At 38.4% G+C, this 111,037-nt stretch overlaps 3 protein-coding genes across 10 annotated transcripts; 1 reads left to right on the top strand and 2 right to left on the bottom strand.

Moving 5' to 3' along the window:
• Positions 1-15,127: 15,127 nt before the first annotated feature.
• WDR25 (WD repeat domain 25) lies at positions 15,128-74,960 on the bottom strand. Of its 2 annotated transcripts, none has more exons than XM_048947805.1 (7): positions 74,860-74,960; positions 70,115-70,882; positions 39,729-39,876; positions 31,153-31,283; positions 18,087-18,257; positions 16,441-16,581; positions 15,128-16,057 (listed from the first exon to the last, which is right to left on the bottom strand). In XM_048947805.1, the coding sequence occupies exons 2-7, from the start codon at positions 70,823-70,825 to the stop codon at positions 15,836-15,838; spliced, it is 1,524 nt and encodes a 507-aa protein (XP_048803762.1). In that variant the 5' UTR covers positions 70,826-70,882; positions 74,860-74,960; the 3' UTR covers positions 15,128-15,835. The 2 variants fall into 2 exon arrangements, with proteins under 2 accessions (XP_048803762.1, XP_048803761.1); XM_048947804.1 differs by having other exon boundaries at positions 74,850-74,894.
• Positions 74,961-75,112: 152 nt separating this feature from the next.
• WARS1 (tryptophanyl-tRNA synthetase 1) lies at positions 75,113-92,684 on the top strand. Its single transcript, XM_048947806.1, has 12 exons — positions 75,113-75,185; positions 76,496-76,550; positions 79,562-79,769; positions 80,854-81,061; positions 85,353-85,461; positions 86,030-86,149; positions 86,712-86,894; positions 88,160-88,260; positions 88,801-88,913; positions 89,927-90,100; positions 90,571-90,711; positions 92,224-92,684. Exons 3-12 carry the CDS (start codon positions 79,656-79,658, stop codon positions 92,380-92,382), a joined length of 1,422 nt encoding a protein of 473 aa, XP_048803763.1. The 5' UTR covers positions 75,113-75,185; positions 76,496-76,550; positions 79,562-79,655; the 3' UTR covers positions 92,383-92,684.
• A 2,437-nt stretch (positions 92,685-95,121) lies between these two features.
• SLC25A47 (solute carrier family 25 member 47) lies at positions 95,122-106,522 on the bottom strand. Of its 7 annotated transcripts, none has more exons than XM_048947807.1 (6): positions 105,587-105,849; positions 101,099-101,142; positions 100,756-100,827; positions 100,316-100,498; positions 99,071-99,332; positions 95,122-98,209 (listed from the first exon to the last, which is right to left on the bottom strand). In XM_048947807.1, the coding sequence occupies exons 1-6, from the start codon at positions 105,684-105,686 to the stop codon at positions 97,923-97,925; spliced, it is 948 nt and encodes a 315-aa protein (XP_048803764.1). In that variant the 5' UTR covers positions 105,687-105,849; the 3' UTR covers positions 95,122-97,922. The 7 variants fall into 7 exon arrangements, with proteins under 7 accessions (XP_048803764.1, XP_048803765.1, XP_048803768.1 ...); XM_048947808.1 differs by lacking the exon at positions 105,587-105,849 and adding an exon at positions 102,453-105,570 and having other exon boundaries at positions 95,127-98,209; XM_048947811.1 differs by lacking the exon at positions 105,587-105,849 and adding an exon at positions 106,448-106,522 and having other exon boundaries at positions 95,170-98,209; positions 100,316-100,418.
• Between the last annotated feature and the right edge of the window lie 4,515 nt (positions 106,523-111,037).

The raw sequence follows: 111,037 nt of genomic DNA, 5'->3' as shown, positions 1-111,037 counted from the left end.
AGCATCCTTTTCAGTTTTCTACAACTGGAGTGTTTTAATATGAACACTGAGCTGGGTCAAACATTGGATTCAAACCCAGTGAACAAAGAAAGAGAGAAATATGCAGATCAGAGTGACTGGATCTTTTTTCCCAGAGCTGATATTCTCAATAACAACAGGTAGTTGAACAGAAATTTTCTCACTAAAATAAAATTTATTTTCACATGGCCAAAATGCAAGTTTGCATTTTGATGAAGAGTGAGTCTGGCCATGTTTCTAGAGTAGAACCTTGTTTCCTGAAAATCAGTGCATTGAAAAGAAAGGATTTCTCCTATACTTCCCTTTTGTGACTAAGGTAGTTTTTCAGCACTTGCAGAGAAGCATGCTGGATGATCCTAAAGAGCATTGGGTTTGCTTATGATAGACTTGAGTCATGTGGAATTTGTTTTTATTCTCCTTCTTTCATTCTTCTCAATCCTGGCAGGATTGAGAAACTATTTTCAGCAATACTCACTTCAATTTGTGTGTTTTCAAGCTTTATATGGTTTCAATTGCAGGTTTGTCAGACTCCAGTATCCCTCTTACAGTCAACAGATCTGAAGTGCCTTAGTACCAAATTTTCTGTACCTGTGAGACATAGAATCACCAAGGTTGGAAAAGACCTAAAAGATCATCCAGTCCAACTGTTCACCTATTCCCAATAGCTCCCACTAAACCATGTCCCTCAACACAACATCCAGCCTTTCCTTGAACACCCCCAGGCTCGGTGACTCCACCACCTCCCTTGGCAGTGCATTCCAGTGCCTGACCACCCTATCTGGAAAGTAATACTTCCTAATGTCCAGCCTGAATCTCCCCTGCCATAGCTTGAATAGCTGTGATAGTCGCCTATCACAGTTTAATTTTCAGCCTTAAAATTCTAAGTCAATTTTTAGGAAAGGACTAAGGTACTTTCAAATGTGCCCAGGATCTACCAGTTTTCAACATAAGCACTAACTCCTGGTGACCATAAGCTAGGCAGGATGATCTGCTTAGATTAAATCTTGGCGTGATCCTGTTTACATGGTGTTATATCAATGTTATCAGGAGAAATTCATTGTTGTCTCAGTTTTTCTTCCACAACTCTTTTAAAAAGTCTCATTGTTAGTAAACAACGTTAGCAATTTCATCATTCTTAATAACGTCACTCATTCCGCTACTGTTGTTTTCTCTTTGTATTTTCCATGACTACATTGGAAAAGCTGTTCTTAGTTACAGCCTTTTTGTCCAGCTGAAGCTAAAAAGAATAACTTAATTTTTCATGCAATTAAAGATTTGATAATTGTGCAGTGGCTGCCCTTCAACCGAAGATCAATCTTGCCCTTCTTGAGAGGATATTTCATTATCTGTAGACCCATTATTTGCCATGAGAATTTGCCTAAATATGAGCCATATCCTATAATCCTTCACAAATTAGTTAAGTGTACGTGTACTGTCCCTAGTGGATAGCTACTAATCATTTTCATGCCAGACTTTACTATTGGAAATACGAAGATGTTGAGTTTTAACTGCACAAGCAGCTGAAATTTTATCGCACCAGTTCTGCTTGAGCTCCAGCTTGGTGTTTAAGGCACCAGTCATCACCATGAAGGGCTTAACTTTGTACTGCCATACAGGCTTTGGAAAGTTGCTGTTTGGAGCATCCTAAGATTTCTCTTCCATGAGTTTCTGCATCACCAACCTTGCAGAGAAGTGCACTCTACGTTCTGCCAGATACGAGCTTCTCCAGGATACATATGGACCCCCATCCTACATCTGTGGGGAGTGACAATATCCCTCTGGCCTCCAAGAGGAGAGAGCATTCCTGCAGACAATTATTACAACCCAGAGTACAGAGAATGTCTTTATCTGAAAAGGGCAAAACTGCATAGATACAAAATGTAATTGCTGGAAAAGATCCCTGATGGGAGTTAAATACCTTCTCAGCAGCATGCTCAGCACAGACATATATGCACTAATATTCTAGCTAAGATTCTTCAGAAAAATTCTTATTTTTGAAGTCAGCTCTAATGAATTCGTATTTAAATTTATCCACCCATCTAGACTTTTCCTTTGTAATTTATGAATCAGAGCAGATACACACACGAGCTGCAGAGCCACAGCAATATTTACTATACAAAGCTGAGCAATGACAGCTCTGTGATTTAGAAGTGAAACAGCAGCAAGTCTCAGATTAATTAAAGTTGTAATATCAAACCCAGTCAGCATCCTTTCCCATTCCAGTTCTATATATGTGACATTCTAAACCAGATTAGGAGGAATAAAAGTATTTTCAGCACATATGAATTTCAGCAGGTTCCCACTGAAGCCCTCACTTAATTCAGCTCCTAAAGTAGAAAGCCTCTCAGTCTGGGCACCAGCTGTGTATCACAGCACAATGAGGAAGCCATGCACTGGACAAGCAGACAGCAAGTGGCCCCTCACTATGAGGACCTTACTTTGCCACTGACCTGGTGAGATGGGAACAAGTAGGCAGGAGCTATTTAATATTAGATGATGGTAAGGATCTTGGTCTAATTTATGGTATTTATGTTATAACTTTGGAAATAACAGATGAAAGTTTAATTTCTCCACCCTGTACTTAGCACAAGAACTGAAACATAGTTTTCTGATTCAAGTTCACTTAGCTGTGCTTTCAAAATCCACAACAGTCTGAAGGTGAGGAAGACGAGACCTAAAACTGCAAGAAGTTAAATGCAGAACTGAATCTGAACATCAGAAAAAATGCTGTCAGACTTACCATTCACAACATATAAGACGTTCCCACAGTCCTTAGGGTATATTATGAAAAAATCCCAAAGAAAAAAGTTGCAGACTATTTTCTTTCATTCTCATTTTTGTTTTTTTTTGCCCCTCTCCCTTTAAAGAAAAGATTGTGTCATATAGCGATATGGGAATTTTTTTGCTAGAACTGCCAGGACTGCCTACAACAATTTGACTTGTGTTGGTGCAGATAAACAATCCAGAGACTAAATTAGTTCAACAGAAGTGCACTTGTTACTCAAGAAGAAAAGATCTGAATGAAAAAAGCATTAGTAAACATCTCATTACTGAGATCTCAGAGCCCAGGAAGCCAAGATGGGGAAACACAGCAAATCCAGTGAAGTCACACTTTTCAAGCAAGCTGAACATACATTCTATTTGAAATAGATTTAGATGGTCTTTTATTTTTCTTTCAAAACCTATTGATGATGAAGATGAAATGCACTTTTTGGCACTCCAGACAGCACCAATTAAACATGATTTCTTGCTTGAGCTCCTCATAATTCCACTTGTCTCTCACTTCTAAGCCAATTCTGTTTTGAGCTTTACATTTCTGTTTTGTTCAGAGAGAAAACATTGCTCCCACTCAAACAACCTAACTTCAAATTCATAAAAATACACAATTCTCAATCCCTACCAAAAAAGTTATTGTCCAACTCTTGTGCATCACTTATTTATTTAGTTAGAAAAAATTATTTTTATATTGTAAGCCTATGAAGGGTGGATTGTCTCTTATTATTTGGTTATACAATACTTGACACATAGTCTGTTGACTGTAATTGCATAGGCTATGCATATTGCTTTACCTGCACACTTTATCAAATGTTTTCTTACCCTTAGCTTTTTATCCTTTTGGATATGAAATCTGAAATGCTCTATTCATAGGCCAGTCCTTAGGCTATGGTACCTTGCCCCAGGCCTGTGCATACCTCACATATTGGTCGAAGTTCAGACAGTTCACGTTATCTCTGCCAAGATCAAGAGTGAATATGGCAGACTTTCAGCCAGAGCTCCCAGAGCTAGAGGGCATGGCAGACAGCTCTCCAGTGTTTGTAGAAAATGCACTGCCATTGGCAATCCCTTTCTCTTCCTGGTTGTTTCTCCTAGAAAACTCCCACACACTGAAACAACACGTTAGTGGAGCAAATGCGTCAGCATATACTACTGAACTAGATTATCTTAATGATCTTATCCAACCTTAATGATTCTATGAGTCAGAAATTACTAGAGAGTTGCTGGGTCCCACCTCAAGTTTCTACAGGTACTGTACTGTACGCATCATGTTTCTTAGCATTCTCCAGCTTATACATACTTGCTGGTAAGCCAAAGTTTTGTTTATCAATCCACACAAGAGATCTGTTAAAAAAAAAAAAAAGCACCTCTCCTGTCACAAACAACTTTGACACATCTGTACCTTCTTCCGTTAGTGCCATCCAAAGGAGCTAAACATCAATACTGATGGATTGCTTTGAATCTTTTAACACTGAGTATCACTTCACAGTCTTTACAAAAAATGGATTGTCCTAGAAAAAAAAAGTAAAAAGAGGGAGGCTTCAAGGAGGTAGGGCTGTGCAGTTTGTTGGAGTGGTGCAGCTGTTACCAAGGCCAGAAGGAAACACTCATCATCTGAGAAGGACGTTCCAGAGACACCCCACTTATTGCGGAGCAGTGGCAAAGCAGTTTGTTCTGCAGATGGCCAATTTGTGAGGGTCTTGAGGCAGCCCCAAGAGTGCAGAACTGCTGGCAGACAGCAACAAGAAAAGTCTCTTTCCCAATAGCACATCTGAGGCTGTTGGCTGTTCCATTTTGATGACATTTATACTGTACAAATCTAGGATAATTCCTTTAAGGCTCTCAGTTGCCACACAGATACTGCAGCACTTTTATACTCCATACAGCAACAATTGTTTTTATTATCAGTTTTAAAGTCGCTGTAGGCTGTCTGGGCAGGTTTTGATGTTTCATACTGCAAGGAGCTGCCCAGCTTTGTATATCGCAAAAAGTGTTCCTTGAAGAAAAAATGTAAAAAAAATATAGCAGGAGCACAAGAGAGAAAAATGGATGTTTACATTCAATATCTTGGAGTATACAATCCTAATCACTGTATAATAACAAACAACACAACAGTGAGATACATCCAAAGGACAAGGAAGAAAACAGCAGCCAAACCTGGGGAGCCACATCCTCAGGCTGTACACTATGGTTAGATTTACTGCTGAACTTGCTGCCTGTTGTCCAGACAATAGAGACCCAAAAGGAGGAGAGATGATCAGATCTGAATTACTAGAAATATTCAGTTCTGAATTTCTCCACAAGCTCATAGGGAAACCCTGCAAAAATTGCTGAGTCTTCTTCTGTTGTAGCTCCACGCTTGCGGAGTGGACATGGAGGCTGCAGCTACTTGGAAGCATAGAGCAAAGGTGAAAAGGCACATAGCATAACTTCAATTACCTCTCTACATTTTTTCTAATTAATGATGCTGTCAGAATCACATTTCTCTCTTTCTTGTGCAGGATGAGTTAATCAATTTTCCTCTGCTCCAGCCCTACAACAGTAAGGCAGGACTTTCCCACTGCATTCAAATGTTATCATTTTGACATTCATCAGCATTTCTTCTCCTCTCTGTGCACTAGTGAAAGTTTTGGCATAGTTTATTTATAGTACATTCATTTCATGCCTCTAGCCATCCTAGGGACATCTCACACACCAAATCTTATAAAGGCTTTCAGGCTCACTTTAAACCTACTGGTGATTCACAGACCACACTGACTGTGGAGCATCACATTTAATTGCTTTACACATCTGAATCACATTAGAATTATTCAGGAACTTAGACAAATAAGAACACAAACTGAAGATGAACTACCCATCTTGATTCTTGTCAGCATAAGCCTCCAGAAGCTACAGCAACCTGCTCTGAATTCTATTTAACAAATGAATTTCCATTTGACTGCTGTAATACGTTGTTTGCCTAGAAAACTAGCAGAGATTTTTGCTGGGCTGATCATTTATCTTTGCATGTATATCTACATCCTGATTATAAGAAAGATATTTTCTACCATAATGCATGCTAACTTACATGTGTTATTATTCATTATGACAATTCTCTTACTATTAGAAACTTCATATTAATAATCCAGATGAGTCTCAGCCCCCTAGCAAGAGAATTTGGTGTGAAACCTGAGAAATAGATCAGCTGTATTATAAAAGCTAGAGATACATTTTTTGGCCTCCTGGAGTCTACTGATTATTTTTCTCTTCATAATAAGGGTGCCAGGCAACCTGTTTGCTCTAAATTTTTTATGTATTGCACTGACGAGTACAAATTCTATCCTGAAAATATTACTAAAAGACAGAAGTCCATAGCAGCTTGCTGTCCTTCCTCAAACAATGCATTTTCCTGTTCCCCAGCATTTTTGATAAAGGACAGTTTTGTCACAGGCTTGGATGTGCCAAGATCAGCCTCTCAGCCTCTCTGAAGAGATGCTGCTAGTAAATACCTCACAGACTGTACTCACCCTGGGGCCCTCACACTGCATTACCAGTGGGGATTACCACTGCCACCAAGACTGAGCTCTGCAAGTGCACGTGAGCATGTGCTAAATGTTTAACCCAGGGATTTGCACATCCTTTAAAACCATCCACTGTCGAATCCTCCAAAGCCCTGTAGGAGCTTTTTTTCCAGAGTACACCTTGAGAACTCCCATACAAATACAGCAGAGAGACTTTTAGTTATGAATATCTTTCACCTGCTGGCTAGAAGCTGTCTCCCCTGCAGCAGTCTTTACCTGCAGGAGAATGCAAGTGGATGCCCAGCACTCAAAAACATCAGCTCTTCTGGAGAAAAACTCATTGCTGCTGCATCTTTCAGCCCCATCTAGTTCCCCCTTATCGCTGCAGGGCTCTGCAGATGGCAAAGAACCAGGGACAATGCATTGCTCAGACAGAGCTAATTCTGCTCACAGAGAACATCCCTCTGACACACAGCCCTCAAGCTCAAGGGATCTGACATGAAATCCCACATCTGGGGCTCTCTTAAGAAATTGGAGAGTGAAATGGCAAATGCTTTTTGCACTTCTCACCCTGATGCCTTCTCCTCTGAAGTGGCCCTCTACAAATAAAACTTCATATTGCACTATGACAAGTGTAATAAAAAATAGTACAAGATTTTTACCTTTAGAGTGTTACAACAAGAAAACCTCAGGCTACCACTAACATCCTAGATTTGTCAAAGGGTCAAAGGGATATTGAAGAAAACAGGCTTTATCCTCTCACCGGTTGAACACGTCATAACACTGGAAGATGATTGTAAATAGCTGCCTGAACAAAAAGGCTGTTCTGAAGACTAGTTTCTGGTAAACTCAGCATTACACCTGGAGGAAGAGCAAAAAAATTGTTTCATATATGCCTTTTTTCACAAATCATGCTATTATTTGTCTGATGACAATTGGCACTCAAAACAGACAAATGATGCCTCTTCTGTTGATACAAACATAGTAACTCCCCAGACACAGCTGCTATTCAGCATGTTTCTAGGGGCCAGAAGAAACAACGGCTGAAGTTGTTCAACATCAGGGGTCTTAGTGTTCTTTCCAGGAATGGTAGGAGTGCTCTACATACATACAATAACATGACACTACTTTTTCTTAGGAGCCATCACAGACTGACAAGCAGAGAATAATTAGAAACAGACAAAAAAAAATAATAACAAACTAACAATAACAAAAAAAAAAAAAAAGACATTTAAAACAATTCTTGGGATAAGTGGGAGAAGTCATATTTAAAAGCAAAAAGAAAAGATCTATATAACTGTTGGGCCTGCACCACGACGTTATGTGGAAGCCTTTATTGTAATTTCTCTTGAGTCGTCTCCAATTGACAGCAACATCAGCATGGATTGGACTGAGCCCCATATGAACGTAAAAATAAATCTCCCAGATAATGTAGTAACACTTCAAATGTACTTAATTGCCTTGAATTTTTCTCAGGGAGATTTAGAGTAGTACTTACTCAAAGGGGAATGATTGCGGAATTTGAAACGTAAGCATTTAGAGAGCAAATTAATGTCTAATTATGAGTGCTAAAAATAAAAACAGAGCTATTAATTTCAGTAGCAAATGATGAGCCCTTATGTTATAAAGAAAAATAACAGCACCCTAGAAAATATTTGAAGAGACCATTGATATTTTTTGCCATAATTTGCTGAAATTACTGCCAAATTTTTCCTCTGACAAGTTCTCTTATGAAATTGTTTTACATTGTCTCATACAGTTCCTACCTTCAATGAAGATCTCAGGTTCAGAAATAACTAATGCAAAGCTAATGGGAATCTATTAAACTAAAGGAATTTGGTGAATAGCTGTGTTGAGAAAAGCCTTCTAGCTTGAATAAAGACACTATTATCGGGTTTTGGTGCACCATATCATTTCTCTCAAAGGTCTCCCTTGACAGACACCTCAGTAAAAAGCGTTTTAAAATATATCACAAAGGTTAACATTTTGGAGACTTTGAGACTGCAGTTCCTGAGGCAATTTTTCAACATCCTTTAAAGAATACTGAAAAGGGGATGGTAGTGAAAACGAAGTCACCCTGCTGCCACCCGTTATTCGTACCATTGTCTTACAGCTCTCCCCGGTACCAAGGTCCAAAACAACCAAAACATGCATACAGGCACAAGAAAGCAGGATTTTTCATTAGGTGGAATACCAGTTCAGAAGGATACTTTGCCTGCTGAGTATTTCCATGAGCACATGTAAACCTGATGACAGAAATTTTGTGCTAAAGTTCCATAAGAACTGGTCAAAATGCAAGCAATTAGGCCAAAAATTACATTGAGTCGTGTTTTAATCTTGTTAAAAAGAACACATCTGCAGTTGTTCTACTGACATTTAATCAATTTGAACCAAAGAGAATGTGCACCTTAATGTAAGCAATTCTAAAAGTAAGAGGAGAAACTGCTGATTCCCTCAGAGAGACCTTGTCAGGCTTCTCAATCCTATACTTTGCTTTCTCTGAAGGGCATTCAGAATGCACCAAACAGCAAAAATCCCTGAGGATACATAATTAATGTGGTACTTCAGCTGGTATGTTCAATAAACAAGGAAAGTATTCTATACATCATTAAGAAAATAGATTATTAAAAATTGAACTCTGAAGTAGAGAGGTACAAATGTAAATTACATTAGAAGCTTGAATCCCAGGAGCATTGCTTTTAATAATGATACAATGCATGCCTCTGTTCCCTTCCCCATAAATCCCTCAAAATGCCAATTACCCATGGCAGCACGCAGCTTTGAGTGCATTCAGCAATTCATTTGACACTGAAACAGCCAAGACTAGACTGCAGTAGCAGTTTACCTTCTGAAAACTAAACAGCTGCAGAGCTGTCCTGAAAAAAAAGCCCCAAACCTATGACAAATTTACATTGTATGTAGGTGCAGTGTGGGCCAAAGGAAAATTATGCTTTGACTAGTGTCAAACTCTCTTCTCAGCTCCCTTTTCTCTTATACTACATTTCACCTGATAATATCACCCATTCTCCAAGCATTCTTCTTTTCCCTTTGATCTCCTATTACTCTTCGAAAGCTTTCAGACTGTTGTTCTCACTGTATGCTATTGCCTGTTCCTCCTGCTCCAGGTGTGCATCTCTGAAATCAAGGCACAAGCTCTATTTGAGCACTATGTAAAAGCGTTGCAGAATTGAGTCAGTTTATAGGATTTAGGGGACTCAATGTTAACCTTTTCAAACAATCAGTGGCATACAAATGGTACCAGATAAAAAAAAAAAAAAAAAAGATTTCTATATATTTTCAAATCTGTGCATACCATGCATCCTACAGAGCATTTGCAATGACTCATCTCTTTTTACATTAGGATGTGATTCACTTGACTGACATTTCGTTTCTGAGATGTCCAAAAGGGAGAAAGAATCAAAAGTGAACAGAGCTTGAGATCAGTACTAGTGATCGGCACAGAGATGGCCTTTCCTTTCACACTGCAGTAGGAACCCTGTGTCTTTTTCCCTCACTGGTATTTATATTCGAGGGGGAAAAAAAAGAAAAAAACCCTAAAAATTCTCTCATACAATCCTGGTAAATCAGGAAATTAAAAGGATGATTTTTTTTTCTTTTCTTTTTTTTTTTTTTTAAGTAAATATCTGTGGATGAGTTTAGGGGTATGGAATATGATTAAGATTAGACTTTCTCTTCAGTTTTTTTTCCCCAGATTCAAACCTTGTGAAAATATATTACAGATTTGAGGCTGTAGCAAGAAAAAAAATTAATCTCTGTCATACCTGAAGTTCACAGACTGCACGCTTCATATTAATGGCATAAAGAGTACCTTCATTTTTTGTACTCACAGCAGTACATGATTTGAAATGGTTACTGCCTTTCAAGTAATTGCATACATTGAAACAAATAGCAAAGATTAGCAACTTAACCATCCAAATTGCAAATTAGCTGGATGGGACTACCAGATCTTTTATCTTTACTTCTAAGAAATTATCTTTGTGAACAGGAAAGATTAACAAACCGAGGAAAGGGAAAGAATCAAAATAACCCATTTCTGATATAAGGCATGAAATTTTTTACCTAATATCCAACTTGGATCATTGCTCATGCCTTTTGAAGTAGACTGGCTCTGCAATTTACTTATATCACAAAAGAGAAAGGTAACAAAGGAGGTGGTTATGCAGTGAAACACAACATAGTTCATAGGTGAAAATAAATCCAAATGATATTGCAAAGCGATTTTTCACTGCTTGTTTTCAGAAGAGTAGTAGCAACCTGAACACACAAAAATTGACTTTTTGATGCAACAAAGTCTGCACCAGGGACAGTATGATTACACACACATTACACAAATTACTTTTCTAAGGACAGACTTCAAACAATTCACTGGTAGAAATCCTACTCAGAAGTGGAAGCATTACCTGAGCTTTACAGCCTGATGAGAACTGGAGACAAATACATCTAACCTGAAGCTGTCTGGACTGTCACTTCAGGCATCTTCAACCACGGTGAACATCAACCTTCTCCAAAGAACTACTTCGAGAATTTTTAGATTGATTTTAAGAGGCAATTACACAAAAATGAGAAAATACAGCAATGAGTATATTTGGGTGAAGCTTTATAATTTGTAAAACATAAAAATGAACACATTATCTGGCAGACCTCTAAGTTAGCCTGTGGAGAAGGACATCCAGGGACTGGAAGGGGAAGGCAAAGAAGCCCAATGCCTTTGAACTTCTATCTAAAGCCAGCGAAGGGAGCAATATTCTCATCTACAAACATATTATTCCCAGTATAGACTCGACTATGGCACTCAGTCCTAAATCAGAATCACACACACTTGTTGCAGAACCCATCAGTTTTGAGTCATGGTCACCTGGTTTTACCTTAAAGATGTACCACCACTGGAGAGCAAACATTTCTCAAATTATGGTTGGGGTTTGTTTCAAAAGATTCTGGAACTACTATCTAAAGTATTTATATTAGAAAGTGCTATGGGCCCAACAGAAATAAGTGCCTCATAACTTCTGAAAACGCAGCATCTCAGCTACACGCTTCTTGGGATTTGTGGGGGATAGCTGGAACTACTTCTAGTCTCACCCCAGCAGTTGAGAGTTATTAAATATGCTCTTGGAACCCATTCTCTCAGTTTTATTCAAAAGAAGCACAGTTTGAGCACTCTATGAGCCAAAGCAGTACAAGTGGCAATGATGGGGGTATATCTTTCTGTTTTTCTTTTTCCAAAAAATGCACTTGTAAAAAACTAAGATGACACACCTTGTAGGTAAAACTGTAATAGAAAAAAAATCTGCAAGAGCATAAAATAGCAATCGGAGATTGAAAGAGAAAGAGATAAAAGAGAGGGCAAATGGGGGGAGAATCTGCAGAAGAAATCTTATTAAAGCACTGGGTGGTGCTAGGGAGCACGGAGTGGGAAGCAGCAGGCTGCTCATGTGAATGCTAGTCATTATAAAAGCAAATAGTGTTGCAAATGCATGGAGGACCCTCACCTGAAGGCAAACTCTGCTTTGTGAAGGGCAAAAGCAAAAGGATTAATTTCTTCTGCTTACTAACGTGGCTGTTTTCTAGGCTCTGGGTATAGGCAATATGAACGACTGGCAAAAGAAAAGCCCTCTAGACTTGGAGACGTGTGTGAACAAAAGAGTGAAAGCTACAGCAGATGAGAAAAATGAATACAAAGGATGGATGGGTCTTAAGAGTTGATCCAATTTCTGCCACTAGTGTCCTTGAAAACTTCCTGAGGAATGAGCTAGCATTCATTTTAGTTGGGCTATGCTATCAAGGAGGGCGGCACACTGCAAGAGGTGGATAATGAAATGAAGGCACAGTTTTCCTGCATATTTGAGCCCGAGGAAAGCAAAGCTATAACCCCTACTTAACAACAGGAAGAATGACTTGGAGAATTGGCCCCACCCCTGGAAGTGCTCAAGGCCAGGTTGAATGGGGCCATGGGCTCCGATCTGGTGAGCAGCAATCATCCCATGTCAGGGTTTGGAACTAAGTGCGCTTCTATGCTCTTCCCAGCCAAAGTCATTCTGTGATTCTGTGATTTTCTGAGAACTGGAAAACAGACAAAGGCATGAACTGAGTAGAGTCTTCTCTGATTTCTGGCCACCCTGCTAAGGATAGCAGGAATGAAAGCACCGCAAAATGAGTTTTTTTTTTGAAGATGAGCAGAGTATAAGAATATAGGCTACTGTATACTTATTCAAAATAAGGTGCTTAAAAAAAAAGGAAGAAAAGCTGAGAATTAAATGGCAACAATGAAAGGAAGTGCCTGGAGGAGCTAGGGTTGCTCAAAATGAAGACTAGCCAACGCATGACAAATATTTTCAGTTGACTGCAATTCAAAACCACATACATCAGAATTGTGGAAAATTTGAGATCCCACTTTTTTTTTTTTACCTTATTTTTCTCTGTTCTGACATAGTATTACAGCTCTTAATTTAGTCTTATTACTTTAAATTTGTCAGAAAGAGCCCAAATGTACAGAAAGACTCATCTCATTGTCATGCCATACCTTAACTTCCTCATTAAGCCATTAGTTGAGGTATATCGTGACTCACCAACAGTACTTCATCTGGGTGAACACAATAATTCTAATAGCTGTCTGCTAATTAGCAGGTTTTTGAGATAAAGATGCAGTTGAATAGCTTGCATCATCTAATACCCCAAATTAATAATGCTTCAGTAGAAAATAATAACATGTTAGAGATTGGTATTGTTACTTTTTGGTACAGTACAAAATAGATTAAAATGAACTCAGCCTGTTTATCTGCAAAGCCTAAGACCATTTCAAAATGGTGAAGATCTCTAGCTTGGCTCTAACACACAACACCCTAGAAAGCTCCTTACAAAGCTAGAAAAATTGCTCCTAAAACAAGATTCAAACATTTCTAGATTACAATTTTATGAATAAAATTAATTAACCAACAATTCATTACATTCTAAAAGCTTCATCTGACCATAATGATCCTTGTTTGCAGCCCAAACAGTATTTGGTAATTGCAGAATGATGGAGAAATGTGGATATTTTTTGATTACAGTTCATTACATAAGATTACAAGGAAGAATTTGTCTTTGAATCATAATGAAAACTTAATTGACACCACTATGCTATAATATTTCAAATGATTAAATTTCACTCTCTGTCTTAATCAGTTTTATATTAGAAAGAGATTTTAACAAGATAATGCTGTGAACATAATTTCATTCCTTTGTAAAACTGCTGGCTGAATCTCGCAAGTAATTAAAACTCCAGCCACCTTCGAAATAAAACACAAATGCAATTCCAAATTTAATATTCTCTAATACTATATAGTATAAATTTATTTTATTTTCCTCCACTGTCTTTAATCAAAATTCGTCCTTTTTTTTTTTTTCCTCTTTCCCTAATAAATGGTTTAAAAATTATACTTGCAAGATCGTTTCAGAAAGGATAAATGCCAGACACCAGAATCATGCCTCAGGACATAAGTTAAATTCAGGCAACAACATGGGTAGAATTACAAGAGTAAATTACTTTTCTGTGCAGTATGTCAATGATCCCCCAAGACTGCTGTCTCAAGATCTTCCACTCCATTCACAGTTGGTCTCAGCTGAAGGCACTGAGAGCTCTTTCAGATATATAGCATTCCTCAAGTAGGCACCATGAGTTCAACATTTATTTCAGAAGCATATCTCCACGCTGTATTTAAACACGTAACAGCCCAAGATAAGCTCTTGTAGGGATTAATAGGATGTATTGCACTACTGCAGTGTACATCCTTTGTACTGACACATCAGGCACCCCCAAGTTCTAAAGCGGTAGGAGCACCTTTAGAACTAAAATACCTGGAGGAAAAGAAACAGAGCCACTCTCTTAGGCAATGCCACACAGCTGTGATTCAGCCAGCCCAAATACAGGCAGCTGCTTTGTTTTCACCTGACCTTCTGATATTCAGGAATATGCTCTATTAGAATCACATAAACACCAGCACCACAGGTTTAATTAAGAGTAACCCCTCAAATCACAGAGCAGGCTATTTGTTGAAAGGTCCAGCTGGCTTGTGTGCTAGAGATACAGTCAGGAGAAACGCAAAATCCAGCCTTATGTCAAAAATCAAATTGCCAAACGTGGAAGCAAGAAATTGAGAAAAATAAGTAGTTATTTGCACTACCTCACATGGATCACTAAACTGTAATGCCCTGCGTTAAAACCTATCAAAGCTGTTGCTAAGATGATTAAAACTACACAGTCACAATATTTTGATCCAGATTTCAAACTATATAAAAATTCAAGGATAATTGGAACCATGGTTTCAGTATAGGCTTATCACTTACCAAAAGTTAAAGGAGCACAGACTACAAAACCAATGGAGTACATTTTTCTTATTTCTTAATTAGAATCTGCCATTTTCAAGAGTGTTCCGATTTTTGTTCCTGAAAAATCCATTTCCATAGCATTTAAAAATGGTATATAAAATAAAAACCTCACCTTCCATTCATGCCAATGAAAACAAATTAGAAGAATTTAAGATGCTACATATGAAAAATGCAAGCATACAGTATTATGGCTGAAAAGATTCTCTATTTGCCTCACAATGGCCCAGCTACAATCTGAATGTCAAAGAACATCCCCTTCACAGAATGGCACAGAGACAATTTTCTACCTGTAAAGGACATTAAGAGGTATGGAGAAATGCATTGCATTTGCAATAAATCTAGGTGGCATATTAATTATCCCACTCCCCACACACAGAATCAATTTCATGGTAATTTTGAGTACAGATCTGTGAATGTTAACAGGAGTAAAACAATGAAGTACAGACACCTTGTATAAAAAAAAGTTTTATACTTACATATAGTTTTGTTTCAATAACATACAGTTATAAAAATTCAGTTCAAAACTCAGTCTTAAACATAGGAATCCAAGGAGCACAGACTTAGAGACTTCATAATTAGCTCCAAGTTTTTCCCTTAAAACAGAGAGCATTTTACAGGAAGTTGGGCTGGTAATATCTGCCTGTTTCCAGAAAAGTCAGTCCCATCTGTCTTGTGATCTTCCCTCTCTTGCATGTAAGATGCTGCTTTGCCTTGAGCTGTATAACAAGGAAATATAGCATTGCTTGACCAGCATGAGTGACCAGGGCAAGGAGCTAAGCCAGTGACAATCTGGTTTAAGAAAGCTAAAATAAAAGCTACATAAGAAGGGCAATAATTCTCTTCAAGTCTAGATTCTCACACCAGGGTTGGACTAGATAAACACCAGAATATTGGCACAGAAAGGGCAGAAATTCGTCACCAGGGCCCAAGGAGAGAAAGAGAGAGGGAGAGGGAGAGAGAGAGAACACTTATTTGCTCAGCAGCTAATCACAGAATCCTCTTAACTGCATTATGAAAGCATATGTCTAGTGGTCCAAGAAGAAAAGATAACAGTCTCTGCTGCCTACAACACATCACAACAAATATCACATTGCATATCATGGTTTATTCCCTCTGAAATACCAAGCTCTTTGATGGATGAAAAGTTATTTTGCTTGTTATTGCCAGATCTTGATTTCTCCAGCCCAATCAGAAGTCGCAAGGAGTGATGGCAATATTGGGTGAAATACTGCACTCACACAAGCTTCTCTATGTGCCGACAAAGTACGAACAATCCTAGAAGTATGGTAGTTGTAGAAAAACACTTTGCCATCTGAACTTCCTGTCACCAAAAGTGTTCCATCCGGAGAAAATTCACAGCCCACTGCAAATCCTTCCACCTGTTAAAAGAAAAAATCAATAATGGTGTAACTTCTGATTCTGATCAGGGAAGTTAACAGTGGTTCACTGAAGAATGAATGTAATACAAAAAAATGCATATTTAAATAAATACGCACTAAGGACTGGTCTGGGTTTCTATTAAGGCACATCCATACCATAAACTTACTTAATCAGGCTACTAAGTATCCAGAAAGCCTTTTAATAACTGTTTTCTTCAGAGTGTATATAATTCAAAATTGCACATAGGAAAGCAAAGGAAGGCAATTATTACCAATCACTGATTTATCAACAAGCCCTATTAGCAGACATATTAAAATGCAGATACTTTGCTCTCTGTCTCACTTCTGGACTTGGATAATATCATTCTGGTGAAAGAAAATACCTTATGCCCTTCATATCTCTTCTTTTTGTTGATTCGGTAAGGTCGCTGGGAGGAAAACAATGCCATATAGTTCCCATTTGTCTGAGCAACAAATGTAGACTCTCTTGGGTGCAGAGCCAGACTTGGACAAGTGTAGCGCTCCTGAAAATAATAATTAAGTTTTGTTGCATGAAATAAGGCATTTGTTCAAATGAACTAGGTTATTTTTTTCGACAAATTTGAAAGACCATAAAGTCATCTCCATAAAGAAACTTATTACAATCCACAGAAAGTCTTACACAAAGTCAAATATTAAATCAAATATCTACCCCAATTTCCTAGAAAATGATCAAAATCCCACCTTCCTTTGCAGTAGCATAATTAAATGGCAGAACCTCCAAAGTATAGCACACAAAGTTACTGAGACACCTTCTTTCAGCTCAAGGATAACTGAAGTTCAAATGTGGAAGCAAATCCCCCTCATACATACTTCTTCCCACCCACATAGGGTGGGAAAAGCATGAATGATCTTGTTATGGGGTTTGGAAGAGATGAACTGGGAGGACAGTTCTGGATATTGCCAGGAATTGGGCACAGCAATCAAACAGCATTAGGTGTTGTACCTGGTTGACAAAGAACTGCATGCTTTGTGGGGGAAACTGAGTCTAACTGGAAGGGGTCAAACAGTGTAGAAGAGGGAAAAAAAACTGTCCAGTTCACAGATGGTGGGCTGTGTGTATTTGCTATTTGTTTCTTTGGTAGTGGATAGGGAGGTTGTTATGAAAGACAGCCTCCTCTGATTCCAAACCTGACTGCTCTGTACATTATTTAGTGTTGTTTGTTTTTTTTTTTTTAATTGCTGATTCAGGATGATGAAATATTTAATAGCAGACAAAGACACAACTGTGCAACTGTGGAAATTAAACATGAAACAATCCCATTTGATCACCTGCTACATGTCTTTGTCAGTAGAGAACTGTTCATTCCAGCCAAAAGGCATCTGTATACAATCCGATCATATTATATTACATAAGATATTAGACTTGGGTTTTAAGAAATGATCCAGGGAGTTGGAATTATCTATTAACTTCCTTGATAATCTCCTTTGAAGGTGTCAGCTTTTCTAGACAATTTAGTCCATCAAATATCTCACTTGGACAGATTACTGAAATAGTGCACCTGCATTGATAAAAGTAAATTTTGTCTCTGTGATTATGTTACACAAGATATCAGTATGCATGTATCAGGTCGCTGTTATTATGCAAATATTAAATATAATTTGTCAATAGTCTTCATTCCATCTAATTAAAAATGTATCATTTTGCTATCCTAGGAGAAGTGTCGGAAAAGAAACGTGGTGCTACAGCAACTACAACCATTGGTAAGCGAGAATAGCACTGCAATGTTTTTGCCTAAACGTGGCTTAGATGTTAAAGAGTTTATTTTCATTGCCAGTTCACTAACACAAGGAGATCTATCAGTTTTCCAGGTGGTTTTTAAAGATTAAGTAAATGTTGTTAAAGTATGAAAATAAACACCCTGCAACTAACAGGGTAATTATGATTCATAAAATGATATGAAAAAAATGAAAGTTTTGCTTTTGTTCTAAAAGATTGACAACCATGAAAAAATATATAATGACCCAGAAAATCAGTTGTTAATCTTACATGAAAAATCTGATTGGAAATTTTTGCAGCACTTTGGAAATCCCATGCAATGATGGTACGATCTGCTGAGTCTCGGCTTACTGCATCTGTGCTTGTAAGAAATTCTTTTCCTTCAGGAAGAAAGAGTATATCCAAAGTCTGTTGTACTGCAGCTTTGTACACTCTTGTCACCTAGTGAACAAGACAGTTTGTTATTTTGAGACAGATTAGAAAAGCATGATAATACGTCCTCGGTATTAATACTCATCTCCAGTCAATTATATATATTTTTAATATGTAAAAAAATATTTTATTTTTAAATATTGAAGTGCTAGCATATCAAGTAGTATGGTAATATATGTAAATAGTTCAAAAACCGGAAAATAACATGAGATAGAAAAGAAAGCAGTTTGCATAATTTATACATTATATTTATATATACATAAGATTCTTAAGGAATTAGAGTTGGATCCAAAAAGAGCTGTAGATGCTACAGTGCTGTGGAGATGAGCCACACAAGCTCCCTTCTATTTTACAAACTCGGTGTGCTCTGAGGATTAGTCTGGGGAATTCTTCTTCCAGGAAATTTTACAAGTTTATCTTTTGGTCTTCTTGTTCTCAAAATCTTCAGCTAGTTACAGAGGCAGGGAAAGGAAAGCAACTATGTCAGCAGGAATTCACAACTTAAAGCACTGGTCAGGAAAGTGAATATTGTTGTTGATCATTCTAGATTTAACTGTAAATCACTGTTTATGACATGGAATTCAGGACACTGTCCCAGTCCCATGCTGCTGTGTAAGGAAGCATGCACACCTAGTAGGTACATACAGATGTGCTCCAAAGAAGGTTCTGTTTTTCTCCTTTGTAGAAAATAACCCAGTTCACCAAGGATTCAACCTGACACCCTCTCCTTAAGAAAGAAAAAAAAAAAAAAGAAACCCAAGCAGAGTTTGCTCTTCTGAAGTGCTGCCAGAGATGGGGATACTGGTGACAGCAATGCTGATGACAAGAAGGTTCAGTGCTTTAAGGACTCAGCAAGCATCCTGCCTTTTTCTGTAGGGAATCAATCCCATGCCTCCTACCAAGGTTCTGGCACAAGGCAGCCTGTGCTGCTCCTAAAACAAAGGTACTTGAAGCCATTCTGCAGAGAACAGTGGGCAGAGGAAAGAGTTGTCAATGCTTAGAAGTACGACTGGGCTCTGGAGTAAATAGTGTGCCTCATGCAACAGCTCCAATTGTGTGATTAATTCACATGAGCAATCTCTAGAGAAGTTTGTGATATGAAAGCAAATACTAAAGTTCTCAAATCATTTTCCCAAATTAAAATACCTTATAAGTATTTCCCTTGTGTTTCCCTGTTGCCTCCTCCTATTATCTCAGCATCAATAGGCTAACTGTCCTAAGAACAAATCAAGATCCTCTTTTAGGCTTATGCCAAGGGCTGGATACATGCAGAAATGGATCCTCAGCCACAGGATTCTGAATATTTCAACATCCTGGGAAGAAGATCTAAAGAACTGCAAAAGATTTTCAACTATTCTAAGGAATATATGAATAATTTTAATTTCCTTTCTTTCCAACTTTCTTCATGCAATTCTGCATCTGTGTTGTCTACTTTGAATCTTGAAAAATCAATACCTTTGATTTCCTTTTCTGATTTACCTTCACTGAAGAGAGACTTCAAGGCAAATGGCCAGATCAAAGTAGTTCATCTGTGAATACGATGATCTGTAAAACTAGGACACTGGAAGACTCTTAGTTATTAACATCTAAAACTTTCTTTCCAAAATAGCTAAAACATAACAACCTCCATTTCCAACACAGTGTTCAGAGGTTAGCTCTTCTTGCAACCTCACAGAATTACCAGCTGAGCAGAGACACTGTTTGCAGTATTGCATTGAAATGGTTCTCAATTTTGTGAGGCATTCCAGTGCCTGCCTAATGTCTGTAACATAGCATATGGCTGCTGAGTTCAGGGGCCCAGAGCTCCTATAGATACCATTAGAACAGATATTTTTAGAAAAAAGAATAATCAGGAATTGCAATGAAATAGTCTAGATTATAACTCTGTTCTTTACCAAACTAATAGAAGAAAAATAATTTACAGCATCAAAGAGCACAAGAACTTCTCAATTCCTCGCCTCAAGCTCTTAATCTATGAGAGTCTGGAAATGTTCAGAACAAGCTGATCCTACTGTAGGGTAGAGAGACACTAGATGATCTTCAGAGGTCCTTCCAGTTCTGCTTCCTGTGATCTCAGCACGCATAGGTATGGTAGCAACTACTCCAAGTGATTTTCTTAGACTCCGTGAAATGCAGTTTGGGAACATAATGTTTGAAGAGCCTTGGTCATGTATCCTACACACACTCCAATAACATGAATAAGATGTAAACTTGCAGACAAAATATCAGCACGTTTTTCAGCAATATGCCTGCATTTTTAAGATAGAGAATATACAACTGTGCTACTGCACAAGTCAATTTTTCATCCTAGGAATTTGCATAATATGCAAAGCAATTAAACTTTGTAAAGCCAAAACTGATATTTGCATATTTATAGCTTCCACTTTGTCTATGGAGAAATCACCATGCATAGCTATTTCTTCACCAAGTTATAAAAGGAAGCCCACAGTTCATTAGTAAAGTAGAAAATCAAGCTATTTCGTAGGACCCCCCCAAAAAAAAGTTAAAAAGCAAATAACACTCAATTTATAATGGCTGCCTGTAATATGAAATGGAAAACCATACAGAATCTTGACAGCTGTAGAAACTTCAGAAGAACTGAAATACATGTAAGGAAATTGTCTCAGATCTAAAGAGGGGAGATTTAGGTTGGATATAAGGAAAAAGTCTTCTACAGTGAGAGTGGTAAAGCACTGGGACAGACTACCCAGAGATGTGGTCCTCGGGACTTTCAAAGCCAGCTTGGACCAGGCTCTGAGCAACTTGGTCTAATTGTGGATGTCCCTGTTCACTGCAGGGGAGTTGGACTATAGGCGACCTTTAACGGTTCCTTTCAACTTGAAGGATTGTAGGATTCTATGGCAATGTGGAAATACTTTCTAAGTTTTGGTGAAATTCAGTATGGCTCTTACATGAACTGCCATCATCAATTCAAACATTTTAATTGCTAACTATTAAGCATACCTGCTTGTCTGCTAGTCAATAAGATTTCCAAACAAATTACTCTGTGCATCCTAGCTCTATACTAGGAAAACGTCATTAGAAAAATTAGTATAAAAGACATTTTCTTTACTTTTGATATGTACCTCAGAAAAACCACGCTGTTTAATTATCAGAACATGTAGTAAAAACTGACTCGGAGAACAATAAATCAATACTTTGAATAGCAGATGGGAACTTGGAATATATATTTATATTTATATTCCCCCATAAAGACGGCTTTCAGAAATAACTAATTGTAAACAACCAAGCTCTGAAGAGTACTCATGATAAAACCTTCTTTGTTCTACCTTAGCCAATAATTCATGACATGCCTGAGGAATTTGCTTCAGTTTTCCTACCCTGCTGACTTTAGTTCATTAATAACAAACTTCTGGTCTTTTCCTATTTTCAGATTTATTGCCCATGAGCATTGGAAAACCACAATCCACTAGTTCAAACTATGCACTTCATGGACATAAAATAAATTCTTTTAAAAGGAAGGCCTAATAGGTTCTAGGGTCAACACAAGTTGACATAATAATAAGGCTTCTTTACAACGGCAACAGTTCCTGGCTACAGGCATTCAACTAGAAAGGTAATTTAGGCAAATTAAATCATTTTCAAGTAGATTCTTATGGCTCCAGGGATTTGAGAAGCATGCTGTGATGCTGAATTCAAGCTATATATTTTGTACAGATATTCCATAATACTTCTCTGCATAAAATATATGTAGTGCTCGTTACTTTGCTTCTCAGGAAGCTCAAAGCCTCCAGACGAGCACCTCAACACATGGGGCCATCCCTGTTCTGTGTCTGTCACCCAGGACCTCCCCTGCACCTCACCTTCCTCAAATCCCTCAAGCTTTAGGCAAGAAAGAAATGTGCCTGCACAGACATTCTCTGAGAATTAGGAGATAAGATCTCATGAACGATCTAAGCTGACAAGGCAGATGACTAAACTTTGCTCTGTAGTTCCACACTCACAACAAAATGACAACAGTGTGACAAACACAGCTTATGTTTTTGATTTCCATCTAAAAGCTACAACAGCTGTTTTAATCAAAACAGCTGACAATATCACAGACAGGAAGTAATTTCATGTCGTCTTAAAATATTTTAACATAAGAATGGTATATAGCATAAAAGAAGTGGGCCTCCATGAAAACCTGTATTTCAACAAGGCCAATTTCAAGGTCCTACACCCGGTTCAGGACAATCCCAAATTTCAAGTTTCAAGCTGGATAAGGAATGGATAGAGAATTCTGCCAATTACATGCATTTGCAGCCCAGAAAGCTAATCAAATCCTGAGTTACATCAAAAGAGGTGTAGCTAACAAAGCAAGAGGTGATTATTTCCCTCCATTCTCATGAGACCCTACCTGGAGAATTGCACTGAGGTCTGGAGCATGCAGCATAAGATGTGGATCTCTTAGAGTAGGTGTAGAGGAGGGGCATGAGAATGATCAGATCAGAGGGCTAGAGCATCTCTGCTAAGAAAAAAAATGGCTGAGAAAGCCTAGAGAAGGCACCAGAGAGACCTTAGTGCAGTCTATCAGTACTTAAAAATGGGCCTACCAATAAGATGGGAGGATTTTTCATCAGGGAGCATAGTAATAGGACAAGAAGTAATGGTCTTATACTAAATAGTGGTAGATTTAGGTAAAATATAAGGAAGAAATTCTCCATGATGAGTGGTGAAGCATTGGAAAAAGCTGCTCAGAGAAGTTGCAGATTCCCCATCTCTGGAAGCGTTCAGGGTAGGCGATACCTTGCCCATGGCAGAGGGTTGGAATTGGGTGGTCTTTAAAATCCCTTCAAACCCAAACCATTCTCTAATTCTGTGATTTCTCATTACGTAATTTGATAAAAATATACTGCTTTTGTATTTAAGTTTTTGTGTTGTTTGCAACAATAAAAAAAAGAAAAAAAACACTAAGGAATTTTCTCTGACATTAAGAAAAGAATAACTTTAGTTATTCTTTCTATTATATAATATATAATATAATAGTATAATAATATAATAACAATATATATATAATATAAATATATATTATAATATAATAATATTAATATAATACTAATATATATAATAATATATTATATATATAATTATATTATATATATATTATTTATATTATATTATTCTAACTATTTAGTTAGGCATCGAAAAAATCACCCTATTTTAATTACACTGTTCTTCATAATACCACAGTACATGACAATGTACTGGTTGTTTCCATAGAAACCAGAAGTACAAGTTGTTCCACCAATTTCTACAGCCTTTTTACATATTTATGTACTATCCAGAGACAAATTCATTAGGTCTCCTAAATACATGCTACTTAAAATGACTGCATCTCATCTTAAAGAAATTGCAAAAGAATGTTTCCAAGGAAACAAACGCACTGCACTTGTACTCTAAATTTATTAGATTTTAAAACTGCTTTAATGACTTAGGCATACTTCTTTATAAACTCAAGTACAGAGATATATATCAACAGTAATAAAGAGGATCTTTTTAAACTTTTTTTTAAGGGTAAAGCTATAGATGGCAGTTGCAATATTGCAGCTAAGCAGTGTTAAATCCTGATAAATAATCCAACACGGGGCAAAAAAAAAAAAAAACCACCCCGTTGATACTTTACTTTGCCCTTCGTTAATAATGAACTCAGTGCATTTCTCATCTAATTTTAAAAATTCTAAATAACCATTTTCACAAATTTTCTAGTTAATTAACCACATCATTCATAAGGCCTAAATTTCAAGAATGAGATTTTTGTGTACATCTCCAAACCTAAATTTTCTAAATTTTCCCTTAGACTGCCCGTCACTGCAACCAACTGACTTTGTATTCATCCTTTTGGAAACCTTCCTGATAAAACTGTTATTCATCTCTAAAGGCAGCACCTTTGTATTCTTTTGTACTCATCCCATTTCTGTTACGTCAGTGCCTATTTCTTCTGCATGATGTTCTACTCCTTTGTTACTGATGATTATGTTACCACACTATTTTTTCTAACAATATTTATTTCACAACAGTTAGGTTAGTTCCTACCTTCTCCAGTTTATCTAAATGCTCTATCAAAGTGTATAAAAATCATCAATTAAGTTTTATTTCATTTTTTCCTATATCTTTAACAAATCCTTTCTTCCCAATATGTTCTATGACTGTGTCAGATCGTATCCCTGGTTCTCCACTGCCTGATTCTGCAGTTAATTTGCATTTATGGATGTCTAGAATTTTAAACATTGACTAAAAATCAGAATTAGAAAGAAGCAGAGCCATAGTCCTGTCACCTTTTCTTTATTCTCCCTTCAGATTACTGCATGGTACTATCCGGACTTCCTGTGGTGACAGCTGTAGCACGTAGTTCCTCCTAAATTTCCAGCAGGCTCAATGGATTACAAGACGTGATCAGCAGATTAGGGTTAGAATCTCCTCTAGGCTCAAAAATCTGACCACATCCAATAGGTCAACAACCTATTCTTCCATTTTTAACAGATCTCTCCCAGAAATATTATGGGCTTCCCTAATTTTAGAAATCCATGTGAACAAGAAGCAGTTCATGAATGTTTACAAAACGTTAAGAAATGTTCATCAAAGAACAATGTAAATAAAGGTAAAAATTCAGAAAATTTAAATGAATATTCAGGCACAAGTTCTTGAGAGCTGTATGTCCTTCCAGCAGAGCTAGAGAATTCCTTGCTTTATAATATCTAAACCTTCCTGACACTTGCAAATAAACTTTTCTATTCAGACTGACAACTCACTCATTATTTAGGAACTTGAGCTTCTTTAAAAGTAATATCAATACTGCATTTGACTATTTGAAGTCTTGTTCTGATATAATCTTAGGAATTATATAAAAAAAGAAAAAGATCCATAATCATATTTTTCTTTGTGAATACAAAGTCCTTAAGTGTTGAGTTGACAGATTTAAGTCTCAACCTTTTGCTCTCCCTGGTACTTCAAGGAATATTAAAATTTCAGGTAGAATAAATAAGTTGTTGGAACACACATTGTCTCCAGACTAAAGAGCTAGTATAAAGCCAAAAGAGAGTGATCGTGTAATCCATCTAGCTTTTGCTGAGCAACTTAAGATAGTCATGGACAATTCAAAGAATAGGAATACCTTTAAAACTCATAACTACTTCAACATCTTGGTATTCTTCTTATTATTGCCCAATTCCTTTTTACGTGGACTTTTACAAGGTTTTTCCAAGTTCAGCTCCAAGGTCCCATGGGGACTGTTCAATATCCTGCTCTCTCCTTGGTTGAGGCTGCAGATATCTGCATTTTTGTATTGTTTTCACTTATTTGTCTGTTAACATAGCAGCACAATTAAAAGTTTTCCAGCCTTTTCACAAAGCCTTTTCACAAATGACTATAAACATTCTCCAAATATTTCATAAAAATAATCAATCCATTATACAGCAATATACGGCCTCCAGAACAATCTCTTCTCCAGAAAGACAAAACTAGGTTTAACATAAAGAAATACCACTATAACAAATCTGTACTTTCTATTCAACAGCCTCTTCTATCCTTTGTTTTTTCCATGCTTTGATTACTTCTGTCTGTAATTTTGAGAGGCCTGTGTACTTTACATTTCACTAAGCAGTTAACAACTGTTCCATTCATTCATTTCTCAGCTTAGCTTTATCCTGAAGATTATAGCTTTCTTATTGTTCTTCCACTCCTTATCTTGCTCAGACCCAACACTACATTTGAAATCAATTTGCCTATTTGCAAAAAACAGGGGTAGTAACAAATGTATTTCAGCATTCCTTTTTTTAATATATCTGCCTTTCTGATTAATAGCATACCATACATTTCTCAATGTTTTAGTAGCTAAAAGACTTCCCCAAATCTATCTTCATACATTTTGACTGGCACTTAAAAAATCCAATAACACATTCAATATATTAATAAATATTAGCAATTTATCCTCATAAATTTGCACTCCTGTTAAAAGTCCATCACCAGCCAAAGTAAAAATGAGATTAGTATTCCTAGTTTGGCAATATATGGGGGTACTCCAAAAGCAATGCCTCCTGTTTTATTATGTTGGCCCACAATGCCAGAGGCCAGATGTCAGAGGTATGGCAGTAGAGGCTGAACCTTCCAGCCAATATTCCATTACATTTTGTTGCTGCACAACAGACAGCAGCAGAGTGGCAGTCTGACAAAGCAAAGATGTGTCACTGAATTCCTTTGTGCAGAAAAAAATGGCACCCTTTGACATGCATTGATGTTTGCTGAATGTTTATGGAGACCAAACAGTGAATGTGAGTGAGTGATGTGTTTCAGCAGTGGCAACAGCAATTCACATCCATTGGTGTAGATGCGTATGAGCACAGCACACAAATTGTTGCTCATCATTATTAAAAATGTAGAGCTAACAGTGGTGACTGTTGAAAAATAGTTTTTGATAGCAGAGAATTTGCTCTATATATCTGTTGTAGTTTCCACGGAAATAAATTGGAGACATTACTTTAAACATGATCTATGTACCATTATCAATTACTTTATGTCATTGTCCATCACCAGGAACCTTTGATGTGGCCCACTGATTCATAGGAAAGCCTATTTAGTTCACTGCATACATTCATGTATAACTGGGCAATAAAATTTTTTAGTAGCCATTCCCTCTGACTTTTCTTTGAAATTCCACCAAAAATTCCTGAAAATTTCCTGAAATATGATGATTATTTTTCCATATATATCTAAATCTAAGATATGTAAGAAGATAGCCTTTTAAAACACAGGCATGCATTCTAAAGCATGACTTGTGAAACTGAATTACCGACAAGTGCCAAAATAGAGTTTACTATGTGCAGTAACAAGGCTCAAGTTTTTGGTTTAGGATGCTTATGGCATTGACAAAATATGCTGTAAGGCCTGAAAAGGCTATCTGAAGTATGATAATGTGAGCTAAAATAATCATTACGTCACCTACACTGTTGTTCCAAGCCAAATGACAGGTTAAAGCACTTGAAAAAAGAGACAAACAAAAATGAAAGCCATTGGAAACTTAAAAAGGAAAGAGTACCAGAGAAAATTTTTTGATAAATGAGGATGAAAGCACTTGAAAGACACTAAGGATGTTTACATCAGAACTGAAACTAAGTGCCAAGACACTTGAAACATCTATTTGTGTAAGTGCAAAAAGCATTCATTAGAACAGGATAAATGTCAACATACTGGGCAGTACACTTTATCCAATCTTGAATATGACCTTAAGTCATAAGAAGGAAAAGAACAAAAAGCAAAATGTTTGCACACTGTGAATTAAGATAACAATACTCAAAACAGAGATACTTGAAGAATCTATTGAAATTCCACAAAGAGGGAGAAGCAGGCATTACATACTGATGAGAGGTATGATTGGTGCCTAACAAACACGCTGTTCTATGTCCGAGAGTTTGAAATATAATTACATTATTTTGTAGAAATGATGCACACACAGTACCATTCTGCAAGAGGAAGCCAAGAGCAGCCAATTCATCATTTTTCCTCTTCTCCACTCCATTCTGATCTTAAACATCCACTCAGTACATATGCACACCCTAAGTTTTTCAAATCAAAACACCATTTTAGAACCAAAACAAATGTTGGTGCCTAACAGTTTACATCCACCACTGATCTACAGCTATATTACATGGGAAACAAGGGACAACAGAAACTCTCCTTCCTTTTGAAATATTTTATAGTAGGAGACACTGCTGCGTTAGTCAGTCACAATACATACAAAACTTCATGGCTTTTAAACTAACAAACACATCAGAAAAAGAGATCAACATCTGTTACAAGGCTAAACCCACTTTTTCCATTTTTAAGGTGATTAAACACTGTTTCTTTTCAAAATGAATACTCCTAATGTATTGCTTTATCTGATAGATTTCTGCCTGATAAAGTTATGCAAGAATACATTTGTTTCCTAATGAATAAAGCAGGTAACAACACCTAAAAATTCCCCAAGATCACCAGGAACAGAATGTGTTCAGAAGAAATGAGCTAGTAGGATTTTCTTGATTGTTTTTAATTTCACCAAGCTTAAAACTTTCTTATTTTACCTGGGGGAATAAACATTCATTCACTTGTTTGTTCTCTTGAAAAGTAAATTATTCCCTTGTAGAACAGTGGGATATTTCCCTTACCTCTTCATTAGCACCAGTTTACCGAAACAGTTACGCAAAATCTGAGCACTGCAGTGCCCTGCAGTTACAGAAATAAACAAGGTTTGCATTTCTCAACATTCAGCAGTTCTTTACAGCAGGTCCTAAGGCTGGAGCTTCAGCATTATAAACACAAATGCATGGTTAGTCATTGAGGAAAAAAAAAAAATACATTATTCTGCTAGTCTATAGAAAAAAAATAACTTTTACAGTAACTGTTTGTCCTCTGGAAATGAATTATAGATGTCACCCAAAGCATTCATTACTGGCTCTGAATGCAGATATACATGCAGAAGCTACTCAAAGGTGATTCCACATCATCTCAAGTCAAGCAACTGGGAGTTTGATTTTCAGAATTACAGAAGATATAAATAGTACTGAAGTCTACAGTTTATCAGTGTAAGTTTGCTACTTTGTCTGCTTATTGTTTTTTATGAAAAGCATCATATCTCACAAACCGCACATTGGCCCCACCTCTTATTCTCCAGTAATCTCCATCTCAACACATCTTCTTATTGCAATAATGCCTCCTGTAAACAACATTCTACTCTTTCTCCACTTTCCTACTCCCTGTTCCAGCAATGCTATTCATCAGCACCAAGAGAAAGTATTGAAACTGAAATTTCATCAAGTGGATTCAAGGTGCAAAAAGAACTCCATTCTTCAAGCCAGCTGCCTTTGTGACACCTTTCAAACTCAAAACCAAAGCATAAGGGATTGGCAGAGATACTGACAATAGGAGGGCATCAAAATCCAGAGATGACTTAGAACTTATTCAGCACAAGCATTACAATGGTAGCTATCATTTTACTTCTACTTGAGTCAATACCAGTTTAACATAATCCTCTGGTCTTTACATCACAGACTCTGGTAGTAGAATTGCAGGAAAAAAATCTTACTCAAGCGTAACACTTTGAACTGTGAATATCCTTACTGAAAAAAAAATAATAATAATCTGTTTATCTCACTGAAAGTGAAGTGCTTTCTCCACTTATCTGTATTTGAAATTGTCACCTACCTACCGTACATGAAAGATTTCTCACCACATCCCTCCATAGCTGCCCCCTTTCAGACAGGCACCTTTTTGCAACATACCATATTGTGCATTTATTACTATGGAACACCATCAGTTGTTATTTTCTTTCTGTAGAGACTGGGCACCTTAGACACATGCAAGCTGAAAGTATTGCAATTTCTGGCATGAACATGCTCATTAATCACAGTTGATTTCAAATCCAGAGTAAAATCATCATTGTGGCATTCTCAGCCAGTCACAAAAGACAAAAAGATACAGATGTGAAATCCATCACGGAAAAACAGCAGAAAAGAAAGGAAGAACATCTCTGGCTTTGCACACAAGTACGCCATCATTTGATTTTGTGAATAACTATAACATTATTTACAGGAAAATTTATTGCATCGTGTTAGAAAATCTTTCTCTATGCATCATACAAGCATGATGTATGGGATAAATTCACACTTCTTATGAAGGTTCTCCTGCTGACACTGTAACTCTGTAACTCCCAGTAATTTAATTTGCAGCGTAGCCTCAGACTTGGCACTCTGGATATGTGTTTATTGATGTTCCTTTAAGAACTTATTCACATAACAAAAGCCTAATGTATAGAATCAACACAATTACTAATAAAAAAGTCTCATTACATTGAACAAATTGAATTTTTTCCTCAAAAATCAGTGGCAAATTCAAAGGAACAATTGCAGCTCAGGATCTAGATCGTGGATCACACAAGAATACTGTACTCCCTCGATACAGTGACACTCATATCAACTTCAGAGCTCTCACATGGTGCCCTCCTTTCTGAAATATATCTTCTTACTTCCCTCACCTACTATTCTGTTTAGAGAGGCAGCGTTTGAATAAGTAATCCTTGTCTTCTTCAGATCCCTTCCGCCACCTTCAAGAGCAAACAGATGGCTAACTATGATGAGTAGGCTCTACCCACACAGAAATTCAAAAGAAAACAAACAAGTATTCACTTTACAGTCACTTCTGCTCTTTGGGCTGTTCTGCCCATACAGCTTCCAATTGGCATCACAGTACAGCTCTGGTCTTCCCTGAGCTCCAAATGGCACATGGGAGTGCAGTGTTCTGCATTCTTCAAGTTAAAGGCAGAAGCTATTTGTGCCTCTGTGTAGCTTTTCGTGCATGTAAAGTTATCCCAAGCTACTATGCAAGAGATACAGAGAGACATTATCTTGAACCACATGTTACAGATTAAAGAGCTTCCTAGTTGTTCAACTACCTTTTTTAAAAGAAAGAAAAAAAAAAAGAAAAGAAAATAAAGTTAACTTCACAGAATCATAGAAATATAGAATATCTTGGGTTAGAATTGTCTTGGATTGGAAGGGACCTCAAAGATCAGCAAGTTCCAACTCCACTGCCGCAGAGACTTGAAGTGAGCTATTAGATTAATTCAGTTCAACTGAACATTACCCATATTTATAGAAGAAAACAATAATTGTGTACGTTTTGTGCCATGTTCATCCCTGTGCTTCAAAAACATTACAGAGGTTCATATAAACAAATAGCAACAAAATCAATGACAAATGCAAAATTCTTGAAAATAAGATTTCATCAAAAGACCAGGATATTGAGCAGCTTAGTAATAATTGCACATTCAACCTAGGAAACATCCACAATATGGTAGGAAAAAAAAAAAAAAAAAAAAAAAAAAAAAAAAAAGGAAAGAAAAGAAAAAAGAAAAAATAAAGATTTCCATTACCTTACAAATCCTTATATCCCATGCTTTAACTTCTGGACTGAATCCTCCACAAATGAAAACATTCGAATCTGTAGGGTGGAACTTCAGTGTGCTGATTCTAAATTCATTTTTACTGCTGATGATTTGCCTCCCTAAAATAAAGTGAGAACTGAAAATTAGAATTTGATCAAAAAAATGAAACTAATTTCAACCAAGTTTCAAAAATACCTAGGTTGTTAAAGGTGAATGTTTCTATTTGAACATTTCAAGTGTCTGGGACTCCTCTGGCTTTCTGAAAACATAAGATTGAAATCAGTAATTTCTTCCCACATTAAACAAATCCTGTACCACTGACTGCTTTTTACTGACAGAAATTTTAATGAGAGGAGAGAATCAGAGGGTTGGCAAACAAAGGAGAGGAGCACCACCAAAGTCCCCATTCAGCTGATAAGGCTAAACCTCCTAAATCTAATAGAAGAATATTTCCCAAAAAGAAGTCACAGTCTTTCTTTTATCAATGGGATGAAAATAATAACCATAAGAAAAGAGTACTGTCCGTGTAGAAATCCCACATTCCAAAATGTACTACAGCTATGGAGTGGTTTATATTTCTGTGAAGGGAGGATTGAGCCTCCAACTTGAAAGAAGGCAATAATTTGCATATCTTATGAAGGCAATAGCTGTTCCCATGGATACACTGTTCCCAACATTTAATTGTTCACGCTAATCTTCACAGGATCCTGTGGCTAATATCAATTGTATTGTACACTCTTTCAAAAACAACAGAATTTGTCAAGGTTAATTTATAGGACTTTTCCACATTCCACTGCCTTTGTTCTAACAAATTCATGACATTAATGTACATTCACTGAACTATTATTTTTGGACTAGCAGCATAGATAAAGGCTTCATTTCACAATTTCAACTGTGTGTTATCTTCCATATATCAGATGGAGAAGCCTTTCAGTATCTAAAGGGAGGGCTATGAGAAAGAAAGGGGCAGACTCTTTAGCAGAGTCTATTAGTGACAGGACAAGGAGAAATGGTTTCAGACTAAAACAGGAGAGATTTAGGTTGGATATAAGGGAGAAGTTCTTTACAATGGAGGGGGAGGGGGCAGGGGGAGGCACTGCAACAGGTTGCCAGAGAGGTGGTAGATGACCTGACCCCTGAGACATTTGTTGGAGAGGGCTTTGAGCACCTGATCAGGTGTAGGTGTCCCTGTTCATGGCAGGGGAGTTGCACCAGAAGAATCTCTTCCAACTCAAACAATTTTATAATTCTGTGATTATAAAGTTACAGTGAAGAAGCCACTGGAGAAGCTAAAGAAAAGCTTATATTATTACAAAGCTTCTCAAAATATTCATTAATCCGGATTTTCAGCAAGTGAGAGACGCCTCTCTCTCTGTTTAAGAGTCTTAAACAACTGAAAGTACTTTGAGCTAAAAACATTAGTGATGGGTGTAAATACTTCTGGTTAGGTCAACAACACTGAAAATTTAGCTTTTTTCATGCTTACTTTATGGTTTAGAGCCAATTAATTTGATTTCATCATCAGTTCCACTTTCACCATCTGCTCAAATAAGCTTACACAGTCAAGAGAATAAGGCTTGTCAAATTATTTACTTATTCATTGTAAAGAAAAGAAGAGATAGATTGTACTTCATCACGTGTGTACTCTTTGAGCTGGCACTGGCAAGGAAAATAGACTGCAGGGATTTTAAGGAGAGGAGATGAGAGGCTGCTCCTCTCATGTTGCACATGAACATCGTTTGCTTTTTTTTTTTTTCCTCCTTTTTTAATGGTTCAATCTGTGTGATCTCTGATCATCCATGCAAGATCTAAAGGTCCTCTCTATCACTACTGAGGGGAACACTTAATTCAATCCTCAATATTCCTTCCCCCAAAAGAAAAAGAAGGTCACAAAGACAGCAGAGGCCTTCTCTTCAAAACGTGTGCAACACTGATCATCTTTCTGGGAGCTTGTAGCATCCTAACAACGAGGTAAGAGAAAAAAGACTCCATGGAAAAGGAAGAAGTTATTAAAATCATCTGTAATAGGAGCAACAAAACGTTACTCTAATCTGTGCCACTAACAGGCATCATTTGAAGGCTAGCAAAAAGCTGCATAACTATGCATCTTACTCAGTCCTACAAATTATTTGAAAAAAAGTTACTGAACTTGCACGCAGAGGCTCTCTAGTTGGTTTAAAAGCACTTTGCTTCCAAGGACTTGTACTTGTGTAAATTTAACAAACACAGGAGTTTAAACCATGTTTATATGGTACTGTAATCAGAAATTAGAAAAAGTATAGCCTACTTGTACTACCGTTTTCAAACAAGAATTGCAACATGAGATCAAGCAGTCTGATCAAGCGTACCATTCAAACAGTATTGCTTATATATGCAAGTTGCTCTGAAAGTAGTGCCTCCTTTTTATTTCCGTGGAAACTACAACAGATACAAAGAGCACAAGAACACAATTTGATAGGGCAGTTCTCAGCTACAAAACACTATTTCTCAACGTAGTCACCACCATTAGCTGTACATTTTCACCAGCCATGAACAACAGCCTGCATGCTGCGCTCATAAAAATCTGCATCAGTGGAGGTCTGTCACTGTCATTATGCTGAACAAACCCCCCACCACCACACTGTGCTCACATCCACTATTTGGTCTCCATAAACATTCAGCAATATCAATGGGTACAATTGTTTCCACATGGAGGAACTTAGTGACACATCTTTGTTTGCAACACAATGTAACTGAATATTGGCAGGAAGGTTCAGCCTCTACTACCATACAGCCAACAACCATCTCTGATGTTGTGAGCCAACAGAATAAGCAATAATTTTGCATCAGCCCTCATGTTTAAAGATCCAGTGGAACTTGTCATCTTGAACCCTGAAGAACATTAACTGCTCAACTGAATTTACTGAGATCTAGTTTTACCTCCACAAGACTTCTGTCTGTTAAAATTAAACACACTCAACTTCTGGGGGCCTTATTTTATATACTGCAAAAGATGTTCTTTGAGCAGAAGACTCTGCAATCTGCAACAGAGTACAATGGTTGTAAATCAGCAAGCTTGTATATATCTCTATTGTGTATGTATTTACTGCATGTTAGTTCCTACAGATACTGTATCAAAGGCCTGACCAACTCAAGTACAGAAAATCCTATTTTCTGAAACTTGATTTTGGCTAGGGAAGACACATGTCACAGATCATTTTCCTCAGTGAAGACTTTTATTCCAAAGCAAACAGTTCCCTCAATCTTTAATTTTTGCATTTTTAGTAACAATACCTACTACATCTTTGCATTGTGTTTTGTACAGTACTTTAATTCAATTCTTCATTCATTAAAGGCTCACCAGCAACATACACAGTATGAAAATATCCTTAAAGAGATCCTGAACATATGTTTCTGCTCATTTTATGCTGCAACCTACTGTGAAACTGCTCAACTATGAAATCAGATATTTTAAAGGCTATTTAACATCGTGAATTTTTCACAGAACATCAGAACGGTTATCGAGCACAGGATGCTTCTGTAACTGTGTTGAGTGGTCCTAAGGTTCACACTCCTACCTGCATAATCCAAAACATTCACTTCCATACACTAATCAGTAAAGAAAAGTGGCAAGGACATGAGAGTAATTTTGCAAAGTAGATTAGATTTCCCTACTGTGTTTACAAAAAGACATGAGACAATACTTTAAAAAAAAAAAAAAAAAAAATCTCATTACAGTGACAACCTCTCTCTCATGTACAACAGTGAGAAGAAAATTAGATTGATCAGACATGATTCGTTCTTAACAAATTGATGTTGGCTGTTACTTGTCCCTCTTATCTTGCTGTGCTTACAAATTGTTTAGTTATTTCTCCAAGGAGTAAAGTTACACCAATTACATGTATTTCCTATTTGATTTTCCCTTACGTAGCCATAAATTTTTAGTACTTCAGCTATTAAATCTTTTACCTTTTGCCCTTGGAAACATTTCAAAAATAACCTCTCCCCCTTCTTAAAAGGAATTCACACTTCTGAATATAAAGACTAATGAAGTGCTACCTCCTCACTGGAGGATGACCACTAATGAATGTTCAACATATTATTCAAAACTGCTGGATTTTTGGGTGGACTGTTGTGACCTCTCAAACATGTCCATGCACATTCAAAATGCTAAAATAAAATTATCTATTAAATGTTATTTTTTGTGAGATGTCACATAAAATATTCATGCTAGTACTATCATGCTATTCATGCCTAGTACCATATACACAGTAGTAGAAAAAAAAAAGGTAGGAACAGGAGGAGAAAGTCACAGCACTCCCAACTTGATGTTTATTTATGAACACTAAATTTTCTATCTGAGCAAACGGAATTACATTAGCAATAATCTTGTTATAACTATAGGGCTAACAAACTTGAATAGAAAAGAAAACAGAAAAGTAAATGTGGACCATCCTCGTGAAGGTACAAAATATCCCATTAACAAACTCTCAACATAATTTAAAATAGAATAAATTTAAAAACAGCAAAAAATAAAACAGATGCAAGTGACCAACCCTATCTCACCACATAAATAAAAAATTTCTTTCCAAACCAATGACTACATTTCAGTGCCCTGCCTATGGAAATGTGAAATATTTCAAAATAATTTAAATTCCCCCACTGGAACTCTGAGCATGTTACATTTGAAATCAAGCTCAATACATGAAGAGAAATACAATGGTAGCTTTTGGCAACTTGGGAAAAGTGCCAAAGTTTCTTGGAACATTCCCTCTCTCCTAATATTAAAGAATGAAAAGTATCTATAATACGCAGATAATATTAATCCAGCCACTGTTCTGCCTATGCTATTTGTGTTTGCACTGTTTCATTTGTGACTAATGAAAAATCCACTTATGAATAAAATATTCCAAGAATAAAATAGATATAAATAACTTTTAAAAATATAACTCCCCTTCTAAAATTGGTAGAGAATTTGCACTTCATTTGGATGTAACAGAAGGTAAACGTCAAATGTGTCTGATCTTGAATTGTTTATAAAATAAATTTTTTTAGAATAAAATGTTCAGTGCTCTCTCAGAATATTAATTGCTATTTGGTGAAGAAACAAAACACTATCAGAATAGTCACTAGTAGAACAGGAATATAAATGCACTGCAAAACGTACACAACCAAGGAGTCCTGTTGGTTCACATGCTGCAGTACCAGTCTCGCATTTCTGAAACCTTTCAGGAAGTTTATTTTTATAATGAAAAAACACAAGTGAAATAGAACAATTAAAAATATCAATCATTATTCTTCACAAGCAACTCATTTTTTGGATTTACTAATATTTATGAACATCCGTACTGCAGCTCTGAACTTTCCCCATGTTAATTGTTGCCACAGAACTGCTCCCATGAACAACTGAATTCCTGAAATATTTTATGCATACTTCAGATCAGACCTATACTCTGCAGAATAGAAACTGTTTCCATGAAAACCAAAGGTGTAGAGAGTCATAACAGGTGTTAGGATAATGAATGACCATTTATGATAATAAAAAATAATCTATTAAAAATGCCTTTAGAAGATTCGAAAAACGTCTATTTTCAAATTCACTAAACCAGGGCAAGTTAACACTTTGTACCTCATTACTTGAACTCTCTTTGTTCCCTGTTCTTCCACATAGAACCACTGACCCTGAATCATAGCACAGTACGCTATGGAACAGGTTGCCCAGAGAGGTCGTGGATGCCCCATCCTTGGAGACATTCAAGCTCAGGCTGGAAGGGGCTCGGAGCTGTGGGCATTCATTGCAGGGGAGCCGGGCTAGATGACCTCTAAGGATCCCCTCTAGCTCAAAAAATCCTATGATTCTATGAACCTAGCCAGTTGGACTTTCAGTGGTTATCTAGTCTAATCCTTTACTCAAGATCAGATCGAGTTGTGGTAGGTTATGTAGTTCCGAAGTATGGAGACCTCATGGCCTCTCTAGAATGCCTGTTTTAGTGTTTGATGACCTTGATTTGAGACAAAGTTCGCAGTATGCCTATGTTTGTTCTTCATCTCCCATCCTTTCAAAGAAGAGCCAGTCACTGTTTTCTCTATGATGGTACTTCCCGTTGAAAAACCTTCTAACTGGTTGTCATTAGACCCAGAACAAACAAAATGTTAGGCCATAATTTTCAGTTAATAAGGCTGAGAAAAACAACTCAAAATGCTTCCTTCAAATAAATAAATAAATAAATAAACAAACAAATAAATAAATCCCCACACCTTTAAAAGCCATTGTCTATAGTCTGTGAGGTTTCTTTTGACGAAAAAGATGTAGCAGTTTTTACAACACGTATGTAATATAGGAAAAAAAAAAATGTACTGAAAACTAAAAGAAAGATTAAAATTCAAAGTTGACTAAAATGTTGGGACAGAACAACATGCACAAGAAATGAGCACAGAGCCTTAAAGACATCATTATTTATAAAATCCCATCAGTACGCATTTACTGCATTTAAGCCCATTGCTAGTTAGTTCAGTCTAGCTATGGAAAGTAATTAACAATGATGTCCAAAAAAGCATATAAAAGTCCTCTGTGAAGAAACAGTTCTACCATGTATCTGAAGTTAATCAAAGAAGAAATCATTTCAGTACAGATGAACAGCAAGGAGGAATGAATGATTCAGTGAATTAATGTAAATCAAAATCTTATAGCAGCCTTAGAGTTTTTCAAATGGAAATGAGTCTTTTTATATCAAATTGATTTGAATTCCAAAGGCAAACTGCTTGCCCAGTTTCTTTGGAAAGAATTAACTGAAATTATGAAAAAGAGTAACTTTACAACAGAGAAGTAAATGGCCTGGATGTGTATGAAATCTGAATAAAATTCCTATCCCTTACTCTCAGTTTCCAAGTCAGGTGAATATCAATGAAAGCCAGTTCGAAATAACAACAGTAGAAATGCATTTGACAAAAGAAACCCTGTATTCATAAAATAAGGCAATAATGAACACCCTCTATTTTAAATGATTCTGATAACTCACTATGCCTTTGAACACAGAATTTACTCATGCAGCAAGGAATAGCTCAGAGGTCAGTAAGGAAAGAGCCAGCTATAAGCTCAGCTGTTTTGAAACTCATGCTAAAAATTATGCTAACTATTGCTATTGTTTCCATCACCTAAAAACACTAGAAATACCTTCTTTCTAATAAAATAAACAACTACTATTCCATTCCTGGACAGTTACATGAGCAATTTTCAAAATTAAAATAGATCATTACAATTATGAACCTTTGGAATTTTTTCAATAACTTTAGGAAACAAGACTTTGCCCTGGCTGTCCTTTCAAATGGCTCAGGCACATAAAATGTGTTCTGTCACTATAAATCCCCTCAGTGACAGAAGCCATTCTGTTCTAGATTTATAAGCACCCCTGTCAAATTTAAATCCACATAGATTAGTAAATTTCAGTTATATATGAGTCTAGAAACAAGAAGACTGCTACAATTAAGGCTGAAAATAAGATAAAATGTCTTGTAGTATAAATGGCTTGGTATATTACTTCATGTAACACTACTACATCAGATACATAACATTCTTCTTACTGTTAAAACCATGAATATTCTGAAAACACCAATACTGTATAACTGTGTCACATGTTTTACAGTATCTCCCTTCCAGCCATCACTGAATTTAAAAACTTCTTTGTGTGAGAAATAGTGAAAAAAATAAATTCCTATAGCATGGAAGAGAACCTTGCCTTGATGTGAACAATATTCACAAATTTCCTTAACCATTTTCTCAGTATTCCCAGTTTATTCAATTCTCTGGATACTTCCATACAAATTCCTTCTTAATTTTATATAAGATAAAACCCTCTTAAACAAAAGCTTCTTGTCATTTTTGTCTGGATGTCTTTTGCAGTGTTATACAAAAAACACTGCATGTTTGCAGAGGTAAATATTTAAAAACAAGAAGGAAAAATAAAAAATTGCATCTCTTCAATAAACCATTTGAGGCCTAATCCCACATTTATACACACACAGATGTGCTGTTACGAATGGTCCCAAAGAACACCACTGTATGAATGCTGATAACATAGATAAAGAAGTAATGCTCACAGAATCCATTTGGCTTGTGAAGGAAACGCGAGGAGGCAGAGCATTAGTTGAATATTAATTGTTGAGTTCACAACGTTTAAATTCCCAATCAAATTCACAATGCAGATTTAATCTCAAATTTCACATTGGAATTTGTGCTTCTGTGCTCTGTAGTTACATACAGAAGTCAATGTCAAGGGGCTCTGCAAACACTTTAATGAATAACTGCAAAAGCATAAAAACCACTCAGGTGTCATTCTGCCTACATTCTGTGCAGTATCTGACAACAGAAATTGTGTGTGGTCACGAGGTTAGAGACATTCTGGTCTTTTTAAGAATCTTAAACTACCCTTAATTGTGCGAAACTTTTTAATGAAGGACATTCTCAAGAATTCTAACCGAGATCTATAGATTTTATGCATGTTTTCAAACAAAGCTCACAAGATCCAAATCTATCTGCACTCAAAGGTGACAAATACTGCTAAAATGTACCAGTATGCGGCCTTTACCTGTCTCCACATCTGTTAGGTGCAGCATGGAATCAAAGCCGCCACTGAGGATCCTTCTTCCACACGATGACCACTGGGCAGCTCGGACAGCGCAGGAATGACAGGAAAACGTCCTCAAACAACCACCTGTGTCCACAGCATCCCATACCTTAAAAAAAGATATGGGCAACTTGGATTGTTAAAAAAGAATAATTTAAGCGTACCGATAACTAGCTAGAGCAAATCACTTTCTGACTAAGAAAGCTTTGCATTCCAAATGCATATCTGTTAAGCTGTAAATATGTTTGAAATAATTGCATGGTTGATTAGAATTAAGGCATTTTATTAACAAGGCATGAATATGTAATGCATTTCCATGACTTACTTTATTTCTTGAAACATCTCTATTGCTCTCAGTGGCATTTTGTGTTATAATTTCCCATCTATATTTCTGCTCTTCTGTTCACAGATGCATCTAAATACAGTTTCTCATGGTTTTTTTTTGAAGTTTTTTGCTTTTATCAGAACTTCCTAGCAGATTACAGCTTCCACATCTGCCTATAAATGGGCTATAATCATATTTCTCAGGCTTGCAGCTTGGAGTTTTAAGTAGAATTTGTCCTTAACTTTGCTGAGGAGTCATATAAGAATATCATCTTAGAAATATAAAGAAAGGATCGGCCTAAGCCCTCATTTTTCAGTTTATTTCGGACCAAATTAGATCAATGCTCAGCACTTCTGAAAATCTCATTCTAGTAGTTATCTGCTTATTTTTATGTAACAACTAACATTTGCAGAATACAAATAGCTCAATTCATACTTTAAGAAGCATTTTAAAACATAAATCGTTTCCAACTAAGACATTTTAGAATACAGAACTTCTAGATGTAATTATAACTTCAATTACAGCTGTTATTTGGATTGTCTAATGAAATATATACCAACTTCTATAACACTAGTAAATCCTCAATTTTATTTCTTTTAATATTAATAGTACAAATAAGTCAGTGCTTTGGTAGTGCTTCATGACAGGTTTATTACAGTATCAGTCAGAAAGTAAAACCCAAAGCAATTTATTGCTTTGAAGTCACCATTTTACTTCACTGTACTTCTCTTGGTAATTAGTCATTTCCACCCTTCAAAAACTAGCATATTTTAAACAACATTGCTTATGAGCTTGGAGGGTTACTCTGAATTTTGTCTAATCTAATTAACTAAATTTTAAGATTGCTTATACAATACTGGGTACACACTAGGCAATTTGCAGAATATAAAAAAAATGACCTTTTTAATAAGTGAGACCAATTTCTACTTTTAGATATGTCTACATGAGTCAGTACTGAATTACAATTGACTGCATGTCTGTGCCTTTTAAAATATGTTAAAACAATAACAATCCAGTAAATGCAAGAAAAAAATAGGTATGTACCTTGTAGCATCAGCACAATTCACAAAAAAACACATGCAAGAAAGGAGAAATGAAAACTTCTGGTCATGCATTTCTATTCTGAATTCTATTTTTCCTCACACTGGACAAAAAGGACACAATATCATTATTAGACAGCCTATACTCAGAAGGCAATATTACATTATACAGAATTTTTTCATCTAAGGATCTTCTAGCACAGACTATAGTTCTGCAACACAAAGTAATCAATTACTATTAATTACTTGAATAGCCCGTTAAGACTGTAACTGCGATGGCCATATCCAAAAAAAGAAAAGAAATCAGGAAAATGTAATAAGCTGCTTTTGAAAGCAAGTTTAATGAGTTTTAATGATCATTTCAAGCTTCATAGTATTAGAAAGGGTTAATTGTGTCTTTGAGTACTTTTAATATGAAGAAGCTAATGAATGAATCCAGATGAAAGGAAAACAGGTGGCACATGTCTCAGATATTTTTCTGTCATGTCTCCCTGATTAAGTATGAAAACTTAATTTTCACAAGAAGGATGAAGTAAAGCAAGTTTTTAGCACTAGCCTGATTAGGGAAAAAAAACAACTATATAAATGGGAAAAGTGCAGCCTTAAAACTGCACATTTCTCTCCATTTTTTGAAATGGAACTGATTGACTCGTATGGATGAGACTACCAACCACATACCAGGGGAAAGTCACTCAATAACATATTTCCCCCTGCAATTATATTCTTTATCAGGTCCTTTTGCTCAAGCAAGAACGGTGTTGCAATGCCTTCTGGTATCACAGCAACATGGACAAGGCAGACTTGACTGAGGACATTCACTTAGTTTACCTACCAATTAACATAGAATTGTGGACTCATAGAATCACAAGGACCTACAAGACCATCCAGTCCAACTGTCCTCCTGCCACCATTGCTACCACAAGCTATTAAATCATATCTTGTAGCAACTCATCCAGATGCCTCTTGAACAGTGCCAGGGACAGCAACTCCACCACCTCCCTGCAGGCCATTCCAGTGTCTGACCACTTTCTGAGAGAAAATGTATTTCCTTACATCTAATATAAACCTCCTCTGGCACAACTTTCCATTGTGGCTATTTGTTGCCTGGGAAAAGAGGTCAAACCCCTCCTCATCACAACTTCCCTTCAGGAAATTCTTTACCAGGACCATACGCATTGCAGGGGGTTGGAGCTGGAGGGGCTTTTAGATGTCTTCCAATCCAAGCCATCCTATGATGATTCTATGATTCCCTTTCACATGTCCCCCCACTTGTCCTCATATTTCCTCAAGTATGTCCTTGCATTTTCTGCACGTAGTGGCTGCCCCCATCCCTAGCAACAGCAGATGGGGTCTTCCTGAAGGAACTTTTCAAATCTTTTGTCTGGTGGCTGTACTTCAGTCTAACATTAATACAGTAGTGTGTGTCCCATTTCATCCGCAGAATAATTTCAAGATTTTAAGTTTCTGTGTTCATTTTCCCAGGACAAGGGAAGCTCTACTTGCTATTTGCAAGACAGGTATTTGATATTTACAGTTAGCTCCTCAGCAATCACTTAAGGGACACAGTCATGCCCACAAAATGTCACATAAAGGTGAGCCATTGAAAATCAAGATACAAAAGTGCGTGCAGCACTGAAAACAAGGCAATTAAAGAACAAGCTTTGCACATTCTATACGCATAAGAAATTACCAAAAAGTGGGAACTATGAATGCTTAACTGTAATAGAATGTCTCTAACCCAAGTGATGAAAACTCTCTGTGCTTGAAAGCAATAGAGATGTTTAACAGAGCTATGAGCACAAATGGAAAACCTACTGCATGTCATTACCAAATTCCATTAAAGGATCATCACAAAGACGACACCATACTTGCATTCTTAAGTATTTCTTCATTTGTGTGGTATGGTTTTTCCACTGCTTTATCAAAAGAAATTTAAAAAAAAAAGGGGGGGGGGGGGGGGGAAGGTTTTGCTAACAAGAGAATTCCATATACTCCATCAAATGCTTCAGATGATTGCCAGCTCCATAGCTGGTGCTTATTCTCTATGGGCATCCACACACATTAAAAAAGGAAGGAGACTGCTGCAAAGGGATGAATCTTGTTTATGCAAGATCACTTCTCTCTGACAAACATTCAAATGTCAGATTAACAGATTCTCCAGGATGAAAAGTATTTTAGGGCTTTTCTTTCAACCGCCTAAGCGATTGTTAAGTAGTTGAGGAATAATTTATGTGTAAGTCTTTCTAGAATTGCTTTCTTTGCTTTATTTATACGCTGGCTCAAGCCAGTATAGAACAATATGGCTAAAATGAAAGTCTAAAAGATTGCATTGATGTATCCTGCAGAGCTGCAAAACACTCAACATGATGCCTGAACATGGAATCACATTCTCTAAATTACCATGGTAAATAATAAACAAACATTTAATATCAGTTAATCATTTAACATTATTATTTAAGTGTAGAGCATGACAATTGTGCTGGTTACAATATACCCACCAGAATTCAGCAACAATTTTTTTTTTCAAGTCTTGATGAAAGATACATGACAAGAATTCCCTAGAAATAAAGGACTATTAAAACTCAGCATCTAAGAATGGTGTATAAAAGTCACTACTGTTATAACTACAGCTTTAATCTCAAAGAAAGTGGTTTTAAGAAATTAATCACCTTAAAATTACTTAGATTTATTTTATATACCAAATATTGCTGACCTCTAGGCATACTAGTAATATAAAACTTTAACATAAAGCTCTATAAAACAAACTTACAGATTTACATGAAATAAAGGATTACATATTCAATACATAATAAAATACTTAGGCAGGGGGACAGTTCACTAAAAATAAATACAGGCTGAGATATACATATTTTTCCATAGGTATTTAAACATGTATGCCAACTATTATAGGACTAAATGCCATCACATATCTGTGTGGAAGGACAAATCTATATTCAATTATCTTTACCGAGAGATCAATTGTTTTAAGTGTTGCTGCTTCCTTCCAAAACTCAGTTCTTATTGACACTCAGTACTATTTCTACCTGAAATAAATTCTCATCAAGTCTGAAGTTGCTCTTTTATGTTGTAATGTTAGGTGTGATTTTAATTGCTGAAGTAAAAAGTTGAAAGCACAAATTTCAGCCCGCTACTCTGAAAACTTTCTGTCACATTTTCAAGCAACATTTTACATTATAAACCAGTAACTATCCATCCTTTCCCTTCACAAAGAACCCCCAAAACATTAAAATATGTGATTGCCATGAGTAAAAAGCATACATCATTGTATTAACTTCTTTAAATCTACAATTACAAATGAACTCTCCAAAATTTGAAAGAGAAACAGCCAAGATACAAAGATTTGAAATTAGCTAATTATTTTCAAAGATTTTCTTCAGTACATTTCTGGAATTAATGTATCATGAACACCTCAAACGCATTTTTTCCAATTTTGTTAAAATTGGCTTTAATGTGTCAAGCTCATTCATTTTTCAGTATTAGTTCTCGCTCTTTTGCGATTCACTATTTATAACATTGCCCTTCCATTTCTTTCTCCATTGACTGCTTTCATTACATTTCCTCTTCTATTATAGAAAGTATGGTGATTATATGGTTATCTGATAGGATTAATATACAATGCCAAAATGGCAGGTATGAACAGCCAAGGGACAAATTATACCAGTGATATCATTTGAAAAAAAAAATATATATATATATGATGGATTTTCTAATTCAATTACTTTTTCACATTCCGCATCATATTTGGAAACAAAAGCATCAAAAGTTGCTTGCTTCCCTGCATCATTTGGAAACACTGCGAAAATTCTGCAACTATCCTTTTTGTCCTTCTCACCTTCAAAAGTCCATAAATTGTATAAACTAAACAATATAAGAGATTTATGACAGATTATATGTTTCTGGGTTCTACTATTTCCTGTCTGAAAGCTTTCAGGAAAACAGCCCCTAAAAATCAAGTACTTTGGGTTGAAGTTAAAAAAAAATTCTCGAGGCAAATCACAAAAGACAGGATGAGAGGGTAAACATTTGATACTCAACTAAATAGCAGGCACAGAAGAATGCTGAGGGGTGTGCTATACTATCAGCTAGGACACAGAATAAAGGCTTTTGTCATTGACTGGACAAACTAGGCTTCAATTTCTAAGTCACAGCATCATAAGTAGAGTAACAAAAGTTGTGAGAACTAATCTAACACGTGACTGATGAATTAGGAATTGAATGTGTATCTTTCATTGGCATTCTGTGATTATCTATTCTGTGCTGGCCTCCAAGCAAATTGGATTACAGAAAGTAAAATATAGCCACCTTAATTTGAGAAAGAAAGAGATGCATCTACTCAGGCAGTCAACTGCACAATGAAATCAAGAACAATGATTTAACTGCGATAAATTAGAGTTTAGAAGCATCAGGCAAGAAGTTGTACACATTTAAAATTTGCATAAATAAAAGAATTTCAGCAGAGACAAGAATAATAAACAATAAATTAATTTCAGGACCATGCACAACAAAATTTTAAAAATTCTGAATGCATCAATTCAAGCTAGTTTCAGCAAAACATCCATATTGAAATAATAGAACTTCTTTCCCCTTAAATTAAACATGCCATGTCATTCTATCTTAATTATGAACTTCCTCTATCAATGGCTTCTACTTCACGAATGATAAAAAAAATCCCAGATACATAACCAAAATGATACTGTTTAAGAAACAGTCCTGTGCAACTGTGAACCAAGGGTCTGGAATAACCAAGAGCCCATATCAGGCTTTATATGTATTAAGCGTTATACGTTATTAAGTGTTATGTATTAATCAATTTTCAGTTAAGTAGGATGCAAATAGATGTTCAGATTGTTACACAGAACATGATTTAATGGCATACCACCTTCATGTGAAAGGTAAATGTCCCTTAAAAGAGGTTTTCAGCAGAATCTGTAAAGCTAAAGAAAAGCTAGCACATTTTCGAATGTTATGAACACTTACTGTTAGAATGTTTAAAAGTGTGCCAGGGAACATATTTTAAATGACATCCATTTTCCTAATCTAGACATGGTGTAAAAGATACATATCAACGCTGTCACTTCAGCAAGCACTTAGTAAATTCCACTAGCTTCCTTTTTGGAGCTGATCTATTTCAAAACACTATTATTTTATCAATCCAAAGCAGTAGGACAAGTGACTCAAAGAAATGCCAACTTGATTATTTTTTTAATATCCGATTAAGAGTTTGTATTTGGAAGGTTTATTACTGAAATACTCTCACTATGGTAGAAAGAAGGAGAACGGAAAGTAGCAAAAAATAACAAATTAAATTAGCCAAGACAACTAGCATAAGGTCTCACTTCATTTTTCAACAAAAAGATAACATTAAATTGTTTCAAGTACATTTGTTAAACCAATGAGGTGGAAAGTGTCTCCTTATAAGAGAACAGTACGTTAGATATTAATATAATAGGTATTTTTCTGTTGAGGATTTCATTCTGACAGAAGCATACAGCAATTACCATACCTCATACCAGTAGCATACTGCTAACTTGGTTAGCAGTACTAATAGAAACCAGACAGCAGTATGAAAACTGATTTTGCCAATCACATAAAGCCATTATTTATTGTTCAAAACAATTACCAGGAATTCAACAATAATTTCAACAGTGATACATTCAAAGAGTTACAGAAAGTACCCAGCCGGCCCACCAACTGACAGCATCTGGCCACCCTAACCTTCAGGGCACGATGGATGTGATTACAACTCCCAAGCAGCCCAGCAAAGAGATAGGGAAAACACAAGTGCCATGAATATTGTGGTCTAGAGGCTTATTTCCTAACAGACCAGAAAGGCCACAGACCTCAAAGTAGAAGAAAGTGTCCAATGCAAAGTTCAGTTTTACTGGATTTGGTGTACGTGTTGCAACTGTCTTTCATTTGGGTAAAATTCAAGAAATCTGAGAAACTATCCAAAATTTACTAATCACTGACTAGACTTAAGGTATTCTTCACTTTTCCCACAGATCTCAATTACCTGGATGAACATTGTCACTGTTTGTATAAGCATAAATATTGGTACTTGAAGAGAGAAGAAGGATCTGTTATGATAAGACGAAAGGCAATGGTTTCAAACTAAAATAGGAGATTTAGATAGGTTTTTGGGGTTGTTCGTTTGTTTTTTGTTTTTTGGGTTTTTTTTGTTTTTACAGTAAGGGTAGTGAGCCACTGGCACAGGTTACCCAGACAGGTGGTGGACACCCTGTTCCTGGAGACGCTCAAGGTCAAGCTGGATGGAACTTTGAGCAATCAAACCAAGCTGAGGTGTCCCTGTTAATTGCAGGGGAGTTAGATTAGATGACATTTAAAGGCCTCTTCAAACTTAAATGGTTCAATGATTCTATGACTCTAAGACCCAGAAACCTTTAAATGCCTACAGAAGAGCTATACGCACAAGGTCTTTTCCAACCTGAACAATTCTGAGTCTCTGAAGCTTTTGGGTCAAGGCATCAACGTTTTCAGTTGGCAAGGGAACAGAGGAGTTAAGTAGAATTCTATAAAAAAATAAGTTAAAAAACCACAGCTAAAATCCAAAACTGCTATGAATCTCATCATATACATCATGGAAATGTCCTTGGCAAAGTCTTTATAACAGCTATTACGCTCAACCTGAGCTGAGAATATACTTAATGATTCTGTACTGCCACAAATAACCTTCAGCACAAGGAAAATCTGACCAACAAATCAAATTAAAATACATAAACTGGCTGAGATTTTGTCACTAGAAATAATTAATACAGCTTCCATGGGAGTCTTTGCAAGTCATAAGTGGCAAACGGAGCTCTTAAGAGAGATGTAAAGAGAGAGATATAAAAGAAAAAAAAAAAAAAAAAAAAAAGGATTAATGGTAAAAGACTAAATGGTAAAAAAAAAAAAAAAAAAAAAAAAAAAAAAAAAAAAAACTATGGTACACAGATATTTACTTTAACTAGCAAGTTAAATTTTATATTTTCACTGTACCAAAAACTAAAATATAATGCTATTCACTGTATTTTTGTCAGAATGAACTAATTTAACCAGAAAATCATGCTTTGTTCAACCCTCTTGGTTTATAAATGGAAAAGTAAAGAGAGAAGTAAGAGAGCATTGCCATGAGTAAATTCCTATTTCTTGGACAAAATTTGTTCCCGGAACTAGAGAAAGATAAGATGGGAAGCCAGGATAAGATATTACTTCTGTTTGGAGGTCTGCAGTATTCTTTTTTAATCGTTAATCATATGAAGATTCTAAACAAACAAGCTCAGTTCACCAACTTCTCACAGCCTTTTCATAGGCAGTCCTCCACCTGAGGATTTTTTGATAACACACACATTTCTTGACTGGGTGAACTGCTGCGGAACACAAAGAACACACATACAAATGCTGGGACATGAAAGATGAGAACAGAAACAACGTATTTAAACTCTTGTTTAATGTAAAGGATGTGGTGCAACACTACTTAAACTGAACTTTCCAAATAGAATTAGAATCATAGAATACCCCGAACTGGAAGGGACCCGCAAAGAAACTCGAATCCAACTCTTGGCTACAAACAGAACTACCTGAAAATCAAATCATGTGCCTGAGAGAGTTGCCCAAATGCTTCTTGACCCCTTGCAGGCTTGGTGCTATGACCACAGCTCTAGGGAACCCATTCCAACTTTTTTCATTACTATTATTTTTTAGTATTATTTTATTGTTTGCTCAAAAGTCACAGGCACAGTAAATATGGGAGCCCAAATAAAACTGTCAAGGTATGAACAAGCTCAGGATGACAACTTGGCCTTCCAGGTCATTTATTTGGCAACAAAGTGAAAATCATCAGAATTACTCAATATCAGCTATATGTGAGTGCTTTCATGACATAGCAACTCATAGCAAAACTTTATTTCGATTACATCATAACTGTAGAAGTGACTGCTAAATCTGTCATGACTTCAAACTGTTTCCATTCAACACCTAGGGCTTCACAAAAATAAAGCTGAATAGGCACTTTCCTTCAGACTGCTTTCACACAACAAAACAAGCACTGGGTATGAAATAAATCACAACACTTATTTTCAGAGTCACACATACACAAGAAATAAAAAAAATGCACCATTAGAAATCTTCTTCTTCCTAACTGGAAGCCAAATCAACTTAACGCACATGTAAATGTTATTAAGTAATATAGATAAGTTTTCATGAAAACAAGTTACAACCTACTATTTCTCAGACTACTTTATTATTGCTCGGAGACAAAACATGTAAGTATGGAAGATAAGCTATATACAACAACATCATCATCATCTAACACTTCCTTCATTTGACAGAAAGACAACTTAGAGCATTTGTTATATTTAAGAAACCAACGAAAAAAAATTAAGACAACATAACTTGTATTGGTACAGTCTGTTGTGGAATGCAATTATGAGAAGGTAAAACTACTTTGATACAAGCCCTCAGAGATACTATTAAGATGCCATTAAAACACCATTATAATGTTAAACAGCAAAACAACTTCATTACGAGTCATACCATCATTTTAAACAGCGGAACACAAAAAAAGGCCAACTAAAATCAGACAGACTAACTACCAGTTCTCACCATAATAAGTATTCTAAGTCAAAATAACTACGTCATCCTCACTTTGGGTCTTCTATTTTGCAATTTTTAAGTTTGTTAATCTTCACTAGCTTATGTAAGAATTAAGGTCTGATATCCAAGGTGGCATTCACAAGAGTTGAGGGAGCTGAGAGAAGAGGGTTGTTAAACTAAATGGCAAGCCTCTGAGTAGAACCAAATATCTGGATTTCAATCTCTCAATATTATTCTATCTACTGTAAGTTACCCTTCTAACTGAAGAGGTCTTAACAACACAAATCATTTATCATTAAGCAATTAGTAGGTTTATACGTACATTGCTAAATGTAACATTAAGAAAACCTGGTAAATTTACGTCCCCATGATGAGCATTTGGATGGAAAAAATACTGCAGGATGACTACTATATTCATTAGATATATACTGATTTATTCACCTTCAGGCACTGGAAATGCCTCTCTGCTTAGATTCTTTGATTCTTTTCTTCACATCAGAAAGATTGTTTCCCTCAAAAATCTGAAGGTAAGTTCAGGTTATTTCAGCTGCACTTCCACAGCTAATCACGTTGCTGCTCTGATGTAGCTTTGCCACAGTGAAACAGATGCTGAATGGCTACAGAGATGGGAGAAATGCCAGTCAGAGCACTGGTCTGGTGCGACACTGCAGGGATACATGATATCCACAGAGCAGAAGCATCAGAATGGCAACCAGCCAGTTCCTCACTAAATACAACTTTAAAAGTGGATACTATTAGAAAACACAGAAAAATCAACCACATCTCTTTTCTTTGAATATTTATGAAAAAATTTAAAAGCGAAGCCTAAGTGGTTTTCAGTCTGTTTCCATAACTGAAAGACTCCCCTGGGAAGAACACAATATGCAGCTACCTTAAGCCAACTGTCAAGTCACTTGCTATTCTTAATTACTTTTTATGGATTCTTTAGGGGCAATCTGTGTTCCCAAGGGTACCATAATCATAGGCGTAAGCCTACTACCTGTTGAATGGTACTTCTACAGCATCAGCACATTAATGAACTACAATTGCTGCTGTGCAACGTTTGACCTATCATTTGCTATAGAAGTACTTAAGCTTTGAACCTCTTAAACAAAATACATTAAAAAATGACCAATTTTAAAAAACAGTTAATTTTTCAACACGGATAACAACAGGCTGAAGGCAGGAGCAGAGTGTGACTTGGAACCAGTGCATCTTGTTTCAGAAAATTGATTCCCGATCTTATGGAAGTAAAAAGAGCAGTATGAACAACTAGCTTAATTTTTGGTAATATGGACCAGAGTTTAATTAATTTGTTGGTTAGAATTTATAAATCCCTTCCAAACAATCATTGTGTAGTTTTAACATTTTTATTAGTAACATTCTGTTACAAGACTAAAGCTGAGAGGAAGTGGACATGTTCATTTTCATTACTCTTCTGTATATTTCCTACATTGCTGAGATCTTCACAACTCTAGCTTTCTTCCTTGAAGCCAATTACTTCTGCACAAGCATGTATTTGTGCTTTATATCACACGCATTTTAAAAGACTACAACAGTTTGCAGCACAAATTCTTGATGGAAGGAGACAAAAGTCTGAATAGATGGATGCTTCTTTTGAAGTATTTTGGCTGACAGCTAGACTTTAGGATTGCACAAGTTTTCCCATTTCCTCTCTGCTCTTCAAAAGGAGAAACACCTCTGTTGAAATTGTATTGCAGCAGAAACATTCTTTTCCCAGCCTCCCTTTCAAGACCCATAAAAATGCCTTATCCCTAGATGGGATGAGATCCCTCTGAGCACAGCGTCATAGCTGTGAGCCCTGTAGCAGATCAGCCAGTTGCTGGCTGCACAGCCATGCAGCAAACACCCAGGCACTGAAATGCCAACTCCTCAGGCCCTATACATCAACTCTGTTCTACACAGCTCCACTGCCAGTTTCAGTCCAAACTATGCAGTACCGAGTGAAGTCAAATGAGCTGATCACATAACACAGCACTTCTCTCCCTGAAAGGCAGCAAAGCCACAACCTTTGAGAGCTACACAAATAAGGAGGCACTGAGAACTGCAAAAAGTCAAACATATATCAAGGTGTAAAATCCACGTTGATGTGGACTTTAAGATATTTGATTTCAGCTATATACTTTAATAGACATATTAATAGTTAAGTCAAGAAAGCACTAAACAGGACAATTGGTCTCAATAGCTTACTTAAAACAACACAGAATATTTTTTAAATGACCGAAGAATACACTTGCAACTGATTTATCTAAGTGACAAAGGCCTCTGGATACAGGGTTCGGTGTCTTCACTCCCCTAGAGCAATGTTATTGCCACCTAACACCTTCACTTTGCAGTGGTGCATCACGTGGAAGCACGTACTTCCTAAGTAAATCAAAGAGCCTGACAATGCACAGCACTAAGCTGCTTCCCAGACTCCTTGCTGATGCTCTCCTTATAGAGATCAAAACAAGATTCAAACGTCTTTACAGCAGGAATTCCTACTTAGGTAATTCATTGCTGAATGGCTGAAGAGAGATTTTGTTCAGAAGAAAATCTGTTTTAAAAAAAAAAAAAATCCTAAAGCTGAAAAGCGTTACAGGATGAACAACACTGAGATCCAAGGGATTATGTTACAGATGTTTGCATTTACTGGTCACTAACAAGAATTATCTCTAGAGTAGCAAGGCATGGGTGACCTAAAGACCTTGGGATTTCTCAGAATTTACATTTGGCTCCTGGGATATCGAGTGTCTGCTCTAAGATCTACTGACTCGAAGCTGTTTGCACTACAGATGGGAATGGTTGTCTTCCAGAACTTACGTGTTCTTTAATGTATGCAACAGTGCACATGAGATATTTTGTCAATTCATTCCCATCATTTAGATGTAGCAGAGAGATTGCAGAGTGGGACTCTCATCTTTTCCCTCCAGACACACACCACTACACTCAATTTTCCTCACCCAATGCAGGCATCACCACAACTACAGCCTGGCCCACCAGCACACATTGCAGGCCCTGGTGAGTGCCAGGAGCCCTTATGTGCCTGAAGGGAGTCTCATCACCCCTTCCAGCCTCCTTCATGCCACAGATTTGACTGTCACATTTTTCTCAAGCATTCTGAGTTCACTGCACTTTTTCCCGTTTTTTCACTCATGTGTATCTGCGCTGAAGAGAAGCACAATTTTAACTTGTTCCTTCTGTTGGCAAAGCCCAGACCAGTTTTATGCTCTCTCAGGTTAACTTAGACTTGATTAATCCACACTTTAGCACAAAAATACATCATCAGCTGCATCACTGTACTTTTTAAAACTGTTCTCCTTTCAAGTGAAGTGATTACAGGAGCTCCTTTCCTCCAATCTATTTGCACGACATCCACACAAATCAGTAGGTTTTATTGTTTTGGGGTGGTTTTTTGGTTTTTTTGTGTTGTTTGCTTGGTTGCCTTTTTTTTTTTTTTTTTTTTTTTTAGGAAATTCAAGTATCTACACATTAGCATCTTTACACAAAACAGAACTGATTAGCTTTTGTTATTTTTCCTTCACATATCCACGCAATCCATTAGGCAGAAAAGGGCCCAGTACTCATATTTGCCATCTTCTGTGATGAGGCATGTGATTAATATTCCTCCTTGCGATGCGTTTTTATTACTATATAATCATTTAGACCGCCCTATAATGCTTCTGTACATGATTTAATCTCTCTCCTCCAAAAACCTGACGAGTAACATGTTAAATCATTAACTCAACAGAAAACTACTGACAACAATCTCATGAAGGCCTTTATCCCAAAGGGCATCAGTAGATCAGTAGCAGGTCTAATGTACATCTAGTCAGCAGAGCTGGCTTTGCACGTTCACATACATTACTAAAGCAACACAGTGCGGCTACATCCACAACCACCTGATCGCAGATTCCAGAGTTCTCCATCCTTGGCACTGCAATAGCAAACACTTAAGAAACACAACTTTACATCAAAGACAATTTGTTTTTTGCTGCATATGAAGAGCTTGAAGAATGATACTTCACTATGAGATGTACTTCATAATATTTACTTTATGAGTACAGTAGGATTACTGAATGAATATGAAAAAAATAATAGCGAATGCAAATATTTTAGGTTTGGCTTGAAAATTCTAGCAGTATTACATGCTTCTGCTTATTCACAAAATTTATGGAGATTAGTGATCAGTTCTCAACACATTCTTGATCAGTACTTAATTCCTATTAGGTACATAAAGACATCAAGGCTCTGGAGCATGTCTAAAGAAGGGCAACAAAACTGTGAAGGGTCTGGAGCACAAGCCTTATGGTGAGTGACTGAAAGAACTGGGATTGCTCAGCAGGGAGAAGAGGAGGCTCAGAGGAAACCTCATCACTCTCTACAACTACCTGAAAGGAGGCTGTGGCCATGTGGGAGTCAGCCTTTGCTCCCAAGCAACAGCAATAAAATGAGAGGGAATGACCTCAAGTGGCACCCAGGGAGGTTCAGGTTGGATATTAGAAAAAAAAACATTACTTCTCAGAAAGATTTATTCCAGAAGGGGGAAAACTTTAAAAGGGAATCTCTTTACTTTTCAATTAAATTTCTAAAAAAAGGCAGAAAAGAAAGATGCAAGAGAGAAGCCAAGGACTGGAACATAGGAAGGATTTTCTAGGATCTAAGAGGGTTTTTTTGGCTGTAGAGTAAGCTGCCTTGGATTGTGTAATATTCTTTGCCAAGAAAAGCCATTCTTACAGAGAATGACACACTGAGCACTATGACTGAAAAAACCTTCTGGTATTATCATAAACCACATTTCTTTAGTTGGAGATGTCAACATACCTTTGTAACACTTTATGATGGATTACTACACTGTCAGTCTATTTTACTATTGCTAGTACTATTGCACTCTGCTAGGAAGTGACTACTTGCTTAAAAAAAGAAAGAAAGAAATCAAACACTATAGTTTATGCATTAAACACACCGTCCAGATGTAGCAGAGGAAAGGGAATGGGATAACCAGCTCTCCACGCTGCATTATTAGATGTAAGAAGAACAGAGGGGCTAAGCAACAGTAATACTAAGAATGAAAACTTTCTTATACTGCTAAATTTTCAGAAGCACATTTTTCACAGTGGGTAAGACATTCCAGAAACATAAGTACTACCTTGAGTAATTATTGTTAATTAACTAGCAATGAGGCCCTATTTCCAAATGTGACATTTAAAGCACATAATGTGATTGTGAATATTCACAAAGATAATTAAGTTCATCTGCTTCAAGTCTTTGATTTCAGCACGTCTGAAAACACCTCTTAAACTATCATTAGACCTGTAATCAAGTATTTTGTTGCTCAGGAAAATTGGATACCTTTGCTTACCTGCTAATATAGGGATACACGTTCAAACACAAATACACGGCTTTGTTAAGAAACTCCCCCAGGGGCAAAAGCTGAGAAAAACACTAATTTTGATTGTTTTCTCTGAAGAGACAGTTAAAGCTAAGTTCCTCACACCACCACCATCAGATGAAAATGAAAACTGCTGAACTCCCCTAATTGTACACAGACATAAGACTGATGTGTGAGATAACTGTTTGAAAATACTCCTCATGAAGCAAGGCATACAATAACACACATACGAAGAATACTATCCACATTATTTGTATACTTTCTGCCGTCTTGTTTACAGCTGAGTCAGGATTATTAGGAAAAGATAAATTACACCAGATTACAGGGATGAAATGCAATGTAAAGCACAAGGATGTTAATTAACATCAGACAGTGCACTGACAATATGCTGCTAGGGGAAAGTCATAACCATTACTGTCTTGGAAGACAGAAGGAGACTTGGAGCATCAACATTGATCTTGGCCTTGACCAACATTCTTGGAATGAACAACAACTGAAAATAGGAAAAAACTGACCCTCAAGAACAGAGCATCAAGCAATGAGACCTTGCTATTTTATCCTTTATTATTCTACAAGTAAAGAAAGCTTCCTTCAAACTGGGAAGGAGATAAATGAGTAACATACTCAAAGATGCAGAAACATTTTGGCAGAATTCTGAAATGTGATAGATTAAGTTTCCTCTGTTGCTCTCAAACTATTTGACACAGAGGATTTTAACCAGTCAAAGTAACAGTGTGAATAATAGCATGTTTTAAGAACATCCTACTGGTCTGCACCTCTCAAACCATTTTGACTAGCAACCTTGTTCTATAACTGAAAAGTGTCCCTAGCAATTCTTAAAATAATAATAATAATAACTAAATGTTCTGAAAATTATTAATGCCAAGAAACTCCTGTCTGTCTAAAAAATGCTTACTGCTGCTACCTATCTACATAAATACACATTTAGTGCTCTGCTTCAAAGTTGCATCAGAAGCATTGGCAACAAACCACTTGGAGACCAAGAAAGAGAACATGGTATTCATGCTTCAGGTCATTACCCTACTTTCAACAGCAGCCAGCTGGATTTTTGCCTTTTCTCACTACGGAAGGGACAATACTCACTCAAAGCAACGCATATCCCTCAAATTCCCAACTTTGTATTGGAGAAGGGGTACCTCCCCTCTCTGATATCTGTTTCTTTAAGCTGTAAATGGGCAAAGACAAAAAAAAAAAAAAAAAAAAAAAAATTGTAAAGCCTTTGGACATGAATAGCTGTGAGAATTATGACCGCACTGCCTTACAAGTTCTAATAAAGGTGATCATCAGCCAAAGTATCAAACCATAACTTCAGTTCTTCATAGAGAGCTCGAAGCATGTATTAGGAAAAAAAAAAAAAAAAAAAAGAAAAACCTACCCAGATTTATAGATTTATCTAAAACAAATACAGCGGAGTAAGACTGGGAATATAGAAGGGCAAGAAAAGTCCATACTACGTACAAACACAGTGAAATACTGATGAAATTTGGAAAGTTTCATGTGAACCTCTTCTGTTCCTATGTAAAGTGGTCAACAGAATAAAACGGGCAGCAGGAGTCTATGTTGTGCTGACATTACAAATAAATGGCAAGCCTAAAGCAAGTCAGGTCAGCCAAGCAGGTGTTAACTGAAGGCCAACTGCTATGCTACATGTCCAGCAAGCTACTGCAATTTTAGCCCTCATCAAAGAAGCTGGGTATTCTCCAAAGGTTGGAATTGCTTTTTAAAATGGTATAGTTAGGCATTGTACAATGTGAAAAGGAAGACACATTTTAGCAGAAGGATAAGCCAACTACAGCAAACCATGTAAATCCCTGCCCATAGCTGTACATCACAAATACTAATAGTCTGAGAAAGAAAAAAATAAATCACTTCAGAGAAATTACCTGCTTTATATACAGTATTAGGTATATTTGGGGTGACACAGTTAAAGCAGACCAATTTGCTGCACATAATTTAAGTAACTCAAGGGAAAATAATATATAATGACAAGAAGCTATTATAAATTATTTTAAAACACAACATTTTCTATTGTTCTGCTAATACAGAGGAAGAATAACATGGCATGAATTTGGCAGTTTCTCATCAACTTCACAGTGTAATTGTATAGTGCATAGTAACAGTGATATTAATACATTCAAAATACCTAAAAGTACAGTCATAGAGTAGTGGTCAATAGCAGTTAATATTTGTGCCCCAAAACACTTAGTAACTTGCCAGCGGGTGAAGGAGAACATCAGGAGAAGAGTAGATGTATTACAACTCCCTAGGAGATGATTAGCTAAATTATTATAGCCATTTATTAAAGAATCTGATTTTCTCTTCACTTCCATATATCATGTTCATTAGCAGTGATCACTTCCAAGTCTCACACACTTATGCTCTATTAAAAGTGAAGATTCATCCCAAGCGTTAAAACACCTCAATTTCATTCTCCCAGCGCTTCAAGAGACAAGTTGTTGTAAGCCTCCTTGATCCCTACAGGGTAATTAAGGACTGGATGGATACATTCAAAGACTTACCTGCACCCTGTAGATTTTGAACATCCATCACTAGAGGAAGAAACGATGCTCTACTCAGATAATAAGTATGGTTTTAGCAGCTACATTCGCAGCTTTTGAAGGACTGCATATCTATATGCTGTTGACCTATGAGCTATTTCTGAAAATAGGGAGAAAACTGATATTGACCAATTTTTTATGGGGTGTTGTTTGGTTTTTGTTTTTACTTTAAGCTACAATTAAAAAGTAAATACCAACTTCAAAACACTTCTATTTAGACTGTACTATATATTAGCATACTGTTTTTAAATACAACATTGTGAATCACCAAAGGCCATTCATATGCTTTAGAGCTTTTTATGTGCATATATACATCAACATAATCAAATAACCACAAACACACTCAAGAAAACAAAAAAGCACAAACACAGTAAACTAAAAGAAGCAGTTTTAGCTGTCTCATTCTTGCACGTTATTCACTGGGAGAGTATAACACAGCAAGAACCACGGCTCCGGACAAGCTCTGCCAAACCTAACCATCAAATCACTGGCAGCTCTTCTACTGCACAGTGCTGCCAGATGCACTGTAAGCATGCACACTGTTAGCAGTTTTCCTTCAATAGCACACAGTAACACATTGCTACAAAAGTTCTACAAATAATGGTAGAATTGTATCTGAGTGCAGATCTCTATCTGCAAGAAATAACTTAATCCCAATTTATTAGCAAATTCTGTATCATCCGCAGTATTAACTGATTGGCTCTCTTAAGAGTTTGATGTCCTTATTTCTCACACTGATTTGAAGTAACGTCCAAATACAAGGGTAGGTATACAGTTAATGATTGAAAACAGCCACCTGAAAGTCTGGACTCCAATGAGTCTTCCATTCATACATCAGTTGGCTTAGCAAGTAACATTTTTTGTTTAACTACTCATCTTCTCAGTAACATAAACTAAATTATTATTTCCAAGGCCATTGAGAACATTAGTAATTGGGAGAAAAAAAGAAAAAAACATGAAAAACACTACTCTACAGAAAATGCAGACAATTCTTAGCCCACTGAAATCAGGGACAAAATGCAGTCTTAAACATACTCACAATAAAGTATTTAATTTCAAAAATAAGTTCTTAATACTGTAAAGCAGCTATGCATTTCACTGGCATTGAGGACACTCATAGCTAGTAATATTACAATACTAGCAGAATAAGACTTAATTTCCTAAATTATTTAAATGTTTTGCACTGTAAAGTATATTGTTGACTTTAACTCATCTGCCAAGCTTTAACAAAGAAAACCAGCTGTCTCACCTTCTCAGTATATGAGAACTCCCATTTCAACAACGTGGAGAGGGAGCATGTGGTCTTCTTCCAACAGAGCAGCACTACAATACTTGGATAAGCGAGGTTTGAATATGCAACACCTGGTGAAGGTGCGTTTCTCAGCTTTAACTTCAAAGAGAAAGCCAGCTGCTATGAATAACAACTCCTGCTCACCCTCAGATTTACTAAATGCAAATGGAAAGAGTTAAATGAGACGCATGCACAACTGATTCCTTTTGTAAGTAATTACTTAAAAGCCTCACAGCTGACAAAGCTGGTACCACAAGCACAGAGTTTGGATAGGAAGCAGGCAGAAGCTCCAGAAAGAAAAAGAGGAAACACATGTCAGTGAAAGGTGAGGAATGTTACCAAGAACAGACAAGAAAACATCAAGGTTTGACTAGGAAGACTGGAAGTCATAGAAAGAAAGTGGAGAGAAAAAAAAAAAAAAAGCAAGCAGGGATATAAGTCACTGGAAATGTAGAAACTCGTAATGCACACCACCTAGTGGCACTGATGCCTCTCTAAAGTAATTCATATCCTGCACTGACATTAGCCTCTTATTTCACCTTGCAGATATGAAAACCTTGTTAAAAAATGTAGGCTTCTTAAATTCAAATGCTGACAAAAAGCTATTAGAAATACTTACAAGAAAGGAAGTGAAACTTTCAAAGGCCCTTTTTGAATTACCTGCATACAAGATAATTAAGTTGTAGGACTATAACATCCTTACAGCTTCACCTGTTTGTAGTTACAAATAATTTTTTTCCCTGAGCAGCCCTTGCACAATTATAGGTATAGCATATTTAGAAACTGCAATAATCAGTCACCAACACCAATGACTGCAAGTCTGCAACACCCCATTTTTCCAGCACCAAACTAAAGTTTTCCATTGATGAAGAGATCCTGCTCACGTGGCAAAAGTTACATTCTTGCCACTAATTAAAATGTTCTGAATAAGAAAAATTAATGAAGAGAGGAAATAATTATCTGGAAGTAGGTACCAAGCCTAAATAGGATAAATTAGAGAAATTACTTTATACAGCAAGGTGCTACACCTCTGGTATGCATTTAACATTAGCAGTATATACTATCTGTCATTCCCTCCCACCTGGAATCTTTAAGCCATTAGCCAATTTAAACATTTAAGAAAGGTAGAAGCTTCTGTGGGGAGCTCCGAAAGTGTGTCACTGAATTCCTAATTGCAGAAATAATGGCACCCATTGATAGTCATTAGTGCTGGCTAAAAGTTTATGGAGACCAAACAGTGATGTGAGCACAGTGAGGAGGTGGGAGGTGCATTCCAGTAGTGGTGACAGCAGTTGAAGATTTTTATGAGCATGGCTACAGTTCATCGCTGGCAAAAATGCATAGTTAATATAGCTAATAGTGGTGACTGTGCTGAAAAACAGCATTTTGAAGCTAAGAATTTGGTCTATCAAATAGTGTTGCTGTACTTCTCTGTTGTTGTTTCCATGGAAATAAATAGGAGGCATTACTTTCAGAGCAACCTACATACAATTCCATTTAAGATAAGTCATAGAAGACAAATCTGCAGTTGGATTTAAATTTAAAAAATAAAAATGCACATCCCAGCGTGCATATACTAGAAGACAAATCAAAGACTCTCAGAATACCCACAAAGTGCACTTTTCCTTGAAGATGTAGGATTGCTATTACTGAAATGGAAAATGGCACGTCACAAGTTCCATATCAGTGAAGCAAGTTCTTCAGAGAATAAAGTTTTTATTATATTTCTTATCCCTTTGATTTAAAGGGAATCTATAACTAACACATTATTTATAGCAAAAATATATAACAATGTCATTAAAGTTCCATCAGGTTTCATCTAAAGATTAAAAGTCAACAACCTTCGGTACATTTACCAATATTATGATCTAAAAATGCTAAAATATGCTAAAATAAAATATGCTAAAAATAAGGTCTGCTTTTAAAAAAAAGCAAGGACACAAACATACTGAAAGTAAGAGAAACTTCAGGCAAATTGTTTCTGGATGAATCCAACACAAGTAATCTCTTTGTAGAACCTGAAAAAGCAGAGCAAAGCTTCTCAAAGATTTGTTTCCTTGACAACATTGACAGACCACGAGAGGTAAAGATACTTATCACAAGATGTCGTGGACTTTTGTACAGATTTTTTTTTAAGTATATATATAGCAGCATGGAAAATGCAGCTATAAAGATAGACTTCTAGAAAAGAAACAAGTTTACACTGGTGTTACTTATATTTTTAAACAGCAAACACATTTGGAATTTCTCAACTGGTGACAAAACTGATACTCCCACAATGTATTAAAGTAACATGAGAACATAGAACTATTCACTCTGTTCTTTCCAAGCTCCAAAAATCACAATTTTTTTATTTTTATTTTTAACCAGGAATGAAGCATCTAGATGGGGATAACACCACCATATGCTTCTCCCACCTCAGGCAATGTTCTGCTCCATATAGAAGCTGTCCACAGAGATCCTGCACGTAATTGGAGGGTTTAATTTGTGACATTATCAGTTAAGCTTCATTAGGACACTGCTCCATTGACATCTCTGGCACTGAGTTTCCCTCTGCTAAAGGGTTTGCTGTGCTGGAGGAATGACAAGTTTGCTTATTAGTCTGCTAAAGGCCACGTAAAAGACAGTTTTTGAATATTTGGAAGAGCTCTTAGTAGAAAATAGGTACTAAACTCAGCAATTCACAACAGTCAGATTTCTAAGAAAAAGTCAGAGAAGCACTTTATATACTTGATTTTTTTTTTTTTTTTTTTTGTAACTAATAATAAAAGTGACAAAAATTCATTCCATATAAAGAAATAGAATCCTTCCACATAATCATTCAAATATCCAACACTCCATTCATTCCATCTGTTTGGATCTCTGCAGAAAAAAGGGCTGCAAAAAACTAGTCACAAAAGCCACACTTCCTATGTTTCTTTATGTGGTCACGTTGCACCTATGGCTCAATCTCAAGCAAATTTCACAGAGAATTTGGAGGGACTCTATTCTCCCTCAAGATTTAATCAAGCTAAACAGAGGGAAAAGCACTGCAGGAGCCCTGAAGGATGGAAGAGTTAAAGACAGTCCACAGCCAGCCTGAAGATACAGCCAGTCTCCATCAGTTCCACTGTTTTCAGAACTTCTTTTTCCTGAACTTTTCTCTAAGTAATTCCCACTTATTTTGGAAACACATGCATATTCGCCATACCATGACATATCTCTCTTCCCCTGCTCCACTTCTTCACAGATAACATCTTCAAAAAATCTCAGCACTAGATACTGCTCTAGTATTCCTTACTGAGACCACACTTGGAAATGTTTCCAGAATTATGAAGTAAAACTGATGCCCTTACAGAACAGGAAATCTAACCCAGAAGCTGAGATTCACCGATTTTTTTGCCTTTTTAATACTATTTCTCACACAAGTATTAAGATGAATTTCCATCCAACTGAGCATTGCATTTAATTTTCTTTAACTGAGGATAGAATATAATGGCCTATCAAGCAGTGGAGAGAACAGGATGCTGCTATTTATACTCAAAGAAACATACTCCTTTGAAAAATCCTTTAAGGCACGAGAGTGTGTCAACTACTGAGAGCACAATAAAAAAATATAAAAATATAAGTCATCTCCAGCTGTGGATTCTGAGAAAGTGAACAAAGGCATTACAAGGATTTCTGTTTCCTTGACAACAACATTGCTGGAAGCAAGAAAATAATTAAAAAATAAATCTCCGTGTAACAACAATCTTTAAACTCATCTAGGTATTAACACACCAACATGTAGAACAAGCCCTAGCCAAATTTTTGTGATGAAGAGGCCAAAATCCACCACCTTCAGGAGTTGTTTTTAGCCAACTTGTATTAATGGCTTTTGCAGAACAGTTGTGTAAGAGCTGGCTATCACCTCCTGACCTGTATTATCATCTTGACAGAAATAGTCAGGAGCTTTCGTTGATGGTCAGATGCACTCCTTCCTGTACAGTGTTTCTTTCACTATGAAATAGGTATTATGGGCAACAATAAAATGAAATAATTTTGTTATAAAGAGATGCAATATACAGAGAAGCACTTTCAGCACTCAGTAAGCATTACTCTACATCCACACATAAATCAAACAAGCGTGTGTCCATCCTAATACTCAGAGAGCCCAAATTCCTTAAAAAAAAAAAAAAAAAAAAAAAAAAAAAGTTATAAAATAGATTAGGCAACAAGGCACCATTAAGAGAAAACAGCTTCAATATTTCTGAATAGCCTATTTAGTAGGTTCATCAACAATAGCATCTTCAACAAGAGAATGATAATTCTATTTTCCACATGCTCCATTAGTCACAGCACAGTGACCAAAATGAAGCTCCTTGCCACTTTCAAAATAATGGGAAGAACTTCTTGCTATTAGCAAGAAGTGCCCTAGCATTACAAGTGCCCTAACATTGAATAAGTCACTTTGAAAGTTTTTCATTTAAAGTAGAATGCACAGGCTTCCCAAATACTCATCTTCTGCATCAGCAACAGTTAAAGGAACATTGTCAGAGATCTAAGAAACAAAATGCTGGGGGTACTAGCAGCGCCATAGCTCATACTGCTCATTAAATAGTTTGAGTCTAGCTTAGTGGAGACAGCTACCCGTGAGCTTAAAGGAAGCAAGCTGGCAGCCTGAATTCAGTCCCATACAAATAGACACACAAGTAATGGAACAAAGTTGTAGAATACTATGTATAATGGCTCTTTCTAATGAATTGCTAGCAGAATGCTTGAAAACAAATGTTAGAACTTGTTACTCTGACACAGAGTAGCAGTAATGTCTAGGAAGTCTCTATTGCTACCATCAATGTTATGGATGAAAAGAAGCTATTGTTTTCCCTTGCTCTCCATCCAATGCAGCAGAACTAAGAATAACAAATTCCTCAGACATCCTACTATGCCATTTCTCTTGCAGAACACATAACAACAAATGAAGAAATGAAGGTTTTGAAAATCTAGGAAGGAAAAAAAAAAAAAGAAAGAAAAGGAAAAAAATGCATTTCTTGTACTATTTGACACACTTGGGAAGCAAAACCCATAGACTAGATTTGTCCAGAATAAGTAATATAACACCCTGGAGCTAACGCCTGGAGACAAAATAGTCTCATAAGACCAGAGAAGTATCCAGCAGAGATCTATTGAGTCAGTTACAAAGATGAACTGCTTTGGAGCTCACAAATCCCCTAACTTTCAAACAAGCATAGGCCAGAGGAAGACATCACGGCACCATAAATCTTTGTCATGCTCACTTTCTCTTGGCATCTACTTAAGCAATCCACTAGAGTGACCATTGCGCTAGACAGATCCTCAATCTCAACCAGAAGTATCTAACATCTCTGAAAAAGCTGACAATGTTAAACCAATCTTAAAAGCTCACTTTCCTTCCATAGGTTCAGCTGTCATTCAGCTACGCTGGAGTACAGCTAGGCAAGTAGAAAACAAAAAGCGTAACAAAAACTTCCAATGTGTTACAAGTCATCCCATTAATCTTCTACTAGCATAGATTTCATATGCTAAAGAGTCAAAGTTTTTCTTTCCGTGATCCTGCTCCTTTATGCAACATGAACATACTGAAAATGAGGAAATATTTCGCAGAGATGCCAACATTTCAAATAGAAAATAAGACACACAACTGAAAGTTCATACAAACATTATTGTATAAAGATGATATCTTTTAAAATATATATTTTTTAAAAAAGCCATCCACACCATTATTCTTGCTATGAACAATTATTAAAAAACAAAGAGCAGCACCACTAACTACTGAAAACATGTACATCTCCGGGGCTCTATTGCAATTATTTGGTTTTCCAAATAAAAGATATAAGAAGATCAAGACAGTAAATTGGTAAACATATCTTTCATGATAGAACTTTTTAGCTACTCTGCTACTTGAAACAAATATTAAATGATAACATAGGATCCAGAATTCCATATATGGGCATCTAAAGCAGAAACAAGTTCTGGTTTCCAGAATGTACTGTAACACTACAAAAATTAGGTACCTCTGATAGCTGTGTTCAGTCTCAAAATCTATACAAAACTTTTCAGCCAAAATTAAAATCATAATCACTATTTCTGTCTCTAAATGCACAAAACCAAAAGTGGCAGGAGCATTCTAAAATTCAGTTATAGCAGCTACTGAAAAAGCAGGTATAGAGGAAAAAGTGTTATCCCATGAAAACAGGTTGGAATCAGTTTGAACTAAGATTGAGATAAGCCTGTAGGTACTTAAACTAGAAATGGAAGCCACTGAAAATACAGTTAAAATGCATTAGTGAAGAGCACTGCCACACTAAGTGCTCCAAATAGCACTTTCCCTAATTTGAATCAGGTTTGCTGCCTCTTTTGCTTGCTACAAGCACCTAGCTGGCAATTGCTTCCTCAGTATAAAGGAAGCTCAAAATTCAGAGAAAACTGAGGGCAAAAGACCACTGCCGAAGTATAAATTCGAGAGCTTTTGTTTGTTTGTTTGTTTTTGTTTTATTTTTAAACTCCTCCTTCTTCAATCCATACTGCTACAAAGTCTTCCAAGTTGGAAGAACTACTCTGGGTAATTAATCTGCAATACACAAATCTTCCCCATAAATTTCTATCTCACTTTCAAGTTCCCATGAAATCTTCTGACATGGGTTGCAACACAGCCATAAACTTTAGATTTAATGTCTTTCAACACACAAAATGGAGGAAATATCGATTTAATACTAATATATGATTCATTAAAAGAATAATTTAGTTGCCATCCCTTTCTAAGATGCTGCAGAGCCCCATCTGCTGGTAGAAGCGTTACTCAGGAGTATTACGCCCCAGAGCTGATACGTGATTTTTTCCAACAGCACCAGTTGATAACTGTTTTGTTTGTTTTATATGCATCCATAGACAAACACACACGTACAGAAAAATCCTTAATTAAAAATACTTTTAATGAAAAAATATAGAAGCCTTTGAAAATGTGCATTCCTTCCTAAATACTAAGAATTTACACAAACAGCTTCAGATTATCTTTCCCAACACTAGCTTATTTTCTTCAGTCAACAGAGACTGAGAACATCAACTCATTTTTCACAAACATTCTAGTATGACTTAAAGTCATTCATAAAGAAGATGGCAAAGTGCACACTGGTTAAAGTGGGAGAACAAAATAAGACAACTTATCTACCCCAGTTTCAGGTAAACTTCAGATATCATAGAATGGCCTGGGTTGAAAAGGACCACAATCAAATTTCAACCCCCCTGTTATGTGCAGGGTCGCCAACCAGCAGATCAGGCTGCCCAGAGCCACATCCAGCCTGGCCTTGAATGCCTCCAGGGATGGAGCATCCACAACCTCCTCGGGCAACCTGTTCCAGTGCATCACCACCCTCTCTGTGAAAAAAATCCCCTTTTTTAATGCAGCCCAGAACACAGTTGGCCTTCCAGGCTGCAAGTGCACACTGCTGGCTCATGTCCAGCTTCTCGTCCAGCCAGACCCCCAATTCCTTCTTCACAGGGCTGCTCTCAAGATCTGCCCCTAGTTTGTATAAATACCCAGGATTGCCCCAACTCAAGTGCGATACCCTGCACTTGGCCTTATTGAACCACAAATATATATTTGAGATAAATTCTTGTGTGGTACGGAATATAAAACATACAATGATGATTTATTTATGATTGTTTAGATTGGAATAAAGAGACTGAGATTTCTAACTTGAGGCAACTAATTCCAAGTATTTCTTTTTTCTTCATTAAAAAAAAAAAAAAAAAAAAATCCTTTCCCAAAAAGGGAAATTCTTAGTTTGTGGTAAAACATTTAAGAGGGAAATACTTAGAAGAACAAAAAAGATGCATAATGGTTTGGCTAAATTAAAGAAAAAATGCAAATGGCTGCAGATCTTCTGATTTAATCAAAACTGAAAAACTACCCTGCAATAGCAGTTTGATCTGCAAGACAGAACTCTCAGATCTGAAAAATCTCCACTGATACTGGGGTGATACCTTCAAACAATACATATCTTGCTGCATAGATTGAAGGACTGAATCAAAGAAATTTACATACAAATATTCATTTGTAAGTATTCATGATAAACTGAACGTGCATAGTTTTGTGGCTCTGGATTATACAGAGATTTTAGGCTTCTAACTGTGTTTTGAGTCTTACCCAAATCAGATGCTCAAAGTAAATACTGCAGATATCCTGAATGTCTGTTACCATGAATATTCCCGTTAAAAAGAAAGAGGAACGAGCTTCTGCTGCCTGGATTTCAACTATAAATTCTGAGCAGGTGTTTTTGGAAGAAAACAGCAAAGGAAAAGCTGAAGGAAGGTACAGGATTGGGGAAGAAAAAAAATGGTACATCTACATCTGCTTTCAATTGTTTGTTTTATGCTTACATCAGTAAATAGACAACTCCAGGCAGTGGTGGAGAGCCAAAAAATTCCCAGAAGAGAAATTATTACTGTTGTAGTCCTTAGAGATTCGTGGGCTCATGACCCTAGAAAGTTAGAGAGATGCATAACATCAAGACAATGCTTAATCTGACTGTGCCCTCTACTGGCTTGAAAGGTAAAGACACTACAGCTCATACCAACAGTCTTCAAACTCATTAAGGAAAAAAACAAAAACAAAAAAACCACCCAATAAAAATCATTTCCAGACATTCCTCTGCAGACTACCTTTCAAAATACTGAAGTGCATTTTAATAGGCTTCATAACAGCTACGCTGTCACTTAAGTAATGTTCTACACTCCTATAGCCTGAAGTGTTGCCAATATTAACACACTCCATGTAAACTGAATTCCCATGGTTCAGGGCACATACAGCAAATCCATTCCTTTGACAATCAGCTTTACTTTTAAATACTGCTTCCAATCAAGGTTGGTAGCACCAGCCCTTCTACCTAATTAGAAGAAAACAAACAGGCTATTATTCATATTGTTTAATAATTTTACATAGCAATGACAACTTTTTTTTTTTTTTTTTAAGATTGTTTTACCAGGTTTAGTACATCCACAATTACATTCACTCAACACTATAATGAGGCTTAGGGGCAGTAAACAAATACTAAATAAGTGGTAGGACAGTTTAAGACAAAGTCAAATTTAGACATACTTAAGTCAAAGGCAGATACAATTTTGTACAACACAAATATACATTGCTGCTTACCAAAAGAAAAAAAAAAACATCAGCACTTTTTGTATATCTTAGTATTTTCCTTTTAAGGCTGTTCATCAGACAGCAAACAAGATTTAAATTATTCAGTACTTTAAGCAAGACCTGTTAGAAGAAAAATTACCTTTATTTTTCCTATTTTGCCTCAATGAAAAAGATGTACAAAAATGCTCGGAGTATTTGAACTTGGATAGTCTGACAGGTTAAAGTGGCAAAAAGTGAAAAGGTGGAAGCTTTATTACAGAATCACAGAATCACCCGGGTTGGAAGGGACCCCAAGGATCATGTAGTTCCAACCCCCCTGCCTAGCAGGGCCACCAAACATACACATTCAGATCAGGTTGCCCAGGACCCCGTCCAACCTGGCCTTAAACACATCCAAGGACGGGGCATCCACAACCTCCCTGGGCAGCCCGTTCCAGGGCCTAACCACTCTCCTAGTAAAGAACTTCCCCCTAACATCCAACCTAAATCTTCCCTCCTTCAACTTAAAACCATTTCCCCTAGTCCTGCTGTTGTCAGCCCTTTTGAAGAGTTTACTCCCCTCATGGGTGTAGGTTCCCTTCAGGTATTGATAGGCTGCAATGAGGTCACCCCGCAGCCTTCTCTTCTCCAGGCTGAACAAACCCAACTCCCTCAGCCTGTCCTCATAGGGGAGGTGCTCCAGCCCCCTGATCATCTTAGTCCCCCTCCTCTGGACCCTTTCCAAAATCTCAATGTCTTTCTTGTACTGAGGGCTCCACACCTGGACACAGTACTCCAGGTGGGGCCTCACAAGAGCCGAGTAGAGAGGGACAATCACCTCCCTGTCCCTGCTGGCCACCCCTCTCCTGATGGAGCCCAGGATCCCATTTGCCTTTCGAGCTGCCAGAGCGCATTGCTGGCTCATGTTCATTTATTCATGCTAAAAGACCTGTTTTTTTTTCTTTTCTATGAAAACCAATGCTTTAGTAGACATGGAGGAGAAAAAAATCTAGAGCTGTGTCTGAGACTGAAGAACACCACTGCTTCAAAGATATGAGATCAGCATCTACTTCATATGCCCCCATGGCAAAGTCAGGGGAACGAAAAAGAAAACAAACAATCCTATCAATATATATACATATATGTACATAAAAGTCAAGCTAAATGACACTAAATTATCTACCACAAATAAAACAGTGAAAAAGCAAAGAAAACTCAATTTTGGTGAGAATTTTGGGGAAAGGAGTAGAAGGAAATGCACTCTAACATGAAATCGGAATTTAAACTGAATTTTAGAGTTATTTCCTCTCATTTTAGAAATATGCTGATACAAAAGCTGTTCTTCACCTTCTTTACTTACTAAGATTTATTTTAAACCCCTGAAATTGAGAAAAAAAGTTTCAGGGAGTAGCATAGAGATGTGAGAGGGGAGGGTCAGGTTGGGTGTTAGGAAAAACTTCTTCACCAGAGGGTGGTGAGCACAGAACAGGCTCTGCTGGGGCCACAGTTGTGCCCTGAGTTGCCAGAGTTCAGGAAGCATTTGGGCAATGCTCTCAGACATAGGGCTTGGACTTTGGGTGGTCCTTCATGGAAACAGAAGTAGGACTCCTTACAGGTCCATTCCAACTCAGGATATTCTATGATTATGAAAGGAAAAGTAAGACTTACTATATTGACTAAGCGAACTAAGAATTGAAATCAAAGTCATAAAAGTTAGAAGGAAAATACACTAAGTATTAAATATTCAAAAATGAAAGAAACTTAGAGTGAAAAGCCTCCTCAGACCACAGTAGGATACATATATATAAGACCCAGGAGAGTACCTGTAGTAGCGGTCACTTATACCTGATACCGAAAAGCATCTCCTCCCACTCTGAACACGTTATAACTGCCAAACACATGAGCAAACATTATTCCCAGAAAACCATTACTTAATACAGTATTTTCAAGCCCGCTGATAAGTTCAAAAAGCATTTTGTTTTACATTACCTTTATTGTTTTATCCATAGAAGCTGAGAGAAGCATATGACTTTGTTCTTGTACAGTACACCACTGGATTGCATTAACAGGGCCGCTGTGTTTAGACATATGAAATATTAAGCTTTTTGGAACTTCAGTTAATTTATACCTGGATCCTAAATATGGCTTAATTAATTCAGATATCTTTGTCACTGTCTGCTCTCCTGATATATCTAGCTTCACATCACAACTGGAGCTCCCGCTTTGATCAGACTCCTTTTTTTCACAGGCACTGGAATTTTCTTGACGTAACCTTTTAGGGATATACGGTCTGATTCCTTTTGGGGCAGTTGGACTATCTTCATGTGTTCTCTTCTGGGAAGCACCATTTCCAGAGTTTCTTGAAGAGCTCAATGTCTGTTCATAGTTTTTGTAGGACATACATAATGCAGTAGGACTAGAGGACGCTCTCCTACAATAAGATGTCAAATCACTGTTATTACTCAGTGCATAATGCTCAGGGGGATCTTCACAAACAATGCTCAAGTCAAAATTGCCAGTGTTCTCAGTAAGCTGCGTTTCATATGTAGATTTTGTACTCAAAATACCAGGTGCAAAGCGCTGAACAGGATTTGCAGAAGAACTCGGAAGGCTTGCTTGTCTGCTGGTACTGAGATCATCAGCTTTTTCAGTTTCTGCCTCAGGGTCTGAATCATCATAAGCAACCAGTGAGGAACTCATTATGGCTGGATACAGCAAACTCCAGAAATCTCGTGCTGGAATCCTCCAAATGATGATCTACAACAAAGAATTGACCATTCAGAGCACAATTCATTATGGATCCTACAGTTTCAATAACTTAAGTTCTTAAAATCCTTAACTGTTTAATTCCTGTTTATTCCTGGAATTTATTTTTCTATTATAGCACATATGTACATTCAATTATGCAACATGGGGGTTGGACACGATGATCCCTGGAGGTCCCTTCCAACCCCTACAATTCTGTGATTCTGTGATAATGTGCCTCCAAGCACTTTGCATACATTTTTTATGCTTTGCAGAGATACATTTGTATGAGACAAAACTATGAAAATGAGTATGGAAAGAAAAACAAACTACAGCAAATCACTCTCCCCTTGCTTGCAATAGCATTCCCTCCCCCTTGCACACAAACCAAAGGCTAATGTAACTATGCAGCATTTTAGGATATTCATTTATAAGAATATGAATACAAGTACTTTGGAATGAGACTAACAGTATTTATTTCTTTTAAATCATCTGTGTTGTTATGTGTGAAGGGATTCAATTGGCAACAAAAATAAAATGCAGACTGCTCTAAAAGTAATGCTATATTATATTGGTCCATAACATGAGAGTTGGATGCTGGCAGCAGAGGCTCAACCTTCCCACCAATATCCCACTGCATTTTGTTGCTGTGCAACAGATGGCAGCAGAGGAGCAGTCTGACACAATGGCATTTGACGTGAAAGTGTGTATGAAGCAAAGGTGCATCACTGAATCCTTTCAAGCGGATAAAATGGCACCCACTGATACTCAGTGATGCTCGCTGAATGTTTAAGGAGACCAAACAGTGGATGTGAGCACAGTGAGGTGCTGGGTGATGCATTTCAGCAGTGGAGGCAGTGACAGTGACCTCCACTGGTGCAGATTTTAACTGTGCAGCATGCAGGCTCTTGCTCACGGCTGGCAAAAACGTGTAGCTAATGGTGGTGACTATGTTGGAAAAGGCTGTTTTGTAGCTGAGAATTTGTAAGTTCCACACAGCCTATAGTTTTACATAAGACACATGCCAGAAGCTACATGAAACTCAGTGTTTGCTTTTACTTACAGAGAGTAAAAGCATGAATATCTTCGCTTACTGTGGAACAAACTTTTTCCAAAGTTTCTATGAAAAGAATTCCCACATTGAGACCACATATATAACAAGCTGAATAATCTAACATTGTAACAATCCCAAAAAACCTATTCCCAAAAATTTCAGTGGTGCACATGGAGTATAGATTTAACTGCATTCAAACAACTGACGTTTCCACAAAAAGTAATCTTCAAAACTCTAGTCTTTACAATCAAAAAGTAGTGTTATCTTCCAATTGCTAAGATTAATGAAGTGACACACTATCTCTGCTTTGTTTTCTTATTTAGACATTACTGCTCATCATGCTACAACTATTTTGCCTACAACACTTTGCTTTCAGACAAGAGGCTATCCTCAAAAGCTCCTTGATTATAATGAGAATGCAATGCTGCCTGAACGTCAGCATCTACAAAAGCATTTGCAGAGCTGATGCCACAAATGAGAGTCCTACAAATATTGCTGCAGTAGTACACTGGAACTTGTAAGAATTCCTCATTTAACTTTTCAAACTAAAACAAGCATGCTTCCATTAACTTAAAGAATTAACCAAAGGCTATTTTCTGCATTCTGTAACACTTACAAGCAACATCCAGAAAACACGTTCCTATTAAGGCATACATATATATCATTGTATATATTTCTATATATAAAATAAGTATCCAATTCCTCTCAAATGATCAAGGTGCTTAACTGAAACAGTATGACCAACATTTTAGTTTATAAAAGCATCAAGATCCCCCTCTAGAGGATTCGTTTGAAAACAGTAAGACACCTTCATTCCAAACCTGCCATTAAATAAATAGTTACATTAAAGGACTGCATTTTGCAACAGTTACACTAAGCGGTTACTTTTTGTATTGCAAAGTTGCAAACAGGCTCCCACCAGGATTCCTGGTTTTTACAGAGCAAACACAGCGAGAAGATGACCTCTGCCTCAAAGCTATAAAAGAAGATATACAAGTAGAGTGGATTAGGCTTTCACTTTATTTAAACAAACAAAACCAACAAAGGAGAACAACAATAACAAAAAAACACCATTAAGCTGAGGTTCTGAGGCAACTACAGGAATCACAAAATCACAGAATTGTAGGGGTTGGAAGGGACCTTCAGAGATCATCGAGTCCAACCCCCCTGCCAAAGCAGGTTCCCTACACCGGGTCGCACAAGTAGGTGTCCAGGCGGGTCTTGAACATCTCCAGAGAAGGAGACTCCACCACCTCCCTGGGCTGTTCCAGTGCTCCGTCACCCTCACCGTAAAGAAGTTCTTACGCACATCTGTGCAGAACTTCCTATGCTGCAGTTTCCGGCCACTTCCCCTTGTCCTGTCTCCACTCACGACTGAAAACAGTCTGGCCTCGCCACTCTGCCCCCCACACCTTAGATATTTGTAGACCTGGATCAAGTCCCCTCTCAGTCTCCTTTTCTCAAGGCTGAACAGACCCAGTTCACTCAGTCTTTCCTCATAGGAGAGATGCTCCAGGCCCTTCACCATCTTAGTGGCCCTCCGCTGGACTCTCTCCAAGAGATCCCTGTCTTTTTTGTACTGGGGAGCCCAGAACTGGACGCAGTACTCCAGATGAGGTCTTACCAGGGCAGAGTAGAGGGGGAGGATCACCTCCCTCGACCTGCTGGCCACGCTCTTTCTAATGCACCCCAGGATGCCATTGGCCCTCTTGGCCACAAGGGCACACTGCTGGCTCATGGCCAACCTGTCATCCACCAGGACACCCAGGTCCCTCTCCGCAGAACTCCTCTCCAGCAGCTCATCCCCCAACCTGTACTGGTGCATGCAATTATTCCTCCCTAGATGCAAGACTCTACACTTGCTTTTGTTAAACTTCATCTGGACATTTCCTTGTATTTAGAATCACAGAATGGTTTGGGTAGTAAGAAACCTTAAAGCCCATCCAGTTCCAACTCCCTGCTATGAGCTGGCTGCCCCCCACCAGGTCAGGCTGCCCAGTGCCCTATCCAGCCTGGCCGTGGGCACCTCCATCTCTTTGGGCAGCAGCTCTACAGCATCACCATTCTCTCAATGAAAAAATTCTCCCTAACATCTAACCTAAGTCTCCCCTCTTTTAGGGGAGATTTCCCATTACCCTATCACTATCAACCAGTGTAAAAAGTTGATTTCCCTCCTGTTTAAAAGCTCCTTTTAAGAACTGGAAAGCCACAGTGAGGTCTCCCCAGGGCCTTCTCTTCTTCAGACTGAAGAAACCCAATCCCTCAAGCTTCCTTAGAGGAGAGGAGCTGCAGCCCTCTAAGACAGGATTTCCAGGTTAAAAATAAAATAAAATAAAATAAAATAAAATAAAATAAAATAAAATAAAATAAAATAAAATAAAAATAAAATAAAATAAAATAAAATAGGAGAAAGAAAAAAAAGAAAGGGGAAAGGGGAAAAGGGAAAGGGGATCCTTTTCCATGGGATATTGGAAAAATCACGTGTCACCAAATAACACGAATAACACCCATAAGCCTCAGCACTCTTGTAAAAGCAAGGTATCTCTGTCATTCTAAGTCTTCCCACTCAGCTCTTGTTCCCAAAGAAAAAAACACTAGCCAGATGTTCCCTATGTCGCTCCAAGAAAAACGTCTCAGCACAGCACCCACACCTTAGCAAGCTCGTTAACCTTATCAACTTCACATCAATTCCCAGCGAGCCGAGCTAACACGGAAACTGACGCTTCCGCAGAGCTTTCAGATTTTCTATTACGCCAACGAGCCCGAGCACCGCACGCACATACGCTGGCCAGTGAGCACCCGTCCCCACACGGCTAGAGATGCCGCGAGCAAAGCTGAGGGCGGCACAGTGAGGGCGGCACAGCCGCCTCACCCCTCTCCCCAGCCCTCCCAGGCTCGCCACCCCAGCCTGCAGCCGCCCCTCACCCGCCACCACCTGAGAGGCGCCGGAAGTCTCTCCGCTGCGACAGCCCCTCTTTAAAATGGCGCCGGGTGGAAACCAGCACCGCCACACATCGCCCCCTCAACTCCTGCTGGGACAGCGCGGTGGGAGGGAAGAGCTCGGATCGCGACTCACTGAGTGCTCATGAGGGCATCTTTCGATGCGGGCCCTCCGTGGGGGTGCGAGGCGAACGCTGATTTTTACGGGGGAACTGGAGGTGCGGAGCGATGGTTCCGCTCAGCTCGCGTTTCCCACCCGGAGCAGGACATAGAGCGCCGAGCGCGGTGATGCAATGGCTGTGGCAGCAGAGCGCTGAGCGGGTGAGCAGCGGGGCCGCGTGGAGCCGGGCGCCTAGAGATCACGGCCAAGGGCAGCGGAGGGGCCGCCCAGAGGGTACCGCTCCGGGCTTCGCCTCCTCTGGGCGAGCGGTGCTGCGGGGTCTCCGTTTGGGGGCCCTTTCCTAGGAAGCGGTGTCCGGGTGATGGGTGGGGGCTCAAATGGTACGGAACGCTGACAAGCTAGAATGTTGCACTGTCATCTCAGGGACTCGTCTTGCACACCTTCACCACGCTTTCACACTTGAATTGATGATCACTATGACTGTGATGACGGTTCCTTAAAACACATCCTGGTTGCAGTGCTTCCCTAGGCACGTTTCCATTGATGTCTACGTTCATGCTGTGTGCTTTAATTTATCTTTTCATTTTTTGCTTTCTCAACTTACCAAGTCAGTCCATTCTCAAGTTTCCATCTATGAATTTTTTCCTTCAACTATGTTTAGGGAAAGTATGTGATGTCTTTGAGCTTTCCTTCCTTTCCTGACAGCTTTCCTTATGTAATACATTTTGTAACATGCATTTTGCTACACTGTAGAATATCCTGTTTACGAGGCTGGATAGTAACAGGACAAGGGGGAATGGTTTCAAAGTAAGTCAGGGGTGGTTTAGATTAGATACGAGGAGGAAGTTTTTCCACACAGAGGGTGGTGACGCACTGGAACAGGTTGCCCAAGAAGGTTGTGGATGCCCCATCCCTGGAGGCATTCAAGGCCAGGCTGGATGTGGCTCTGGGCAGCCTGGTCTGGTGGTTGGTGACCCTGCACATAACAGGGGGGTTGAAACTAGATAAGCATTGTGGTCCTTTTCAACCCATGCCATTCTATGATTCTATGAATATCCAGTTGTTTGTTTGTTGTTTTTTTTAAAGATCAGAATTGCATTTATGTATTTCAAAAGCTGGTAAAGACCCACGTCCCAAATCACTGAATGCCTGGCTTGAGTTTCACCAGCAAAGAAGGACAATACTGACGCAACTGGAAATAAGCTTTCAGTAGCATTCAATTTCTTCTCTATCTTTTTTATTTCCATCCTATTTTTATTCAGCTTATTCCCATCTTATTAAGGAGTTTTTCTGTTTTATAATTCTCCAGTTTCTGCACTCAGTCTCAGCCATATTTCAGCCTTTCTGAAAGGAGGCAATCCATCAGTAGATACATTAAAGAATTAAGGTAAAACAACTTGTTTTACGCCAAAGAATAAATCTTGTTTACATTTTCCTATTTTGCAATATTTGAAAATGGCAGATTTCAATGTTTTCAATGTGAATTTACCCCGTATGCTTTCTTTTCCAGTTAAATATCTCATGCTTACAAAAAACGGAAAAACCTGCTATTGAAAGAAAAGAATGTAAGTAAACTGTAGGCCTATGTCATTTAATTACTTAACATCTATTATGCTTCCTCTTTAAAATAATGCTGTCGAACTATGCTTAATCAAACTTGAAGGGATCTAAATTAAGCATCTAAGGATCACACATAATACATTAGTAGTCACTTTTATTTTAGTCCATTCTGTAATATAAGTACGGTTTCAGCATTAATAGACCAAAATAGAAAGCAATGCACGTATTTCTCAGTCTTTTCAAAGTACTTTGCTGAAATCTGGGAATATTACAGCTGTCTAACAAACAGCCTTAATGAAAGATATATTTAGTTAATGATAGATATGGAGGACTTGATAAATTAAAAACAAGTTTTCTAGGCGAGTGAAGGTTTTTTTGTTTGTTTTAAACAGTGGCAGTTCAAATATGCTATATAAATATATCCAAGGTTGTGATTCGACTGGTTATTTTGTAGAAGGAATGCTTTCAACTTTTGTTTAATGGCTAATTCAACTATTAGGTGCTTTTTTCATTTTTAATTCTGGGAAAAGGAGACAAATACATGTGAAGCTTTATTGTAAACAGCTTTTATAATTTATTCCAATTAAATATATACCTTGTAAACTCAGTCTATTCACACTGCACGCTCAGCAGCAGGACAGCTTACCAGGAGAGTATTGAGGTGCTAGAACAGGCTGCCTGGTGATGTTGGGGATCACCATCTCTGGAGGTATTCAAAGCCAGGTAGGATGGGGCCCTGGGCAGCCTGGTCTAGTATTAGACATAAAGGTTGGCAGCCCTGCCTGCAGCTGGGAGGTTGGAGCTTGATGACCCTTAGGTCCCTTCCAGCCCAAGTCTTTCTATGATATGATTCAATAATATACCTGGGAGGCTGTCTGGAATTGTTTGAATCTATATCACTCTGCTGAAAACAAGCAAACAGAAAAAACCTAACACTGCTCACTTTAAAGCTGATCAGAGGTGACAGTCTTCTCCACAAATACATCTCCTACAACTGTGTCTGGACTTTCAGCTAAGAAAACCATTTCTCTTTGAATATCCATAATCCTCTGAAAGACAGCAGGATTGTACATAGCACAGAACTTGTCCTCTGTGGCCATGGTATGACAGAAAATGCCTGGAGTGAATCATTTTCCCAACACGCTTGTCTTCAACTCAGTATAAGTTTAATTAATTAACTTTCCTTTTTCATTACTACATTTGTCACTGTCCCATCTGATTGTAACCTAGGTAAAATAGGAATCAATTTATGACTTCAGATGACATCACTTTCCTCAAGAGAAGAAAGCATGCAACAGTTTGGATGATTGCATCAGCAACTGCATCCAACTGTGATGCAGCACTTTGCCACACTAGCCAAGTTGCATTTATATTTTCCATAGAAAATTTACTTTTCCCTCAGTGCATTTTTGTCATTAAGATCTGCACTACGTCATTTTATCAGCCTCAGATTTCATCAAGATAACATTGCAAGTGCAGCTGTTGTTGACACAGATGAAACAGGATGATGCTTTGATTTTTACTATAAAAAAAAAAAAGCGCCTTGGCACTTATGTACATCTGCAGACCTCATCGTTTGCATCATTGCAGAAAGCTGCTGAGCATCAGCAATTTCTTGAAATAAGAAGTTCTGCCTCTGCAGTTGAATTTTTTATTTTTTTATTTTTTTTTACTCATGGCAGGCTGATAACAGCTTTGCCAAATTTCAGACAGCCATAGAAGTCTATTTTCAGATTGGAGTACTTAGAGACAATTTATCAAATAATTTTGGAAAGAAAAAAAAAAAAATCATCAGAGGAAGAAATTACCAGAGGAGCAAAAGTTGCTGTGCCAGGATTACTGTAGGCATGTGTAGTAATGTAGGCTTAATTCAGTGTAGTCCATATTACAGGAGTTTCCACTGTTGTAAATCACTAAGAGTTAGACAATGTATTCACTCAAGTTAAGTACAAACCTGCTTGTAACATATTTCAGATTATAACTGTGGAGACAAAGATCAAAATGCTTCTGGTTTGGAATGAAAATAACCTTCTCTAATTTAAACATGTTTGAAAACAAGAACTTGCTTAACAGTTTAACAGCATTACTTAGCTTTCTGTGCTTTCTGTGTTGGTATACTGTAAACTGTGCAGCTGTTGTTTTCCAGACTCTTAGTTGCTGTTAATTAAAAAAAAAAAAAAAAATTAGAGTGCTAAGAAACTATCACAGTAAGTTATTAGTAATATGTGCAATATTATGGGTGTTAGCCTGGGAGAGAAGCCTATTTAGAGAGGTGAGGACACTGTGTTAGGAGGTTTCTGTGATCAAGGTGTATGTTGGATGTAAGGAAGACTGCTGGGTTGTTATTCTTAGATTCAGCTATCTCCCAGGGTTGTTTTGCAGCAGTTCATAAGATGAACAAATAGTTCATTACACTTCAGAGTATTGCTTACCTATGGATTGATTCTTCCACAGAAAGCAGCATTTCTTACTGATCATTTGTGTCTTTCTTTAACCTCTGGAGGAGAGCAGACCTTTCTCTCATATAGCTTTCTATGAGTTGAAATACTATATGGCATATATTAAGATAAAATTCCATGTAACACTTAGAAAAATCTCTTGATTGATTCAGCTTTTGTGGGACAAAATGTGACAAGGTACCAAAAGCAGTACAAATACATTAAGCTGTCATGAATAGGATGTCCAACTGATCAGAGATGCTCTGAATCATAGATGTATTTAATTCTTTTGTCACCATTTTGCAAATGTGTTCTAGTGTTAGATGAGATACTTAGAGAAACAACATTGGAATGATCTGTACATTTATTTGCTGCTCAACGCCAGTCCTTTTCTGCATGAAACTAAATTAAATGTTCTAAGCTTGTTTGCTCTTTGAAGCTCACTATGTTGAAGCCTTTACTTTATCCAGCTGTTATCAATAGCATTAGGTATGTGGTCAGTGGAATTCTTTGTTCTTCTATTCGCCTGATCTTCAAGGTAAACATGGAAGAATAAAACACTGTTTTTTACCCTACAGTTCTTCTGGCTTTGCTGCCACTTTCAAGCCAAAAAACTGGAAGTCTTTGGATTTAATTGAATTGTAAATAAAAGGTCATTTACAGTCCAGCAAAATGGCTGATAGTCCGAACTGTGATTTGAAATCCCTGAATCCACTTCAGCTGTTTGAGAAAGTAACTGAACAAGGAGAGAAAGTCAGAGCACTGAAAGCAGGAAAGGCACCAAAGGTATTTCCATTCCATGTGTGTAACCAGTCATTTTCAATGTCTTTAAGAGTACTGAAGAATATGGTTGTTCTGAGATCTTATTTATATTGCATTAAGAAAAAATTCTTTGTTTAAAAATACTTATGTCCACTATGTGGTCATACCTCAAACAAAATAGTTATTAATAAGAGCAAAGCTGTTATTCCTGAAGTAAAAACAGAGTTGTGTAGACTTATACTCTGCTTCCACTAGTTGCTGTGATCCAAGATTCTTGGTTTTCAAATGAAGTTAATATCATTTTCTTTCTGTCCTGTTATTAGGCTCTCTGTTAATAAATAATAATCATCATCATCATCATCATCTTTCTCCATACATTATTGTACAGATTAGCAAATATGTCTTCCTGTAGCTGTTCCTGCTTAATCTTCCTAGAGTGATTTAGTATTTTGCCATTAATTTCCAGTTCCCTGTGCTGTCATCACTGTGTTGGCAGAGTCTTAATATGCCAGAGTTTTAATTTGTTCTCTCTTCATAGATTACTTGTGGGAGTAAGTCTTGAAAACTAAGCATTAGTTTTAAAACCTCAATGTATTTATTGCTTACATGACATATTGCATTAGCCTTGTACTAAAAGGGCCGTAACTATGGGATTTATGAAGACCTTCATCTTCCGGTTAGTCTTCAAGTCTGTAAGCAAATTGTTAACAATTGAGCCACTAAAAGAACACTGTAAAGTAAATTAGGTAATATTTTATGTTATAGCTGTGTATCACTTTGTCTGCTTAAATTGTTAGTCTTGTTAAAAATGCTTGCCTGTTTTTCTAGAGTTTTGTTTCCTCATGCATAAGTGGAAAAGAGGGACAGATACTTTAAATACATTGCCAGTGATAATGAGCTGAATTCTTCTGGTTAGAAAACTGTTGCTTTCTATTTGCTTTAATTTTACCATTGGCAGAGATGCTGCAAACATAAATAAAGGCTTAGAACTTATGAATAATGCACTTCAAGTCAAAGCATGGATACAGATTTTTGGAGGACTGAGACGTTCTTACAGTTGTCTATCTCAATTATGTCAAATCAAACAGCTGTTTTTCTCTTTATTCAGGATGAAATAGATGCAGCAGTGAGAATGCTGTTGTCATTAAAGCTGTCATATAAAACAACAACAGGACAAGATTATCAGGCAGGCTTACCTCCAAAAGATCATGCATTAATAAACAATGGTACAACTAAGGAAGAGGATGAAGATCTTGTGGACCCCTGGAACGTGCAGACATCAAATGCTAAAGGCGTGGATTATGACAAACTCATAGGTACAGCTCCTCACTAACACTAAGGGATTTATGTGAAGTGATTGTAATGACCACAAAAAACAGCAAAGGATCACAAGTCCTGATCAGCAGAATTGAGTAACACTTAATTCATGTCTGACATTAGCATTCACATCTAAAGAATTTACTATAGGAGTTTAAAATGTCCAAGGCAAGGATTTCCCCACTTCAGTTGGAAATAAGTTTTATTCAGTTTGTTTTTAGCATAAGAACTATTATTAGAAGCTATGTTAATGCAGATATTGTGAATGAGTATGTTTATCATAGTGTTTGTGACGCTGAACAGCTAAAGCCTACATACAGCATTCTGGCCAGGTTGTAGAATTCTTCTGTATTTGACTTGACTTCTGCATTAAGGAGGGCAGAGCTAATGCAGAAGTCTCTAAGGATAACAGTACCTTTACAAGACATGCTGTCAAACAGCCAGATGCTGTTTGGGACAGAAAAGATGCAGCTTATGCATAAAAAAAACATAAATGGAAATGGTAATCATACTATGTAAAGCAGAGGCCACTGACCAGTTTTCAGATCACCTAAGAAAGATATTGGTTACTATTTAGTACTGAAAAAGAAATAACTTACCTTTTTCCAAGGATAAGGACCTGCTGGAAAACTTCTAAAAGAAATAATCTCCAATAGAGATGCTTCCTCTTGGGCTGCCAGCTTTTAAATGGGGTTAGGAAGGGGTGGACTCAAGGTCTATCTATGCCTTCCAATCTCACAGGTGAATTGCTTGCACCTGTGCTCCCAGGGCTGGCCCTGCTCCTTCACCAGGTGCTCAATCTGTGACCTAACAGTTCCCATACAGTAATGGAAAATACTTTAGGGATGTTACAAAACTTGCAAAGCTCTGTAATTTAAAAAATGTGGCTTTAGTTTGTTTCCTTATTTGTCTTATAGTTTATTTTTAAAGCTTGAGTCCATAACATTGAAATAGGCAAGAAAACTTTTTCATTAATTTTAACTAATTTTGCCCTCTTTTAAGTGAAATAGTTGTTAATCTTCAACATATATTTCATACCTCAATGAAAATTCTTAAACAGTTGTATGTTGTTCATTTGTGAAACAGACAAGAGAGCATACACCTTCATGTGTCAGCAATTATTACTTACATTTGGGAGTTCAGTTGCAGCATTCTTTTAACTGAGTATGATTTTCTTGAAAGATCCTATCAGATGTATGTGTGATGTGGCTTAGTAGAAAGCCATAGGAGAAAGGAAAAGCTGAAGAGGGAAAAACATGCAAAAAAAAATACATGTCAGGAGGGGAAAAAGGAGAAAGATAATTGTTGGATTCTAGAAATAAATCTCATTTCTTGTGTAGGAGATACAGAGAAGGCCTTTTTTGTTTTCTTGGAGGAAGTTCTAACTCTTGTATTCTATTCTTCCCATTTTTCTGCTTCTGTTGGCACAATCTCAGTGTCTCTCAAAGTGACTAGCATGACTTCACTGTAAATTAATTATCTAAAGAAGTGCTATCCTTTTACCTGACAGCAGCTTCCTTTTCTAGTAACTGTTTGTGTATGTGTGCATGTAGGTATGTGTCCTTTTGACCTACTCTACAATGGAGAGTTAGGATAGTTCTTCCCTATTTGCATTGCTAACAGGTTGGAGAATTTGACACATGAGTCATGTAGCTTAAATTCTAAGTTATTCATTGAAAACTTTTCATAAAAGAAAGGTAGCCACTCTGGGAAGTGAAACAGTTACTACTTGCTATCAATAAACTTTCCTCATCTTTTTAAAAATAGTAATTAGAATATCACCCAAGAGATCAGTATAACGTTATAAATATAACTCTTAAAATAAAGGAAATATTTGTATCACCTACAATCTATTCATATGTTATTTATCTACTAGTTGTACTCTATAAAATTGTCAGTATGTTTATTTTTCTTCAAACATAGAAGAAATGAACATGCTAAAAGCATGGTGTAATTGAGAGGAGTGTTATTCTCAAATGTTTCCTGGATGTTCCATGGTTATGCACCAGAACAGATATTCAGGGAAGAAAGATTCTGTTAACCAGAATGTTTGCTGTCTGCTAGTCCAGACTTCATCAGTTGTGAGACTTCATCAGGTGGGAGATGGTGTAAATAGCCATACTGAAGATGAGTTAAACAGTATCCATTGTTCTCACCTTTTCTACTAGGCTAATCATATCGTCATAGAAGGCTGTTAAGTTGGAATTCCCATTCATAAATCCATACTGACTTCTCCCAGTCACTTTCATATCTTTAATAACATTTGAATGATTATTTGCCTCATCATGTGCTCAGAGATTGAGGTGTGGCTGACTGCCCTCTAATATCACATTTCCTTCTTCTTGCCCTTCTTCAAAGTGGGAGTGGTATTTGCTTTCTTCCATTCCGCAGGCACCTCTCCCAGTTTCCATGGTTGTTCAGAGATTATTAAGACTAGATTGGTCAGAAAGTGACTGGAATAACAAGTAGTAGATTATTAGTTTTCTGCATGCATATAGAACCTGGCAAAGAGGAAAAAGTACACAATACGTTTTCAATAAATGCAAATATACTTTTCAGAATGGCAGCATTCAAGATTTCTTATGTACAGCAAGAGCAAAGCTGTCTTTTCATAAAAGCAAGGATATTAAAGATCAAAAGTATGCTAGGAATTTTTTAAAAGCTTGTCAGAGAGTGGAGACTGTGTCCTTGTCAGAAATTGTTCAGGAATACAGATTCTCTCTGGATAGAGAATCTAAGAAGGTGTTAAATTCCTCATTAAAGGAAACAGGTGGGCAAAAATTAGACAGCTTCTTTAGCAAGGAAGAGGAAAATAGAGAAAAGGCAGTCATACAGACTCTGAATGTTTAATACAGTTACTTAGGTATTTCTAGAGAGCTTTCAATCATTTCTCACACTACACAAATGTTTCTAAGGTGGCTAGCCCCAGCTGGTGTCAGTATTCTCATGATTTCTGTATCACAGAACCACAGAAATGTGAAGGTTGGCAGAGACCTCTGGGTCCCTCCTATCTAGTCCAACTCTGCTGCTCAAAAAGGGACAGCCAGAGCTGGATGCCCAGGATTACATTTGTATGGCTTTTGAAGATCTCCAAGAAGAAGACTCCATTACATCTCTTTCCAGAAGAGTAGCCTCTTGACTATTCTGCTGAGTTAAGAGTTTCCATGTTCATCTGCCCTCTAATTAGCATTCATCCAAATTATTATTATTCAGGTGTTTTTACTGCATTTTATTTGCTTGGAATAAATTAATTCAGTAATTAAGAACTGCTTAGGACAAGCAAATGTGGTGATGCTCAGAAAACATGGATTACATGTACAGTACTACTCTAGTAGGAAGTTGAAGTCCGTGGAAAGACATTTCAGTTAATTACTGTATCACACCAGGAAGATTTTTAATAGATGGGTATAGGTATTATATCCCTATAAAATGTACTTATGTATCCATTTTGCTCCCTTGAATAATCTGTCAATCACAATAAGATATTCTGATGCTCAGTAGAGTAGAATAGTAGCAAAGGTTAGATTCTTTTCAAGATTTCTCTGAGCGGGTCAAAATCATGAAGAATAAATGTGTTCATTAGGGTCCAAGAATTGGGATCGAAGTGTAGGAAGCTTTACTGAAGGAAGAAGATGTTTGCCCCAGTTTCATCTGCAAGAAGGAAAAAATGCTGCTACTTCAGTCCAATAAAATTTTTCTTAAATGAAATTACTTCAACTGAAAAAGTTTTATTTTAATCAGCTGATTTCCTAAACCACCAAGCAATAAGTCTTACTTGATTGCAATGAAAAGAATTATGCATTACCTTTTGAAGCCTCTTGAGGGGAGCAGTATCCATAATCACGTTGATACAAATGGGGAGTAAAGTTTGGAGAAGAGAATTTGGGATTGAAAAGTGGAAAACGTGATTGGAGGGCTGAAAATTTAAACGTCAAGAAAGGAACATTAAGTTCCTTGCAGCCATTTTTATCCTCTGATATACAGAGGCCAATTTATTGATCTAATTATGTTTCCCTGAATAGCAGTTCTGCTATAAAAAAAAAACTGCTATTATAATCAATCATGGATGGAGCAAAATGGGGATGTAGTGATTAGACCGGGCCTATTAGCAGAGTTAATTTCAGAGACTACTGTTAGGACTCAAGGGAAAAATAAGGAAAATTTAGCCATTTTAGTTTTTACCTGAGATGTTAAGATGTTCTTTTTGAGTTGGGCTCCATGGATTAATGAAAGATCTGTTTTGGCTATGCTAATTTTTTATTTCTCTTTTTCTCAACATTATTATTTTAGTTCGGTTTGGCAGCACTAAAATTGATACAGATCTGATCAATCGAATAGAAAGAGCTACTGGGCAAAAACCTCACCGATTTCTACGTAGAGGAATCTTTTTTTCTCACAGGTGAGACTTTCTCATTAAAATTCAAAAATGTCAAATTATTAAGACTTTCTCTAAGCATTACTGGGAGAAACCTGTGACCAGCAAAAGGCTGTGTTCATTTACACCAGGTAAAGCAACTGTAATTTGCAATTAGCAACTACTCCAGGTCTACTGTGTCAACATTTGAAACACTTTGTTCTTTTTGGGTACATGCGTCAATTTTTTTATGCCTTCACTAATCCCAAATAGAAAGAGAAATGTGCAGGGAATCTTTGCTTTGTAGAGGTTCCATTTTGACCCAGGATGTTAATGGATGGATGGAGAAATTGGCCCAGCAAAGAATACCAGGGCTCATATGCTGCAAAGCTCTGCTTATTTGAGCAAGGGTTCACATGACCTGTGGATCTATACATCTATACTATCACATAAAAAAGGCTCAGGGAGTAATATTAAACACCAGCCTGCAAGTCCTCTATGGTTTATTTGTTAATATGCATGGATTTTTTGTGTAAAGCAGCTAGCACTTTTCAAATAAGTTCAGTCAAGTTTTTTCCATTTGTGTTTTTTATTGTTTGTTTGTTTGTTTCAGAGATATGGACCAAATCCTTCATGCTTATGAAAATAAGAAGCCCTTTTACCTTTATACTGGCAGAGGACCATCCTCTCAGGCAATGCACATTGGTCATCTTATCCCATTTTTATTCACAAAGTAAGCTATTTCTACCATTAGTATTACTCAAAAATATTTTTTTCCTAAGGAAATCTTGACTGCTGTCTATGGAAATACCAAAATGGTACATTACAGTTAGTTCTGTTTGTCTGAGATAAATGTTGATGAATTTAATCCATACAATCATTAAAATTACCCAATCCCTGTATCACTATGAAGCCTTCATCTTTGTACCTGTCCCTCCATAGCAGTTCATAGAACTTTTGCTTCTTTTAAGCCGAGTTTGTGATGGAACTCAACCTGGTTAGTTAGGTGGTGTCTGCAGTAGAAGCAGGACAGAAAGATACTGGACTCTGAGCCAAAAAATGTCTTAAATTCTACTCCCATTTCAAATGATAACATATGTACAGGAAACAGTGAGTGAGTCTTTTTTCCAGGTAAGTTGTCATTATAATCTATATAAAACATTTATGTTTGCTCACATATGGTGCAGTCCTTTGTATATCCTTCTGTTTAAAATGTATGAAAATACTTATAGCTGTCTAGCAAAAAGGTCTTCATTTCTACTTATTCTGAAATAAAATCTCCCTGCTTTTATTAGGTGGCTGCAAGAAGCATTTGATGTTCCTTTAGTTATACAGTTAACTGATGATGAGAAGTACCTTTGGAAGGATATGACAACTGAGAAAGCATATGAATATGCTAAAGAAAATGCAAGAGATATTATTGCATGTGGTTTTGATGTCAATAAAACCTTTATCTTTTCTGATTTAGACTACTTGGGGTAAGTTGAAATTTACTTAGAGCACTGAAATCGAAAACATATTTGCATTTTCTCTCTAACTTGAATAGCCAGCAGTGTTTTTCTTTACATAAGCGTGTGCAGGTTTGAGAGCTTCAATAGAAGTTTTACAATACTTAAAGTAAAATTGCTGATTTTTATGCTATTCAATATCTTATATACATACTCTTGTCATTCTCCTGTATAATATATGAACAAACGCTTGCGTACACAGCGTTTAAATTTAAATTACAAGAAATATATTAAAGCTGCTAAAAGGTAAAAAATACTAAAACCACCAAGAAAACTCCAGACTGACTTAGGATGGCATTAAAGTCTTTGAGATGTATTTATAGTTCAACCACATTAACTAAAAGCATTTCACAAATGATGCAAACAATTAGTTTAATGCATTATGAAAAAATAGCAATGAAAAACTGAGTAAAGTTTAAGGAAGATCTAAGAGAAAGAAGCTTCTACTGGAGTTGCCCTCTCAGAAGGAAGAAAAAAATTGGCCAAGTTCAGAACTGAAGTTTTGGGCTTTGTTCTTCCATAAGAGGTGATAAGCTTCTGAAAATACCTGGGTGAGAGGGTGTTCATTTTAGAGAAGAACTGTACCCCCTAGACTGTGGAACCTATAAGACAGTTTTTCCTACTCCTCTGACTTTCCTGCCTTAAAGTTAGGTTAATGCAGATATCCCTCATGACTGAATAAGGGCATGTTAGACCTGCCAATTCTATTGCTTCAGTTTTCCAGTAGAAGTAAAAAAAAACAGAGAAGATGCTGAGCTATATTTCATTTGGAAAAGCTGCTGATGTATTTGGTGATAGTGGAAGACGGGGAACTTAGCTCTGAGCTACTATTGCTTTAGTGAACTGCTGGGATACCAAGCAACACAGGAAATGCGATCTATTCAGGTTGTCTGAGTTCACAGAAAGGCATAAAGAGAATTCACTCCAGACTTCATGAGGCACAGTTTCTAAATTAAAATATTTCTGGTTTTAGATAATTAAATCTGGTTTTCAAAAAGTATTGTTTTCAGTATAACATTTTGGGGAAAAAACAGTAAAATTTTCCAGGCAAAAAAAGTTGTTTTTAGTGTCCTCTAACAATCCTCTAATTATCATCTCAGTGAACCACAAAAAGACCAAACTAGTGCTTTCAGAGATTTAATCCTGCAAGCTTTGTGACATTCTCAGCTTTTGGAATGAAAACTTCTGTCCCGCTCTTGGCTTCTCATGTTATTTTTCCACTTTCTTTCTCACAGGTCAAGTACAGGATTCTACAAGAATATCATCAAGGTTCAGAAGCATGTTACATTTAACCAAGTGAAAGGAATCTTTGGCTTTACCGACAGTGATTGTATTGGTAGGAAATAGTCGTTTGCTGGAAATGATCCTTGCTTTCACTTTCTATGGTGCTATTTAAGTAACTATTCAGAGACTGGTATGTGCCACTCAGGAAACAGATGGGAACAGTAGCGTTACTAACAACAAAGTATAAAGCAGAAAAGTTGAAAGGACCACGATAGTGAACCATTCCTGATTTTTCTATGTAGCTATAGTCCGTTATATACTTTCTAAAACTTCTACTGCAAAACTATATAGGAAAAACTTGCATTAATACACACATACACTAACATGAGAAAAGATAAGGAGTGCTCAAAAGCCTAATTATCATGGTGCTAGATGGTTCTTTCTTCCGTTTGCTTCACTACCATTGCAGGTTTCTGTCTCACTGTAGAAAACTCAGAGAGGATCTCACCACTGTTTACAAATATCTGTAGTGTGGGAACTCAAATGGATGTGACTGGGCTCTTTGCAGTTGCATGCAGCAACAGGACACAGGGCAACGGGTGAAAATGCCTTTGCAGACTTCACTATCATATCCCAACTTCTTGTTTTCTAGGGAAGATCAGCTTTCCTGCTATTCAAGCTGCTCCATCCTTCAGTTCTTCATTTCCACAGATTTTCAATGGCAAGGAGAACATTCAGTGTCTTATCCCATGTGCTATTGATCAAGTAAGAAAATCATATTTCTTAATTTCTTTTTCCTGGATTTGTTTGTGTAATTTACTGTTCAGGCATCATGGTGGCATATCAAAATGTGCATGAAACATTCCTGCAAGCACCTTTTTCAGATGGGAGCTGGAAGAGATAAAAGGGCGTTCTGCTGTGTCCTGACAAAGATGAGGGCTTAGCTTCAAAATCATGTGTTACTCATTCTTTCCAGTCTTGAATCTGACTTGATCTCAACTCGTTTCAAAGCTGATATCTATGAAAGCAAAGACAGTAAAATCTTTAATTATGCAGAAGTGCACTGACATGGGGGTTGAAAGAAACTTCTAGCCATCTCCATGGTAACTAGGGCAAGAGATAGCGAGCCGTAACTTGCATCACAGGAGATGTATGTTGTACCCTGGGGGAAAATCTTCTATCAGAAAAGATAAAGAAGCATTGGAATAACTTGTGAGAAAGGCTGCAGAACCTCAGCTACAAGTGATTGTGCAGAGCAGCTGAGGAACATCAGTTACAAATGATAGCGGTAGCATCTTTAAATAAGTATTGTTTCTAGAAATCCGATTTTGCACTGTCTGAATCTTTAGCTCTTTTAGTCACAGGAACAGCCACTGGAAGATTATTTAATTACATTCTTCACCCACAATGTTATGGAGTAATTTTTTTGCATTTGGTTCAAGTCACAGCACAGCAATAGCACAGCTCTACCAGCTTGATCACTAATTTAGCTCAGGTCCTGTGCTCATTGTTAAAACACTCAGAAATTTTGCCAACTTAGAGGTATCCATTTCCAAATCCTTGTTAACCAAGAGAATCAGAGTGTACAGAGGAACTACAGAAATGAAAAAATAGAATTTTGTTTGTTTGCTGTTCTGAAGGGACTGTATCAACTGTGGAACTTGAGGTGTTTTTTTTTTCTTGACACCACCTGTTAAGGCATGAACTAACCAACACTAGCCAGCCTTTGAACCACATTTTTTAACTTTATTCTGTGCTTTTATTGATGATTGTTTTAGGATCCTTATTTTAGAATGACCCGAGATGTAGCACCTAGGATTGGCTATCCTAAACCAGCCTTACTGCACTCAGTCTTCTTCCCAGCCCTGCAAGGAGCACAAACAAAAATGAGTGCTAGTGATGTCAACTCCTCTGTCTTCCTCAATGATACACCCAAACAAATTAAGACAAAGGTAAGTATCTTCAAACCTTAAGCACACAAAGCTTTACAACAAATGGAAGAGGTGCTCCTCACCTTTACGTTTTTTTGTTTTCTTTGAATGTGTCTGCATTCTTTTCCTCTACATCTAATTGCAAAGAATCTTTAGGAATTGATAGTTATGCAAATGTAGCTAATCTGTCAAATGTAATCTTTTGCCTTCCCAACTAAACTGATAGTACAAAAATTAGCTAGAATTTGTTTCATATTTGGTCTAACTATGCAAGCTGTGGAATATGTATATACTCCACAGTCATTAGAAGCTGACATCTAATGACTGCCTTTTGCTTTCTTGCTTCAGTCTTGTTGCTCTGCCTTAACTCTTCTCAAATCACCCTTCAGCTTCTTCCTTAATAGAGAAGCTAGAGGACTGTGCTATAGCTCTCTTTACAATATAGCAATGCATAATTTAGTAGAAATTGTAAAATCATTGTATTGTTTCAGATTAACAAGCATGCCTTCTCAGGAGGCAGAGACACTATTGAAGAGCACAGGAAGTATGGAGGTAACTGTGATGTAGATGTGTCCTTTATGTACCTGACTTTCTTCCTTGAAGATGATGACAAGCTTGAACAACTGAAACAAGTAAGTAGCCAAGCTGAAGATATCCTTCATTCCTTTCCTTGGGGACAAACCTTTAACTAAGTTCACAGGTCATCTTTTTTTCTTTTTTTTTAATCCAAATGAACATTTTTAATTTCTAAGTATTTTCATAACTTTTTCGAACACTGTAGAGGATAAGTCCCCAGCTTTTTAAATGATGCTGCCTTAGGATCAGTGTTGTTTTTAATGGTATGATAACTTCACCTGTTCTTTGTGTGCAAAGTACCTAAATACAGCTTCAAAGGCTGGCTGATTTTTTTTTTTTTTTAATTTTTTTTTGTCTTATTATCACAAGAAAGGTAAAACCTGTTTTGTATAATTTACATTTATACATGTCTGGCAGAATTCTGTCCATTGGGGGTTTAGTTAATAGTACCCACATCATATTGGTTTATCAGCTTTCTCCTGCAGGAGAAGGGCAATAGCTACAGATTCTTTTCTAACCTTTTACTCCTTCCCAAACAAGGACAGAGTTGGATAGTTACTAGTAATCCTTTTGCAAACTGTTGCAAATTCCTTCCTTATGGAAATCTGGAGTGTGTTTTACATATTTAGCAATTTTCCATTAGGCTCCAGCCATTGAAATATTTACTATACAATTCTTGCTACCAAGAGCACAAAGACTAGACCACAGCCAGCAGCTTATCATAGAATCATTAAGATTGGAAAAGACCTCTAGAATGCAACTGTCCACCCATCACCATAACTGCACTGCTGCCTCAGAATCAGATTAGAAAACATGAAGTCACTGCTTATAGCAGCATTAGTGGAGCTGTTTCAGTTATGATTCCATAACTTTCAGAACTGCATACTCAAAGCAACAATGTCTTTAAAAAATAAAAATTAGAACTGAAATTAAAACAGTTTGTTCTTGTTAAAGTATTTTTCTTGAATTGCTATTACAAACGGCCTGATGAGAAAGGGGAAGTAAGTTTATTGCCATTTCAAATTGTAGTTGAACTGCCATAGCCATGTTTTCTAACCAGTGCTAAACTCTGCTGTTTAGCGAAAATATTCTCAGGAGCAGAGCAGTTGCACAGATTACCAACTCGTTATATAGGCAGCTAAACAGAGTTTGAGGGTCTGCTGTAAAAAGCTTACTCTGATCTCATCTCATACTTTACCCAAACTAAATGAGAGAACAGTGAAAATGTGAGCTGCTTATTGCAAAAAGCTGTTTGTTTGTTTTTTAAGTGAGATGTTAAGGAGAAAAATGTGCAATTTCCTGCAAATAATTACATCGCTTCCCAATTCAAATTGTATTTATTATATATAGCTAAACATGAGATTATCCAGCTGCCTCAGTCTTTTAAAAATCAATAAGAAATTCTTACAAGGTGTGTTTTCAATGATACCACATTATCTTCTAAGGCACGTGTTCATTTTTAAGACATCCAAATCTTCATTTGCCCTGGCCAGGCTTTTTAAGAAATACTTATCACTAGGTCTTGTTCTGTTTAGCATTATATTTAGCAACTAACACTTTGTTGACAGGCATACACAAGTGGAGAATTGCTCACAGGGGAGCTGAAGAAGGTGCTTATTGAAACATTGCAGCCCTTGATAGCAGCTCATCAAGAGAGACGGAAGCAGATCACAGATGAAGTAGTGAAGCAATTCATGACTCCACGGAAGCTGGCTTTTGAATTTTGAAGAGATGTTTATGTAACTCATCACTCAGTTAATCAAAATTGAGTAGTCGTTGTCTTCTGCTGTATATTATCACTCCCCAGTTATGAACAGCCTGCACTCAGTGCTTTATAAATACTGCTCTTAATGAGCTACTTACAAGGAGTATCAGAGTCCTGGAAAAGTTTAAAATAGAGTTTAAAATAGGACTTGTATCTATTTAAAATCAAAGTATGTTAATTAAGGCATCAAATCTGTATGAGATATAATTACCTAATCTAACAGAGAAGCATGTCTGTCAGCCCAAGACTGTATTTTACTGTATTTCATGTTGAAAATATAAATAAAATTGCCATTTTGATTATGAAGTCTAACTTGCAAATTGTTTTAGAAATGTTGGTTAACAATCATGCCTTGGCCTAATAGTTGGTAGTCTCCATTGTGTTTCACTTCACTTGGTTGACTGGCCAGTGTGTCCCTTGAGGCTACTGGGAACGTGCTGCACACACAGAGCGAGTGTTACATAGCAAATCACAAGGCGTCTTGGGCCTGGGATCAGTGCAGAAGGAATGGAGATCTATGAATCGTACACAAGAAGAAGAAAACCAGCCTGATTTTCTTACTGCCTTCCTTTTTGAGCTGTCAAAAAGTTGCAGAAATTTCACTCCTGTTTTTGCATCTGTTCAACTGGTCTCACTGCCTCTGAAGGCTATTGTTGAGTTATAAACTTCCTTGATATTCTCAGGTGGAAGATATTAGAGAAATGCAAATTTTAGTTTCAAGTTATGAAAAATATTACATGTTGGATCATACAGTGAATACAAATTTCCTCCTGGACACAGGGGTACTTGTAGTGCTGTCTGTCCTGTTTTACTGCACTAGGCAGTTTAAAGATGTACTTTCTCACCAAAATACACTTTGTTAAAAAACTTCATGCAATATTTCATTTTTCCTTACTTAAAAAGAACTCTGATGTCTTTGCTGGGATTGATGGGAAAAAAATCATGATTCACTAATTTGATTTAGTATGTCTAATTCCAAACACGCAGTCAGATCTGTCTTCTATTTATACAGAAAAGGCAGTTGCTGGCCCAGACGTGGCCTTATCTAAGTCAAATAAAATTACCTTTGATAACACTGGTGGGTATTGATATACGGTATTTGCAAATCATTTAAAACATAAGGAAGGCAATGTAATGGGGTGTGAAATATTTAAACCTTAACAGTTTTGTTGTGTGGGTCAGAAAAAAAAAAAAAAAAAGAAAAAAAGAAAAAGAAAAAAAAACCAGCACCCACCTGTTGTCTATGAACCTTTGAAGTCAGCTGGTGGCACTTGAGTTAAAGGAGAAGCTACAAGGGTAAAAGTTCTTACTGGCTTTAAGCCACCTTGCATCAGCCTGGTAGCACATTTGTACTATTTGCTCTGCCTGGAGCTTCTCCCTTCCCACCTGTAGTAGTTCTGTAACACCACATAAACATCCTTTCCAGTAGTGACCTGCATTTCTGAGATGTAAATGCATGCGTGCCAAGCTGGGTACGAAGTAACCCTGTTTTTGTTATATTTATGCAAGGGACTGAAGGAAGAGCAAAGCAAGCTTAGTCTTAGAATCCCCATAGAATGGCTTAGGTTGGAAGGGGCCTTAAAGATCATCCAGTTCCAACCCCCTGCTGCAGGCTGTATGCCACCCACCGGATAAGGCTGTCCCATACCCATCCTACACAGCATTGAATGCCTCCAGAGACACTACCCACTTCTCTGGGCAGGCTGTGCCAGTGCTACGCTCCCTCTGAATAAAGAATTTCCATCTAATATTTAACTTAAATCTCCCTATTTCCCCTTGTCCTATAGTGATAGGACATCTGCCCATGTAAAAAGTCAGTCTTTCTCCTTCTTGTGAGCTCCTGATTTGCACATTTCAAATATGAGCTGAAAAGCAATGTTTGGCTTTTATCCTATTTTTACAGTTTATGTAACCTGGTACCACTAATCTAATGTGTCATAGACTTTAATGTATTCAAGTAAACATTTACCAGCCACTTCCTCTCCATAACCCTGGGCATTGTATCTTAACACGGACAAGTGTTTAACAGTCAGTAGAAACACTATTTATTTTTTCTTTAAAGCAGTGTAGCAATTCATAGGAAAAGCAAATAGGTTCTTGTAGATGTTAGTAAATAAACTAATTTATATTTGCAGTAGACTTCAATGACGACCTTCCTGTTCCTGTCATCTGCTCTTCTCCATCTTTAAACTATACACAAAACGTAAGACTTGATGAATTTTAAAGGGCTTTTTACAAACTTGTAATGCAACTTGCTTCTTGAAAATGTTACGTGCAGATCTGTCCTTCAAGATGTATTTCGCTAACCAAAAATGTAGTTATTCAGAGAGGGGAAATGTGCTGTAGAAGAAACAGCAAAGTGTTCTAACTAAGCACATGGATTAGTTTTCTAGCACAGCAGTTAAAATCTTATTCCAAAGTTTTAGAAGAGAAAATGACTGCAAAATTAATTTAATACTTGTTTACCGAGCAAGCACCTCACTCACATACCCTCATGGGTACTTACAAAATGTGCTTCTGAAATGACACAGTTTCTCAGTCTTGGTAAATGCTTAAATCTGGTGTAATTATAATTAACATCTCAGAGACATTTAAAGGTTAAGACAAGGCAGTCCTCAAACGTATGGGTGAAAAGTTATCAGTCAATGTTGATTATGCTTTCCTCAACTTGTTCATATTTTGTTTATCTCACTATAATTAAAAAAAAAACGCAGTGGAAAGTCTATCCAACTTGTTTTGCTTTTTGAATTTATTTAACTTTTAAAAGGCTTCATTTACACTTCCTCTGTTGTTTAGTCATCACAAGGAGTCGATCGCTGTTTTGATGTCCAGTGCCTTACAAACAGTGAAATAAAGTGCCTTATAACCCCATTCATCTGGTCTGAACAAGTAAACTCCAGATTGCTGCCAGAGCAAGGTAATAAGGGTCAGTCCTCCAAAGATTAACAGGTTGCAAGCAAGACTGAGCGTTGAATTTCCTTATATAGCAGCCAGCTCGGAAATAGAGAGAGGTCAATATGACCTATTAGAGCAATGTTTCCACAGGTCTGACATAAAATACTTAAATGTGACTCTACCATTACAGTTGCCAAGGAATACAAGTTGTGAATAGCTTTACACTGCTCTGCCAGTCACAAAGAGGCACGCTGAAACCTACCTGGATATTCTTAAGCATCGTGAGAAAAAAAGAAAAAGAAAAAAAAAAACCAGGAACTATCAATGACATGAAAGCAGAATGTGCCTTCTAAAGAAAGTTTTCTTTATTCAAGGCCAGCCAGCAAGTTTGTTTCTGAAAGAAATTGTCTCTGCAGGGAGCTATATGGTGTCTTCATTCTGCTGGCCTTCAGATAGATAATGTATCAGAAGAAATAGTTCTGTGATTATCAGAGCAGCAAATACAGAAGCTGAAGATCAAGGCAATACAAAGTAATCAGAAAACAGAGCAGCCAAGTTCTGAAACGTACAAGGCAAACAACTTGTTGCATATGGAGTTAAGTACACAATATAAACACTATGTCACATCATTAAAGAAAAGCTGGTTCTTATTTACATGCCTAGGTTTCCAGTACTCACACATTCAGTACCTTTGCCTGGTGGCTAATTCACCTTGATATAAATTGCTATGAGTTCTTGTTTTAAAGGCTGTCAGATCATCAGTCAAACCCTGGGTACATTGGGTTTGTCTTCTTTTTTTCCATAAGGGGTTGTAGCACACTACACAGTGCAAGCAGTTAGATTCTTGAAATAAATTGATAAGATCTGTAAGATAAAACTTACCTCTCATGTAGTATTTATCTGTTCAGGCCCCAGGAGAACCTAGTTTTTACAATGCTGAGTACCTAGAAGAGGCTCACTGTTCTCAACTCCTCTCACTGGCTTCCACAGCTGTGCCCACTAATTTTCTAATCCAGCTGTAATTCGTGGTTCTTGAAACAAGCTGTGTATAAGTTATGGCCACCACAAAGACGCTTTTAGTCATATGAATGCTTTAAGCTACTGGAGAAAGTTGGGATACTGTTGATTAGAGTTTATTTTCAAGCCTTGGGCTGACCACAGACAGTATCAACACTACCTAATAATAAATGGTTGTTTTGCTTGACACAGAGCTATGTATTTTGCTGTCTGTTCACAGGATGTAATGCTTGAGAAGGTCAGCTGAGAATAATTTTCTATAAAAGAATTTGATTTCAGAAAACACTCCGCCAGGGCTGGGATGAGTTAGTACCCTACCGGGGCAGGCCTCAGCCAGATGCATCCCTCATAGAGAGGTGAGAAGCCTCTTAGCATTTGTCTTAAGAGAAATTCCAAATCTTGAGGACTTAATTAAATCTTCTGTTGTGAGCACTTTCAAACCAAAGGAGGTTTGGCGCTGATGCCCTAAAGGTCTACGTGTGGGTCACAGGTTACTGAGGCCGTATGCACTTTGGGATAGAATCAGATTCCGTGCCGGATCTTTCAATCCCCCCCATGCTCTGCACCTGTCTAGTGTCTTAAAGCTGCTATTGGATCACGTGAGAGATTAACAGACTCGTGAGAAACAAAAATTCTGGGAGCTGTTTGATAGCATGGCCATGATGCAGTTTAAAAAACAAGCTGAATGTTTAGGTTTCAGGAGGATAGTTCTGGAATTTCTTACTAGTTTCTCTCTGAAAGAAATCACCTTTATTCTTTCCTAGTAGCATCTGAAATTTCTTAACTTGTCCTTCTAGTACAAGATTAATTCTTCCCTGACCAGGGTGTGTGCCAAGTCCTGTGTGCTACAAAATAACTGTATGTGTAGCCAAGTCTATGCTACGAACTTATAAAAGGGGACCAGAAGGAAGAAATCACATGGTTTATGGGAATTGATGCCTGTTTTCACTTTCACTGAGGCCACTGAATGATTGTGTGAGTAGACTATGTCTGCCACTCCTTAAAAAAACAACTGGAAAAGAAAGAGATTCATATTTCAGCCTCTACTGAAGGGATGTCACTGTAGAGTACTTGGGCAGAATTACACCTGGGAGTGAGCAGCCTGCCTGCTCAGGCTGGAGACACACATATGGAGAGTGCTCAGTGGATACCTTGCAGCTCTACATATAAAAATAATGTGTTGTATAGTGTTATATTGCACACAAAACCCTTGATTCCTGCCTCAGTAGTGAAGGTTTTGGTTTGTTTTTCTGTGCTAGTGGAGAACAAAATTAAACCTTTACCAAATTCTCAAATTAGACCAGCAGTTTTTTGGAGCATAAATATTGCACACATTTGAGTGGCCTAAGCAGTGGCTACAGTCAAAATACATTAATAAGGTAAAAGAGAGGTTGTACACAAGTTTGTACACAAGGTTGTACACAACCTCCCTGATGAGTGTGTAATCATGTGAGAGCCATTGGTCAACAGGTGCTGTGCTGAAGTGCCCCTGCTTCATGTGCTGCCCACCAGTGGAGAGCTCAGTGCATGTCTATGTTGGGCTACAAAACCAAACTGAACAAAACACGCTTCTTGCTAGAGCTGCATCTGCTATTTTTTGTTTGTGAAATGCTCTGTAAACCTCAGCACAGCTTCATATGTGACAAACACCACCATGTTCACAGGAAAGGCGCGGATGCAGTTCAAACCCAGGCCTTTGAACAGCACTTTGATCCCCTCCTTTCTGATGCTTTCTCTCGCGCAGTGGATGAGGCCTTTGTATTTGTGCTGTCCCGACTCGTCCACCTGCATCCGCGACTTGAGGACGTCCATGGGGGTAGCCAGACCCCAGGCCAGCACTCCAGCAGAGCCCCCAGAGAGCAGCACGACCAGGAGACCTGCAGAGAGAGAGCAGTGTGATCAGCCTTGCATGTGCCAACAGCTCAAAATGATTCTCCCCAGACACTCATTTAACTGTTTTCAAATCTCATACTGCAGTTGGAGGGACAGGAGAGGGAAGAAGGAGCTGTGGGGCCATGCATGCTGTGCACAGGGCTAGTCTTCACTAGGACCCTCCCTACATATCCTACCATGCTGCCATCCTGGTTGGACAGGCTGCAGATCCCCCCACTTGTTTTTATCCTCATGTTTTCCAGTGGTTACTTTGCTTGACTCCTGCAGCTCTGTGTTTCCAGTGGTCTCACACTGACAAGGCACTTGATCTCATAGCACGCTCCTTTTTGCATCCTTCATACAGGCTGTGCAGGTCAGAACCCACCTCAGCATCACACAAACCAGATGCAACGTAGCCCAACAGCATTCACCCACTTCAGCCAGATCTACTTATTTTTATAACTCTCAGAATTCTGCTTTTTTGGTAAACATCACTTATTCAGGCTTTTCTCAAAGTGGGTATTTGCTTTTTAGAGCCAAATCACAACAGAGGAACTTGTCTCTTTCTATTATTCACCTGAACTTTATTTTCAAGCTCCAGACTGGCCTGAGCAGTGCCTTATGATGGCTCATGGGAGGTTTGTCCATGTTTCATCTCCACCTACATATCTCATTTCAGCACTGAGGGGATGTTGTACCCATGTGCTAGGTACCTGAGGGTGCTGTGAACATCCTTCTGCAGGGAGAGAAGTTGCTGAGGGACGAGGTCAGACGCTCAAAGTTCAGCTCCTATTGATGCAGCAACCTGAGTACATCATTTCCCAAAATAAGCCCTTTTTGTATGTCAGATGCTTTCCAGTACCTACCTGGTTTGTTTTTCCCAGCTGGTGTGAGCCAGTCACAGAGAGAAGAGTATGTCAGGAAATATATTGCAGAAGAGGAGCAATCCCTCCACAGCAATGCAGAGCAGCCTTTGTAGAGACCCCCAAAGCCTTCCTCCTTGGCGATCACCTTCAGACAGTGCAGAGACCCTCGGTACTTGGGTTGGGAGGATGTGACAGAGGAATGGGGGTTCCTCTGGGTCTGCATCCGAACTTTAGCTACCTCACTGGGTGTCATAAGCACAACCTGAAAAATTAGAGGAAGAAGCTTAAATCTTCTCATCTGAACTGCACGTTGGATTCCCTCTCCTGCCTGACCCTTCAAATTACATTTCCCACTTTTCAGGTAGTATTATTTGTTACTTGAAGCCAGCAAGCTGCATCTTCCTTCGCTCTGTCCATGCTAAATTGCCCCAGGAGATTAGCTGCTACACTGTGCAGGTTGCATGGAGAGGCAGAAACCCACAGAGGATGTTAGCTAGCTGGGAAACCAGATGGGCACAGCAAGGAGATGTGCTCAGCTCTCTGATGTAGCAATACATCAGGGTTCTTTTGTACATCTGTATTTGAAACTAGGGCCATAACTATCAGAAAACAGCCTGCGCTAAGTAGAGTCACCACCTGCTAGGAAACACCCACCAACCTGCCATCTGGGCTGCCTGTAAGAGGATTGCCTCCAACCGCCTGTGACTGTATGTGTTTCTGACACAGGGCACTGGGGTTGGAGTGTCTGCAGATGCTCACAGACACCGCAAGCACCCATCTGCCTATGGGAAACAGCTCCTAAGTACCCCACACCACATCACTATCAGTCACGGGCATTGATTCCTCCAGGTGCCAACTGCTCCAGCCTTTGGGAGTTGCAGGAAAGGAGATGCCTTTCTGTCCTCTTTAAAACCTTTTATTCAGGAATGAAATACACACAGGCAGCCCTCAGAGTCCAGCTGGGTCTTTCAGCCCTTTGCCCCTGCCAAAACACCAGCCTACGCTTTGCACACCAGCTTACGTCTTTTTTTACGTAAATCTACAATTAGAGCTACTTGGAAATTTTGCTTCCCAGGTTGTTTTTCTTCCTTTTTGTTTTGCTTTCTTTTGCCAAGGTTGCAGGGCAGGACCTCACAAGAAAATAAACCTTCCTTCCGCTGAGCGCTTAACAGAAAACATCAGTGTTTTCCCAGCCCCACATGCCCCAACAAGTCCTCCTGTTGTGCTTTCCACTTTGCTGCCTACCCGCACAGCACCAGCAGCACTTCCAGCCAGAGAAACATCCAGCCCCGATGGCTTGGCATCAGCTGTGCCATACCGCAGCTTGCAGATGTTACAAAGGAAGTTTCTGTATGTGCCGAATGAAACAGAGGAGATCAGCGACACTGTGAAGACTGATGCTGACACACCTTTGTAAAATCCCAAAACCTGATTGAAAACAGAGAAGATTTTAAGAGGGAGTGGTGTGAGAAAGTTCAAAAACACTGTCCACATATGGCTGAGCCTAAACTTACTGCCGTCCTAAAGATGATTGGCAAAGTTAAATCCCATTCTAATTATTCTCCCAAGCAATGCTTGTATTCAACTGCAACTTGTCCTCCACAGATCGACCGCAGCAGCACTGCTCCTCTGAAACACAAAGCCATCCACAACCCCTGCCAGTGGCTCTAATGAGAGGTACCTACTCTTTCTGTCCTGTATGTTTCTTGAATGCAGTGCCAAATGCCATTGTAATGCCCCTCGGTCTGAATCCTCACCTAAAAACACAGGAGCAACTTAGAAATGCAGACATCACACTTAAAAGCCATCAACAAATGCTGCAGCAGCAAAGCAGCTAATCAGCCATAAGGAAGCATCCCCCAAAATGTTACCATTATCTTTAAGAGAAGTACACAAATAAAATGAAATACATTGATGTGACAAAGCTGGAAGCTTTCAGTCACTGGATTAGTTTTCTAACGGTAGAAAAACACGACATGACCCATTTGTGTTCAGACTGTGGTCAAGAAGTAAAGTTCCAACAGCTACCTTCACTGTGTCCAGCGGATACCCCACTGCTGTGCTTAGGCCACCTGAAACAGAAAGGTTTTTGGAGACAGTTACCAACACACATCACAGCAGGCTGTTCTGCAGGAGGTCATGAGGGGAACTGCAGAAAAATGCAACTGCTGAACCTGTCTGCTCTTGGCAGCATATCACTCTCCAGCTCCACTGTCTGAGCCAACAATGACAGCAAAACTCAAAGATTTGTCTGAACACATAGCATGCTAAGAGGAGGAATGTGAGCATTGACATAAGCAATTACACTATGGTTTGAGGCAGGGCTGGAAAAACATAGAGCCTTGGGACAAGGGAAGGTACATGCATGCACCAGCCCTGGGATTCAGTGCAGCCCTGCTGGAAAGGGCAAGATGGAATGCACAGAGATGTGCTGTCTCTGTTCCCACTCTCAGCTCAGACAAGAGCATCCTCCTTGTGCACCAGACAATTTGTACACTGCAAAAACAGAGTAAGGATCAAAGGTCTGGAGGCTGGGGAGGAGAGAGCCTTGTGCGAGGGCCAACAGGGCAAGATGAAGGCACAGAGGGGGATTAGCTCTAAGCTGCGTGCCCAGCAGCATGCCTGCACGCAGCAGCATTTCCAGCATGCTGGGGGAATTTGTCAGCCCTACATCAGCACCCAGCTCATCTCAAGACCTTAAAATAGCCACTGGGATTGGAAATACATTAATCCTATCAGACAAAGTGACTGCCTTTATACAGAGAGTGAAAGTGTATCAACATGGACACAGCAATAAGGTGCTCAGCCCCCCTACTCTCTGCATCACTGCCACAGGAGAGAATAGGGAGGTGAGCTGCTAAATTCTTCCTGGTATAGCAGTGCCACATGGCTGGAGATCAAGCCAGGTGCAGTGGAACTTCACCTCTAAGAGTCATTTGCACCAGTGCTGTTTGAGCCCATCAGGGTAGGCACAGGTGGTGCATAGCTGAAAATGGCCACTCATTGACTGCTGCTTAAAAAAAATACTAGTTGCTGTGGGCATTTCACATTCCACAGGATGCATTCATGTGCAATTGTACAGCTGCTTGGAAGCTCTGAGAAGCTTTGCTACATTTTGAGAAAAAGCAGCAGCTGCTGGTGGGAGTCTCCAGGAGGCAATCCTGAAGTCCACAGCTCAGATGAAAATAATTAACCATTCCCAGCTTGCAGGCAAATGAGGACTCTGCAAAAATCTGTCTGCACCCAGAAAAACTACAATAAAGATTAAAAAATGGGCAAAGAAGCGACTTTCCTTATTTCCAATCCAAAACAAGAGTAGGTTGGAAGGGAGAGGGGAAGCGTGCAGGCAGCATGACCCAGCAGGAAGAGTGCACCAGGTCACCTGGGGCCACCTGTCCAGTTGGCAGCAGGCAGCAGCCACAGGTTGTCCCATGCCGATTTCCCATTGCATCTCATTCTGAAGGGCTCCTGCTGACCTTGGCTCCAGTATCAATCAAGTGCCTCCACCTGGGAGGGAGCACAAATGTAAATGATTCACCACGCTGGTGATGCGAGCTCTCAATACCCTTAAGCAACCACGAAGCACCTAATGAGCACAAGCGCTCTGGGCAGTCGGGGTTTCAGTGCTGAGGAGCTCAGCCAAGTCTGCCAAAGGGTGAGGAAGAAGGGCTCTACACAGTGCCACAGGATATTAATAGCTTGCGACAAAGATAGACTGACCCACACATGCACTGTCCGCATGGCAAAACTGATCAAGGCCAGATATGTACAGCATGCATACAGGGAAAGGGGTCCTATGGGGTTCCTGCTGGGTCACACTGCACTGGCTGTGGGGAAATGAGATGATAAAACCAGAAGAATGCTCTTCATTGGGTTGCAGGGAGCCATTTGTCACACCTTTATTTGAGCGGTTCTCAGGGACTGTGCAGCAACTGCAGAACCCCTGACATGAACACACCCCAAAACTAGATCCCTCACCCTATCATAATCAGGCCACATTCACCAAGAAATTAAAATAAGGAGAGGTGCTGGCAGGAGGATCACAGCAGTGGCATTGGCACAGAGCAAATGGCAGCCCTTTGGAGCTTTCCTGCCTGCAACAGGCCCAGCTGTGACACTTAGGGAGCAAGAGGGAGCCTGGACTACATGTTGGATCTACAGAGAATGACTTCAAAAGGCCTTTACTCTGTAAAGAGCTGGGAACATAAGAGCTGCCCCACACTCCAGACAAGCTGAACTTCTTCCTGTAATGTGAGCCTGCCCATGGCCAGCAGAGCTGCTTTAGCTGTACGGCCAAGGAGACAGCACGTTCCCTCCATGTTCCCTAGACAGGTTATTTTGTCTACCCCTGGGCTGCATGTGACCAGTGTGTAACCTTGCAAATGGGACGCAGGAAGATTGGATGTGACCCAGGCCTGGCTGCTCTGCCATCATTGCAGGGCAGTGCCAGGTGACTCAGCTGCCCTTTCCCAAATCTCTGCACCCAGGACAAGATATAAGTCATCCACACATCATCAGTAGCCCTAGGTATCAATATGCACCATGTGCTGCTGCAGCAGCATGGCTAGGAAACACACACAGGATCATAGGAAAATCCAGGCTAGAAGGAACCTAGTCCAACCTCCTGCTGAAAGCTCAGTCAGCTTTATCAGTCAGGAAGGACATCCTGATGAGCTGCTATTCAGTGGTTATTGAAAGTCCTGCACCTGTGTCAGAACAATCCCACGTAAAAATGCAAGCAGCTCTGAGGACTTGGGGATGTCAGTTGAGAAATTTGATGCAAGCCAGCAGTGCACACTTGCAGCCCAGAAAGCCAACCATACCCTGGGCTGCATCAACAAAGCAGTGGCCAGCAGGGAGAGCGAGATGACTGTCCCCTTCCGCTCTGCCCTTGCAAGTCTCCAGTGGGTGTACTGCATCCAGACCTGGGGCCCGTAGCACAAGAAAGATTTGGAGCTAATGGAGCAGGTCCAGAAGAGGACAAGAAGATGATCAGAGGGACGGAGTACCTTTCTTGTGAAGAAAAGCTGAGGCAGTTGGGCTTATCTAGCTTGGAGAAGAGAAAGCTCCAAGGAGACCGCACCCCAGCCTTACTCTATACTTAAGGGAAGCTTATAAACAGGAGGGATGTCAACTTCTTACACAGGTAGATAGTGACACGACAAGGAGAATGGCTTTAAACTAAAAGAGGGGAGATTTAGATGTTCGGTGCAAATTTTTCACAGAGTGGTGAGTCACTGGCACAGCCTGCCCAGAGAAGTTGTGGACACCCCATCCCTGGAAGTGCTCAAGGCCAGTTTGGATGGGACCCTGGGTAACCTGATTTGCTGGGTGGCAATCACCCCACGACAGGAGGCTGGAACTGGATGGGCTTTGAGGTCCCTTCCAACCCAATCCATCCTGTGGTTCTATTATGATTGTCTCACCTCTTGAGTTGTTTGACACCCTTCATCAGTTTGCAGTCTCCTTGGGAGAGCAAAAAACTGCTTCAGTTTTAACAAGGACAAGCCATGAGGCACACTGAGCACTAACAACATCCCATTCTCACAGGAAAGGCGTTCTAGCCCTGGAAGCTGTCCCATATAAGGCGACAGAAGTTGGCAAGTGAATAACGCAGGAAGGCTACTCGGAAACTGAGTTTTCAACTCTAAATTCCTTTGCAAAAGAAGTTTATCCCTAAGTGGCTGGTTCCTCTACAACTGTACCAACAAAAGCAAAGATCCCAAAGGGAACACAGCCATCACTGACTCCCTGAGCTGAGTCCAGCCACTAACAGCACCTATTAGAGGACATTTGATTCATCTTTCTGGGATGAATATTCCTCTATCGGCACCAGCACAAGACTCACAACACCACTGCATGCCCTGATCAGCAAGGAAAGAGGAGAAGGATGAGCTGGACTGCTGCTGGGATACAAACCTGGCCCTATCTGTGACAGTTCAGTGATGAGCAAATGAAGGCAGTAGAGTGAAACTGTCATGGCCCCTCCCAGGAAATGCACACTGGTGCCAGCATCACGCTGCCCTAATTCAGCAGATCCAACATAAAGGTCTGGGCTGCACTTTCCAGCCACCAACAGGACTACTCCGCCTGTGACCACTCCAAGCCTGTTGATATTCAACACTGGTATATCTGACAGGCACACATTTCAGGAGAGAAATGAGACCAGCGCCTGTGCTTTGCTGTTTAAAACAAAACTAGGTTTGAGGAGTACATGCTCTAAAAATGTCTCAAATTAAATCACGATTTTCTCCTTTCTCTCTTCCTTTTTTTTTTTTTTTTTTTTTTTAAGTATGGCTAACCTACTTTTTCATCTCCTGCACAGAAATAACCCCGCAGCTGTCAATACCTCTCACCCACGATCGTGCACATGCCATTCACACAGCCCCTCCTCACTGCCACAAAGCCATGAGCTGTGTCCTCAGCCCCCCCGCATCCTCAGCCTCCCGTGTCCTCAGTGCCCAGAACCAGGACTCCATCAGCCGTGCCAGGATTTGCTGCCCAGGCAGTACTCACTGTTTTGTATCTCCAAAAGGCATATTGCATTTGATCTCTGGTTTTCTCCTACTGAAATAAAAACACAGGAGATCGCAGACCTCAGATAACCAAATTTCATCACGGTGGTCTCTGCCCTGGTGATGTTATCTGCTTATTAAAGAAGACACCGTTACCGAGAAACACCAGTGGGCAAAATCCCATCTCTACCACCGCAACCTGCCTGCTAGCTTAGCAACAAGGAAACACAGCTACCTGATTCCAACAAAAAGCACCGCTTTATTTCTTTACCTCCAATGGCCCCCGCAATGAAATCCATCCGGACTGAGTCTGCTGCCTCAATGACCCCAACAAGCGTTAGGGAGGCGGTAGAAGGAAAGATGCCGGCTCTGCTTTACTAGAGCCCCGCGGAGAGCCAGCGTGATCTGCAATATGAATCACCTTCCTGTCTTCTCCTGCCTCAAGGGATTGTGAGCCTCGTGGATACTTGATGAATTTGTACACTGGAGGCAGTAACAGAGAGGCTGGATCTGTTCCAAGTACACGGTGAATAAGTAATCCCCCGTAGCCCTGCAACGCTGCGCCAGAGCCCTTCTGCCTGGAAAATCACAAGGGGTGGTGCTTGCGGGGTAAGGCTGCCTGCAAAAGGGCCATTTCCCGCAGCTCTCATTAACCCCAGCAGTCAGCCTTGCACTTGCTGTGCACCGCAGAGAAGCAGCACAGTGGCTGTCTTTGCAATGCGTGCCTCAGCCGTGCCTCCCCTCCCTCCGGAAAGGGCAGATTACCTTCGCACCAAGAAATTCCTCCCCGAGGCATTCCCCTTAGCTTTCCTATGCACACAACAGATCGTGAAGCCTTACCCACATCCCCTTAAATAATTACCTGCTCATCGTCTATGCACACATCCAGAAATAAATGCCAGAACATGGGAAGCTTCCTTTTCAGATCACAGGGCAGTTTTCTCATCCCCTGGAGGAGTTCTGCTGCTTCACATCTTGCTCAGCCTCCTGACCTATTTCCAGAGTCAGCTCATCAGCAAGGATCTATCACTGCTGCCCTCACCCTGATGCTTTGATCTGCAGGGAAGAGGGATTTTGCTATGGGACTGATCCAATACCTTTTTTTTTTTTAATTTCAGTAGAAGATGGTGATCTGAGGAGGGGAATAAAAGACTTGGTGGAGGGGAACCAGCCATGACAACGCCACATTGCCCATTTCTATTTTTGCGCAAGAGCCCTGTGCTGGACGTTATGCTGTGCCCCCAGCTGAACCTGGAAGCCAAAGTCCCGATGCAGTGAAGGGCTTGCCAAACCATGATCTGAACTGTACTTCTCCTGATGAGATTTCCCCAGGTCAGAGCCAAGGCTCATTGGCAGCAAGGAGAAAATTTCTCAGCTGCTGCCCACTGGGTTGAATCTCAGAGGAACTGAGGACTTTTGCCCACAGTGCTAAGTCTCCTGCACATTTCACAGATGCATATTTTGGAAGTTTCAATGATGTATAACACAGCTTTCTGTGATCAGATTTTCTGGAAAGCAAAAATTAAAGGATTTCTATCAATTTGTATTCCATGGTTTCTCACTCATCCTTCCCCAAACACATTCCGTGTTGGAGAGAATGTTTTATTCTACAGCGTAATAACATGCAAGGACAGCAAAAACCTCAAAAACAGGAGTAAAATATTATCCAGTGAGAGGGCAATGTAACTAACTGCTGACACACACCAAGTTATCCAGCAGACCTCCCTTCTTCCACTTGGTGACCATACAAGAGTTGTTACGGTTCAGCAGCAGCCTGCACATGCCAAGTGGGGGAAATGGTTCTGTATCCAGTCCTCATACCAGAGAGTTATGTCCCTGTGTCCTCTACAGCTGTGGGCATGGTACCTAGCACCTCAGTGACACATGGGAACAAGGACATGGTCCCTAGAGACAGGCAGCCTTGTAGCAGAGACGCGCTCAGGCTCACGAGGAACCTTGGGAACCTGCTGAGATGAGGGTGTTAGATTTGCTTTTCTGGGAGCTGCTCGTGGTGAAGAAACTCATGGTGTTCTCACTGTGGAAGCATCACCATGTGTCCCACTCATCACATATTCAGGGACTTTGATGGAGGGTGAGGACAGCACCTTCTGCAAGTGCAGCCCATGCAAGGCTGCATGCCAGAAAGCACAGACAGAGGTGTCATTAGAAGTGAAGGAAATCTCTGAGACATGAAACCTGTGTTATTGCTTTTGCTGTCACCCCCAGTTCACAAAGAGATCTTCGAGTTTCTCTTCCAGCATATTAATTGTGAGCCATTCCCACCACCCTTTCATGCAGGGAACACAACATCCAAGGATTGATGTAGTTCACTGCTAATCCAGCCTGCAGTGAGACACCATGGTCCACATCTGTGCAAAGAAGCACACAAGTCTCTGAGTCTCAACCCAAATGTTCTTCTCAAAGCATGCCCTAGGACATCTGACAGATGAAACATATGCTTAGAGACTCTACAAGGATAGGACTCTGCTAGAAATAGAAGCAATCTGTTTAAGAATGATTTGTTCAAAATGGAGAAATTTCAAAATGGATTTGGAAAAAGAAGAGCATGGAAGATGCTGCTAGATGAAGACTGGACTGAAAATATAAAGTAATCTGCAAGAAATTATGAAACCAATTATGAAACCAATCTGCAAGAAACATGAAACCAAATGATAAAAAAGAGAGGTATAGCTTAGTTTTGCAAAGCATGTGCTGGAAGAAATGCTCCATTTGCTTCACAGGAGGACCGTCTTCCCACTTCAGTAAGGGAAGTGACAGCAAAGTAACAGGGCCCTACAGATACAGAGCAAAATAGAGCCTGTAGGAGAGCAAACAATGTTAAGAAGCATCTCTTAAAGGAGATGCAAAAGGAAGAGAGTCCCTTTATCCTTCTCCTTCCACAGAATGCTCTCAAGATGCTCTCAGGACATTCACCATTGCCGCCCACCCTGCCAAGTGACAGAGCAGCCAGTGCTTTCATCTCTGCAACCATCTGCAGCCTCACCCAGCCAGACTGGCTGAGAAAACGTTCCTGCCTTACTGCATGTCATAACATGCTGCATTTTCCACTCCTCTTGCACTGTGTTATCAAAAATAACCCCTCTAATTTATTTCAGAAAATCCTTGACTGGGGAGGCTGTTCAAACAGCACTATTGTCCCCAGGCTGTTGTCCCACTATTGTCACCAGGCTGTTTGCAAATTGCAGAAGGGAAAGAGTGACAGCAGCAACACTGAGCTGGCAAAGCCTGAGCTGTGACTTGCATATCAGCAGGTGAGAGAGGGGTGGGATCTTCTGGCTCCATCTGCATTACAGGTTCTCAAATCAAGTTGTCTCACTGGACTTTATCTCAGGTACAAATGAAAGAACAGTAACCCTGGGGACTCAAACATTCACTGCAGGAATTTTACAGCTCAACGAACAAAACCCATAAGAAAACCCTTCTGGCAGCTACATTATTTCTCAGCAGGTATAAACGATCAGTGATTTCACCTGTGGAAAGCTGAAATAAGGCTGAAATGTTTCTCACCTGATCCCAAAGGAACGGAAGATGATGACTGCAGTAGTTTAAGAAATGGTACAGATTTTTTGTATAGCTGTACTGCTCAATTCTCTATACCTGATCTCATCAACACAACAGGTTTGTCTTTTTCCAGTATGTGCACCCCCCCTACAGAGACCTCAGGTCTCTGCTCCACATCTGTAAAAAAAAAATCTATGAGATGCTCGGTTGTTTTCTTGTTGTTCTTGTTATTGGAACTACCCGATTTGATGTGATTTGACAACCTCAAAACTTCCTGGAAACGTAGAAGAAAACCCAGTTCAAGAGCTATAAACCATTATTATGAAGGAGTTTAGCTGCTAAAGTCACATGGGAAAGATTGTTATAAAGGTACTTAACTGCCAAAACTGGCGCCAATGTGTTCAGAAAAACAGAATGTTTTCTAAATAACAGCATTATTATGAGCTTATGTTAAGAGGGGATATATAAAAAAAGAAAGTAAGAAGATTTTTATCTTGCAGGAGAAAAAGTGAAAAAACAATTAATACATGCAGGCCAAGTCTCTGAATATCACATAAGCTCATAGCCTCGCTTATCCCTCTTTATTTTTCTTTTCCCTGGCTCCAGTTCAGGAGCTGTACGAGAGCCTATCTTGCAGCGTGCATGGGAAGTTTCCACAAAGGCAACTTAGTCATGCTGCTTAGCCTGTTCTTTTGGTTTCTAAGAATGCGGTGTCATTTTGTGTGACTAATGCAATAATAACAAACATATTTCACATGGCAGCTGGGAAACTGGTAGGAAACTAACCTGAAGACAGGCCAAGATAGCTTTGTCCATACACCTTAGTGCTGTTGCCTTGCAATGCATTCTCCCTTCATTTTAGCTTTTTCTCTTCATGCACTACCGATTGGTGCACACCATACAGTGCATCTGCACAGCCAGGTAATGTAGCATGTTGCTGCTGCTGCTGCAGACCTGGTCTCCCAGTCGTTGACTTTGCACGTGGATACAAAATGTGCCAGAGGATTTCAAGTACACAATGTTGAAAGTGTATTTGTATAGCTGCTGGCAGGGAAAAAAGCATTTGCTCAGAGGAACGTTCCTGTAAGAACAAGCTGCTTAAAAACAAAGGCAGGAGATGGGCTGAAGAGATTGTCCTGCTAGCTCTACCATTTCTACCTCAGAAATCAAGGACAAATCTGTTTTACCAGTTTCCTTATCTGTGAAATGGGCACAACTGCCTGTTTTTACTTCATTGAAACAGCTTGAGGTTATATTGTTTACAAAATCAGGTTGGAAAATGCTATAAAATGTCAACTCTTGAGTTTTATCTTCTTCTTTCGGGCTTAGTCTTCGCCTTTGCTCACTGTCACCAGTCACACCTGTATTTGCTGAGTGCCTGGCTAACATACATTGACGGGGAGAGATGGGTACAGCTGCTTGATGGACAGATGGCTCCTAGTTCAGCTAATTGGATGTGGTGCACACCCTCATATCAGTACACCTCAGTGCATCTCAATGCACCTCTGGCATCTTAAATCCTGCTGCCAAACAGCTCAGCACACTGAGTCTGCTGCAGCCCCATGCTCCATATGACTGACTGTGTGCAGGTACAAAGCATTCCTTCTCTAGGAGAGGTCTGATCAGGTTCTCCCACCAGGCCCAGCTCTCCTCTTGGAGCAGAGGGGTCTCATGTTTTGGTATTATGACCAGGAGATTCTGGGGGATCATCAAATCCCTGCCTATCAGAGGGTCTGCCAGCAGAGCAGCTGCTTCAGCAGGACATGACTCTTGTCCAAATGGATAGGACACAGCCAATGCTTTTAAATACCTGTCTTATCAAGGGATTTCATCAGGCTGGGAAGTTTCAACATTTGATATACAGTACCTTTGAAGCCTGTGGGACAATAACATCAGAGAATACCCTAAAAGCACTCAAGGTCATAAAGTT

Source organism: Lagopus muta, chromosome 6, assembly GCF_023343835.1.
Source record: "Lagopus muta isolate bLagMut1 chromosome 6, bLagMut1 primary, whole genome shotgun sequence".
Lineage (NCBI taxonomy): Eukaryota > Metazoa > Chordata > Aves > Galliformes > Phasianidae > Lagopus > Lagopus muta.
This window is presented reverse-complemented; position numbering and strand designations above follow the sequence as displayed.

Bases quoted from the DNA above. Each gene is read 5' to 3' on its own strand.
- WDR25 (XM_048947805.1), bottom strand. From the start codon at position 70,825: ATGAGTTCCTCACTGGTTGCTTATGATGATTCAGACCCTGAGGCAGAA. The intron at 39,877-70,114 runs GTAATGTAAAAC...TCTTTTTTTAAG, and splicing joins CTATGGATAAAACAATAAAG to GTATGGGATGCTGTGGACAC. The intron at 31,284-39,728 runs GTAAAGGCCGCA...ACTTTATTTTAG, and splicing joins CCTAACAGATGTGGAGACAG to GGAGGCAAATCATCAGCAGT.
- WARS1 (XM_048947806.1), top strand. From the start codon at position 79,656: ATGGCTGATAGTCCGAACTGTGATTTGAAATCCCTGAATCCACTTCAG. The intron at 81,062-85,352 runs GTACAGCTCCTC...TTATTATTTTAG, and splicing joins GGATTATGACAAACTCATAG to TTCGGTTTGGCAGCACTAAA. The intron at 86,895-88,159 runs GTAAGTTGAAAT...TCTTTCTCACAG, and splicing joins TCTGATTTAGACTACTTGGG to GTCAAGTACAGGATTCTACA.
- SLC25A47 (XM_048947807.1), bottom strand. From the start codon at position 105,686: ATGAAATTTGGTTATCTGAGGTCTGCGATCTCCTGTGTTTTTATTTCA. The intron at 99,333-100,315 runs GTAGGCAGCAAA...CTAATTTTTCAG, and splicing joins GTGCTGCTGGTGCTGTGCGG to GTTGTGCTTATGACACCCAG. The intron at 98,210-99,070 runs GTAGGTACTGGA...CTCTCTCTGCAG, and splicing joins AGCTGGGAAAAACAAACCAG to GTCTCCTGGTCGTGCTGCTC.